At 36.0% G+C, this 144179-nt stretch overlaps 1 protein-coding gene across 1 annotated transcript; it reads right to left on the bottom strand.

The window, feature by feature from the left end:
- Nucleotides 1-45907: 45907 nt before the first annotated feature.
- Nucleotides 45908-120581, bottom strand: Otc (ornithine transcarbamylase). The gene is made up of 10 exons (XM_003469339.5): nt 120341-120581; nt 107705-107843; nt 105827-105908; nt 100280-100367; nt 71246-71399; nt 69212-69334; nt 54531-54584; nt 54302-54451; nt 51385-51522; nt 45908-47693 (listed from the first exon to the last, which is right to left on the bottom strand). The coding sequence occupies exons 1-10, from the start codon at nt 120415-120417 to the stop codon at nt 47634-47636; spliced, it is 1065 nt and encodes a 354-aa protein (XP_003469387.2). The 5' UTR covers nt 120418-120581; the 3' UTR covers nt 45908-47633.
- Nucleotides 120582-144179: the final 23598 nt, after the last annotated feature.

The following is a 144179-nucleotide window of genomic DNA, read 5'->3' as shown; positions in this document are numbered from 1 at the left end:
TGAAAAGAATGTATACTCTGTTGTAGAGGGGTGGAATATTTTGTGTATATTCATTAAGTCCGTATGTTCAAGAATGTGGTCAGCTCTGATATTTATTGTTTTTTTTGTTTGTTTGTTTAGTTGACCTATATCTTTGTGAAAGTGGGTTGTTAAAACCACCTACTATTGATTGTGTTAGTGTTTTTTTGTTCTGTTAATTTGGGCAGTTTTTGCCTTATGAAAATAGATGCTTCAGTATTCAGTGCATGTAAGTTTATCAGTGTTCTCTTTTATTGTTGGATTGTTCCCTTTGCCAATATGTTGTGACCTGCTTTTTCCTTTCTAATTAGTTTTAAGTTGAATTTTACCATGTATGATATTACACACATACCTATGTTCCTAGCAGCACAATTCATAATAGCTAAATCTTAGAAGCAGCCAGTATATTCATCAACAGACAACTGGATAAGGAAATGTGGTATCTATATATAATGGAATACTACTTGGTTATAACAAATAAAAAATTTGAGTAGAAAAATAGAATTACCTGGAAAATACAATGTTGAGTGAAATGAACCAGACACATAAGCTTAAATACAGTACAGTATCTCTCATTTGAGTGAGGCAAAGTATGATCAGAGAAAATGATAAAGGATGGATAGAAAGGGACAAGAGTATAAATCTCTTGCAATAGGGATGTTGTTTAAGGGGAACAAGGATGAGGGTTGAGGAGGAGAAGGGAAGATAAGAATAAAGATTTATTACATATAGGAACCTAACAATCCTAATTAGTATAAACATTATATTCCATAACATGAGCTAAGACAAATAATATCAACAAAAATGAGAAAATGGGATAGGGGAACTGGGGAGGGAAGGAGAAACACATGAAAAGAAAAAAAAAACCATGATGTTATATGTACATGTAACCATTCCTCAAGATGTTTGTAAGCTATATGAACTACAAACATGTATAAATAAAATTTAAAAAATTTTAAAAAGATACTAGTATGGGGGCCAACAGTTACCAAAGACACTCAAGAAAGTTTCAGTGTCCTACTAAGTGATGTGGTGAGCAGCCAAAAATGAAACCAAGGGAAAACTGCAGTTGTAAAGACTTCTGGGATAACCAACTGCTCCAAGGAGCAAAAGGTAGTTATCTACAGCAGCTTCCAGGTTTTTTTTTTTTTTTTTTTTTTTTTTTTTTTGTATACAAGGAACAAAGATGCAAGGAGAGTGTGGAAAGAGGGTCACGGAAGCAATCACTTCGGCAAGCTAGCATGGGTGAGAGGAACAAGGCATTCATGTGTTAAGCCCAAAACCATAAAATTTCCATATCAGATTAATAGGTAACTAACTCAGTATGTTGCTTTGAGCAACTTTTCAGTGCTCAGAAGATTTACTTCTGAGTCCTACTGCTTTAGTGCTGATGTGATCCCATATCTCAGTCCTGTCTCCTCTATCTGGCCTCATGGGCCATCATTAATGGGGGGCAGGGGCCATCATGGGGGGCTGGCCCGTGCATGACCAATTTGCCTCCGCGGTACATGTCAGTACCTTAGATGAATTCCAGTTGTATTCTTTAGGCCAATGAAAAATAAATTTATCTTTGTAGCTAGCACTGCTTGTACTTCTATAATTATTATGCCAGGCTTCAATAGGGGAAAAGGCTGCAGCAGGGGATTGCAGTCAGGGGTCTTCAGTGTGGTGATTCTCCACTGAAAGTATACTCAAAAGAAACCCAAGGGAGTGGAAGCAAGAGAACATACATGTTGCAAGACAAGTTGATATTTTGCATATTTTAAATTTCATTGGGACATTTTAAATACACATAATGATAAAATTTATTATAGGGATTTGTACCTGTATATGACATATTATAATTTCTCTTTTCTTCCTATTCCTCTCCCTTCAAACCCCCTTTCCTTATTTACAAAAGATTTCTTTCCTTTTTTTCTATTCTTTTTATTTCTTTTACCTTCTTTTTTTCTCTCTCTCCTCCCTCCCTTGTTCCCCTTCTTATTTGAACATTTTCTTCCCATTTCCCCATATCTATTATACATTTTGGTCCTTACTTACACTTTTGGTTTCTCATACCGGATAAATTATGCTGTATTTAAACATGTGTGTCTGATTTATTTCACTTAAAATTATGGTCTCAAGGTGCATCCTTTTAGTTAGAAATGTCTCAATATTATTCTTCTGTGTGGCAGAATAGTATTTTGTTATACTAAACAAGCACTATACTAAAAAAGTTGATGGCACTTGAGCTGTTTGCAAGATTTAGCTATGAAAAACTGTATTGCTGTAAACATGAGTGTGAATATATTGCTGTGGTATGATGCTTTTAAATATTTCAGGATGATACCAAGAAGGAAACAAGCTTGATTGAATGGAACCTCTAGTTTTAGTTTTCTGAGGAATCTCCACAGTCTACGCTCCCACCAACAATAGAAAAGGGCTTCCTTTTCCCCACAGCCCTGCCAGTATTTGTTATTGGTTGATTAATTGATAAGAGCCCTTCTTTGTGGAGGTAGTTGAAATCTCAGCATTGTTTTAATTTGCACGTTTTGAATGACCAGTGATAATGAAGACTTTTTTGTGTGTATTTATTTGTCATTTCCACTTCTTCATCTGAGAAGTATCTATTTACTTCAGATACTCATTTGTGGATTGAGACTTTAAAATTTGAGAATCTGATTCTTTGAGTTATTTATGTATTCTAGATATTAGTTCTTTGTCTGAGGAACAGTTGTCCAAAATTACTTCCCACATTGTGGGTTGTCTTTTGTCTGTTTCTGGTTTAATTTGCTGTGCAAAAGCTTTTTAGTAAGATGAGATCCCACTTATTGATTCTATGTGATAGTTGGCCTAACAAATGTAATAAGACAAAATTATTTAACATCAGAAAAAGAAAAAAAATAGCTTTTTACAAATGCAGTTTTTATATATAAAAAAACGGTAGTAAGACACTATTAGGAGGTTAATGTAATGGCTAACTATAAGACAAATATACCAAAATATTTATTTTATTATTTCAGTACATAAAGCTTAGAAAAGAAGTAAAACATTTCATTAGAAGCAAGCAACAGGGCTGGGGGTTTAGCTCAGCGGCATAAGCGCCTGCCTTAAAAGCAGGCAGTCGTGAGTTCGATCCACGGTACCAGTAAAAAGGAAAAAGACAAAAAAAAAAAAAAAAAAAGAGAAGCAAGCAATAGAAACCATTATTATGTCAGAATAAAATTAACAAAAAATGGAAGAGTCTTATCTGAAGAAAACTAAAATCTTTCCAAAGATTGTAAGTAATACTGTAGAACCAGAAATTTAAAGGTTAAAAACAAGATGCTGTTTCTCAGCTAGAAACAGCACTGGGCCTCATGACTCAGTCCTAACTCAGCCCTGCAGAAATAAAAACAACCTCTGTGGCTGTGATATGCTGGGGATGTGCTGTGCCAGGGAACTCAGAGATAGAGGCTGCCATTATGCTAATCAGGGTTGTAAAATATGTCAGACTCAAGTCTACAGAAACCAGGTGTCTTAAAGACAAGTTGTGCAGAACAAAGACAGTTAATTAACTCTGACCTGCTGGTCACCCCTTATGAACTGACCAATAGCAGATAGATAAGATGCCCACCGCTCCGTACTAACTGTAATGATTGGCTTCTGTAATAAATGCTTACATTGCAGTTTTTCCCCCTTAAAAACACCAGCCCTGCCCCAACTCAGGGTTCTCCGTTTCCACCTGTTTGGAGGACCCCGTGTACACGGAATAATAAAAACCCCTTTGTTTTTACATGAGAGCGAGGCCCTTGATGTCTTCCTTGCGACACCGGTCTAACAATACCAGAATAACTTAAAGTCAACTAAGTATTCTTGGATTGGAACATTTAATATCATATAAGTTTTCCCCCTATAGGTTCACCAATTCCACTTTTTTATTTTTGGCCAGAAACACAAGTATTTCTAGTGTCAGACTATAGTGTGCCTTTTTCTTGAGCATTTGTACTCTAGTTCTTTAAGTGTGCACTTTAAAAATTTTACATAATAAATCCTTTTGTGCCTTTTCAAAAATACCAATTTTAATGCTTTTCTGGTAAAAAAAAAATTGATAGCATTCCTCACATAACTAGAGAAAACAGTCTTAAAATTCATTTGCAACCAGAAGGGACACAGAATAGCAAAAAATTCTGAGCAACAAAGGTAAGTCAGGAGGCATTGTAATCCCTGATTTCATATCATACTACAAAGCTATGGTGATTAAAACTGCATAGCACCGGAAAAAATATGGAACAGATTAGAAGATGCAGAAAAAACTTCAAACACACTTAGCCACCTAAAGAGCCACTTTTAAAACAAAGCCACTCCAGTGATAGCTAATCCAATCCTGGAGCTAGCAGCATTGTTTTATTCATAGGGATGAAGTCCTCAAATCCTAATTACTTCCTCAAAATCCCATCTCCTAATTCTGTCAAAATGGTAATTGAATTTTAACATGAATTTTGAGAGAATATTCAAACCATAGCAAGTAGATGCTGTCACTCATGTTCAGCATCCATGTGGTTTTTCAAATTTAAATTATCAGTGTAGTGAATTATGTTATTTCCTAATATAAAATCAATCCTTTATTCCTGGAATAAACTAAACATGATCACTTTTTGTTTTTAAAATCTTTTAATTTGGTTAATTTTTTCTTATTTTAGTTTGTGTTTTCATATCTTTTTACCTTGCTAGATTCAGCTGTTAATATAGTATTTTGGGTTCCTGTATTTATATTCATCCATGTGAAGAGCCCTTAATTTTCTCTTACTTGATTGATTATTAAATCAAGGTTGGGGTAGCTTTATCATATGAGTAGAAGTGTGCCTTCTTTCTCCTTGATTATCATATGGCTCATAATATAATATACTTTTTAAAGTTTTTCCTATTTGATTAAAAATGTGAGGTTTTTTTCAGTTTGAGAATAAAGTTTTCTATGTATGTGCACTAGGTCAACTTTGATTATCATGTTTAAGATTCTATATGACTGATTTTATTGCTTATCAGTACCTGAGACAGATTTAATTTTTTCCATAAATGTAGTTGACTTGTTTATTTCTTCTTGCATTCATATTTCTTATATGTATACAATTTTTATACAAATATAAGATTCTTATTTTGGCGTATTCAAATTTAGAAATTATAAATTTTCTCGGTAATATAAAATATGGTGGAAGATAAATTATCTGTATTTGTTTTGAATAATAAAAAGACCCCAGTACTATCTCTGATGACCACACTCCATACTTAGAGGGTTGTTTCTAAACTTTTGAACATTGTTTTCTCTACATTCTCTTGTTGTATTGCTTGAACACTCAATTGGGATTTTATTCATTATAATTTCTTCTTACATTTCAGACCTTAGATCTGAAAATTTTCTTTTGCTTGAATGTCAGTCCTATAGAATTTACTTTAATGGGGCTTGGGATGTAGCGCAATACCATACTGCTTGTCTAGCATAAATGAAGCCATAAATTCCCATAGCTTTGAACTACCAACACACACAAAACCCGCTGCAAACAAAAAAATTATAAAATGAATTTTTTTTATTTTAATAAGAATATCAATAAAGAACTTTTAAGTTTTCTTCATTTGAAAAATGTTAAATTTATTTTTCATTCTTGAAATATAGTTTCTCTGGATATAAAATTCTGAGCTGATAGTTATTTAATCTCAGAAACTTTTTTTGGAGTGGGGACTGTTTGAGACAGGATTTTGCTATGTAGTTCAGGCTGGTTTTGAAAAGTATCCCAGGCTGATGAAGAAAACAGGTGGCTTCTATCTTCTTAAAGTTCCTGGAGGAATCTACAATTATTAAATAGGAAGAAAGGAGCCAGGAATGTTAGCACATATCTGTAATCCCAGCACTCTGGGAGGCTGAGCCAAGAGGACTGCAAACTTGACTTGGCCTGAACAATTTAGTGACTTAGTGAAACCCTGAGAGAGAAAGAAAGGAGGATGGATCTTAATATGAAGACCCTGGGCCCAAGTCCCAGTGTTGCCATCCTACCTCCAGCCCCTAAGAAGAAGAAAGGCATATAAATCTAATAATGTGCCATAGACAAACATCTCAGCATGAGCTGTTACCCGCTTGTTTGCTGTTATTCACAAACTTACCTCCCTTCAACAGGCACAGCAAGTGCCTTGTCTTGTTATGCAAATGAAGTCTCCCAGGTGAAGCCACCTGTGGTTGCCAGTCCTAGTCAAGTGTCAGACCCTTCAAACTTTTCTTCCTGTACAAGCTTCCAGGATAAAGAGGAACTAGGGGAATATGCAGCCACCAATTCAACTCTACAGAGAATACTGCAGGATATTCTAAAAAAGAAAAATACGAAGATTCCAGAAATAGTGGCAGAGAGGCGACAATGAATGGAGCAGAAAACAAAATGAAGAAGACAAACTGACAACTAATGACAGAAAAAGAGCTCAACAGAAATGAGGCAGAGAAGATTGGATGATAGGAACAGCTATTTTGGAGAAAACGACATCATAATAGGTAATGCTGATTTAATATCATCTTGTTTTGAAATCCCATCAAGCTTTTGTTCTTCTGTCTCCACAGGTCTTAACATGTTGTATCTTACTGGATTTTATTATATGTGATAGTATAAACAAAAACTTTTATAGACAAGGAGATTATACAGAAACCATTGTTCGTTTTCTGTTAGTTGATTATAAATACCCTGTAATACTTATTCTCTTGAATGGTTTTACATTGTTTTGATGTTTGATGCTACAGTATACGAAGTTTTATACACAAAGATTTCAAGGAAAGAGACAATATGGCAACCACTTTTATGTCGGGATTATCTTGTGGTGAAACACTATTTTGCTTAAATGGTTATGTTTTGATCTGCGCTGTTTTGTTATGCCCTCTTTTATCTCAATCTCCATTATATTATTTACTTTTTTATTTTTATCCTTTTAATTAAGGGAAAAATAAATTTAAAAATAGCAGGATATATTATAGTAACTGTTGGGAGCCACCACATTGCCGAGCCGCCGCATATAGCGATCATGCGGCCTGTAGTAAAGAGTAAAGCCTGAGTTAGATTACCCCTCCCATCGAGCACGTTAGTTTCCTGCTTACCGCGTAAACAACCCGCTCAATAATATGTTAGCCAATCAGCTTGCCTTGCTTACTTTAATATGATTGGACACTGTATCCGTATATATACTGGTGCCACCCCTGGGGGGAAGTAGAAGCCCGGAAGGAGCCGCGGAGAGCGGACCGGTAGAGGCTTCGGAGCGAAGCACGGAAGGAGCCGCGGGGAGCGGACCAGAGGAGGCTTCGGCTGGGAGCGATCCCAGGGCAGGCTGTACGGAGAGAAAATAAAAGAAAAGGTTGTCCACTGCCAGACTTTGTCGTGTGTCCTTCCTGCCGGCCGGGAGCGACATCGACATTTGGTGGCCCGTACGGGGAACAACTGATCACCCCCGAGACGTGGTAGTGGACAACGTTCCTTGATACAGCACTGCGAGACAGGTGAGTAGGGGATAAACCTGGGCCCTGGGTGGCGGGCACCTACAGGGTTTTTAGACTCCCCTCAGGCTCACGCGTAAGTGGCGGATTTTTGGGCCTCACGCGGTGAGTAACATATTAAATATGGGTAACGTACCGAGTAACGACACCCAGCCCTTGGTACAGGTCCTCCGGAAGCTCTTAAAGTCCAGAGACCTCAAGGTGGGACGCAAAACGCTGGAGAGCTTTTTTGAGGAGATTGATAGTTTCGCTCCCTGGTTCTTGCCCACAGGGCACTTAAACCTGCCCTCGTGGGAGAAGTTGGGCAGGGATCTTTCTCTAGCGGAAAGGGAGGGCGGGGCTTCGGTCTTCGCTCGGCCACTGTGGGAAATGATATATGCATGCTTGAAGAGCGAGGGTGGTTGCAGGGAAGGTTCTCAAGAGCTCATTAAAGTGCGTAGGGCATTCGAACAGGCCCAGTCAGGGAGCTCCCGGGAGGGGTCCGTCAAAGGAGACAAAGATATAAAGGAGGAAGACGGGGCTCAGGCCTCGGAGTCGTCTGACTCCGAGAACGAGAAAGGCTTAGACAACGATGAGACCAAGGAGCCTAGATGCCAAGAGGATAGGCCGCTCGATAAGGAGTCGCAGGGTTCTTTCCCAGCGTTGCGCCGCGAATTGCGCTCCGCTCAACTTGGTCTGCGGAGGAGTAGAGAGCTCCTGAGCGCCCCCTGGCGCGAGAGGGAGGCGAAGCCTTCCGCCCCACCTTGGGGGCTGTTCCCGGAAGCGATCCCTCGCCACGAGGCGGCCGCGTGGGAGCTCCCTCCCCTTTCGCCAGAACAGGAAGTGATGCACGGGCCCCCATTTTCCGCCCAATCACGGCCGCCGTCTTATGCTCCGCCGCCGGCGGGTCAGTATTTTTACAGGCGGCTTTGGCAGGGGGGACGTTTGTCTCATGAGGTACATCCACCACCTGGGATAGATAGTGGCCCCTACGGGATATTTCCTGTACAAGTAGCTATGGGCCAGGGACGTAATGCATGGGAGCCTTTTGAGATAAAGCAGATTAGAGAACTTAAAAATGCAGTTACAACCTTTGGGCCGACTGCGCCTTACACCATTGCCATGCTGGAGAACCTGTCTTCTGGGCCCCTCACCCCCGGGGACTGGATTCAGCTGGCAAAGGCGTGTCTGCCCTCGGGTAGTTACCTGGGTTGGCGAGCCTGGTACGCAGAGTTCTCTGCCGAGCAGGCTGAGAAAAACGCCGGTCGAGGAAATGGGGGCTGGGGATTTAGCTTAGCGGCATAAGCGCCTGCCTTATAAGCAGGCAATCGCCAGTTCGATTCCTGGTACCAATAAAAAAAAAAAACACAAAAAAGATAAAAATAAAAAATAAAAAATAAAAAACAAAAAGGGAGAGTAAGCCAAGGCCTGCCTCCAAAGGCGCAGTTATCTATGGCATGACAATGGATGGGCCCGGATCCGGTAATCAGCTGGAACCGAGGCGCGGCTCGGTTTGTGTTTTTCTGCAGGAATCGGGACGAGAACCACTGTGGGTACCGGAGAGACTGACACGGGCGACAAAGCCCTCGACTGAAGATCAGACCTGCCCTACCGGAGATCCATCACAGACCAACCAACAAGATAAATAAAAATAGCGGTAGCCCGAAATAGACAAGAAGATCCTCAGGCATATGCATGGCTCGCTCGCCTAGCCTACGACCGAGTCTAGGGACGTTAAGCTTCCCACACTCCTCCTCTAAAAAATTATGATATAGCAGGGTAGATGAGTCAATGACGGGTAAGAGCATGCCTCCCCAGCATGACTCAACCTAAGACAGGCCCTACCCCATACCGCACGAAAGCCGCTGAATTACTAGGTTCCGCCCGAACCAAATGTCGCCCCGGGGGGATCATGCGGAGCGACATGAGTGTATGCCTGTGTGCATCCAGGTTCTGTCCGGTTCCTTCCTGGCCCTGGAAAAAGGACGAGGGCCTCGGGGCCTCGGCAGACTCGGGGACGGCCGACCCGGGCCGACGCCGAGAGCCCTTGGTGGGCCTCCTATCAGGGCATAGGCCTCTAGACTCAATTCAGGACGGGCTGCGATGTGTAGACTTATTTAAAATAAAAAAGGGGGAGATGTTGGGAGCCACCACATTGCCGAGCCGCCGCATATAGCGATCATGCGGCCTGTGGTAAAGAGTAAAGCCTGAGTTAGATTACCCCTCCCATCGAGCACGTTAGTTTCCTGCTTACCGCGTAAACAACCCGCTCAATAATATGTTAGCCAATCAGCTTGCCTTGCTTACTTTAATATGATTGGACACTGTATCCGTATATATACTGGTGCCACCCCTGGGGGGAAGTAGAAGCCCGGAAGGAGCCGCGGAGAGCGGACCGGTAGAGGCTTCGGAGCGAAGCACGGAAGGAGCCGCGGGGAGCGGACCAGAGGAGGCTTCGGCTGGGAGCGATCCCAGGGCAGGCTGTACGGAGAGAAAATAAAAGAAAAGGTTGTCCACTGCCAGACTTTGTCGTGTGTCCTTCCTGCCGGCCGGGAGCGACATCGACAAGTAACCCACTTTGATTTTCTATTAACGTGATTTGAAGCCCTATATTGCTCTCACCATCTTGTTTTGACTGATGTTCCTCTATTCTGTTTTGCTTGATAGTACCAGGTTTGAAAGTTTAGGCAACAGCTGTGAAGATAGTGGGATTCATTATGACGCCCATTCTGGTTGACTATTATCTACTTTTGAAGACCTGTAATATCTCCAATGTTTTGGTTTTGTTGGTTTCGTTCTTTACTGTTTTGTTCAATTTTATTATAACTGATGATATAGGCAATTCTATTTGAGATAGCAGGAGGCATTATGGTAACCATTGTTGATCACCTTGTATTATGTTTTTACATTATCTATTATGTCCACCCTTTTGATTTGACCAACTCTGTTCTGTTATGTCACATTTGGTTTTACTCTCTTCCAAAAAAGTAATAAGAACTGTGGGAGTAATAAAACCCAAAATGTGTAATAGTCATTGTACAAAAGAGAGAAAAAGAAAGTGCTCTAAACGATATAACTGCATGCATTTTTAAGTGTATAAGATAGACAATGATATTACTGAGTTTTGTTGGATCATTGAACAGAACTGTTTGCAGTCTCACTGTTTGAATGTCCACTTTATATGCTTTAATTTTGTAACTTGAACAAATATTTCTAAGATGACAATATGTAATCCATTAACTAGTGATTTCCTACTGTTTATTTTTTTCTGAAATTCTGTATAACTTGTACACTTTTTCTGCTTTTTTTCTCCTTAAATAAAATTTTAAAAAATTGTGCACAGAAAAAAAAAAGTATCCCAGGCTGGCCTTGAGCTCACTGTGATCCTTTTGCCTCAGCCTCCTGAGTGCTGGGATTACAGGTGTGTGTCACCACATCTGGGTAATCCCAGAATTTTAAAGATACTATTTCAGTTCTTTGTTTCTTCAATTATGGCTATTATTTAATAGTCTTTCTTTTGTAAATGATTATTAGTCTTTTGTTTTATATTGCTTTTAATATTTTTTTATCTTTATTAATTTTCACTGTCATCAAGGTGTATCAAGATGTGACTATCATGATGTGGTTATCGAGATACAGTTTTTTGTTTATTCTGCTTGAAATTTATTAGGATTTCTTTATGAAAATTAATGTCTGAAAGTAATTTTGGAAAATTCTCATCCATACTCATTAACACTTTGAATAGCTGTTTTTGTTTTTAAGGTGCTAGACATGAAACCCAGGTCTTCCCACATGCTAAGTGCAACATGGTAAGTATGTGCTCTACCACTGAGCTACTTTCTTAGCCCTTTATTCTTTTAATCTTTTCTTTTATAGGTTTTATGTCCCTTTTCTGGGTTCCATTCCAGATCACTTTCTTAGCTCTTCTGGCTAACAACTCCTCTGATGAGTGAAACTCTTTAATCTTACACTACAGCAGGACTAGAGGTCTAAGTTGCATCTTTCCTCTATTCATGTAATTTCCATCTGATGTCACTCTCAGGAAACAAAATTTAAGTGGAATTTATTCCCGGGACTTTCTCTGCTTGGTAGTCCCCCACTCTGCCATCTCCTCCCAATTCTTACTTCCTCCTCCAATGGTAAAGAAACAATATAGCAAGTTATGTGGCCAAGGAGACATCCAATGTAATTAAATTTTCAGTCTCTTTTCTACTAGGCATCTATAATTTTATGAATGATTCTCTTGAAATCCCTGTCTTAGCTTTGAAAAAAGGAAACACTTTCTCCTCAACCAAATCAAAGACAGGGTGTTGGTAATGGTAAACAATCGAAATAGCACACTTTACATTTACTACTGAGCCGTGCCTGCCTTACCTCCCCATGTTCATTGTATTGATTAGAAGACGGATGTGTTAGCAGTTTTATTTATTTTTTAATCTCATTCCTTTTATTCTCTATTCCTTGCTAGGGAGTAGCTGGCCTCAGCTCTAGGTGGCTTTCTGAATTTAAATGTAGAGTATTAATTAGTTTTCCAGAGAGGCAGGGAAAATTCCACTCAACATCCGGGTACATGTTATTTTTGAGATAAGTTGTTCAGCCACTGAGATAGTCTACTGTTGTTATCAGTTGAATTTCCATCTCTCTTCTCTAATTGCTGTGCTTTACTCAAATAATTAAATGAGTATATATTTTGAAAACTCACTAAATCTTTCTGAGCTCTTAGTTCTGATATAACAATTTATCTTCTAATTTTGAAAATCATATTCATTGTAAGGGGTAGTTTTTCAAACACTTTAGGATGTATGAAATCTACATAATTCAGTACACTCTAGTTCCATCTTTAATGTTCTCCAAAGCAACAACAAAAACAGATCAACTTTTGGCCAGCTTTCCAAATTAAAGTGAATACAAGCACAATCTATTGATGGTCTGAGATGAACATACACACACACACACACACACACACACACACACACACACACACTGGCATCATGCATTAACAACTCTAATTAGGAAAGCCTTCAATTAATGTAAAGCAGGCCTTGTACTGAGAATAGACATGACAGAAAACAGTTCTGATCTGCTAATTATCTAATAATTAATGAATATTAATGAATTAAAGGGTATTGCGCCTCATGAAACACTAAAAGTTTTTAAATGGCCTATGCTTAATATAAAACAAGTTGAATAAAAGGGAAAAGTATAAAAGAAACATAAAAATATCCACAGATCCTCACTAAGACATAGACAGTGCTAATAATTTTTGCAAACATCCTTAACGAAAAATACTTCATGCCTTCTTCAGAGAACCACACTTTATTGTTCTTTTGAGTATTCCATACATTACCATTTCTGGTACTTTTCAATATTCACTCTTCATATGCTTTCATTTCATGGTTGATGATGATCCATTCGGTGTCTATTTGTAGAAGCACAACTGAGGATGGTTAGCTTCTATAATAGAATTTAAATGGGTTATGAAACCTACTGAAAAGCATCTGAAAAATGTAAAAATTGCTCACAATTTCAGAGAAATTCCCCAGTGCTGATAAGGAAGACTATATCTACTTTGTTGAGCTTTTAATATGAGCCTTACTGAAATATAATTGTCATCCTACAAAATTCACCTTTATAATGTGCATGATTCAGCATTTTTTATGTATTTACCAATTTGTGCTTTGATCACCCTATATAATAGCAGAATATTTTCATCACCCTCAAAAGAAATCTGGGAGTTGTTAATAGGCCTAATCCCATCCTCTGAACTCCAGGCACCACTAACCTACTTTATCACTGAGTTGGCCTATACTGAACATGTCCTATAAATGGAAATAGACAACATTTGGTAATTTTTTTGTCTGGCATCTCTCACTTATATAATGTTTTTAAAGTTCAAGAAAGACTATATTTAAAAGCATGACATTAGTAAGTTAGTTTTGCCCTGTTGATCTCATGCTGCTTTTAAATTAGTAATAAGTTCATTTTGATTTTCTTCTTTGTTGGATTTTCTTTTTAATTGTCTTTATGATGTTTCCTTTAATTGCTAAGCAGGACTGCCACCTAGCTTCAGTTGTCTAAGCTTTCAGAATGTCAGAGTATCCATCAGATAATGAGCAGCCAAGCTGAAGGTCTCTTCAAATGCCTTTATCATGTATCTATTCAAGTGCCTTTATTTCATAGCAAAGGAGCTCTTCATTTGGCCTATTATTGTGGAAGCTTTCTTAAATTACCATTGCATGCAATGGACATTTCAGAGAAAAAAAAAGTTGAATGATTTCTTTTTGTGTGAACTAAAGATAAAAAAAAAATTAGCAGATGCTCTGGGACACCCAGAGAATGAAGCAAAAGAAAATATGTGTGGTCCTTTGTCAAGGGCGGAGACATCATTTTTCCCCAAGAAGATATCAAGTTTCACAAGTTACTCACAATACGAGTTGTCTTGCAATAGAAATAATTACTTGACGACTGTCAGAATCAATAGCTCTCAGCCTGATTTGCACATTGGAATTTTTCTGGGAAGCTTTTAAACAGTGTCAATGAGTAGGCCCCATCTCCAGAGACACTGATTTGATTGTTCCAAGATGCTTCACAGGCTTTGGAATTTCTGTTTCTCAGTGCTTCTAAAGAACACCCACAGTTTCAAATCACTGATTGAAATGAATAGAATGGAGAGGGAGCCTCATTACACCTACAGTTTAGAACATGAAAGATGTCAGTTTGACCAGATGCTCAAACTTTGGGGATGGAGAAATGGGAAAAACAGGAGAATTTCCCATTTTATTGTTTTGTGCTTTAGTGCAGTTTTCCATATAGCTAAGATCACCATGTAATTTATCGTCCAATCAGGGCACCCTTGAGAATGAAAGAGGGAGCTAATAGCAATTATGTCAGGACAACAGTGTTAACTATATGTATCTAGCCAACTAGGAACCATCCTCACTGTGCTTAGAGCTATGGTTTGCCTCTCATCTTGGTCTCAGTAACATCTCTAAGCTCATCTATGTTGCTATTTTTAATTTTTGCCTGTTGGAATTTTTTAAAAGCATGTGTCTTCATCATATCGAATTGTGGCAATCATTTTGGAAAGCTATTTTTTGAAGAGTTTAAAAATACATTTCTACAGCATTCTTATTTCACTTCTCCACCATTATTTTCCTGCAAGAAAGAAAGTGGAACCAATATATTATTACCTTTAAAAACAGCTTTTACATCACTATTGGGTATTTTCTAAGATCTTCAGCCAAAGTTTAATGAAAGAAAAGTTAAAACTATTTGCTCTAATTAAAGCTTTAGTTTTTGTGTGGGTCCTACACACAAACTGGGTCCATTTCCCATTAACAAGGATAATTAAATGTTAACTGTATTTAAGACATTTGTGAATACACAATCTTAATTAATTATCCTTACTAATTAGCTTTGTTATTGGGCGAAATGAAATGTCCGTGAAAACTCCTTAAAGAAGTAGACTGTCCTATATAAGGAAGGCATTACATCACTGAATTTTGTGTTTTAGAACAGAGAATCCTCATTTCCTGAGATGATTTGGCTTTGAAAATATTTTTGGAAAATGAAATTTTACATAGAAATTAAACAAATAAAACAGGCTAATGACCAGTAGCTTTTGTTAACATAGGAAGAAACCATTGATACGGAGAAAAATTCTTTTGCTGGTACATTCCATCCCACCCCACACCCTCATCTCTTTCAAAATGAAGGCATAGGAAGAGAATAAGAGGAATTTTAGGTTTCAGAAATCTATACTGTTCCTAGTTTCAGTCCTAGCTTTCTGCTAAAATATAAAATATCGCTGTACTTCCATAAGATGATAATTGTATATGCCTTGATTTCTTCTTATGAGAATTTACATAAATTGCAAGTATTTCTGATTTATATAATAAAATTATTAATAACTTTTTATAAAGCGTGTCCAAAGGGGAAAAAGAGACAGAAGTTTAGTTGTTGAGTTGAATAATATAGTGTTTTAGCAAGACTCTCATTTCTGCATTTTCTGTTACTTATAAAGCCAAGGTGATAGGTCTTCAGGGATTTTCCCCGCAATGTGCCCATCAATTAGTCATTGGGTAAGTTTTCTCAAGACATAACTGAATCTCAAACACAGTATAGTGAACAACCCAAATGCCCATCAAATGAGGAATGAATAAAAAAGTTGATCTTTTTATGTAATGGGGTGTTACTCAGCCATACAGAAGGATAAACTTGAGACTTTTATAGGTAAATGGATGCAACTTGACACCATATTCATAAGTGAGGTTTATCATGTTGATGATAGCAATGAGGATTGATAGTAGTAAGCCTTGCTCTATTATTTAAGAATACAGTAAAATCTTGAATTGCAAGTAACTTGCTTTGTGAGTGTTCCTCAAGATAAGCAACATTTGTAATTAATTTTAACTTGATAAATGAGCAACACTTGCAATACAAGCAATGCGCAATGCCGAACATCACATAATCACAACTAAGGCAATGGTTCTCTCTTGTGCTGTGGCATTGAGAGTGACTGGTTTCCAACAGCAAGAGGTTTATGGAGGATATCTTGTTTGCAGAGAGAGAAGAGGTAAAGGAATTTTTCAGTTCAAATGAGATTAGGGAAATGTGTAAAATGTGAAAAACAATACAAAATTTTGTAGGAAAGCACCACCTGAATAAGGTTGTAGTAGTGCAAGCGAAAAATCTGTGAAAAATACATTGTTACTGAAAGGGTTGCTGGCCAGGCCGGATACTGGATACTGTAGCCGGTAAAGCCAAGGAGCTCCTATCTCCCCCCACCCTTAAGAATTGCCTCTGGCGCCAAACTAAGACCAATGGGTTACCTGTGCATCCCTGATGCCCCCTTAGGTTCCACCCCAGGCCGAGGCTACTTATGTGCCTCACTCCACGTGTTCCACGAGAGATCGCTGGCCCCAGGGTGGAGATGCCACGCTCCAGGGGGTCGGGGGTGTCTCTCCCCGCATTCCCAAAATAAAGGTTACTTACATTTTATACTTATCTTTTCCGCGCCAGTCCTCCTCCTCTTTCTCCTCTTCTACAGTTTTATCAGTTACATTTCTGTGAAATGTAACACATTTACCTCAAAAGGAGGCAAATGCAAGTGTCATTGGAAAAGTTCCTTATTAAAGTTGCATGAAAATGAAAAGATTCCTTTGGGCCAATAGACAGTAATGATTCTGTTAGTGAGAGTGAAAGTAGCCCTACACAGTAATCATCCTCTCTCTTATGTCCTTCACATCAGTCACCAAGATTTTCAAGAAAAGTGCAGGTTAATTTGTTTATTCTTCTCTATATTTATTTTGTACCAAATTAGATTGTAATCATTTTTATATGAATATTTTTGGGTTGTGGAATGAATCATCTGAGTTTCCATTATTTCTTATGGGGAAATTCGCTTTGATATACAAATGCTTTGGATTAAAAATGTGTTTCTGCAATGAGTTATGCTCACAAACTGCTTGAAACCAACTTTTCTTGCTTAGGCTCAAAGGTGTCTCATAACATTGATGAAACGTGTTGTCCAAAGGAGATTTGTCATTGGGGAATGTTCCCAAATAAGTAAATAAATAAAGTTTTAGATAGCAAATCAGTGAAATAAATCTAGAAGAACACCTATTTAAGTACTTTCAGATCCCACATATGTACTATTAAGAAATACTTACAAAAAACCCTACTAAAGTAAAAATAAAAATGATGAAAACCTCCACTTGAAGGTATATTGTGGAGACCATATGTGACTGTGATAGGAATGAGTAAACCAAACATGCTAATGTAAGTAAAATTATGTAAGCAAATATCAAGTTCAAAACATATCTAAAACAAAAAATGACATACACAATATAAAAACTAGATTGACAACCAAATTTATCATTTTTCATAATTAAAATGTTTTTCATCGTAAGTTGAATATCCTTTGTTTAAACTATTTTTCATTTACATAAATGCAAGTAAATTAGTTTTTCTTTCCTTCAACATGAATGTTCACAAAAAATAATATTATTACATAAACATATTTTTCCTTAATTTAAAATTAGAAATAAACTAAGATTAAATTTGAAATTTTGGAGATTTTCAGCAAAATTTGGCATTGATATTACCCCTACCCTTGACCCTTACAACTTCAAGTGTGGGCCCATAGACTGACAAGAAGCATTAATATCACCTAGACACCACAAATGCAGATTGCCAATTAGAATGTGCATGCTGATTATAAACCCAAGTAATTTAGGTGCACTTTGGTTAGAGAAGCCCTTTTCTAATTCATTAATATAACCAGAATTACTCAAGAAATTACTAGTTTGATCAGCCTTTCTTCCCTGTTTGCCTTGAACTTAAAGAAAACCGAGGACTTGAGACTTTCAGTGCCAAAACTGGGGAAATTGCGGGCCATTTGAGACAAGATGGTCATTCTGAAATTGACCAAAGTTCAACTTTGAAATTGAAGGGCAGAGAAACACCTAGATGTGAGGAAATTATACTCTGGGTCACTTTCAATTCATGTTAACTAATCTTTTGTAGTTTACATTGGTATTTGCTGAATTTAAATATTAAGAAAATAAATGAAAGGAAAAGTTCTCTGCTCTTTTTGTTGCTCAGTTCTTACAAGTCATTATATTATAGATAGTGAAGTTAGTTAGAAATTAATATGCAGTCATGGAAAGATTGGGCCCTTTAAGAAGCCAGCATGGAAGATGAGACACACAAAGGGGGTGGCTGGAGGTGTATCTGAAGAGAGCCAAGCCTCAAGACAGAGACAAACTAGCCAGGCCTGTGTGCCACCCTAGAGATAAACAGCACCTTGGGATTATACTATTATTTTCATCACTTTGTCCAGTGGGTCCAGCTAGATACTTAAGTGAGTGACCAGAACATCTGGACCCATCCCTTCCTAAGAATGCCTTTGTTCTCTCCACATTCCCTTGCTACATGACTTAGTTCCCTATTGAATCAATATTAGCTAAGCGACTGTGTTTGTAATCTTACGTTGATTGCAGTTTGCCTCACAATGTGATTTTGGTAGATAAAATACCACTGACAAGGAGCCAAGCTGCTTACCTACTCAGGACTCATCCTGGAAATCCAGGAGCTATTCTTCTTCTTACTGGCTGTAAAAAATTTATATTTTCCTCAGTTCTTGATTTTATTCCTTATGTTGTGAGATCATGAACTCAGCACATCTCACATCTACCAGGTTGGGAGTGATTTCTCCTGTAATACCAAGGTCCTCCTATGAATCAAAACATATAAATCAGGGGCAAAGACTCAAGAGGTAAAATCTCCTATGGTTGGAAAACTTCTTGCCACAGGATTAAAATACTTGATAGTCTAAAGAAAGTAATTTTGTTCCATTCCTTTCCTACTTTCTCATTTAGGATTGTTTAACTATGTCTCTGGCCTCCATATGATTATCTTATAGTTGTAAAACCTCTAAGGAAAGCCACCTGGGATAGAATTGTTTGCTCTCATTAGCTGAAAAACAAGGCTCTGTTTATTCCTCTTGCCAGTGTCAGGGGAACCTTGGTTTAATTCCAACACAGGTCTGGGGGTTGGTTTCACACAAAGGGATTACCTTGGGCATCTGTGAAATTTCAAAGGCAGCCTCTGATATTAAGCCATCTGACTCAATATTGTGTGACTAGGGAAAACAAGGTATACATAGTACGCTATAATTTTCTTTTAATACATGATTAGCAAATCATTGTGAAGTCAAATTAAGTAAATAAAATATCATGCTTTTTCATTTTTTGAAATTGTCTCTGATGATGTCTCAGTGTGGAACAGGTAGTTTCTCAGCAAAGTAGATACTGTCAGTGTTTCTGCTCACAACACCTTCACACCCTTTACCAGTTGTAGGTTTCTAGTTCCCTGTAGGCCTGTTTTACCTATAGCCAACATCTATATCTCTTAGTTTGAAGACTACCTTCAGGTAGCTTTAGCTTGATTGTCCTCAGATATAAAGGGCAAGAAGTGCCTGGCAATCTCTGCGCCCTGGGAGCAACCCTTAACCAAGCAGCATCTGATAGTAAAGAAAATAAACATTTCAGTTCGCTTTCACCAGCCGGAGACAATAATTCTTTTTTTTTTTTTTTTTTTTTTTTTTGTCTTTTTCATTTTTATCAGTACCAGGGATTGAACTCACGACCGCCTGCTTTCAAGGCAGGTGCTTATGCCGCTGAGCTAAATCCTCAGCCCCAAGACAATAATTCTTAAGTGCATTTCATAGTCTGCTTAATTCCCTTATGAATTCACCCTGAGCAATATTCCTTGGAACTTTGTTTCCCTTACTTGTTCCATTTCTGCATAATCATACTGCTTTACTGTGGAAACAAGTCTTCATTCACTTTCACGTGAATCCTTGTCTTAAAGTCGTCCCTTGGGATCTTAACCTAAAGCACGTATGTTACATAATTTGAAGAGCATTTCAAATTCTCCTCTTTCAAAGAGACAGACTGTTTATACAAATAGACATGCAAATGACCCTCAGGCATATGCAAAGATGTTCTACAATAATCATGACATGAGAACTGTAAATTAAAGTTACACTGAGATGACATTAAGGAGGAAAAATTTTCAAGGTTTGACAGTGTGGTTCATTAGTGAGGCTGAGGGGATACAACCATTGTGATATAGAGCTCTTGGTAGTGCAATTACTTTGAAGAAGAATTTGTAGCATCTTTTAAAAATTGCATATGCTTTTAGTGTTGATCAAATAATCTCACTTCTAGACATCTACAAAAAAATACAAGATGGCATTTACTACATAATTAATTTCACCATTTGTAATAACAAAAGACCAATAGGAAATTTCTTGAATAAACTGTGGTACATCTAAACAATGAAGAATTAGTTTGTGTTAAAAAGAAGGAAGATCCCTAAATGCTGCTATAGAGTTATGGATTAAAAACTGGTGGTCAACTTAACTCCAGTGGAATTGAATCACCATACTGCTGAGTGTAGATGTTTCACCTGAGAAAGGTTGCCAGCATAAATGGAGACGTGGAGAAGGAGAAAGAGATGCATTGGTGCATGGAGGCATTGAGGTATTGTGGGTTCTCCTACAAGTTGCAGTCTGAGCTGTTGGTTCTTCTGGCCCTCACATCAAGCATTGCTTCCTGGCTCTGGAGGGTAAGACATGTGCTGCTTAGTCTCCAGGATGAACTTGTCATGTTGGCTTCCTGTAATGTACCCAAGTGTGCTTGTCGTTGGAGGAGCTCAGGGCCTCCGTGTTGTTGAGGATGGCTGTGGTGCTTTTCAGGACAGCCCTGGTCTTTGTTGTGAGTGTGACTTCTTGGCTCCAGTGTAGAACCCTCAACCTACCAGCACAGCTCTTTCACCCCGCTGGCATAGACTTTCTAACTTCCACTGCTGACCTTTGGGCCTTTCCAGCACAGATCTATAAAAGAGACTGGCTTGAGTCCTTGTTGTGGGCTCTAGACCTCCAGTTGGACTCATAAGAGGCATTGTCATGGACTCTGGGTTTTCATCTGGACTCATGTGGGACATTGCTGTGGGATTCAGGCTCTTGACTAAATATTCTATGTCTTTAGTGTTGTGGATAAATTTCTTGCATTTTCTTGTGTTAACTTTGGGAGACCATCATAAGTAATATCATAAACTCCATGTCCTGATTCTAATTGTTCTCCTTACAACCCCTGACTACAACAGCAAGATGTATTGTGAAAATCAAAAAAACAAAAAAGCAAGGTGAAATAAAATGTATATAGCTTGCCACTTTTGCTATAAGAAAGGTCTTGGGAGACATACACACGTTTCTTTTTCTCTTCAATTAGAAAAAAATGGAAGCAAACAAAAAATTAATGAAGAAGGAAGAGGGAAGAAAAATGAGGGAGGAGAAGTGATATAAGCTGGAACTCTCGGAATGCAACTTACTCTATAATTTTGACTTTGGAATTATAGAAAAATTTTATACAAAAATCAAAGTTACATTAGAATACTGCATGATGACTTATAAAAGATATAGTTAAAACTTACTGCATGTTACATCAAAATCCATCCTTTCTACACACTTTTACATTCTCAAGACCAAATAACTTTAAATAAGTATTATGTTGCACCCGATAGTCTTATTTTTAGTAGTGAGGCAGGAAGGCAGGTTGTGGCTAAAATCTCTGGGAAAGGCCTGAGGAAATCCCCAGGCATATGTGCAGAATTGTTCCCAATGCCCCGCACTGGACTTCTCTGAGAACTTGAGCAGGTTTTTGATGGGATGACCTGGGCATGAGGTCAATGTGGGAAATACAAAAAAGGGACAGTCACAATCAAGTGCTCACTATTGTGTCCTCCAAGATAGTCCACCCTACATGATAGGGTGTTTTTATTTTTTTCTCCCCCTATTTCCTACTCATGCCCCAATATGGCCTGTAAATAGCATGTGTCACAAAAAGGAATCAGGATTCCTTAGAGAAATGGTTGGTTCCATGTCTGGAACCAACACATCACTGTTGCATAAGCAAGGAAGCTATCAATGCCTGTAGGAGTCGTATAAATGTGATCACATGAAGAGGCTACTGTAGGAAATACACTAGTTAGAATGTTAGTGAAGTGGCTCACTGGGGAAGAGCCTGAGATAACCTGCCATACTAATGGAAATTTAAATAAAAATAATGAGTTAGGACTTTGGGCCAAGAATGAACTTCCTCTGAGAACATGGAATAAAGTCCCTTTCTCCTAAATGGAGGTGCAGCTACCCTGACTAAACTTCTGAATTTTGAAGAATTTAAAACTAATGAATTTCCTCAGGTAACATGGAATGCAGTCCACTGAGTTCTGAGGAAATTATAATGCAAAATATCCAGTTTACCTGTAAGAGCTCACTGTATGGTAAACATTATGTGAAATAATTGGGTTAGAGAGCCTGAGTTTCAAATGATCTTTTTTTTTTAAACTTCAGAGGCCACTTGTGATAGGTGGCCCCTAAATGATTAAGCAATTCCTGTATCCTGCTTACCTGTAAGTGACTCTAGACTAGGGACCACACAACAACCCATTTGGGACTCCTTCCAGAAATCCAGAAACTGTTCTTTTTTTCTCATTCCAATAAAAAAATCACCTAGCCTCCTTTGGTTCTCAATATCATTCTTCAATGTTTGTTGAATCACAAGTCCAGTACACATGGAAACAATACCGTTGGTGAAAGATGATAAGGAAAACAGGGTTCATCAGGCCTGATCTATTAATTTAAAAAACCTATGAGCAATTACCAAAGTCCTACAAATGGACTTATTGGGAGAAATCTAGCAGTTATTGATAGAAGAGGCTAGACCTAACATCAGCCTGAGGAGTGAGTAATACAAAAAGGACATTTGTGCTTGTTGTGACCAGTTCTTCGTTCAGGATAGAAGAACTTAGACATTACTTTTGGAAGGAAACTTCAACATCTTGAAACCCAGTAACAATGGGACAATTTGAGCATCAAAAAAATAATAAAGCACACCAAACAAATATGTGTGTGTGTTTATAAGATTATTTAAAAGGGGAGGGGCTTCTTTGGAAATTATTAGAATATCAATTGTATCATATACTTCTTTTTCTCACACAAGCTCCATATTTAGGATAGGCACAGGATTGATGTGCAGCATTTATAGCAGCAATCATCATAACTTGTTAAGATCATTAAATGAATGTCAGGGGGGACTTTTGTATTTGGAATGGGAGGATCAGACAATACCTGAACCCAATATCATCAGTCAAGTCAGAGAGGGAAACAATGCCACAATCAAATAAGATAGTCAACGATAGTTAAATAAAAGGACTGCTTACTAAGGTATGGGCATGGCTAAGAAAAACAAATAATGAACTATCTTAATATTCTTAAAAGCCAGATGCCCTTAACACTGGTCCTAAAAAGGGTAAGGAAAGAGAAAAGTTACTGCAAACTAGAGAGCAAACTGTGGCTGTAAGAGAAGGCTTCCCAATGGGAGCTGTGGCCTTCTGTAGCCAGGGGATTAAATGTTTGAACTTTACTCTCTTACTTTTGATGATTCATAGGTTTCTACTATTGGGTAAACACAGGTCAGGGGACAAAGAAGTCTGCTGATGTAATCTGTAAATGTTTGTTTCTGGGACAGTGTTTGGAACCACTGAGCTAGTACTAGTTCACATGTGTGGAGCCAAAACTGTAGTGCCCTGAGAGCATGGAGCGCCTGAGAAACACCCTGAGGGCATGGAGTGCTGGAGGTGAACAGATGTTCAAGGCTTGAGAACATGGGGCAAATGTTATACATGACACATGTATAAATAAACATTGCAGTGGTTGTGCTCTTCCTCCTATCTGGAGAAGGGCGCCATCTGACTCCAGCTTTCTGTCTCTATATTTTATTTTCATAGTTAACTGGTTGTACTTCACCCTGGAAATTAAGGGGGCTCTTGATGCTACCAACAGTACAGAGAGCAGGATGGAGAGTAGAGAGTACAAATAAACAGATCTACCATGCAAGTGTTAAATAACTTTAGCATCAGAGTTTCTATTTAATAGTCCTAAACAAAATATCAAACTTTGTAAGTGCGTTTCCCAGTGCTGAGAATGCCTCAATTCTTCCTTTGTATTGAAAAGCAAAAGCAATATGAAGGTCTGGGGAGGAGTTGCTCAGTGGCAGACAGTGTGATTTTCCTGTATGAGATACTGGGTTCAATTGCAGGAAAGAAAGAAGAGAGTGGAGAGGGAAGAGGAGAGGAGGAGGGAGGGAGGAATGGAGAAACAGAGAGAGAGAGAGAGAGAGAGAGAGAGAGAGAGAGAGAGAGAGAGAGAGAATACAAATCAATGTAAGGTAGATTTATGTTACAATCAGATCCACCAGAATCATCAGGATAAAGGTTGCAGTGACCCTGTTTGTTCATGCATTCACCAGATAGCAAACTAAAATACCTATGATGAGATTAAAAATTTGGTTAAAATTCCGAGGGCTTGGGACTTCAAAGGAAGATAAAACTGGTGACAAATCCAATCTGTCAGCTCCCTTGCAGTTCCTTTAAGTGGATTTTAAACATTAATCCTCTTCCACAAAAATGTTGCCCAAGTCCAAATGTTCTTTCTTGATTAATGATCTCAAAATTTCTGTACTTTCCATTCCAGGGAATGATCAAATGATTTTTGTCACCCAACAGCTACAGTGATCATAACATACAATAAATCCTCATGAGTCACAGACACTATATTTGTAAATTTGCTACTCATTAAATGTATTTGTAACAATAAAATCAATACTCATGATGCTTCTTCTGTTTCACATATATGTGTAGAGTGGCAAAAGATTTGAGTCACACAACATGTATGTTGCTAGCTGAAGTTGAACATAGTTAAAGTGAACTCTCCCTTTTTGTTTGAGTTCTAAATGTGGTAAGGAAGTGTATTATTAATTTTAATTGCCACATTTCCTGATATTGTGCTTCTAATAGTTAATTTTCCTGTTTGAAATATTCCTGAGTACTGTTTAGTGTTCCTAAGTGTAAAAGGTTATGATGACATTACAGAGAAAATGTATGTGTAAATAAATTTCATTTTCTGGCAGGAGTTATAGTGCTGTAGGTCATGTTAATCAGTTAACAATACATATTAAATAAGGTACTTTTAAACCAAAATGCATAAAAATAGTTCCTTGACTGGTTAATGAAGACTGGTTGGTGATTAGAGGCTTTCAAGATCCTAATTTTTATTTCCCCTAGGACCAATGGTTCATAATTCATTCAAATAGTTTGCACTAACTTTACGGAACACAGTTACACATAACAAGAATACATTGTATTATATAAAAGGAAATACTTTGGAAGTGAAAGATGTAATATCTGTATAATAGTAGTAAATCAAAACTACAGTAGAAGTAGGATGTTTCAGGTCCTATTGGTTTGTGGAACTGATTGTGTAACTCTCTAACCTCTACATTAATTAATGCCACCTTAGTAGCTTTAAATTGGTCATTGTGGAAGTTTCTTTCACAGAAATTGACAAATCTTGAAAATAAGATCATTTCTCTTCTTTAAGAGCCAATTGTAAAACATTTACCTGCACACCAATGACTATAATTCTTCCTTTTGTTAATTTTTGCCTCAAAATACTTCACCAATTGAGGACTCTTTCCACAAGCTATTTATTTATCTTGTATATTCTTCTAAATGGTAATTAACTTCTGCCTCTAGTTAATTTCTTTTCTGGACACTTAACTGAAATGGACTAGAACACTTCAAATATACCAAAATTAGCAGTGACAGAATTTGAATGATTTGATCTCACCAAATTTGTTGTACAGTATATCTGTTAGCTTTTTGTTGCTGAAACAAAATGCCTGACCTACACAATTTAAAGAAGAAAATAATGTATTTGGCTCAGGCTTTCAGAAGTTTCAGTCCATGGTTGGCTTGGTTTCCAGGTAGAAACATCATGGCAGAGGGAAATGGATTAGGAAAGCTGTTCACCTCACTGTGACCAAAAGCAGAGAGCAGGAAAGAGCCTGAGAAGAAAAGGCCAAGGACCAGAAAGAATCTTAAAGCCACACAGCTCTAATCTACACAGGCACACTCAGAATTATGCTTTATTAATCTCCTATTTATCTTTTAAGCCAATCAAGTTTGCAAACAAAATTCACCATCATAAATGTGAAGCACAAGAAAGCCACCCTTAATCCTTTCAGTGGTCTATAGCACTGGAGGAAAATGAGAGAAAAGTGTGTGGCAATCCCCAGACCTGCTTTGTTTGCCTGATGATTCCTATGTGCCTGCCATCAGAGCATAAGAACTTCTTTTTCATCCCATCTTCTATTTCTTACATGGCTAAATCTAAGTGGAATTCTGATGACAAAGGAATCTGAGAAAAAATGTTTTCCAGGCATTCAGTTCTTATGGTGTCAAGGAGAATTTAGAAGGTGGAGAAGATACTGAATAGCTGTTAAGTGACCTAGAAGATGAGAAATTTTGATATTAGTATATATCAGTATAAAATTCAATAAATGTTTCCTAAGCACCAGGCACTGGGTTAGAGAAATAATTTTCAAATTTTGGGTAAAAATCTAAAATTGGTTATTATATAAATTTAATAGATAGGTCCTATATGGGAGGGAGTGTGCTGAGGACTGAATCCAAGGGCATTGCACTAAGCTATAACTCAGCCCTTTTTATTTTTAGTTTTCAATCTTGAGACAGAGTCTTGCTAAGTAGCTAAATTGCCCAAGCTGTTCTCAAATTTTCAGTCCTCCTGCCTCAGCCTTCCTCAAGTGCTGGGATTATAGGCATGTACCACTACTCCTGTTCTAATATTGTTTCATATATAAAATGGAACAAAGCAGAAAGGAATAGAAATATCAATATGAGTAACCTGTATATTTTTTTCTTTCAGACCTATGTATCTTCCAATTTGAAAATAGAATCCATTTCTTCCTGTTGTTTACACAGTCAAACTTTAAAAAAACATTGAACAGTGTAGTAATTATCAAAGCATTTCTATAAATGACCAGATAGTCAATATGTTGGTCTGTAAAAGCCATAGGATCTTTGTCACGACTACTGACCTCTGCTTCTAGGGTGAACGCAGCATAGATAATAAATGATTGAGCCTCACTGTGTTGCAATAAAAGTCTCTAAATAACAGGTAAATGGCAAGCAGGATGTGACTCACAAATCATAGTTTGCCAACTCCTAATTTAGTATAGCGCTTCTCAAACTGTCTGTGGTAAAACACCAGTTTTCTTGTTTTCGTTTCTTCTCAATTAATTGCAAGTCAGACAAATACAGTCTTACCCAGGACATGTATATTGTTCACACAGCATGAAATTCATCTAAGCAAGTTCACCAACACTGAATCTAACATATGATTTGCTTAAGAAGATGAATACAATCATCATAGATTTAGACAGCGTGGTAATGTCAAATTTCTATAAAATAATTATATACTCACAGTTTATATAGTTAACTTAGTGAATACTGGTAAGAAAGAATTCAAAGACTGGGTCCCATCCACAAACCATATTTTAAGAGGCATATTTTAAGAATACAAAGAAATAGAAGATGCTGCTATTCTTTTTTAAAATTTTATCTAAAAGGAAAAAGAGAAAAAACAAAACAAAACAAAGCGGTATAAGGGTACAAGTAATACAGAACTACAAAAAAAAAAAAAAACAACAGTAAGAAATCACCAGTTAATAGATTACACATTATCATCTTAGAGATAGTTGCTCAAGTTACGGTATCAAAGCATACAAAGTGGACATTCAAACAGTGAGACTGCAAACAGTTGTGTTCAGTGATCCAACCAAAAACATTAATATGATCATCTATTTAACACCCCTAAACACACTTGCAGTTATATTCTTTAGAGCACTTTTTTTCTCTCTTTTTTACAACAAAATTTACACATTTTGGGTTTTATTACTCCTTAGTTCTTATTACTTTTTTTTTTGGAAGAGAATAAAGTCAAACATGGCAAAACAAAGCTGTCAGTCAAAACCAAGGATAGACATAGTACATGATGTAAAAACAGAGTACAAGGTTATCAACAATGGTTACCATAATGCCTATTACTTCCTTAAAAAGAATTGTCTATCTCATTAGGTATTATAAATTTGAACAAAAGAGTAGAGAACAAGACCAATAAAACCTAAACCTTGTAAACATTACAAGACTTCCAAAGAAGATAATAGTCAAACCAGAATGGGCATCATAGTGAATCTTATTGCCTTCAAAGTAGTTGATGCTGCCATTTTGTTCAAAAGGTTTATGAGCTAATGGAGATGAACCTCTTAATAATAATGATAAAAAGTACAGTGCAATATATACTCTAATACAAATAAAGGATATCATAGCACATAAATATATTTTCTGCAAACTTCAACTAGCTGTCTGAAATCGCATATGACATTTGTAAATACCAAAGAAAAATTTTAATGCATACCAAACATTTCCATGATAATAAAATAAATACATATTTTATCAGGGTTTTTCTACTATCTTTTTTTTGTTTTAAAGATGCTGTGTGAAATTTAAAAAGCAAAACCCTCTCATTGACCTCATTATGAACAATTTGTTTTGAATGAAGACTTGGAACACATCCAACTCAATTACTGCTTCAGTTGTGGCTGACCAAGAGGGGTGAGAGGCAATTGTTATTTCCATGTCAAATCACTTTCTTCTCTCTCCATTGAGAACCATTATTCTTTACATGCTAGTAGCAAAAGCCATTTAGGAAATATTTTTAGATTTATAAGCATGTAAATATGGTAGATAAGAGACAGATCTTAGTGTGTGAGAGCCAAATTTCTTGAAACAGGAGAATTTCTGCCTATTCCTTTCCATATTCCCTCAAAAATGGACTGTTTTCATGATTTTCCTTTTTTTTTGCCCTCAAAGACAGACTTATGATGACAAAGTGGCTGGAGAATCAGAAGAAAATGGTGATAGAATGTGTGGGGAAGAATTTCACAGAAACATGAGTTGCAAAATGTGAATAAGAGATCTTTGTAAGCAGATTGTCAATGCTAAGGTATTGGTTAAAATGAGTAATTGTAGGGACTCATCTGTGGTATATTAGATAGGGGTGTTTGGGGAGAGAAATAAAAAAAGGAAATTTAAGGAGGATTGTTGAGGACTATGAATTTCCCTTCATGGACTCACTGAAATAAAAGTTAAAAATCAGCCTGTTTAAATTATACTTTTAGTTGTATGAAATGTGTTCTTTTGCATCATGTGAGTATATGGTTTTATAACAACAATATTATTGCCTCCTTTAAACTAGTAATGTAAACTTTTGACCTCATCCTTTTCTTCTTTGAAGTACATTTTTTTATTTTAAAGAGAATAAAACCAAACAAAAAAGAAGAGAATAAAGTCAATCAAAATGAAACAGTGAAAGTGATACCGGATTACAAAACAGGATACTAGGAAATCAACACTTGCTACCATAATTTTTGTTATCTTCAAAATTGCTGCCCATACTATCAGACATAATAAAATCAAACTAAACAAAACAAATCAAAACAAAACATTGAATAAAACACAATAAAACAGAGCAAAACAAAACAGTGAGAACAATAATGGATTACAAACACAAAATGAACAAAAATATCCCATTGTTGCTATATTGCATGCTGTTATCCTCAAATGGACGCTCAAACTTCCTACCAGCTTTAGGGCTGCGAAGTCAAACAATACAAGTATTAACGTTGTTTTTGTATCTCAGTTGCTATCATTTCAATCTATGTTACTATGAATCAGCTGGCTGCTTATGGGGGGTAAAGTGAGTTGGGAACCTGGTTCTTCTGGTCTCCCCTTCATGTCAGCTGGCTCACAGGAAGGGTGAATTGGTTTCTTATTTCTCCTCCTGGCCCACATTATTTTTGAAGCTAGATCTCCAGAATCTGTCAGAGCTAAGTTTTCTTTTGGTGAATGCAAAATGAACATGAATAATGTTGAAAGATATCTATGAATCTAGATCTGTCTCAGCCACCACAAGAAGGCTCCTCCCTGCAGACAGTGAGCATAGGCAGAGAGAGCCAGCAGACCAGCCTCTGCCTACCAACCATTGCTACCAGAAGGCTGCTTCCTGCAGGCAGCTAACAGGAGCAGGGAAATGCAGCCAGGTAAGCCCTGTGCACCTGAAGGCCACCACTGGAGGCCCTTTCTTCCTTCATGCAGCCATCACTCACCACCAAAATCAGACAAACACACTCCTGTGTTCCTGCCACCATAGCAAGATTCATGGTTTAGACACAAGGCTGAGAGAAGCAGCCCTACTACCACGCAACCCTGTCCATTGGGGAAGCCCCAGTGTAGCTGCATGGGTCTGGAGAAGTCTTCCCCATGCCCTGCACATTCCTGTAAATCTGGGGTCAGAGGAACCCAAGTGCCTGTCTCATTCCCCTTCACAGTGGAGGGGCTACAAAAGTGGGAAGTGCCTGGGGCCCCACAAGTAGCTTGTTGGAGGCATCCAGAAGAATGTCAAGACAAAGGAGCAAAAGGCAATTTCAGGTCTCCAGCTCACACAGAACAAGTCTTGGAGAACAGTCATGGAAGAAAATGGAAGTCAGACACCTGAAATCTCTGAGGATAGCAACTGAAGTAAAGAAACAACTTCATGAGACTAAAAGTAATCAGATCAGAAGTAATGTCTCCAGAAAAAGAAGAAATCACAAACACAGTGAAAGAATTTCTCAGAATATCTAAAGAAGATACTGATAAAAAAGGAGCATAGGAAAATGACGTAAACCTTGAATGAACAACATAGAAAGGAATTACAATGCATGAAACAGATTTAAAGAGATATCCAGAAAATTAAAAAGTCAACTGAAAGTTCCCAAAACCATTTGAAAGAGACTGAACATAGACTTCCAAACCTTGAAGACAGGACTGCAGCTAGTGATTGTGAAAGGAAAGAGCTCTTAATATAACAAGGAAGCAGGAAATAATACAATGGTTGCAAGATGGCACAAAGAAACACAATTTAAGAGTGATAGGTATCAGTGAAGAAGCAGGGATCAACATAAATGAAATTAAAAGGCTATTTACATAAGTAATAGCAGAAATCTTCCCAAACGTGGGAAAAGGATCTGCTACACAGATAAGGGAGGTGTATAGAACTCCACCTGACTATAACCAAAGTAAATCCACACCCAGACATAATAATCAAGATCCCAGAAATTTAGCACAAGAACAGAATATTAAAACTATTAGAGAAAACAAACAGATCACCTATAAAAGAAAAGCAATCAGAATCATGGCAGACTTGCCAAATACAAACCATCAAGTCAAGAAGAGTTTGGAGTAAAGAGTTTCAGGTCCTAAAAGAAAACAACTTCCAACTCAGATCGATGTACCCTGCAAAGTTATCTTTCAAAATTGATGGAAAAACAAGATACTTCCATGACAAATAACAACTGCAGAAATTCATGACCACCAAACCAACCCTACAGAGTGCTAAAAGGTATTCTAGAGAGAGATAAAGATAACATGGTTCCAGAAACAGTAGCAGAGGAAGATAACCAAATAAGACAGGTAATTGAATGAAGGGAAAAAGTGGAGCGCCAACAGCAGGAGGATAGCAGGACAGAGGCAAACCAAACTAGTTGTAAGCATTAATATAGATGGCTTCAATTCAGCAGTAAAAAGAAACACAAGGAGAGTGGATCAAGAAACAAGACCCATCAATAAACTGTGTACAGGAAACACATTTAACTCAAAAGGAAATTCATAGACTGAAAATCAGAGGAGATAAAACAATTGTTCCATGTGACAGGAGATCAAAAAAAAAAGCAAGGATAACTTGCCCATCAACTGCAGAATGTACAAGAAAGTGATGGTATTTTCGTACAATGGAAAGTTACCCAGCTATAAAGTAGAATAATCTCAAATCTCTTGTAGGTAAATGGATGCAACTGCAGAATGGGTTCATGGGTGAAACAGTTTGAACTCATATGGGTGATCCATAGTATAAAAAACAGAAGGAGTTAATGGGATCCAAAAAGCACAATAGGTATAGTAAAAGTGATAGGAAACACCTGGAAGGGGAAGGTGGTAACTATTGTTAATTTCTTATTTGTCTTGTCTTGAACTTTTTTACTGTTTTCATAATTTTGTTAAGTTTGGCTTTGCTCTGTCTTATTTTGTTAGATTTTACTATGTCTGATGTATGGGAAGCTATTTTGAACATAATGAGATGTATTATGGTATTCATGGTTGGTGTCCTATTATTTTGTTTTGAAGTTCTAATGAAAGCATTATGCTTTCATTTGTTTATTTAATTGGTTTTATTCTGTTTTGTTTTGTTTGATTTTATTATGTGTGAGGGTATGTACAACTATTTTGAAAAAAATGAAACATTATGTAGCCATTGTCGATTTCTTATCATCTTGTTTTGTAGTCCTATAATGTTTCTATTCTTTTGTTTTGATTGGTTTTATTTTGCTGTGCTTTATTTGATTTTATTATGTTTGATGGTATGGACAACTGTTTTAAAGAAAATACAGACACATTATAATAACCATTGTTCACTTCTTGTTGTTTAGTTTTGAAGTCCTGTAACACTTTCATTTTTTGATTGGTTTTATATTATTTTGTTACATTTGATATTGTTGTGTGTGAAGGTATGGTCAACTATTTCAAAGAAAACAAGCAACATTATGGTAGCCACTGTTGATGCCCTATTGTCTTGTTTTGAAGTCCTGTGTTGCTTGCATTGTTCTGTTCTGATTTGTTTTGTTCTATACTGTTTTGTTTTGTTCTCTTTAAAATAAAAATCTATGAATGACAGATTTGACACTTTATTTTTGGTCATTAACATTGATTCACTTAAAACTGGAAAAACTTTCAAATTTATGAGAACCTATGAAATGGGGAAATGATAAACAACATAATATCTTACAATAGCCTTACAAATAGATAAATTTATGTCTAAGACATTGAAATATTCATCTAGGGTCACTTGAGGTATTGGGTCTCCTGATTGCAGGACTGGCATGAATTTCTAGTGATTTTTGCTTCAAATAGAAATGCTAGATTATTTGGAAACTGGAATAGCTTTGGACATAAGAATAAGGCGAAGTGCCAATCAATCCACTGATGGTACAGAAGCCTCTTCATCTTAACATCTTGCCGTGAACACCAAGATTCTATACATATTCTTCATGAAATATAATTTAGGACTTCCTGTGCTTTAAAAAAGTCTTCTCTTCTGCTTATACCACAGATCCAACCCCAGCCTCTTTTCTGTCCACACATGACCCTAGAAGAGTCACATCCTCAGATACTTTAAGTTGGGCTGACAAATGGAGGGACTCGGAACCATAAAAATAACTATACAGTAAGATTTTTTTTTTATTTCAATGTTTTGAGGGGAAAAGGCCCACAAAACATTACCAGTACAAGAATGGATCAGAAAAAAGGATGCTATAAATTTTGCTGTGATCATTTATTTTTTATTATCATATAAAATAGACAGCTTGGGGTTAATTTTGATAACATATTCATGACTAAATAGGTTAGGTAGGAGCATTCTGAATTGATCCTTTTGGTAATAGACAAAAGGAGAGTTGTCAGCCTCTACAATACTCTCCCATGGGTAACAGATCTATCATGTAGACACCCTTCTCTTTGCCAGCAGAAATTAATGCCATGAAAAAAGCTCAAGGTTGTTGAGGGAGAACACATTTTATTAAGAGAGAGAGACAGAGACAGAGAGACAGACACAGAGAGAGACAGAGACAGAGACAGACAGAGAGAGAGAAAGAGAGAGAGAGAGAGAGAGAGAGAGAGAGAGAGAGAGAGAGCCTAAAACCTGAAATGTATGTATTAAATTTTCTACAGAAACAGTTGGCAATTTTTTCCCCTGTTGCTACATTTTTCAGGATGGAGAAAGCTCATGCATTTGTATTCGTGAAAATTTCAAATTCTTGGGTTGACTGACAGCACTGCAATCTTGGATGATTCAGAAAGGGTTTTTAGTCTTTTAATGTATTATTTTAATAAGTAATTTTAGGGCAGACTATTTCTCCAGCTTAACTGCTTTTTGTGTGACATTACACTGAGTCCTTATAGTTTATATTATAAAGTTGAGTTGGTTGGAATGGTGACCTCTATGGCTAGAGGGAAGAGAAACAACTTTTTTTGGTCTAAAATTACATTTGGTCCTTACATTGACTCATTTTCCTGGATGGTTCAACACAATCTTTTCTTTACCAGGAATATGGCATGAATGAAACTATTGAATTGAGTCAAGAACTCTTTCATTTTCTATTTCTGGTTCTACAAACTCAGGATATAGCAAATAGGTCATAATCTTTTTTAGTCTGCAAACCTTCTGAGTATTTGATGAAGTATTTTTTGATCCAAGATGGGACAAACTTGAGGACTTTGAGATGGGACAAACTTGTTGAGGAATTGGTCTAAGGGAAAAAGTGTGCTGTTACTTGTAGGGGGTAGAGATCCATTGGATTGAGAAGTACGTAGTGATCTTCTCTAGAGGAGAGGGAGAAGGAAGAAAGTTTAAGATTGTCTTTGCCATCTCTCTCAATAATGTATTTCAGAATGCTGCAGCTGGCATGTGGGTCAGTCATATTCTGGATAATCACAAATCCAACAGAAGCATTCTTAGGACAACCAGTGTACTCGCACAATCCAGATCTATTTATCTATACAAGTTCAGAGATTAGGCCCTTGATGGTTCCCATGAGCCTCTCTTTGGGAAGGAACACTCAGACAGGGAAGGTTAATGGGACAAATTACAAAACAAGTCACAGCACTTGCATGTGGGGCTGTAGTTATTACTCATCCTCTCCCCCATCTACTAGCCATTCTTTCCTCACTCCCAGTGGCCACCTATGTGTTTCTTACTGTCTTAACCTAGTGCCATGATCCAATGATCTAAACATTTATTCCTTAGAAGTCTGAGCCATTGGAAATTATGCCCTTCTGAGATTGGGATCATCATGATACCATACTTGCCAATCTGTAGTCATAATTGTATGAGAGTATCAAAAGTCACCTAAGTGTGTCAACTGGGTAATACATGTTCCAGAAGAACTAAATGCCAGAATGCAAAAACTGGTTCCAAGGTGCCATGAGTCTGAAGAAAGGTAGGCAGACACAGGATGGCACAGAGTAAAATTTAGAAGTATGGTCTGGGTAGCAAGACTAATGGATTCCCACAGTTTAGGTCAGAGGAAGAAGGCTCATAGCCAAAATGTACCTAGTTTATCTCAGGTATGGATGACTATACCACCATTTCTCCTTTCTTCCATTGTATAAAAGCAGCATTAGATCCTTTGATCATCAGCATCGATTGCTCTTGCCATGTAATTACTCATCTTGCCTGCTAGTTCCAGGGCATGAAAAGTCCTAAGTGTTCTGGTGATAACCATAGTCTGTAGTTTTAAGGCACTCCACATTTCATAGGACAAGTGCACCCTCTTTTGAGGACCATGATCACCAACCCTGGAAAACTCAGAGTTGTTGAAAATGGAAGCATGAGGCCCTCCAGTATTAAGTGAGACCACTGTTGCTTCTGTGCTTTGTTCTGTGAGTTCATGTATTTTTCATAATGGGGACACAGCACCAAGTAGAAATCTCTGATTTAAAATATAAATTGTGCTCTGAAGGATATAATCTCCTATGTTCAGAGGGTTGCCTTTACCCTGGCATTTCAGTTACCTCTTTCAAAGGCCATTCCAGCATTCTATGAGGCTGGCTGTCTTTAGCTAATGTGGTATCTGGTAACCGGTGGATACCAAGGTTGTGGAATCACTCCCACCTCTCCTTTGTTATAAAATGAGCTCCCTGATGTATCATTCAGCTTTGTGTTACCCTAATGAAATGCTTGTGACATCTAACTTAACAAAGAAAAAGGTGTTATTTGGTTCATAGTTTGGCAATTCAAAGTCCAAGATCAGGAGGGCCTCATAATTTGGTTTCTGATGAGGGTAGTAGATAGTAGGACATCATAGTGCAAGCATATGTAGGAAATTTTAGTCACATCTAGAATAAGAATACAAAGAAAGAGAATGGGTGGGGATAGGCTTGATTCTTTTATTTATTTAATTTAATTTAAATTTTCTTCCAATTATATTTTATTGGTACATTTTAATATATATGATAATCACATTCATCATAGAGAATTTGTACCTGTACATGATATAACTTGTTTTTTTCCATTCCCATATTCTCCCTTCAACCCCTCCATCCCATTCCATTTATAAAAGCTTTGTTTCCATGTTTTCCTTCTTTTCTCATTTTTTTTTGCTTTTCCCTTCTTTCCTTCCCCCTCCCCTCTTCCCTGTTTCCTTCCTCATTTGAACATTTTCTTCCTACTTCACAATACCTTTTATACATTTTCGTCCTTATTTACACTTTCGGTTTCTCACACCAGAAATATAATGTAATAATTACATGAATGTCCAACTAAATTCTCTTAAGAATGTGGACTCAAAGTTCATTCATTTTCCTAGAAATGTCTCTAGCATATCCATCTTTATGGCAGAGTAATATGTTATGTATAGAAAATCTACATCTTCTTTTCCATTCAGCAGTTGATGGGCACTTGGGTTATTTACAAGATTTTGATATTGAAAACTGGCATGCTATAAACATAGGTGTGCATATATCATTGGATAAAGGTTCCATTTGACCTAGCCATTTCCCTCCTGGGTACTTCCCTAATGAATTAAAAGCATCATACCACAACAGTCTTTATAATCAAAATCATCTTTTCAAAATCATTCAAGGGGTTGTGTGGGAATTGCCATGAGGTCACACACAAACTATTTCATACCCTTAAGAATGTACTCCCACTAGGCCCCACTTCCCAAAGTTTCTATGACCTCTCAACAGTGCCAGCCAGGAAACCAAACCTTTAATATCTATACCCTTTAGGGGACACTCAGACAATATTCAAACAGTAACACCTGGTCAAGTGTTATAGCATGGGATTCTTTACTTATGAATCAGGCCTTGTATATTCCCTGGATAGGAATATCACTTGAGGCTCTACATGCAGGGAAGATAAACTTATACCTGGAATAGGTGTTCACTCTGTAAGGACAAAAGATGACCCTTCCAAGATTGAAAAGCCCAGTGATGTTGAGGTGAAATCAAGTGACCAGGAGACAGTGCTGTGTGCCTTATCTGAAGGCAGTCTCTGTAGATAAAAGATTGGACCATCAGAGGCAGTATTAGCTAGATCAGCCCCAGTAAGTGCATGTAGGGGTCCATGTTGTCGGCCTGTATGCATATGTCCACTGTGCCAACTCTGGACTAGATAATGAGAAAATATCACCTTGGCTATATCAATAGGCTAAGTCATTTTATCTTCTTGGTTATTCGGTGCCTCTTCTGTGTTAGATACTTTCTGGTGGATGTTTACATATGATGCAAACATTTTCACACTTCACACTAACCCCAAAGCTCCCTCCACTAGTCTCTACCCCAGAACCCCTTTGATCTAGTCTTCCCTTTTAGGCCACTGCTTAGATGGCTAGACAATAGGCAACTACATATTAATGTCCAGCCTTAACTTAGACCACTTCTTTCACACAATCTGGATGAACCGATGTAGTACTTTAGTTCCACCTATTAAGAAGATTTTCCTTCTCACTGTCTTTCAGGGAAACTCCTGAATGTAGCTATTATTCATTTTCAACTGTAAACCAAGCAACAAACTTATTCTTCGCCCTCATCTGTTTAGATAAGAACCCTCCCCTATATTACTATCAGTGTTAACTGGTAGCAATTCATATATGTTATATGGCAGTCTGGGCTACGTGCTCATGTAACATGTGCCTTCAGGTTTTGCTTGGATTTCATCTTGGATACAATATTTCCATGGACTGATGAGCTGATGCTAGGCATGTGCGTGACTTTATGACTTGGTGGACTAGAAAATACTCGACTCATCCTGTGTAGCTCCAGCTCTGTCATTGCCTGGTGCCCATGGTCAAGTATTTTGTTTCTATCAGGGCCAAGCTCTATTTCTCCAAAGGCATTCCTTTTATTGCTGTCAATGGCAGGCCCTTACTCCAGACTCCTAAGATCTACTTTGTTTTGTTTGTTGTTTGTTATTAGAGTTTTCCATAAACTCCATACTGTATATTTTCTCACCTCTGACCATACAACAGCAGGTAGTACACTGGGTTGTATGGTCCAAGTGGCAGGATTGCGTGTACCATACTTGGACTTGCTACAGATTCCTTTTCTGCTCTGGAGAGCAGCCCTTCATGATACCTGGTGTATAAGCCAGAAGAATAGCCCTAGGAGTGGAATGTGCTGTTTCAAAAGGCTAAAGAAGCTTATGAGGTGCTATATGTCCTTGACTGTGATAGGACATGTAAGCTGCATCACTGATTTTTTTTTAACTTTGGAAGGAGGACCTCAGCATGCCCCTGACCACAGAATTCTGTACTGAAATATTTTACCAGATTACCATCAGGAAAATCTTCAGCAATTCATCTACAACTGTTCCAGGAACTACTTGTATGTTTCTATAAGGAAGAACAATGTCTTCTTCACCTGCTGAAGAGTGAATGACTGAATTCCAACTCCACATATTACTGCCTACAAACTCAGACCACTGTACCACTTGTTTATATCTGCCAAGAGATAGATGCTACAACAGCACTAGAGATGTTAGCCTGGGTGATGGAGAGAGAAAAGGGAGAAAGAAAGGAAAGAGGGCACAATGGAAACATCCTGGACTGAAGTCCAGTTGTAAAGAAACTCAAAAAGTTTCACAGGGAGTTCTAGTTCCAGAGTTGCCATTAGAGGAGTCCTTCTTTATTGACCGAGAGCACTCTGTGGAAAAAACCTTATTATCAACACAGTGGTGAGGCCAATGGTCACATGCTGTTCTAGCAGTAGATATGAAAGATATGTTTTCATGGCTACGACAAGTCTTTGATTCCTTTCACAGGAAAAAAATACTAAAACATACATGAACATGCCACATATGATTTCATAGGGTTCATAGATTCTTCTCAAGTCCATTTATGGCCCCTAGAGTTAGTTAAGAACAACTGTTTTCAAAGTTTATTGCTGAACTCATTTAGCAAGAATCGAGTGCTGTGAGCTTTTTAATCTGAAATATATACATGTTTTCAAAAATCACTATAAGTGCCTGCTATGGTAAATGTCCCTCCAAAATTCATGTTGGGACTTATAATCCAGGATGATGGTATAGGAAGGTGAGAACCTTTAGAAAGTAGCTAGGTTATAAGGGCTCTTCCCTCATGAACAAGATTGATGTCCTTATATAAGAGGCTTCACACGCATTAGTCTTCTTTTGCCCTTCTGCCTTTTGCTATGCTAAGACAAAACAATGAAGCATCATATCTGAAGCAAAGAGCAAGCTCTTGACAGACACTGAATGTGCTGGTGCCTTGATCTTAGGCTTTCAGACTCCAAAACTGTGAAAAATAAATTTATGTAGCTTATAAATTATCCAGTCTGTGGCGCTTTATTATAGCAACAGAAATGGACTAAGGCAATTCCTTAAGATCATTGATAGCCCCTTCATTAAGGGGAGTTAATCTATCCTTAATGTAATGTATAATACTGTATTTATAAGTTGTAGATATTTTTTAATGTATTAAATGAATAGGAACTTTAGCCAAAAGAGTACCTATTTAGTAATACTGCCCAACGTGGTGGTACAAGCCTATAATCCCAGCACTGAGGAGCTGAGGCTGGAGAAACTCACGGTGAGTTTCAGGCCAGCCTGAGCTAAATAGTTAGACCAAGGCCAACTTGAACTACATTGTTAAATCCTGCCTCAAAACACTAAAAATCAAATTAGAGATAGTTTTAGTATTCAGTATTTTGACCCTGTCTTGCCTTGTTTAAAACAGTGGAAACTTGATAAAACAATCAATTTCAGAAATCTCAGATCATTATTTTATTAAGAAGACGCCCAATTTCTGTAATCAAATATGATAGTTTAAAAATGTACTTTCTCTTTGATAATCAGTTCAGTTGAGCCAATGCACTGAAACACATTTCCAAAGCCAGGCAAAAAATGACTTTGTGTAACTCATTTATTTCTTATGCTTTGATTCTCCTACTTTCTTTAATGATTGCAGATTTACAGTTTGTTAATAATTTAATTGGGATAAAATATTGTCTTGTTTACATTTTTTGTTGATGAGACAAAATACTTGACACCCAAAATGAAGAAAGGAACCGTTTATTCAGCTCATAGTTTGTGGAGATCTCAGTCCATACTTAGCTGGTTCCAAGGCAGGGCGGCAAGTATGAGGGACAACCATTTATAGCAGTGGCAATTGATAAGGGAAAAGGCAAGAACGAAGAGCATACCTCCTTCCTTCCCTTATATTGCGTGCCATCTACCTGTTCCTGGGTGGGTGCAGCATTTGTATCACCAACCCCAGTGCTAGGCAATGAGCCAATCACAAACTCTAGATTCAACCATCTTTGAAAGCCCCCCCCCCCGTGACCACATGAGGCTTTGGAAGGGCACCCAGACACAAACCATAGCAAATATATATATGTCTATGTGCACAACTAATGAGGAAACAGCTTAAGATATTTTTATACACACATGAGTACCACCACTGAGCTAATCAAGTGAAATTACTGACTCATAGGATGTACGTATGTTTGGTGCTTTAAATACTGCTATATACTTCAGCAATGTGGTCAAACCAGCTTATATTTCCACCAGCAGGATGTGAAAGTTTTAGCTGTTCCTTAAATTATCCTCACAGATTCTAGGAATTGTAATTTTTTACATTGTGGCCATTTGGGATGGGATGCCTCACTTTTGTGAGACTAGCTGAGCTACTGTCAATCAGTACAAAGGCAAGTCAGTGCTGCCTCTTAGCCTGGGATGGTTTTATACTACCAAATAGCTCAGGATTACTATATGGATTCATTTTTTTACTATATGTTAGGGTATTCTTAATTCATTGGAAGACAGCTTACAGAAATAACAAAAGAAAGAGTTTTATAATTACAAAAGCTCTTAGTAAAGCCACAGGAAGTAATTCCTTCAAACTAAAAGTTGGGTTCATGGCCAAAACTGAAGTGATACAAGAAAGGAAATAGCCTCTTTGGGGATCAGAAATGTGGTCATATTTAGAAGAAGGAAGAGATCATATATTACTTTCTGTAAATAACTGGACATCCTTACTTAAATATGTATAACTTCTTCCCAATGGCATTAAAAGGATTAATGATTTTTTTACTAAATTACTTAGATTTTGTTAAGTCAGAGAAACACAAATGTTTGTATATATAAAATTCTGCTGTTATTGAGCTTTAACTGGTGAAAAGAGGACATGGAAGCCATTAATAATTGTAACCAAATAGTTTCATTTCTGCAGTCTACTGTCAGCCCTAAGAGCAGGAAACTTTTTTGATCTATTAATCTGTAAGTCAGATTTGAAGATGAGAAATATATATTCGTTATCTTCTTAATCCTTTTCTTTAGCAAATCTCACCATCGAACCGCTTTGATTTGTCAATGAGGCTCTATTTCCAAAGGTACAATCTAATTTAAAATGAACAAGCTTTTAATTGCTTTCCTTGTACTAAGTAAGAGGATAAAGGATCTTGCATCAACTTCCATATTTATATTTCTTACCAAGTATCTTGCTTAAATTCTTATCTCTGTAACACTGAGGTTATATTAACCGTTTTGTCTTATTTTTTAAAATTAATTTTATTAGCATTCTTTTGATATACACAATGAATACATTTGTAACTGTACATCTTGATTCATTTTTCTCATTTCCCTCCCCTCCCTTCAACTCCTTTTCTCCTTATTTACAAAACCTTTGTTTCCATTTTTTCCTTCTAGTCTCTTCCTTTTCCTTTTCCCCTCCTTTCCTTCATCATCCTTTCCCTTATTTCCCTTTCCATTTGAACATTTTCTTCTTTCTTTCTTTTAAATACTCTCAGAGAAAAATTGAGGCAAAATGGTGAAGTCAGCAGTAACATGCCTTTCTTTTTACATGCTTCATGATAATTTCTTTTGGGTTTTATGAGACAGGATCTTAATATACAGTTCAAGCACCCTTTGAATTTACTATGTAGACCAGGCTGGCTTCGAACTCACAAACTCCTCATAAATGAGGGATTACAGATGTGTGCCACTTCTCTGGGTAGGCTTCAGGATATTTTCAAGTTTCAAATGCTTACTTTTTTCTTTGACTTTAAATTCAGATATGCATGTCCTGCCAGTTTTCTCTCGGCTCAAATCTACTTTCAATTCTGCTGCCCTAGTTCAGGGAACAAAATAGCCATGATATTAGTTTCTCAAATAAATCTATATGACAACACCAGATGAATCTTGATGAAATCCTGCTTTCATTGTGTCTCTCTTTTATGTCAAGATGTTTGATGGGCCCCCAAAACCTAAGGATCTGTTGTATATTCTTCACTGGTTAAAATTTTGTCAGATATTTGGTTCTTAGCTTTAAAGTTGTAGAAATGTCATTTTTTCAAAGTTTATCAATAGCTGAGCTCAAGAATTAACTCATAGCACCTATATAGCTAAGAAATCAATGGATAAATCAGAATGTATCATATTAATGTACAATATACAATTTTATAATATACTTGACTCAAAAACTGTCTTCGTAGAGTACTCCTGATGAGTAAGGCTTATCAAGGACTTCCTTTTGAATTTAGAATACAAGCCAAAATTCTTACCTTGCACTCAAGGGCCAACATGGGATAACATCTACTAAACTTTTCAAAATGGTCTCCTGCCCCTCTCTCCCTTGATCGCTATACTTTGGCTACATATACTGTGCTTTCTTCTTCCAGATCTTGAAGAAGGCAATCCCCTTTTCACCTCAGAGCCAAATGTACACCATTTTCTCCAGCTGGAATACTCTTTCCCTTCATTCTTCACTTAATTATATGGGAATCAAAAATTAAATACCTTAATTTCTTTTACTGACCTTAGTTAAAGAAATGTAATTTTTATAATGATATTTAATGAAAAGCCTTGAGGGGAGATAATCTTATTAGTATAAATTCTTTGAGAATTAATTCAAAGTGTCATCCTAGTTGTTAAATGCCTAGCAAGATGAGGAAGAGAACTTCACATTGGAGAAATAACCAGTTAGAGAAAAAGTGTTTTAAAGATGTACAATTTGTTCTTTGTTAATAGAATAAAACTCTCAGAGATATGTTGCATGACAAGGCTGATATATACAAACAATGTCTAGTGTAACCTCTTCTACTCATAAAACATTTATTATAAAGACTTAGAGTTGTTTACTCAAGTGAAAAATGTTTTTAGAATAAGAAAGGGAATGGATTCACTGAAGCTGTAAATGAACCTGCCATCCCTGCAGGTGACTACACCTGGAGAAGCACGCTATCACCTCAAACAAATCGGATCCAAATCCAATAAGAAGATTGGCTCTCTCAACTTTTCTTATCAGTCAGGGACTCAGTTTTTAAGTCACTCCCTTTGAAGAAGCTTGCTCTGGGTACTATTTTTTTAAAGCAACACTACTCAAATTTTGGAAAATGATTTGATAAAATTACAAATGTCCAGACCACCCTTTTTCATAAGCCAGAGCTTAGGTATTCTTAAAATTTCTCTAACTGATTCTGATACCTACCAAAAATATGTAGTTTTTCTTTCATCTCTTTATTTTCTATTGTATTTCCCTGTTTGTTTCCCATATACCACTTATCATGGTGTCTATTTACATGTGATTATCAGTCTCCCCCTACTAGACTATAAGCACCGTGAAGGCAGGATCATGTCTTTCTTATCAATTGCTGTCTTTTAAAGGCTTAACACAGTGCCTGGCACAAAGCTGAGGCTCAATAAATAGATGGCATGGTATGCAGAGAACCAAAACAAATTTCAACATGGAAAACCAGAGTCCTGGACTAGCCAGCTTCCCATTCCCCAACCAGCCTATGGGTAAATCAATCAAGCAGCTGTATTTGAAGGATCCCAGATAGTTTGCAGAGGAGCATCAACCCCATGACTTACCCCACCCAACTGAATATATTTCTATGTTAGGAACATCCCTATTTCTTACTTTTTTCTTTTTTCAAAATAAAGGAATTGACTGGATTATTTTAAAGCTCTGTTTCCAGTTTTAAAATTTATTTGCCTAATGAATTTGTTCCAGAAGGTAGTTGTGTTTGCATTTCCTCTGGGAATGAGTTTCACAACACTGATTAGAAACTTAAGTCTCATGTCACTAACATAAGTCAGTTGATGACAGAAAAGTTTGACCATTTTAGCCCATGACCAGGAATCCACTTCCATTTGACATGGCCTTCCTTCCCTCCTTCCTCTCTTCCTCTCTCCCTCCTTCTCTCCCTCCTCTCTCTCTCTCTCTCTCTCTCTCTCTCTCTCTCTCTCTTTATGTCTCTGTCTCTCTGTCTCTCTCTCTTTCTCTCCTCTTCTTTCTTTACTTCCTTTTTGTAATACTGGGAATTGAACTTAGGGTCTTTGCACTGAGCTACATTTTCAGCCCATTTAAAATTTTTAGACAGGGTCTCAAATCACTAAGTTGCCTAGGCTGGTCTCCAACTTGAGATTTTCCTGCATCAGTCTCACAGAATGTTGACCATGGCTTGTTTAGCAATAATTGATATTATTTTTCCTGAACAGTTATTAAGAGAAAATTTATTTGTAATATTTAAGAAACTGTGGAGTTAATTCTCAAATTCAATAATCTTTGTGATGTATTTGCTACAAAAAAGATGGGCAAACAACATCATTTCTAGTATTAGGATTTAAGGAATCTAGCAGAACCTGAGCTAAGACATCACAACCATCACTGAATTGTCTGTATATGACTTACTGGCTTCAAATACAAGGTAATATTGAGAAAACTCCTGATGTAAATTGTAGATGGCAAGATTCCCTACTAGATAATGGTGGTTTAAGTGAATTAAAAACAAAACACCTATTCAGGCTTATAAAATGCTAAGAAGAAAGGTATCCCCTTTGAGTGAACAATTTATTAAAAAGGCACACCTTCCTCCTGGCTGGAAAGGCTATAAGGAAACACAAGACTTGGTAACTGAAGTGAGGATCAGGTTCAAATTTTTGCCACATATTACACCTGTTTCTTTTGTACAGGACACAATTTACATGGCAGTATGTGATATTTCTAGTTGTCAGAGCCTGATTAGTGAGACTTGACTGGCTTTCCATTATTAAGTATGAACATTCATAGTTGTCAAAAGACATAAACACTCCCAAATTGTTGAATGGAACTGTATCTGTGTGCCTCTATTATGTCCAAATAAGACACTAATAAGAGTTTCCAAGACCAAAAGATCTAAAAAGGAAGTGTTCTATATACCTTCTCCATATACATTCTTTACTGATTTTTATTATATGGGAAGACTTGTCCTACAACTTTGGCAGTGGACCAATGGGCCCTTGGCATTTCAATTAATGTTCTAGGGTTACTTGCAGAGGAAGACTACCCTGGTACTGTCACTCTGATCCTTTGTGCCAGTTTTCCTACCCAGCAATTTTACAACAGCCAAATCATTAGCACAATATACATTAGAAATTTCTGACACTGAATTGTTTTTCTCAAGTACCTGGAAATTAATCATCAAAAAATAAAAACCAATAAAGAGTCTTTCCTAATATTGAAGTCATTACAGTGTAATCTCCTGTGGTTTCCATTTCCAATGTTACAAAGGAGAAAGCAGGGAAAAAAGCAATTCTTGGGCTAGTCATATTAATTAAATGGATAGAATTTCACACATATACCAAGGACACAAGTCATCACTAGTTTTTGTTAATCTCAGGATTGTCGTAGTTCCATTAAAAAAGAATGAGTGAAGACAGTGTAAAAAGAAAGACATGATAAAAATAGCTTTGCAATAATCAAAGCCTAATGTTACTCTGTTATTTTTTTCTTATTCAGACAAATAACATCTTCTTAAGAGGAAATGTTTTAAAAGCAAATAAATTCTCACTAGTTTGATTTGAGAAAGATGTTAAATTTTATTTACATTAAAAGTAAGCTTTGGGGCTTTTTGAGGAAGAAATGACTACAATTTGGAAATGATTACAAGTTCTTTCTGGTTAAAGGAAGAAGTATATACCATTTCTTTGGCTCAAAGAACAAGTGGGAAAATGAGAGCTCATAATCATGTGGCATCATTTGGTTCTTTCTATGTAGGCAATTTGAACACAAGTATCTATAATTCACATGGAACCTTCTGGTTAAATCATTTCTACAATCTCTACTGAACGAAGATATTTCACTGAACTCCACTCTGTTTCTTAAGTGCTTCCAATAAATTACCACAGATGTGAAAGTCACCTTGAACATTTATTGGAAAAATTGATCTTTTCTGTAATGTCATGAGTCCCCTCCCAACAGAATACATTTTATTGCATCTTTATTGCAAATCTAATTTGTAATTAATCTCTTTCTTACCTACTTAAGTCATAGTTGTTTTCAGGAAAATATCAATCAATCAGGAGGAAATATTCTATTAGTAGAGGTAGAATTTGAAGGAAATGGCATTATTTCATTGTCTGTAAAGTGTTATTTTTAATGGTTCCAACTTAACCATTTTAAATTATATCATAATTCAACAGTAAAAACTTGGTCACACAAAAGATGAATCTAGTTTTAATTGCACTGTAAAAATTAGAAACTATGAATGTTAATTATCTGAAAGAAAAACTAGCCGAAAAAGACAGACAATTTGGCAAGTAGAAGATTTATGGAAATACCCAGTGTGTGGTAAGAGTAAATGTATGATAAGAACAGATGTGAAAAAATTAAGTTGCACCTCTTGAGAAATTGAACCTAAGGAAATGTTATTTTCTAAACAGATCTTACTTCCCTGGCTAGGTGTCCATGGTACATATGCAAGCAAAGACTTTGTTGGTTGTGCACCATTAAATCTTCATTACACAGAAGATATGCACGCACTTGAAGGACTCCTTATTTTCTCACAAATGATAGAAAAACCACTCCTATTTGGGCGCCAGCAATAGCTGTTTGCTAACACTTCCTCATTGGCCTGCGAACTGTACCACATTTGTAAAATATAACGTTCAGCTTCCTCATTTGTAGTGGGGGACATGAACATAGAGCACAGATCTGACAGACTGGTGTTTACTTATGAATCAGTATAGGAGATCACTTTTAAGGTAATAACTGCAGATTAAAATTAATGACTCACATATTATGCATGATGAACACAGCAGTTTCTGTTTGGTTGAAGCAAAAATATATGAAAATTAACATGATACCCTAATGTAACTAACAGATTGTGAATGTAAGAGAGAGAGAGAGACAGAGAGAGAGAGAGAGAGAGAGAGAGAGAGATACAGAGAGACAGAGAGATACAGAGACAGACAGAGAGAGAGAGAGGTACAGAGAGAGAGATACAGAGAGACAGAGAGAGACAGAGAGAGAGACAGACAGACAGAGAGAGAGAGAGAGAGACAGAGAGACAGAGATAGAGACAGAGAGAATTTAAACCAAGTCAAGCACTGTATTACACCTCCTTAGAACTTAAATTAAGGACTTCAGGAAAATCTCACAGTGACAAAGCATTATCATACATTTCACCCACACCATGCATTAGGGATGTGTTTCTGCCTAGATTTTCTTCTCCCTCCTCCATAAACTGACTCATTTTGTTGCTGAAGAATACTGTTTTCCTTTTGGAAAATATCATAGCATCAAAACTTTGGCTTCTGGAGCTTAGGTGAGTAATCTGTCAGCAGGGACACCATGACAGCCTGGAATGACACAACAGCAACAAAAAAAAAAAAAAAAAAAAAAAAAAAAAAAAAAAAAAAAAAGAGAGAGAGAGAGAATAAAAGAAAAGGATAAGCATTAGTAACAGTCTGCTTTGGAAACTAAGGAAGAGGAGCTAGGTCTCAGTTTTTGTAGCCCTCCAGTTAAAATATGTTTTCCCAAGGAAATTATAAAGGAACAGCTCTGAACTGATGTTTATTTTTATTTGGACGAGGGAAAGACTTGAGGGATCAGGCAAATCCAAAAATGCACAAGTACAGGGCTTAGGCTTCACTGCAGATCTAGTGGGTTAGAGAGACGAAATGTGATGTCACAGTGATTGCCATAATTTGACTTTCAACTCATAAGCTAAAACTCAGATGTTGGCTGCTTTTATAGAAATGTAATCATTCCTATCCCAGTTCTTCATGTTTACACAGTGGTTTGGTCACTTGCAACCTGGAGAAGTTCAGAATAAACCAGATGTAAAGTAATAAACATAAACCATTAGGACAAATGAATGTCTGCTAGCTGAATATTTGCCTTCTTGAAAGAGCATCAACTTTAGAGCCAATGGTATAACTTCCCATTGAACTGTCAGTCACAAATAGTAACTTTGCTTTTTACTCTTCCCAACCTCAATAGTAGTGACAATAGTAATAATGCCACTAATGAAAATGGTGAACATATATTGAGAATTTATGAGGTAGCAGATGCCTCATCATGTTAGTCAAGAATTACTTGCCAGGCATTGTGCTAAGTACTTAGGTGAGATAGAGAGTGATGTTCATGTATTATCTCATTTAATGCTATAATCTTCTAAGGTTGCTCTGTCATTTTCATGTAGAGATGAAGAAATTCATCCTTGAAACATCAGATAGTACATAAATTGGTTGGAAACCAATTTCTTGGACTTCACCCTTAAGAAGTAGTTTCATTACCTATCAAATACTTGCTCTTATATATCAACCATGGTGTGTACAGGTGTATTTAGGCTGTGTAAGAAGGATAAATCTCGTATTTTACAGATATTCATAGAAAGTTTTCATGAAATAGTTATAATATGCCAGGCCTGTGCTGTGTGCTTTATGTGCACCGTACATACCTTTATTACCATTGCCTAATGTGTAAACTAGTAAGGAAATAAAATACAGATAAAGAAAATGAGATGTAGGAATTTTCCTGAGTGGTGATGGTAAGATGTAAATCTTCCCTGTCTGCCCCTGCTGCCTGATCACTAGGCTCAGATGACTTTTACCTCATCAAATCCTCCCAGTTTTATGAAGTTGTTCCTATTTTATCCCCAATTACAAATAAATTTAGTGAAATTAGGAAACTTGGCCAACATCAAAGAGCCAGCCAGAATTTTAACTTGATTTCCAAATCCTGTGTTCTAAACCAATATCTTATGTTGTTTGTGTGCTACAAAAATATATTGAATTTTATGACATTTATGAGATGCTCTGGATACTCTCCTTGATATAACACAGAACGCTACAGACTAGATCACTGTTCTAATGAAGTTTTTTTTTTAATTTTCATTTTAGTGGGGGAACAGATGATAGAAAACGACATAAAAATTACAGGTAGTAAATTTAGAAGAATAAAGAATTACAAGGGATAAAGGAAGCTAGAGAATCACTTGACAATGGGCAGCTTGGGAAGACCTTGTTAAATGAGTGACATTTAAGGTGAGATCTCAGCGACAAGAAGGAACTAGGAAGGACAAATTCTGGGATAAGAACATCTACTACATAAAAACATTTTAAGCTTCTTCTGTGGGTTGGCAAGACCACACCTTGGGTTTTGCTTTTTCTTTGTACTCACTGGACATGCCAGTCTTATTTGGAATTAAAAAAAAAACTTAGAAAGTCAGCTTGAGGTAGGAATCAGATTTAATTAAAAATGTGACAGCTAAATAAGAATGTCAGGTAAACAACAGAATGTTTTCTCACTGTAACTATGTTGTAGATATTGCATGGGATGTACTTATACTAAAATTATTATTTATTATTACTCTATCTTAACCTAGCTTAGAGAGCAGTAAAGGACTATAAATAATGTAGTATGAATTACATTTGCAATGGTATTATTTATTCACAAACAATCCAAGTAGCAGTGCTTTGAAAAAAGTTTCTGGGATTTTTTTTTTTCAGAAAAATAGGTTATTTCAGCTTTACACTAAAATGTGTAAGCAGAAGAAAAAAATCTACGTTCTTTTTGGGAGTCCTACTTCCTTATTAATCATTGAAAAATTACAAAAGCAAGCTTTGTGGGGAGGAAAGCATGGTTTTGTTTCTGTTTTTAAACAGAAATCCAAAGGACCAAGTACTACATCAAAAATATGATTGCTAGGGCTGGGGATTTCGCTCAGCAGCATAAGTGCCTGCCTTGCAAGCAGGCAGTCGTGAGTTCGATCCCCAGTACCGGTAAAAATGAAAAAGACAAAAAAAAAATGATTGCTAGAATGTTCTGAACAGTGCTGCTGGAAATCACATGTGAGAGAGTACATTTACTTTTGATTTAAAGTTTTTGTACACTTTAGAAACAAGGTTTTCACTTTCCCTTATTTATATACCTCCAATCAGTCACTTTAGGCATCTCAGAACCAGAGGACAAATTGTGTCTTTTCTTTCTTCTTCTTCCTGATTTTAAGTGAAATTATGTACATAAAAATCACTCCCTAGAGTACAGTTGTCCAATAGAACTTTCTGCAATGAGAAAAATGTTCTGTCTTGGTGTCCAATAAGGTAGCCACTAGCCACAGTGAGTATTGAGGACCTAATATGGGTATTGCAGTTAGTATGACTGAGGAACTGAATTTTCAACTTTATTAAGTTTTAATTTAAACTTAGATATCCATATGTGCCTAGAGGCTACTGCTATATTGGATAAGGTAGTTTATTGTTCTAGGACAATAAGTAAGTATTGTCCCCATAGAGTATCCTCCAAAAATATATCACAGCAGTGCTGAGGGAGCCTAAAGGTAATTCTAAATAAGCAGTCTAAAAATACTTTCATTACTTAAGAGATAGGACTGTAGTCTAGATGATCTCTAAGGTGTCATCCTACTTAAAAATGTTATGTAACTATGAATTATACAGCCTATTTGGGAAGCGTTGAGCTATATTCACAATCCTTTTAAATTAACCAATTAATTAATTTTTATTTTGAGACAAAGCTTATAGTGGACTCAAACTTATCCTTTGCATCATCTTCCCAGAGTACTGGGATTATAGGAACGTGCTGCCGTTCTTGGATATTTCTTTTTCTTTTTAAAAAAATCTCCAGTGCTTGGAAGAGGGCCAGGTGCAGAGTAGATACTCAGTGTGTGGCTACTAAAAGGAACTGAAATCAGTAAGCAGGGGCTTCTAATAACACAAAGATATTCTAAATAAAATAATATGCCTCATAATGCTTGGTAAACAAGGATGGCTGTAGTTCAAGCTGATCAATGGGAGTAAGAATTTTTATTAAAGTGGGTTTATTTTGAGGGGGATCAGTTCTACTGCTTTAAAATACTATAAATGCTAATGAACAATAATGATCTATTGTGAATTTCCTGGATAAAATCAGGTGCTACATGAGTGAGTTTTCTAGTTGAATAATCTTGGTTGGTTATTATTTTGCAAATGACCAAGTTGGAACCACACAGAGAATTCCTTATCCTTCTATTCTCTATTTCTTGCTTACCATGATTGTCCACTTTCTGTTTTCTGCCTCTGGGAACACTAGAGATCGTGGAGAATAAAACACTTCATCATCCACTTCTTCTGCTTTTCGGGGCAAGCAGTGTAAAAACGTCCAGTCAGAGGCAGCAACTTTAGCAGTCTAAAGAGATGGGAAACAAGAGCACGTTTTCATTACTGGGTGCAGCAGTCATTTAGTCTCCTTCAGTATTCAAAAAGACATGTCCACTTTGTATGCTTTGATACTGTGACTTGAGCAACTATCTCTAAGATGATAATGTGTAATCTATTAACTGGTGATTTCTTACTGCTTTTTTTTTTTTTTTTTTTTGTAGTTCTGTATTACTTGTACCCTTACACCGCTTCGTTTTGTTTTGTTTTTTTCTCTTTTTCCTTTTAAATAAATTTTGTTTTAAAAAAAGACATATGGCCTGGAGTCAGAAGGCAATGCAAAGAGAAAGCCAAATGGACAGAGTAAAATTTTCAGCTCAAGACACCAAGTATAATTATATATAATTCTTTCAGTTTATGGAACTCTATAGTAAAATTTTTCTTTGGGAATTGTCATTCCACATTACATCACTAACTCAGCTTCCTGATATTCTATCTAGTGGGATACTGGACATTTCAATAAACAGCTATACTTGTATAATATGTGGTTGATAACAAAAGTCATCAATCATGCCCAAATATATTAAAAAGGTGCTCTTATGTGATAGTATTATATTTTGAGCTTATCCCCAAATTATAGTTTTAGCACATGAAGCATACGTTGTCACTAATTAAACAATCTTGAAAATGAACCGATTTTTGAGCGCACTAAGAAGCATTATAAGAACTATTTACTAGGTACTTCAGGCTTGATGCAATTTTCTTCAACAGTTAATTCCCAAAAGTTGCATTTTCCTATCCATTTCCCTTGTTCACTTACAGATTCATAATGACATTTCCTCATTCTTTGTTAGATCAAAATTACTGCCTTTGTACTAAGATTATGTTGTTTTTCCACTCTACCTGTAAGTTTGGAACATTCTGTATCTCTAAAATACTAGCAAAATGACAGGGAAAAGGAGTAACATTTATACATATGACAGTGAAATGACTTTTCTTCAAGCCTGTAGTCCCAGTACGAGAAAATCTTCTAGTATGAATTAAGCTAAGTATAATGTAAACCATAGATAATTTAAAATAGCTCCATGAAATATTTGCAACATACAATTTCAAAAGACTAACCATAATTACATAAAAAGGTCTCAAGGATGAAAAGGTAAGAAAAAAATGACCAAAGGATATGACTGCAATTTATAGAAAAAGAAATGGAAATGGCCAATAAACATGAAAAGATGTTTAACCTCATTAACAACTAGAAGAATGCAAATTAAAAGAAAAACTAGATGCCATTTTTTCTTTAGATCTACAAAAGTTAAAAATATAAATACCAACTAAGAATAGAAAATGTGTGGAGAAAAGTGTATAGTAGTGAGCTATGAGAGTATAAATTGTTCATTATTTTTGACAATCAATTTAGTAGCATCTCCTTTAAAATGTACTTTAAAGTACTTTAAAATGTATAGGAGGGCTAGGGATTTTTAACTCAGTGGCATAAGTGCCTGCCTGGCAAACACACCTAATCTTGGGTTCGATCCCTGGTACATATATACATATATATATATATATATATATATATATATAGTGTATATAACACATCACCTCCCAATTTTTCCTTTAGGGCCTTATTCTCTAGTAATACTTACACACATAAATGTATGTGTGGTGTTCATTGCAGCAATGTTTACAATTAGAATTTTTGGAAATATTTTAATTTATAGGAACATTATACATAGGCATATTATGATCATATTTAGGAGCCTTACATAGATACTAAAAAGAATGAAATATGTCTATATGAATGGACAAGGAAATCTAAGATTTATTAAGTGGAAAAAGTCAGATTAATACATCTAAAATTCTAGAATTATGGAAAAATCAGTAGTTGTGTGTATGGGCAAGCATACGTAAGTGGACAGAAGAAGTCTGCAAAGAGACACATCGTATTGTTAAACAGTGATTACTTCCATGAATAGTCATGGTTAAGGGGGTAAGGGAGACATTTTCACATTTTGGTTTTCAAACTTTCATTCCATTTGAAATTTAATAGCAAGGAATGTGTATGTATGTATTACTTTATTAATAAAATATTTATTGTACTTTCTTAGTCACTTTTTCCACCAAAACAGATTAGTTTTTCTGCTGACAAAACTCCAATCTGTGCCTGACTTTTAGCTTCTTCTTCCAAAACAGTGATTCTCAAAGTGTGACCCATGAGCAGGAAAGCTGCATCTCCTGGGGACTAAGTAGATCCACATTCTCAGGGCTCACTGAAATTGAGATTTCGACAGAACCTCTAGCAAGGGACAACCAGCTACATGTTAACATCTTCTCCAGCTGACTTTAATGTCTGTTTAAGGTTGAAGCAATCTGCTGCAGATTTATCAGAAGGCCTCGGTTTGAATGAGAGTCCTTTGGGAATGCCCTGGAGGAAGCTGGCAAAACTAAATTTGATCAAGGGGTAGCATTGTGATAGGGTCTGCTGTAGGGGGAAATCAGAAGAACACGCATGCACGAGAAGTAACCCAATGTCTAAAAACCTATACAGAGAAACCATTCTAATACGTTTAATGCTGTCAGAGGGAAAAGACTGCCTCTCTTTATACTGCCTGAGTTTTAAATTCCTTTGGCCAGCACAGAAGTGTCTTGCCAAAAGGACACAGGTAATCCCGGGGAGGAAAGAAACCCTTGGAGTAATCATAGATCTTTTATAGCAATGAAAGGACAGCTCTCCCTTAAGTAAAAAAGTGATTAAATGGTTTTAGTCTTTATGAATGGAATTAATGAGCCTTCAGAGAGGCAGAAATCTGTACCTTCATTGTAATCTGGTAATTTTGGAAAGCCTGGAGCCGCATTTTCTTTTCCTCTTCTTGTCCCATGCTTATCCAAGTGTCTGTAATTAATACGTTTGCTCCTTGCGCTGCTTCCAATGGATCATTTGTCAATGACAGCTTGGTTCCATTCTAGCATAACAAGTGTGCTGGTTAAACAACTTCATGGGACAGAGAAAGGCAATTATAGCTTTACATATAAGGAGCATACCTCTTTGGCATACTGCTCGGCCAACTTGGTAATACTAAGATCTGGCTCATAACCCTGTAAAAGGAAGAATTTGATTGTTATTTGGGTCATTGTAATATGTATGTTTTCTTAAAGGCACACTATTTATTTTCAAGAATAGCCCCTCTCTCCTTTCTTTTATTTAGAGGTAGCCCAACTATATTAACTGGAATATAATTTTTATATTTAGAATTTCAAACTTGCCTATTAAAGAAGGCAACTAATTGCCACATCGTTCTTTGTTATGTCTGGCCTCTTTAGTGATAAATACAGAGTATGGTGCTTTCTAGCTCTCCTAAGGTCCTCTTCTCATACCCATAATAGTTTAAGAGGATTATTTACATAACTGTACAGTCTAATGTATTTTTTACAATTTTAGAATTTGCAAATTTATTTTATTTTTTAATTTTATTTAAAAGGAAAAAGAGAAGAAACAAAACAAAACAAAGCGGTGTAAGGGTACAAGTAATACACAACTACAAAAAAAGTAAGACATCACCAGGTAATATATTACACATGATCATCTTAGAGATAGTTGCTCAAGTCACAGTATCAAAACATACAAAGTGGACATTCAAACAGTGAGACTGCAAACAGTTGTGTTCAATGATCCAACCAAAAACATTAATATGATCATCTATTTAACACCCCTAAACACACTTGCAGTTGTATCCTTTAGAGCACTTTTTTCCCTCTCTTTTTTACAACAAAATTTACACATTTTGGGTTTTATTACTTCTTAGTTCTTATTACTTTTTTGGGAAGAGAATAAAGTCAAATATGGCAAAACAAAGCTGTCAGTCAAAACCAAGGATAGACATAGCACATGATGTAAAACAGAGTACAAGGTTATCAACAATGGTTACCATAATGCCTCTTGCTTCCTTAAAAAGAATTGTCTATCTCATTAGGTATTATAAAGTTGAACAAAACAGTAGAGAACAAGACCAATAAAACCTAAACCTTGTAAACATTACAGGACTTCCAAAGAAGATAATAGTCAAACCAGAATGGGCATCATAGTGAATCTTATTGCCTTCAAAGTAGTTGCCTATGCCCTCAAACTTGATACTATTATACAGAACGGAACAAAGTCTAATCAGTCAAAACAAGATAGTGGGAGTATTACAGGACTTCAAATAAAGTTAATAGGAAATCAAAAAAGTTACTATAATATATCCTGCTAATTTATTTTATTTTTCCCCTTAATTAAAAATCATAAAAATAACTAAATAATTTTTTAATGAATAAGGGAGAGATTGAGATAAAAGAGGACATAACAACATAACAATACAGGTCAAAGCATGACTGTTTCAGCAACCTAGTGCTTCACCACCAAATAACCCGACTTGGTAGTTACCATAGTGTCTGTCTTTTTCCTTGAAATATTTGAATATAACTTCATATACTATAGCTTCAAATATATCCATATCAAGCAGCCCAGAATAAAGCCATTCCAATTAATAAGTGAAAACTTTATAAGGCTTCAAGGCCACATAATGGGGAATCATGATTACCACATACTTTTATATATTTGAATCATTACTTACATTAGGGAAACTATTCGATATTCACACATGTGACTTTGATTTATTTCACTTATGAGTATGGTCTCAGGCTGCACCCATTTATTGATAAATATTTCAATGTGATCCTTCTTTATAGCTGAGTAATACTCCATTGTATAGAAATACCACAACTTTTTTATCCATTCCTCAGTTGATGGACACTTGGGTTGTTTCCAAGATCTGGTGATTACAAATTGTGCTGCTATAAACATAGGTGCACATATATCACTGTGGTATGATGCTTTCAGTTCTTCTGGGAATATGCCTAGAAGTGGAATAGCTGGAAAAAATGGGACTTTCCATCCCAGCTTTTTGAGAAATCTCCAGACTGACCTCCACAAAGGTTGTACCAGTCTGCACTCCCACCAACAGTGTAGGAGAGTTCCTTTTTCCCCACAGCCTCTCCAGCATTTGTTGTTGGTGGTTTTCTTGATCCTGGCCATTCTTTCAGGAGTGAGATGGAATCTCAGTGTAGTTTTAAGTTGCATTTCCCTAATGACTAATGATGATGAACATTTTTTCATATATGTATTTGCCATTTGTATTTCTTCATCTGAGAAGTGCGCATTCATCTCAGATGCCCTTTTTTGGATTGGATCTTTGAATTTTGGGGTCTGAGTATTTTTAATTCTTTGTATGTTTTAGACAAAAGTCCTTTGTCTGAGGGGGAGTTCACTAAGATCTTTTCCTAGTTTGTGGGTTTTCTTTTCATTATGCTGGAGATTTCTTTTGACATGCAGAAACTTTTTATTTTTTTATTTTTTTTTTTTTATTTAAGAGGATAAAGAGAAAAACACAAAACAAACCAAAGCAGTGTAAGGGTACACGTAATACAGAACTACAAAAAAACAAAACAAAACAAACAAACAAACAAACAAAAAACATAACAGTAAGAAATCACCTGTTAGTAGATTACATATTATCATCTTGAAAATAGTTCCTCAAATCACAGTATGAAAGAATACAAGGTGGACATTCAAACAGGGAGACTGCAAACAGCTATGTTCAATGATCCAAAAACATTGATATAGTCAGCTATTTAACACCCCTAAACACACTTGCTGTTATATCCGTTAGAGCACTTTTTCTTTTTTTTTTCCCTCTCTTTTTTACAACAAAATTTACATATTTTGGATTTTATTACTCCTTAGGGCTTATTACTTTTTTTTGGGGGGGGGAGAATACAGTAAAGTATGGCAAAACAAAGCTGTCAGTCAATACCAAGGATAGACATAGCACATGGTGTAGAACAGAGTACAAGTTTATCAACAATGGTTATCAACGTTGTCCCTTGTTTCCTTAAAAAGAATTGTCTATCTCATTAGATATTATAAAGTTGGACAAAACAGTAGAGAACAAGACCAATAAAACTTAGGCATTGTAAACATTACAGGACTTCCAAAGAAGACAATAGTCAAACCAGAATGGGTATCTTAGTGAATCTTATTGTCTTCAAAGTAGTTGCCTATGTCTTCAAACTTGATACTACCATATAGAATGGAACAGAGTCTAATCAGTCAAAACAAGATCGTGGGAGTACTACAGGACTTCAAAACAAGTTAATAGGAAATCAAAAAGAGTTACTATTTATATATCCTAATTTTTTGAATTTTTTCTTTAATTAAGACAAACATAAGAAATGACTAAATAATTTTTTTAAAACAATAAGGGGGAGATTGAGATAAAACAGGACATAACAATATAACAATAGAGGTCACAGCATGACTGTTTCAACAACCTAGTACTTCACCACCATATAACCTGACTTAATAGTAGTTACCATAGTGTCTTTTTCCTTGAAATATTTGGATAAAACTTCATATACTCTAGCTTCAAATATTTTCATATCAAGAAGCCCAGAATAAAGCCTTTCTAATTAATGAGTGAAAACTTTATAAGGCTCCAAGGCCACCTAATGGGGAATCATGATTACCACATATTTTTATATATTTGAATCATTACTTACATTAGGGAAACTATTCGGTATTCACACATGCGAGATTGATTTATTTCACTTATGAGTATGGTCTCAAGCTGCGCCCATTTATTGATAAATATCTCAATGTGATCCTTCTTTATAGCTGAATAATACTCCATTGTATAGAAATACCACAACTTTTTTATCCATTCCTCAGTTGATGGACACTTGGGTTGTTTCCAAGATCTGGCGATTAAAAATTGTGCTGCTATAAACATAGGTGCACATATATCACTGTGGTATGATGCTTTCAGTTCTTCTGGGAATATGCCTAGAAGTGGAATAGCTGGAATAAATGGGATTTCCAGTCCCAACTTTTTGAGAAATCTCCAGACAGATCTCCACAAAGGCTGTACCAGTCTACACTCCCACCAGCAGTGCAGGAGAGTTCCTTTTTCCCCACAGCCTCTCCAGCATTTGTTGTCGGTTTTCTTGATCCTGGCCATTCTTTCAGGAGTGAGATGGTATCTCAGTGTGGTTTTAATTTGCATTTCTCTAATGACCAATGATGATGAGCATTTTTTCATGTATTTATTTGCCATTTGCATTTCTTCATCTGAGAATTGCGTATTCATCTCAGATGCCCATTTTTGGATTGGATCTTTGAATTTTGGAGGTCTGAGTTTCTTTAATTCTTTATATGTTTTAGACAAGAGGCCCTTGTCTGAGAGAGAGTTCACTAAAATCTTTTCCCAGTTTGTGGGTTTTCTTTTCACTATGCTGGAGATTTCTTTTGACATGCAGAAACTTTTTAATAAGAAGTGGTCCCAGTTATTGATTCTGGGAAGTATTTCCCGTGCGGTTTGAGTCCTGTTCATGAATTCTTTACCTACTCCTATATCTCCAAGGTTTCTGCCTAATTTGTCTTCCAATAGATTTAGTGTTTCTGTTTTAATATTCAGATCTTTGACCCATTTAGATTTTAATTTAGTACATGGTGATAGACATGGGTCTAGCTTTAGTTTTCAGCAAATGGAGAGCCAGTTTTTCCAGCACCATTTATTAAAGAGACTGTCGTTCTTCCAGTGAACCTGCTTGGCTCCTTTATCAAAGATAAGGTGGTTGAGTGTGTTCATAGTTGTGGTTGTATCTTCTAATCTATTCCACTGATCTTCGGCTCTGTTTTGATTCCAATACCATGTTGATTTTACTACTGTTGCTTTGTAGTATAACTTCAAGTCAGGGATTGTGATGCCTCCTGCTTTGTCTTTGCTGCTTAGAATTGCCTTTGCGATTCTAGGTCTCTTCTGGTTCCAGATGAAATTTAGGAGTGATTTCTCTAGATCTATAAGGTATGTTGATGGTATTTCTATTGGGATTGCATTGAATCTGTATAACAGTTTTGGGAGAATGGCCATTTTCACAATGTTTGTTCTTCCTATCCATGAGCAAGGGATGTCTTTCCATTTTCTGAGATCATCTTCAATTTCCTTTTTCAGTGTATTATAATTTTCACTGTATAAGTCTTTCACTTCTTTCGTAAGAGTAATTCCTAAATATTTCATTTTTTTGCTTGCTAATGTGAATAGTCCAGTTTCACTTATTTCCCTCTCTGTAATTTTGTTGTTCGTGTATAGGAATGCTATTGATTTCTGAGTATTGATTTTGTATCCAGCCACATTACTGAATTTATTTATTGTATCTAAGAGTATTTCAATGGAGTTTAGGGGGTCTTCTATGTAGAGTATCATGTCATCTGCAAACAATGATAATTTAACTTCTTCTTTTCCTATCTTTACCCCTTTTATTTCTCTTTCTTGCCTAATTGCTCTGGCTAGTACTTCCAGTACTATATTAAATAGGAGTGGTGATAAAGGACATCCTTGTCTTGTGCCTGATTTTAAAGTAAAGGCTTTCAATTTTTGGCCATTTAGTATGATGCTGGCTGTTGGTTTGTCATAAATGGCCTTTATTATATTGAGGTAAAGACCATTTATTCCAATTTTCTGTAAAGTTCTTATCATGAATAAGTGTTGGACCTTATCGAAGGCTTTTTCTGCATCTATAGAAATGATCATGTGATTCTTATTTTTGGCTTTATTGATATGGTGGATTACATTTATTGATTTGCGTATGTTGAACCATCCTTGCATTCCTGGGATGAATCCCACTTGGTCATGGTGTATAATCTTCTTGATGATTTGCTGGATCCTATTTGCCAATATTTTATTGAGGATTTTTGCATCTGTGTTCATTAGGGAGATCGGTCTATAGTTCTCTTTTATAGTTGGGTCTTTCTCAGGTTTTGGTACTAGAGTAATATTTGCTTCCAGGAATGACTTAGGAAGGATTGCTTCCCTTTCAATTTCATTGAACAGTTTGAGGAGTGTCGGCATTAGGTCTTCTTTATATTTCTTGTAGAATTCTGCAGTGAATCCATCTGGGCCTGGGCTCTTCTTGGTGGGTAAGGCCTTAATTACATTTTCAAGTTCATTAGCAGAGATTGGGTTATTCAACAGTTTTATATCCTCTTGATCTAGCTTTGGTACTTCATATGCTTCTAAGAATCTGTCTATTTCTTCTGTGTTATCAAACTTTTGAGAGTAGAGGTTTTCGAAATAGGTGTTGATGATCCTCTGTATTTCTATTGAGTCTGTAGTGATTTCTCTTTTTTCATTTCTTATTGCATGAATTTGAGCTTTTTCTTTCCTTTTTTTAATAAGGTTGGCTAGGGGCTTATCGATTTTATTTATTCTTTCAAAGAACCAACTCTTTGATTCGTTGATTCTTTGGATTGTTTTCTTAGTCTCTATTGCATGGATTTCTGCTCTGATTTTTATAATTTCCTCTCTTCTTTTGGCTTTGGGCTTGACTTGCTCTTCTTTTTCTAGCTGTTTGAGGTGTAGCATCAAGTTATTTATTTGTATTCATTCTGTTTTCCTGATGTGGGAACTCAGTGCAATAAATTTTCCTCTCAGAACGGCTTTCATTGCATCCCACAGATTCCGGTAAGTTGTATCTGCATTTTCATTTTCTTTTAGGTATTGTTTAATTTCTTCTTTAATTTCTTCTGTGACCCACTGATTACTCAAGAGTGTGTTATTTAGTTTCCATGTGTTTGCGGAATTTTTGCGGTATCTTTTGTCATTAATTTCTAATTTCAGAGCGCTATGATCCGATAATATGCAAGGGATGATTTCAACTCTTTTGCATTTGCTTAAATATGTTCTGTGAGCTAATATATGGTCTATTTTAGAAAATGATCCATGTACTGCTGAGAAGAATGTGTATTCTGATGTTGTTGGGTGGAACATTCTGTATATGTCTATCAAACCCATTTGTTCACAGGTGTGATTCAGTTCTGTTATTTCTTTGCTCATTTTCTGTCTGGTTGATCTGTCCCTTGGTGTCAGTGGTGTATTAAGGTCTCCTGTTACAATTGTGTTACTGATAATTTGAGTTTTCATTTCTGTTAATAATTGTTTTATATAACTGGGTGCTCTGGAGTTTGGTGCCTATATATTTAAGATAGTTATCTCTTCCTCTTGGAGTTTTCCCCTTACGAGTATGTAGTGACCTTCTTTGTCCTTTATGGTCATTGTTGGTTTAAAGTTCACGTTGTCTGCAAACAGAATGGCTACTCCTGCCTTTTTTTGGATTCCTGCTGCATGAAGAATTGTTTTCCATCCTTTGACTTTCAGTCTGTGAGTATCCTTCTGGGTTAGATGGGTTTCCTGTAAACAGCATATGGTTGGATTTTGTTTCTTGATCCATTCTGCTAGTCTGTTTCTTTTGATTGGTGCATTGAGACCATTTACATTAATGGTTATTACTGTTAAATGCTGGTTAATTGTAGGAATGTTATCTCTCTGCTATTGCATCTTTATCTTTCTGTTCTGTTTAATTATTTGCTTTGCTTAGTGGTTTTTTCCTTTGTGTATCTAAACTGTCTTTCAATATTTTTTGCAGGGTTGGTTTGGTGTTCATGAAGTTCTTCAGCTGTTCTTTGTCATGGAAGTATCGTATTGCACCATCTATTTTGAATGATAGTTTTGCAGGATATATCAGTCTTGGTTGGAAATCATTTTGCTTTAGGATCTGGAATACTTCACTCCATGCTCTTCTTGACTTTATCGTTTGTGCTGAGAAGTCTGCTGTGATTCTGATAGGTTTTCCTTTATAAGTGATCTGTCTTTTCTCTCTGACAGCTTTTAATAATCTATTCTTGTTTTGGATTTCTGGGATGGTGATTATTATATGTCTGGGTTTAGTTTTATTTTGGTTATGACTGTTTGGAGTTCTATATGCTTCACTGATCCTGATGTCAGTTTCTGATCTCATGCTTGGGAAATTTTCAGCTATTACTTCTCTAAATATCCTCCTGACATCCTTCATGTTGTCTCCCTCTCTTTCATTAATCCCTATCATTCTTATGTTATTCTTCTTTGCATCGTCTTGCAGTTGTTGAATTGTTGTTTCCTGATTCCTTGTTATTTTCAAAAGATCTTTCCTTTCCTGTTCACTAGCTGCAATCCTGCCTTCAAGGTCTGAAATTGTATCTTCACTTTCATTAAGGCGGTTTTTACCACTTTCAGTGGAGTTTTTTATTTCCTGTATATCTCTGTGCATCTGCATTATATATTCTGTTTGTTTCTTATATTGCTCGTCTAGGGATTCTATCTTTTTGTTTAGTTCCTCCAATTTTTTATCTGTGTTTTCTTTAGATATATTTAGAATCTCTTTCATTTATTTTATCATTTCTTCTTTTATCTGGGAGATTATTTCGAGTTTGAATTTCTTTAAAGCTTCCTGGAGTTGCTTGTCAATTTCAGTGGCTATTGTGTCCGATATATGAGGTGGATGGGATATATTTTCTTCTATATACATCGCTCCTAGGGTTTCTTGAGATGGGCTGGAGGTTTGAGATTGTAATTTGGTCTTTCGTTTTGTCATTTTCCTATATTTCTGTGTTTCAAGTGTTATTTGAAAGCTTCCTCAGGATCTGTTGAAAATCCCCTTCTATGTTTGGAGCTACTGAGACTCTGGCACCGCACTACCCCAAGCCATTGGGCCTGCAGAACCAGTGGCCCTCCTCTGCCTGCTCAGAACTCCGCAGTTCCAGACAAGCTGGGCCTCAGGGACACTGTGCGCCCACCTGCCCCTTGGAAGCTCCACAGTTCTTCAATCGCAGCCGGGTTAGGGTACTCAGCACAGGCCGCAGTGCTTCAGGAACCTGTGGACCCTCCCTGGTTGCAGAGATATTCAGGGTCCTCCAGACATGCAGAGAGGCCGGTGAGGGCACCCTAGATCTGCCCAGCTCCTCCTCTGCAGACCTATGGCCAGGCGCGGCAGCTAAACAGGCTGGGCTAGGTTGATAGTGTGGGCCCGCCCATCAGTCGGCAGCTCAGCAGGTCTCCAAGTGAAGCCAGAATGGGGAGGCTGATATGGAAGCCTCAAACCCACCTCACCCCTTCACTGCACCTGGAAGCCTGGGGGAACTCCAGCAGTCTGGGCGGAGATATCCAGAGTCCTCCAGACACGCAGAGAGGCCAGTGAGGGCACCCCAGATCTGCCCAGCTCCTCCTCTGCAGACCTATGGCCAGGCACGGCAGCTAAACAGGCTGGGCTAGGCTGGTAGTGTGGGCCAGCCCACCTATCGGGAGCTCAGCAGGTCTCCAAGTGAAGGCCTCAAACCCACCTCTCCCCTTCCCTGCACCTGGAAGCCTGGGGGAACTCCAGCAGTCTGGGTAGAGATATCCAGAGTCCTCCAGACACACAGAGAGGCCGGTGAGGGCACCAGAAACTTTTTAATAAGAGGTGGTCCCAGTTATTGATTCTGGGAAGTCTAATTTATTTTTCTTGAGCCTTTTCAAATACTATTTCTTTCAGGATTGCTTTTCTCCACCCATTACATGTAGATAATACTTTTGGTTTCAGTTTCAATGACCCTACCTCAGAAGAAAACAAAACAAAACAAAACCCTCCTCCTTTACCACTCAGTTAAATTCTAACAGGAATCCTATATATATTTTATTCATTTGCAGGGCACTTGCGTTGAAATGGCATTCACATAACTGTAACTTTTTGCTGAGATTAAATATTTGTTCAGAATAGTTTGGTGAGGCAGGAAGGTACCTAGAACACAAAATTTAAGGAGACACTCAGGCTCCTACAAGCAAAACTTTTCATCCCAGGTGCCTCACTCGCTCTTAGTCCCAGAGGTACATGAGGGGATATTCTGGAGTAGTAAAACTTACCCAAGCTATTCCAAGCCTCCATGGTTAAGCTCTCTTCATTCTCCAATATATTCTATACCAACCAGCAAAACTGTCTTCTCCAACACCCTCCATGTTTACCACTTGTTACTTAAGTCAAAACTGATTAATAGCATTAAGACTCCCTGCCTGTATCCCCTGCGTGTGCCTCTTAATTCTTCTCAACATCTGGCTGCAGGAGAGCCTGCCTGTCTTTTGTCACTCCTGTACACATCTTGCCTTTTTCTGCCATCACAGCCTTTCACCCTTGAACACCTTCCTTTTGTCCCCTCCTGGGTATCTTCATCAGAACTTGTCAGCTCCTCAAAACTCCAGCCCAGCCTCACCTCCAGACCCTTCATATGGAAATCTGGTCAGTTCAAACATCATAATTATGTTCACCTTCCTTTAGCTTTGTCATTTTCCCAAATTCTTAGCATTTATTATTCTAAGCATTTATAAATTTTCAGTGGGGCATTGTGGTGAATGCTGTAATATGCCCCTCAGATTCCCCTTTATGATTTTCTCATACCCACGAATAATCACGAATTAAGGATTTATTCCCTCTAGCTACTGGGGTGCTGCCAGAAGACGGCCTTCAGCTGTCAGATTCCTTTAGGCACCGCCTCAGCTGCAGAGAACTGCCTCACTCAAGGTCAAACACCCTATCATGGCCCCAAATTCAATGAATGATTGATAGGAGGCTTTGAAAACCTGAACCCTTCTGCCCTTCCTGGGAAGCTCCACAGGGCCATCTCAAATCCAGAGTATTCCATAAGGTCAGACAAGACTGGTGTTGCTCCTGCAGAGAGCTTACCCTCTCTCTCTCTCTTTCTCTCTCTGTCTCTGTCTCTGTCTCTCTCTCTCTCTCTCTCTCTCTCTCTCTCTCTCTCTCTCTCTCTCTTTGCCAACTCCTACTTCCTTCACTTCCTTCCTGTAGTTGTTGATTTCAAGGTCACAGTATAATAAACATCTAGTGCATCTTGAATGCTGCACTCTCAAAATCTGCCATCTGGGAGACCCAATATATCACAGACACATTCAAGTTTATTCATTTTTCACTGCCTTTCATTTATACATAATTGAGTAACATAGTTCTCCCATAACAAAATTCTTGAAAAAAATACTGAGATATTGATGATGATGGATACAGATCTTTTAAATAGCTTTACCACTCTCAAAATGACCATGAATTCTATAGCCTTGTTTGTGGGAGTCTGGGGAAAGTTTACTAATAAAAGCTTGCTAATTTAGTAACTAATGTTGCAAAGAGTCATAGTGGTAAATATAAATGAAGAGACCTGGATAATTCTTATATGCTTCCTGCCCTGAAAATTTAGCCTTCCCTTTGGACAGCAGGTTTTATACTCTCTAAGTATAATCATTCTTTGAGAAGGCATCAATAAGTACTTAGAGAACCATGAGAGAGGCTTGGAAATTAGAAAAGCACCCAACCTTGGATGTACTGGACCATGATTTAGAATATAGAGAGGAATTCTTTACTCATACCTCAGCTTTCAATACTAAATCACCCATTGGTCTTTGCATAAATCTTGAAATCAGATAAACAATGAGGTTAACAAACCCAGTTTGCTTCAAATATACACTTGGAACAATGTTAAAATTATTGCTACTGATAGCTTATGGAGCAATTTTATAATCATAGACAAAATTATTTTTTCTTGAACTTGTAAGTTATTCTTGGCTAAAGAATGGAGAACTGGATTAGTTATGGATGTGGAAACTTTTCAATGTTTCTTAAATTTACAATAATTTCCCTAGTTATATCTTTAAAGGAAATAAATTTGTTAACAACTTAGAGCTTGAAGTTGATGGACTGACTTTTGCATTATCACACTTTCCACAGGATTTTTAAAACTCTTACACCCACTAAGATTTAACTGGCTTTTAGTACTCTTTATCATTTAAATGAGTTTCTGCATAAGAACAATACTAAAATTACCCTGCAGTATTGGAAAATTTCCCTTTGATATTAATAATACCTCTTTGACATAAAATAAAATGTTTAAACCATATATTTCTTCAACAGAATAAAGTCTGTCTAAAAGCACCTTATACCCAAGAACAATTGTGAATGTATGTTTTATCTGTAGAAAACAAATGCACTAATAGTTTGCATTAATTCAGGGCCTTTCTCCAAACTAAATTTGTAGTGAGTATGCTCGTCCTTCTCATAAAGTGAAGAAAAATCACTAAAATCATGTTACATCTGGCTTGTTATTTCAGTTCACACTGAGTACAAGAGGAAAATTACCTATTGTGATGGTCATTTTTCTGTGTCAATAAAATTTACTATAATAGGAGGCCTCCGAGTACATGCTATTTAATATGCCTACCATTTCTTTTATGGCATGTACACTTTGTTGAATGCTGTCCTCAAAACTTCATATCTTAGGGCTAGGAGTACAGTTCAGTGGTGGAGTATTGCCTAGTATATGTGAGGTCCTCAGTTCCATCTTCAGCACCACAAAAGACATACATAAAGAGAATAAAAAGAAAGCAAGGAGAAGGAAAGTTTAAAGGAAAAAGAAAGGATGAAAAGAAGGGAGAAAGAAAACAGTCCATGCCCTCTCAGAGCCCCAGAATGAGACCATATTTGCTCTTTACAGATATAAAAATTAGTAAAATGAGGTTCTATTGAATTAGGGTGGGCTTATACTGAGTATCACTTGTGTCCTCATAAAAGGGATATTTATACAGAGAAACACACATGGACACAAAGGGAAGATGATAGAGGCAGAGATTGGAATGATGCAGTCACAAACCAAATAACATAATGTGGCCCTGCCAACCCCTGTTTTTAGGCTTTTAGTCTCCAAAACTGAAAAAAATAAATTTCTATTATTTTATGCCACCCAGTTTGTGATAATTTGTTTTGGCCACCCTAAGAAAATACGACAGCAGAATGCATTAGCCCAAAGTGGTTATGCAAGAACACTAGGGAAAAGTACTTAATATTCTCTTACTTTGTTTTGCAGGATGCAACAGATAATGCTGGTGTCCTACCCACATGTGCTCAGAGGATCCTTTTGAAAGCTTTGGTTCCCTCTCTTAATTTCAGTATGTTTTTAATACGTAGCACTTGCTGTTCTTCAGAAGACATCTCTCTGACTACCAGGTTGCTTTTCCTGACAAAAGTGCCAGGGGAACTTATCACTCTGCCTCCCCTGCTGCCTCTGATGAATGACTGGTTCAGAAGGATGAATCCCTACCCTCCTCACCCTGGTTTGGGACATCTCTCAGGCATAGCATACTCCACGGTTCACCTATGGGAAACTACTTTCTATGGGTGTGGGTCAGATATGGCAGTAGGGTGACCAAATCACTTTGCTAGGATTTCCTCAACCTTAGCACCAAAAGCTTGTTTCCATAAATTCTCCAGGCTTGGAGAAACCAGGAGGCTTGGCCACTGTAAATGGTAGCCTTATTAGGATTTCTCCTTTTCCTGGTCCTATTCTCCCTATTCCCCTACAGATCTCCCTTAAAAAGTAAATTACCCCTACACAAATCCCCACTAGGGGACTCTTCATGGGAATCTGGATTGAGACACTGGTAGGAGTAGGAGGGAGATGCAAAATGCATGAGAGACTCAAGCAACTTGGATATTTCCTATTAAAGAAATTCAGTCATTCATCCATATTATATAACTCATGTTCCCAGTGGTTGGTAAATAAACATCTCAAGCTTAAGGGGAAGATTTTTAACATCATGTATTCACTTCAGGGTGCCTTAAGTTCTCAGAATGGGATAAGTGCAAATACATGCTTGGTCAGAGACACACTGGTGCACGATAACTGTGAATTGTCATCTCCCAAATAACAGAGTCAATTCTATCTTTTACCGCAAATCAAGACTGTTTTTAAAAGAGTTGCTGTTTAGGGGAAATTTCCTTCCAAAAGACTCCTGATAGGACATCAGAAGGCAAAACAAAACAAAAAAAAAACACAATGGAGAAAAAAATCAGTAGAGATTGGCTGTTTAAAGAGTTATGTGGAGGCTTTTTGGAGCTGGTTTGTGTTTGAGTAATTCTTATATTAATATATTTAATTATGTATTTGTCATTGTATAGATTACACATTTACATGGGAAAAAATTAAAAACCACATAAACACATATACAATGAAAATAATGTCTCCCTCCACCTCTTTCCTTGAACCTCTTAGTTCTCTTTTTAATTTGTTTTGGTTTTTTCCAGTTTGAGGATTAAACACAAGGCTTTGGCCCTGGTGAATACCAGGCAACTTTATCTCTGAGCCACAGCACAGCCCTCCAGATCTCTTTACAGGCAACAACTCTTACCATTGTCTTGGGCATTAAAAGAGTTAAATGGGTCCTGTGAAAGAAGTTAGGCTTTCCATATATTCTAAGAACAGATTAACAGCAGGACAGGAAGTACGAAGGAGTCATCTGCATAACTATGTAGGATTCAGATTTAAAAATCCAAAAGGGCCCTGAAACACTGAACTAGTATTGATGCCTCTGTGAGCTTGCCATTGGACTGACATTTTTTTAAACCAAATTGCAGTATTAAAAAAATGAAGTATAATTCCCATGCACTAAGAGTCTATCCTATTTTGATTTCATTGCTTTCTTCACCCTCTATGTTGGAAATGCACAAGGATGCCAGTCATCATAAAAACCAGCATCCGGGCATTCAAAGGGAATGCACACATTCTTTTAACACAAAAAGAAAGGCATCAACCAAGACTAGTGCTTATCATATAGATAGGAAACTGGACTCCTAATAGGCTAGAAAGCTATTTACAACTGGATCTGGTAATATAAGCTAACTTCTATGACCTTACCTATGCTGTCCTTGAATGGAAAAGAGCTTTGTTTTCACTGGGTAATTGCATCTGACTTAAGTGGGAAGTGTATCTTTAAGGCAGAAAGTTTGCATACCTTTGGAGTAGCTACCTGAAGATGCATTCCGAATTTTGCTGCACTCATCATAATGGAGTGAAGGATATTGTTCCCATCCCCTATCCAGCTGAGGGTAAGTCCTTTGAGAGAGCCATAGTGTTCCTAAAAGGCAAAGGATAAAGGAAGTTAAATCCAGAAGGAAATCCACTCTTATGCAACAACTATTAGGATTAAAGTAAAGGAAATAACCTTTACCTCAATTCTAATGCCATGTTGGAATGAATAAACTACTAAACGTTATTGCATAGTACAGTACATTCACAAAGCAATAGTAAAATTTCTTATTATCTCAAACCAAGACATCATATGACCTTATACAGATTCAGATTTCACACATTTCAAATCTGAACTTCAGATGCTCCCTGGTGGTCCAGTGGTTAGGATTCAGCACTCTCAAATCTCAACTTCAATTCAGTTTGTTTCAAGATATGACCACCATCAATGTCCAGATACCATCCTTGGCAATAGAGATGTAGCTTAAATAAAGGAGACAAATATCGCTGCTTTTAAGGAAATTTCGTTCTTTGGTTTAAGAAAGGGAGAAACCAATACACCTGGAACATGGCATAGTGACCCTGAGAATGTTGCTATTTATACAAAAATTTCAAAAATGTCCAACTATGTTGTTGGTTTTTTATGGGTATAGTTGTGTATAAATACATGTCTGGCAATTATAGATACCGATAGCAGGGCAATTATGTCTTTGCGTAATGGAAGTAAATGGGACTCGGCAGAGTTACACAGTGGGCCTCAACTCTCTATAACGTATTATTTAAAAGCAATTAATTCTAAACTACTCCTCCATCACATTAAATTTTAACTAAACTGTGATGGGCATAATGCACATTTGTTTTATTTTTCTTGAAGTGTCTGTAGTTCCCATGTATTTAACATATTTAAGTATTTATACAGATAAGAGAAAAAAGAGAGAAAGGCTAAGTAATTTGGAGGTCACAGGACTAAAGATGGTTGAGCTAAAATTTAAATTGGGGTTTGTCTGATTCAGAACCCATGGTCTTGATAAGCTGCTGTCATTTACTGAAATCCTGTTTTAGTATCTCCTGTATAAAGGCATTGCAAAAGGCCTTGCAGCAGACACTATGAGGCATAAAACAGTTTGTTTTGCCTCAATGAATTTATAATTTACTAATGATGGAGTCCTAGGGAGAAGCCTTAAATTATGTGTCTGCATAAAGTCACACTCACATACAGCAAGTTGGCATCTGATGTCACTGATTTTTTTCTGCACGGATCTTATTTTCATTTCTGAATAGTCTCACTTGAAGTTTAACCTCACATTTAAATGTGTATAATTTATTAAAATGGGAGGGGGATAAGCCTATCCAGTTTGCCTGCTGTCTTAGAATCATTCCTAGACACAATACCCATGGTTGTTATGATTTCCAGAGGCAATGCCATGTAGACTGGCTGAGGCAAACCAAATGAAATAATTCTTTTAAAGTTATTTAAGTTCCTGATTTGGAAGCACATGGCTAAATTGGAGACTCAACTCTATAAATCCTGCATGTCTTAATTCTACTTTTAAACAACAAATTTATTACATTATAGAAAATGACCTTCTTTTTAAAAGAGCTTTGGTAATTGACCATTTTAAATATTCAAGCACACTCCATGGGTCTTCGTTCCCAAGCTACAGTCTCTGATTATGTAAGATTGCATAACACTTGTCCATTCTGTATGTTCCAGCATTCCCTATTCATCCACTGTGTTAAATATGGCATCAAAAAGTAAAGTGATTGAAAGAACAAGAGATGTGAGAAGGGGCTAACAGTGTTCAGGAGCAGGATTTGGTGCAGAAATATCTTATAGACTTTTTAATAATGCTTTCTTTCCTTGGGACATGCAGTATGTACACATATATGATAATTCTTTGTCATGGTGATATTTGAAAATAGAACACTAATAGTATCATTTAAATAAACGGTTCTACTTAAGTTAGTCAAGTATTCTTTGTTGACTTTGCTCTCATGTAAGGCAAAGAAATACCCCAACCTGGAGTGTGAGGTAATCAGCCAGGATCTGGATAGGATGATATGTATCAGACAGTCCATTGACAATTGGGATGGATGCTTCTTTAGCCAGGATGTCCAGATCTGAATGGTTAAACACTCGAGCCAACACAACATCTGTCATGCTAGATAACACACTGTGGCAAAACAAGAAACAATAATCTAAGTTAGTTGTACTTAATAACTCGTTCTTTAATACAAGATCCTAAACAATTATTTAAAATGCTAAAAAATTAAAATTTCTGCTAAGTGAGTATCAACATGATGGATTTAAAAGCTAATATTAAACATTTAGTCACAACGGAAGACAGATATTGTTCCACCAAATCTTATCCAGTTACCAGTGACATTATGTTTGTTATAGTTTATATTTATGTATCTCCCAAGCTCCTCATGCACTCAGAGGTGGGACTTTGGGAAGGTGATTGAATTATGGGGCTTAAAGCTGACATGCTTTTAGGAGTTTGGATATGATGGGAAGAAGTAGGCCACTGGGGGGTTGGCCTGAAAGAGGTTATTTCCCTTCCCAGATCCTCCCTCTGATGTCTGCTTCCTGGCCTCTCTCATATCAGCACTTTTTCTTCTACTATGCCCCTCTGGCATGCTGTTTTGCCTATGGAATTTAACCTCTACAAACTGTGGACCAAAATAAACTCCTCCTTCCTTAAATTGTGGGTGACATGTTGCTCCAGCAATGAGGAAAGTGATAAAGACAACTTTTTTTTTTTACGGACATAAATCAATTGTGGGCCCAGAAGACATAATGATTAATTATAATTGATAAATTCCAATTAAGTTTGAAAGAACAAAACCAAAAGCAAGATACACAGGGTAACATTAATTACCTGGGCTGTGGCTAACTTTGTATTATATTATCCCACAGAAAAATACACATTTTCTCTATAAAACTGAAAGTGCCAGTGCAGCAGCCATGGAAGTGGAGATACAGATTGCCTCCAAGAAAGAACACACTGGGAGGAGAGGTATTGACTGACTGTCTCCTGCCAGCAGCACTGTGCCTTCCAGATCCGCTGCAGCATCCCTGCCCAGGCCACATTCTCTCTGGGATGTTCTCAATGATCCATGACTTTAATGACTGATGACCAAGCATGCCAGAGAAACTAGTGGTAGACCACTCCTGCCTCAGAACCTCTCTTCTAGGCAGTCTTTGTTCTGGATTCCTCATTGGCCTGATATGTCTGAGAGAGTTTCAGAACTCTGTGACCATCCAGCTTTCTCTGTTAACTACCCTTCTTCCACACGATCACACCTGCACCCAGTGTGAAGACTCCTCCCCCAACTCCCTTGAGGTTCTGTGTCAGGCAGGAAGGCAGTAATGCCCAGCTCTATTCCTCCTCCACCACCTTCTCTATTTTATTATGCAAAGATGTTTTTCCCTTATTCATTTCTTGTGCTTGTAACCCCATCCTTTCTGCTTGTTTGTGGACCTGACCTGACATAACCAACAGTGAGCTCTGGCGCTTATAAAATCCATTGATCACTCAAAAGACTCCTTGCCCCCAGAGATTAGAGGATTTAAAATTGAACAGCGTATTCCTGCAATTCTAAGATTCTCACTTGTTTTTTCAAATTCTCATAGATTTCTTATACCCATACTGCTCAGATTTTCAGTTATGAATCAGCAAATTTTCCAAAACTGTAAGAGTCCCAAATCTTTGTTTAGCATATTGAGGACAAGAGAAAACAAGCAAATATGTCACATGTTTTACAATCATTTAATAAAAGACAGTATATTTTTAACACAAAAAATGGTTTATGAAGGGCAGAGTTGCAAAGAATGAGTCTGAAAACAAACCAACTGGTCTTTATGATATTTCATACATTATTCTTAATTTTTCTTATTTCATTACTTCTGATGGAAGCTTTACAATAGCAGAACATCAGAGAGGAGAAATCAAGATTTTCACTGCTCTGAACTGTAACACATTGTATGATATAGCAAGACAAAGTGAATAAAAAGGCCACTTTATAGTTTCTCTGGAAAAAAGATACTGTTGGTTAACTTTTGGTAGTGGACTAAGACAACGAGTTTGTAGAGTTTTTAAAACTCTCGATTTCTAGTCAATATGTTATTAATAATGTGAAAAAATCAAAATATCAAGGAATAAAATTGTTATTATTTAGATCTAAAATGTCCCCCCAAATTCTCATGTGTGTGCAAGGTGATTGGATCATGGGAGCACTATACACATCAGTGGATTTATCTCTTCTCTCTTGTTTTCTGGCCATCATAATATGAGCAGCTTTCCTCCATCCAGTCTTGTCACCAGTTTAGACTGGGGAGGTTCACTTGAGATTTGGGTGGCCCACAGAAGAGATACACAACTGTGGAAATGTCTGAACTTGCATTTATTCTCAATTGTTCTATTCAGTTGTGTGAAATTGGTGGTGGTCCTTAGGCGCCTAGCCTGTGCATTCTACAGCAGTCTTTGGAAGTTTACTGTCTTCACTAGGACTTATGGAAGTCTAAATTTATACCAAAATACACAATAGCAGCCATATATGAGTAGACCTTGGTTATATCAGTTATTTGCTTTGGGGTATTAGGACATGTGTTATTCTGGAGGTCTCTTGACACACAGAACACACTGACTCCCATAACCCCTTCTCTTCAAAATCTGCACTAAAGTACTGTCCGCCATCTTGCTTTTTCAAGTTTCCTTCCCGCCAGTTGATTTCTGCCTCAGAACCCACCAATCACGAACTTTTAAATTGTGACCAAAAGTAAGCCTCTCTTAAAGGAATTTTGTCTTAGTGATGGAAAAGTGACTAGGATGAGGACGTAAGCATTATTACTTTTAAAAATGTCCTAGGAGATTCCAATTTGCCATGAGAACCAAAGCTAGCAGCTGCTTCTCTGATCAATATCAGCATCACCTGCAGAGAAGAACAGCCTGCTCCATCCAGATTTACTGAAGCAGAATCTGAATTTTAATAGGGTCTCCAGGCAATTCACTTTCATATTAAAAATTGAAACTCCTAATCAAGAAGGAATTGAGGCTACCACATTTTTAAAAATATCATTTGTTCTTTTCTTAGAATCCCAATCATGCAAGAAATCAATCAAGTAAACAAAGCTTCTGAGATAGTAGCCACAGTAACAAGTAGTGATCTCCAGGCCAAATGAAGGAAAAGGTCATCTCAAATTCTCCTTGAAAAGGTGATTCACCACTTTTCATTAAGGCCTCCTTTATTAGTATATCCAGCTACCCCAATCTAAATGATACATTGCAACAATGGTTCAAATACTTTGGTGTGTATCAGAGCTAAGAGAACTAATAAACTACACAGAATACTAGGCTCTAGATACAGTTGGCCTGGGGCATTGTATGGTTACTGAGTTCCTTAAGTGATTCAGATAACCTTCCAAAGAACTATTAAACCTAAAGCATGGGCTGCTATGCTAAAAGAATTTTACATCTTTTTTCCCCCTTCTCAGGATCTTAGTACAAATCTCTTTCCCAATACAGTCATGCTGATGCACCATACTACAGCTATTCCTTGTTTAACGACCTGTTTAATGACTCTTTAGACTTATGACCCTCTACTCAGATTTACAACCATCTTTTTTTTTCTTTTTGGAGCAGTTTTTAAAATCTTGTTTACAGTGTCTCAATAACTTTTGCCTTCTATGTCATCTTAGTCACTTTCCTTGTCACTGGGACAAAGTACCTGACACCTACAATTTAAAAGAGGGTAAGTTTACTTTGGCTCACATTTTACTCCATAGTTGGCTGGCTCCAATGCAGGAAGGCATGGTAGAAGGGTCTGATGGAGGAGAAAGCACCACCAGATATATACAGAGTTGGCCTGGGACATTGTATGGTTACTGATTTCCTTAAGTGATTCAGATAACTTTCCAAAGAACTATTAACCTAAAGCATGGGCTGCTATGTTAAAAGAATTTTGCATCTTCTTTTCCCCTTCTCAGGATCTTAGTACAAATCTCTTTCCCAATACAGCCATTCTGATGCACTGGCCTAGAAATAGCCTAGAAGCAGAGTCAAGGGAGAAACTAGGAAGGCTGGGGGTATGGACTCTTCTGCCCAGTCCTCACCTCCTAACAGCAAGCCAACTATATTGCCAGTATAATTCAGTCACCTTCCAAACATATGAGGCTGTAGGGAACATTTTAGGTCTAAACCATAGCACATTTCATACTTTCATACTTCAGACTTCTTTAAACCTGAATGACTTCCTAAAGTATGAACAGATAAGACACAATATATGGGTAAACATTGCAGTTGACTTTCTGGAATGTCATAGATAGAAAATCAGATTTGACTTTTATTATACTCCCTCCAGTTATTTTTGGGAGCTAGAACCACAAGCTTCCAACATTTTAGGCTTTTAATGAACTTTTTAATCTGTTGTAGACTTTATATAGATTTATTATGTATCAAATACAAATATTAATTTAACCTCACAGGTGAAATAGCTTCTGAAACCTGGAAGTAGCTAGTGCAAGGTTATGAGAGAGGTGAAGAAAGATGAGACCGAAAGAAGTGTTGGAGGAGCAACTAGAGTATTTGTATTTTTATTTCAAGAAGATTTAAAAGAGGCTGTTTGTGGTTCCCTCTTTTGAACACAGAGGTCCTGATGCAGAGCAGTAAAAAGTCACTTGCTCTATTTACAATGTCAAGTTAGGTATCCGTGGAACTTCTATGCTGAAATTCATAGGCGAATATATGGTTCACTTTATTGCGATTGCCCAGCATCCCTTAGAATAGGGGTTCTCTTCACTTATGGAGTTTTACAATACCCTAATATCACATCCAGCCCTTTTTAAAGTTAAATCAGAAGCTATGGCGATGGGATACAGGATCTGTGTGTATGAGTGTGTATGTGTGTGTTTGTGTGTGTGTGCATGCGTATATGTGTACATGTGTACATGTACATGGACGTGAGTACTGAGGATCAAACTCAGGGAAGCCTGCATGCTAATCATGTGCTTTACCATTAGGTTATACCCACAGCCCCATGTCACATTTTAAAGCTCCTCAAATTATTCTAATATGAGTAGTAAGCTTAGAACCATTGTCCTAGAAAATAGAGGGAAGAGAGTGGGTTACTTTGCTATTGTGTCACACAATGGATCCAGAAGATTTAAAAGAGCAGAAGAGCAAAATCTAAATAATTGCTGAAATCTCACACTATAAGAAAAGTAATAAAAGATCATTTTTCCTTCCTGTTTCTTCACCAAGTTTCACTATGTGGAGCAGACCCTCCAATCTGCTAACACCACCAAACAGGCCTGGAAATTTCCCTTGTGATAAACAAGGAACAGAGGCTGTCAAGAAAAATATTTGATGATACTGACAGCAGAAGTCAAGAGGAAGACAACCTTGGACTTTGTCCAGGCAGCTGAAACAGACAGGTACTGTGTGAGATTTGTATTCCATGAAGAAGATGGTATCCTAAGAAATTCTGTGTTGCATTATCATGAAGACATCAAAAGTGGAATTGTGTGATTACAGTATGACCCATCTTTCAAAGAGAAAAATTAATTTATTATGTTGGACCTGAGATGCTCTTCCAGCTGCTGAGTCAGTTCAGAGAGGCCTGAATAAGTTCATGAATGTGCCAACATATACTTGCCAAGTTTGGGTTCAGCATAAAGGACTATAAAGTTTAAAAAAAATCAAGTAAGAGAGGGTTGGAGCTGGAGATTGGTGATAAAGCATTTGTACGGCATGTTGGAAGCCCTAGGTCCACCTTCAGCACTGCTTAAAAAAGGCAAACAGTGTAGTCCCTTATGCAGGATGCAAGGAGCACTATCCTCTGGGATATTTTCTTCATGTTCATGCAGAACCCAGAATTGGAAGTTTGTGATTACAGTGTGGTGCTCTATCTTTCAAGAAGCAATAATTCTAGTTATTGGTTCATTATGTCTGCAAGAATCTCTGCAAGAACCTTTGTATTTTTCTATTCAATTCTTTCTTTTGTTAAAAAAAAAGAAAAACAAGCATGAAGGATAACAACATGTTATACTCAAAGGCATGAGTCTGTATACACTTATAAGCTGGGTTTCTTTTTAGCTCAGTCACTATCAAGAACAATGCCATAGCAGCACAGTAGCAATACTTTTACTCACTCAAGACCCCTATCACACAGATTTTGATCTCTAATATGGTCCTATATTTAAAAAGAGAATAAGCAGAGTTCATTAAAACATCAATTCCATGTCCTTCAGCAGGACAAAATCAGAGTAAGTCTGCAAGATCCCATTGTTGCCAGATAGCAGAAGTGGTTTTACAACTGGTGGGGACAGTTGGGTATAATAGCACATTCTTATAATCCCAGCATTCAGGAGGCTGAGGTAGCAGGATTACTGCACGTTCAAGGCCAGCCTGGCCTACATAGTGAGACCTTACTTGAAACAAAACATGACAGATGCTACTAACAGGAGGAGTCAATTTAAAAGTGCTCTCCCTTTTAACATGTGATGGCCTATAATAATTAGTATCAGTATATGAGACAAATTCAGTTTGTGAAAGCCTGTGATACTCGTAAGAAAAGTTAACATAAAGAAAATGTACAAAAATAAAATAGAAATATCAAACAAGGGTGAATGTTATGTGCATTTAAATTTGTTAAAATATGTAGAAAAATATTTATATATAACTTTATAGACATTTTCTGGGTTTTATTATATATGTTTATATTCAGAAAGTACAGATATGTATATTTATTTATATATTTACTTTTGTGGTGCTGAGGACTGATGCCAGGACTTCTGTAATGGGGTAAATCCCCAACTCTCTTTCATTTTTTATTTTATGACAAGGTCTTCATAAGTAGTTAAATTGCCTAGGCTGGGGTCAATTTGTAGTCCTTGTGCCTCAGCCTCTCGGGGTCAGATATGTGCTATTTTTAATCTGAATAAACCATAAAGACATAACATTATTTATAAGTTAAATAGTTATAGAAATATTAGAAATTTTACTATAAATGAACAGGCATCTTCAGGATTTGTAGACTTATATGAAATGAACTTAAATGAAAAGTTTTTAACAGGGCCTGAGGGTATTTTTCTGGACTCTATAGGAGTCCAGTAGTTAACTAGTACCAATTATAACATAGTTCTCAATTAAAAAGATGATATGACCATTTATTCCAAAATAGTAACTTACTTAACTGCTCTGAAAAAAAATCTAAATTTTTGGATTCATTATCCTGTTTCTCAGAGGAAGAAATCTTTTGATGACTCTAATTATAACTCAATGTCTATGAGAAAGGTGTTTTTCATGATTAAAACCAGACTAGGTTAGTGTATTATAAAATATTAAAATGAGTCATGTACTACAGAGCTTAAAAACAAATAGAAGCAAAAGAACACTTCATTTTCTAGATTCATAAAATGTTAGAATTTACATAAAGACAGGAATAAGAATAGAATAGTAGACAAAAATAACTGCCCCCACCCCCAAAATGTCTACATCTCAATCCCCAGAACCTGTGAGCATGTGATTGCCAAAAACATGATTAAGGGTTTTGTGATGGGAATATTCTACTGGGGTGGATCCAATATAATTACAAGTCTTTATGAGAGAGGGGCACTAAGCTAGATATAAGAGAAGATGTTACGATGCTGAGATTAAAGATGGAGAAAACAGGACTAGAGAGAAGTCTCTGGAAAATGGAAAGGGTGAGGAATTCGATCTCCCCTCGAGCCTTGAGAAGGTACACAGTCCTGTGTAGCATTTTAGATCTCTGACTACCAGAACAATAAGGAAATAAACTTATTTTAAATCATCAAGTTTATGGTAATTTGCCAAGGAAGCAATAGGAAACCTGTATAAATTCCATAACAGAAAGTGAAAACTATGTGATAAAAAATATATTCAGCCTCGTGCACAGCAGTTTGAGCTTAAATCACTCTGATCATAGCAGCAAATTTTCACTAAACAACCAGAATCACGTGGTTAAGCAATCCATTAAACCTGCATCCCTGGCTTCCTGATATTATATTTTTTTGCAGCCTCGTAACATTGCATAAACCTGAGGATATGTAAAATTATTTTCTTATAAATTTCCTGACAATCCAGTAACATATAAAAGTTTAAATTCCAGGAATACACTACAGCAGGAATTAAAGTTTTAAGAATAAAAAACAAAAATTGACCTATGATATTAATACCACTGCATCCTGTTTTGTTGTAAAAATATTAATCAACTCCTTAATCAATGTCATATTTTATATGTACCTTTTTGTAAAATATTTAGAGCATTCAGAGAAATTTGAAACTTTAGTCTTGTGATTAAATGCTTAAAAGCATTTGATTACATTTTGGCAGTCAATGTCAAATGGTTGCTATTTGCTTTGTTTACTTAATATGCATCTGATTTATTGATTACATAAGCAATATAGGCTGTCTTTTTCATCTCTTTCAGTGCTAGGGATGAAACCTAGGTCTTCACTCGTACTAGGCAAGTTCTCTTCCACTGCACCATGCTCCCAGTCCTTGCATCCTCATATTCAAAGCAATGAAACTTGAACATGCATCAGAATTCGCAGGAGGGCTTGCTAAAACACTGCTGTGTTCAGATTTAGTAGGTCTGAGTCTGACAGGCTTTACAGAACTGTTGCTGTTGTTGCTTAGATTACCACATTTCCAGAAAGTTATTGGAGGAATGTTTCCTATTTTATGTGTAAATGAATGCTAGATGTTTTTTTTAAACTTTAAGCAATTAATTGATTGGACTTCAAAAATAGGATAAAAAATAAAGAAATACAGGCAAAAAGGAACATGACAAAGCTTGAGCAGAAGGCTTGGTTCTCTTTTAGCCAGAGAAGCTGTAGGTGATATGGAATCCAAGGATATGAAGATCAAGGCTAGGCAGTTTTCAGGTTGTTTTCACATTGGATACATTTTTAGAGAAATATATGAAAATACTTTAGATGATTAATTCACATTTTGTCAATGACATTGACTTCTACTTCATATTTAAAGTTGCTCTAAACATGGAGAAAGCATAAAGCCATTAAAGATTTTTAAAAAACAGCCTTTTCACTGACAACAATGACAACCCTATTATTAGAGCTGGATTATAGGAACATTAACAGTAATCTATGTTTTATATAGCTCTCCTGCAATTTAAAACTCAGCTTTAAACATTTGAAAAGCTTTATTACATGTGCTATAAGTGAAAGGTTGACAAGTGAAAAATACTCTCAGGCCCTGTTAAAAACTTTTCATTTTGGCTGCTTTTTATTTTCATTGAATATATGGAATTCTTACTTGCCTTTCAGTAGATTCCAGCAACTTTGAAGATAATCTTAGGTATCTACTAACAATGGTAGAAAACAGCTTTTATAAAATCCACATTACCTAAATCTGAAGTTCCCCACACATACTAGTTTTCCTTCGATGTTTAATAGTCAATTGTAGAGTTGTTAAGATGTGATTAACAAATTAAATATTTATTCAATCTAATTTTTGGAAATGTTAATATTTTCCCCCATCATCTCTTCTACTTTTGAGGAGAGGCATAGCGTGCAATGTGCAGTGGGAAGATGGTTTAGAAGATAACATGTTAAAACTGATTATTTGTGAATGATGGCATTGTCTTTGTCAAATACACATATATTCTTTCAGTATAAAAACTATTCTATCAAAGTAGTATTGCAATATCACAAATGTATATCATTTATAAAAGGTAATTTCTCTCAAATATGAATTGGAAAGTAATTGAAAATGAGTGAAGTTTTCTTAGAGTAATAGCTAATTTCTGGCCTCAGTAAGAAAATATACAAGATGATACTGAAACATTTTGTCACACTAAAAGGCAAGGAAGTTATCAAAAATGAAGAGTTGGGTTAAAAAAAGCCAATGTGGAGACAGGTCACATTGAACAACCATTGGATAATTTGAGCATAAATAAGAATAATAATTGCGATGAACTAAAACCTTCAAATATTTATTAAAATCCATGAGTTTGTAGATACTAAAAAGGAGAAGAATATTGAGAAGAGTCATAGCAAGACAAATTTTACCCTGATCTAAGTGAGCTCTCAATCAGATTGTGCAAAGTCCTGGTCAGAACAGTCAGACTACATAAAAATAGAACATGGTGTCTGTTTGTAGTGTTTGAAACTGAACACTTAAGAGGAAAAGAGGACAGGAAAGTAGAATGGGTTCTGTTAGGGAAAGGGAAAGGGAGGCGAGTAGAGTCTGTGGGACTGGAGGAACAAATACTAAAAGCAAACAAAACAGCAAACAATCAAAAAGTAGTGTGTTGAACCAGATTTTAAGAGCAAATGTAGACGGATATCGAGGAGATTGACAATCACACAGCAATCTTGATCCTTTCAGAAGAACTTGAGCTATTTTTAAAACATTGTAACATGGCAAATGTTTCTTTTTTTGGCAAAATCTATTGTTGGCATATGAACCTGCACACAGGCTTCAAATTGCCATGAAACCAAAGAAAGAAGTAGACCGAATCAAGATTACAGACTGTAATTTATTGGGAGGACTCATTGCCAAAAGTATGGTAGAGGATAGCTGCAAGACTTGCGTAAGAGGGAAGGAGACTGCATGGTGGTCAGGGTAGAACTGGCTTTCATTCAAGCTAGAATGTGCCTGATTCGTCTCAGGTTGACATCAAAGACATCAGGCACTCTCTGGCACTAAAGATGTCTGGTAATAAAATTCTACATGCTACTCCAATGGTTGCTGATTATCTATAAATAAGCCAGGAGTTACTCAGAGATAGTCACAGTATTTACAGCTCACTGGCTAGATGTCTACAGTGTCATAAAAAGCCAAAGGTAAAAGGAGACCATAATCTTATAGGATGCTATCATCCATTCTCCCCTTTGTCCTCATCTTGTCTTGAATAGATTCCAGCTGGTTATCAATGTCAACTCTTTTTGTTCTAATAATCAGTACACCAGTGCATATTAATTGTGCTTTCATGATATCCATTCTCCCTAGTACCTTCTGCTCCTCTTCCTTTCCCTTGTCCTCATAGTTCTCCTTCTGGTTTTCTATCACCTTTTACCCTTAGACCCCCACGTGTGAGAAAACTGATTAAATAGCTGACTAGGAAACAGTGGGATAAATGTTTTCTTTGTGTATAATGACACCATTGAAAGCCCTATAATTATTTTCAAAATTGTTATTTTCTATTTTTATTTTTTATCAAAGCAGACCTATACCCAGAGGGCATATTAGGGCTATCTCTAATGTAAATTGGTCAAAGGATACACTCTGACTGAGTCTTCCTCCTGTAGTAAAAATATTTTAGTTCTCTGGTATCTTAACCCGGTTTATCATTTTACTTACATCAATGTAAGAATAATGAAGATAGAGGCATTATAATGCCTTCAGCAAACTGAGATAAAATCATTTCAGAAAAAGCTATGAATGTTAAATGAAACTGCCTTATTTGATTCATTATTGAAATATTCTATAAACCTTAGATCATTTTGACTTAGATGTTTATTCCCAAGTTTGAGGATCATAGAGAAAAAATGGTGGAGCATAATATATTCAGAATGACTTCCTCAAATGTGCTATAGAAAGTTTGGTGTTGTGTCAGTGTAAACTGCCTGGGAAACCACAGAGATGGCAAGAATTGAGTCAGAGAGAGTCTAGAGATAGGGTAAGAGCAAAATGTGTTTTGACCAACATTACTTGATTTTTGTTCTGTATCCCAGTCTTTTATAAGCAAACTCTTATTTCTCTTACTGTAACTCATGAAGATTAGTATTAGTATTTCCCTTTTGCAACTCAGGAATCTGGGACTCAAGAAGCAGTTGATCCAAACCAAAAGTGCCAGTATGTGGCAGAATTATGAATTGAACTCAAAGCTGACACTGTTTCAAGGCCCTTGCTGTTTACACAGTAGCACACCACCTCTAAGAGGATATAGTTCAGGCTGTGAGATATTGGCTTGGGTCACCATTTAACCATGAATACATAAGTGCCCTGTACAGTGTCTCAATATCCCTTTTGTAGAGATTCATGGATATAACATACTTCTCATTATGTATCAAATTTATTTGTACCTAATTAGGTATATATTTTCCAGTAGGTACCAATATTTTAAGAGATTTTCCCAAGAAACATAAAAAATTATATATTTTTATCTTAATATCTTTGGCATAAACACTTTCATCAAAGTGTTCTAACTTTTAAAAATGTTTTTCGGTATGAAAATGATTCACTCTTTTTTTGACTGTTTCTCATGCGCAAATCCTACCATGACTTCCATGATTTGAAGTATCTCAATGTCAACAATAGGAAACTTAACCATGTTGCTACAAATAACAGACATGTGGTTGTAGTGGCTTAAATGGTATCCCACTTCCCTAAAATGCATATTCACTTAGAATCTCAAACTCCAGCCTTGTGTAGTCTTTGTAGATACGATTAGTTAAGATGAAACTGTACAGAGTAAGATATCTCATAAATTCACTGATTGCTGTCTTTATTTTGAAAATGGAGAGAATATACAAGGAAACAGAGAAAAAGGCCTGGTGAAAATGGAAGCAGATTTTGGAATCATGCATCTATATTCCAACAAATATCAAGGAATACCATGACTCACCAGAAAGAGAATCATATCTAGCTAACACATGGATTTTGGGTTTATGTCCTTGCTCCTGGAATTGTGAGAAAATAATTTTCTGTTGTTTTAAAGCCATGAACTTTGTGGAAATTTATGATAACAGTTTTGGGAAATTAACATAGTAGCTTATGCTGATTTTCCTTTTTTTAGTTTTAGCAGAACACATTTCCCTACCATAAGTGAATTACATCTATACAGAAAGCAATTAGAGTAAACCAACATTACATTAGTTGGTTTTATATGGAGCCTTTCACACATGTGGTTCCTGAAGCTGTATTACTAAGTACTGTATTAAAGTGAAAATGACTGTGAAGCTATTATGCACCTTTCAATAGTGCACTCAGAACATTAGGTATGAACAGCTACCATTATGGAAAAAACACATAGCCTTGAAACTGGAGTGATAATGTCCCATTGCAGTTGCTAAGTTCCATCTGATTTTAAACTTCTAAAGAATCAGTGATTTGAATCATTCTGAGGTGTCACTTTTAGTATTCTATTTAAATGAACAAACCCAGAGAAAGACCAAAAAAAAAAATATCCAGCTCTTAACACAGTACAGTACCAGGGAATTAATAGATGTATATGCATGCATTTTTTGATTTCTGACATGTTAAGGGGTAGAAAGAGCTGCTAAGAGAAACTGCTCTGAAGTGGAAAGTGAGCATGGAGTTGATTCTATTTGATTGGAGCCTGGGCCCCGAGGGATTTATATTAAATTGAGGAAGCTACCCAGATCTTACTAGTGTCCTCTCACAGGTATAGGGTACACTGCCTTGCCAGTTAGAGGTTATCTAAATAGCAGAAAGATGGCCAAATCCAAAAGAGCAATGAGAGCTCAGTTGTGAGGAGGTAATATAGCAGTACTGAGATGGTTATACTAACCATGGGGTGGCCCTTGCCTGGTATCTGGGAACTTGGACTTTACAGAGTTTCTATCATTCCCAGAACTGATAAGGGTATACACACTGTGATTTATAGTGAAGACCTTTTTTATGGAAGTCTGGAATTTGGGTCTGTGCTATGAAGACAGTCCCCAATTAAAAATGAAGAAACTCCAGGACCAGATTGTTGAAGAAATTAGGTGCACTTTGTGCAACCCTGTTACACAGTAAAGCATGGTATCGACACGGCCCAGATTGCCTACTACTCCACCCTATGTTTTTCTTTAAGAACACAGTGCTTGACAGTTAGAAGTTCCTCTTCATGGTAATTGGCTGAAACTATCCAGGTCCAAAATGCCTGCTCAAATGACCTCTGGAAGATCTCACACTACTGTATAATCCAACTTCTATATTAAGTGACACATCCATCAACTGCCATGACAGGAAGTACCATACTACAAAAGGAATAAAAAAATGATAGTACCTGAAATTTTTGGAGAAACCTTTGTCTATTTCAGGAAAAAAGGAAACATGACTATTCCTCCCCTGTATTAACATAACTTTTCCCCCTCATGTATTTATCCCTGTATCTATGTCTTCCCCATCCCAGTGGGTTGAGGGATTGATTTACAGACTAAATTTCCCATTCCCCATTCTCAGGCCACAAAATAAACTTTTGCTGTTGGTGCTCAGCTTCAGTTTTGATTTTTGGCTTCACGACACTGTGTGTAAAAAGATTCTTCTTTGGAGGGGCTTCCTTCTGCAAGGAAGGGGTTAAAATTTGTTGGTAATAATTCCATTGGACTAAGACTTGAGAATGTGTCCCCAAATTCCTTCAGACTTTAAACCATGTGTCTTTTCCTTTCATTAATTTTTTAAAACTATTAATTGAACTCAGGGCCTGGAGCATGCTAAAGTGCTCTGCCACTGAGCCACATTCCAGTCTTTGTTTAGTTTTAATTTTGAGACAGGGTCTCACTAAATTTCCAAGGATGGAAGAATGTGTAATCTTTCTGCTTTGGTTTCTTAAGTAGCTGGGATTACAGGGATGCACCACTATGCCCAGCTTGTGAGACACTTTTATGGCTGTCTTTGGAAAAACAATTGATCATAGTTCTATAGTACTCCAGAAGTTACTGCTCATTTGGATTTCAAAGTGAATACATTTTTAAAAATATTTTCAGTACTGAAGATTGAAACCAAGGTTTGGTACATGCTGGACTAGTGCTCTACCACTAAGCTGTAGCCCCAACCTTCCCTTTGTGATTTTGATTTGTATTTTTTAGTTGAAATAAATCTTAGCCCTGATTATAATAGTATATTAAAGACTTTGATTCTTCCTAATGAATTGTTGAACACAAAAATAATCTTAGAGATCTGCAACACATTAGCTCTTCCAAAACATCAGTGAAAATTTCCAACTTTGTGCTTCCCTTCACTCACCTTCATATTATATGGTATTCAACTCAGACTTAGATAGGGAGAATTCATTCACAATACATTGTACAATGAACCAGTTAACAAGTTTTATTATTATAACTGAAGGAAAAATAAATGGCACTATTTTTATTTCTTTAATTGTGGAATTGTTTGGGGATACTTGTTTATTGTGAACTAGTTCTTAAAATCATGAATCTAAATATAAGATATTTTTATTATGCTAAGAATATTTAACATGTAATCTAAAAGGCTTCTGCACAGCAAAAGAGTCACTAGAGTGAAAAGGCAATCAACAGGAAGGATGAAAATACAATGTTATTAGCCAGCTTTCCTAATAATGGGACACAATATTTGACACAGTCAATTTAAAGGAGGAGCAGTTTAACTTAATTTATTGTTTCAGAGGACTCAGCCTACAATCAGCTGTCATCAACTGAGGAACATCACAGAGGAAGAGCATGGTGGAACAAAGCTGCTGAGTTCACAGAGGCTGGAAAATAGAGTACAGGATCAGTGCCAGAGAGAAAGAGGCAGCAGAGCAGATATACTACTCAAAGTCATGCCTCCATGAGTCACCCAGACACAAACAGATGTGTGCTCTACTAATCCCCTGGGAAGGTCTCAAAGCCAGTCAAATTGAAAGTCTATTCCAATGAACACAGCAATCATTTATCTGATAGTTTTTAATATTTAAAATATTTAAGGAACTTCTAAAATTCAACAGCAAAATAAAACATATTTTAAGAAATGAAAAAAGATTTGAATATACATTCCTGCAAAAAAGACATACAGATAGGTAACAGGTATATGAAAAGGTGCTTAACATTAGTAACCAGCATGCAACTGCATATCAAAACCACATTGAGCCATCATTTTGCACCTGTTAGAATGGCTGTTACTAAAAGGACAAAAGGTCAGTGAGAGTGTAAACAAAGGGAACACTTGTACACTATTGATGGGAATGTGATGATGTATAGCAGTGAGGGAAAAGATTATGTGGTTTCCTCAAAAATTTACAGACAGAACTACCATATGATTTGGTGACACTGATTCTCAGTACTTATGCAAAATAATTGAAATCATGATCTGGAGGAGATAGATATTTGTACTTTCATGTTTCTTGCAGCATTATTCACAACAGCCACAGCCACAGTGTGGAAACAACTTAAATGTCTATTGTCAGGTGAATGGAGAAAGAAAATGTGATATATATATATATATATATATATATATATATATATATATATATATAATGTAATATTGTTCAACATTAAAAAGATGAAAATCCCACCTTATGCCAAAATAAAGATGAACCTTGGAGGCATTACACTAAATGAAATAAGCCAGTCATAGAAAATACTGCATGATTTCACTTTCATGAGGTATCTAAAATAGTCAACCCAGAAGCAAAGAGAATAGTGGTTACTAGGGGGAATGGGACTTGCTGTTTAGTGGGTATAAAGTGTCAGTTAAGCAAGATGAATGAGTAAGTTCTAGACATCTTCTGTACATTTTTAATACTTAGGGGTTTAGGTTTTATTTAGTATTTAGGTTTTTTTACTCTGTGATTGGATTTTGTTTTTCCTTCCTTTAGTAGATAAGACTACAGACAAACATACAAAGATATATTATATCTGTATCTACTATATGCACATATTGTATGTGTATGTATTTTACATGTGTGCACGTGGTAATTTTCAGATTTAAGATATGTTTACTTGCAGATTTTAGAATATTGTTAGCTCTTCTCTTCCTGAGTATATCCAGCTTGTTGCTGTCTTTGGCTTTATGCCACTGTTATTTGTCTGTGGTGCTCTTTCCACAGCTTTTCATGATTGGCTCTGACTTTTCATTGAGTTCTCAACTTGACTGCCACCTCTTCAGAGAGGCGTTTCCTAACCACCCAATCTAAGGTAGGCTCTACCCGACTGACAAATGAATCTGCTTCATCATATCACTTATTTCAACCTGCCATCCTATGAATGCTTTATTTACTTGTTTATAAAAGCCTTCTCACTCTAGAATGTGCTTCCACTCCAACAAGCATCTTATTTGACTTGATCAACATTTTATTCTTAGTGCTAAAAAATGCCTGGGAGACAAACTAGTCATTCCATAACTATTTTTGAATGAGTAAATGATTAAGTCTTTTGTAAAAATAAACTGTGCTTTTGAAATTGCATTTAACAGTTTCAAAAGACTTGCCTAGTTTTGCTTTTTTTATTTTTTACTTTCTATTGCTGCATTCACTAAATTCCCTGTTTCTTTTTGTACCAAATGCACAGGCACATTTTATTCTATCAGGTCTCTCAAACAGCCAGACAGGTAGATTGAAAAAACAACACCATCAATCAATGTCAAGTGCACACTATTCTCTTGATTTGAAAGGGCAATTGCTGTCATTTAAACATCACCCTTGCATCTTAAAAGTTTAACTTGTACAAAAAGCAAAGGAGGCAGTTGCTAAGAGTTGTTCAGGACCTATTGTAGGGAAAGTGTCATTAAGATTCATTGCTTTACTTCTCCTGTTCAATTATTTCTATGGAAGGCAGTGAATTCCTCTTGTCTTACTCAACTTAGATTTATTGAATTTCTGAGTTTCAGCATGTTTTCTAATATTTTAACAGATTGAGTAGTAATGGTCTACAGAGAAAAACGTCCGATTTTCCAAGTATCTACACTATCCGCTTTTCTCACATTCTCTATCCCATCCCATCCTCCTATAATATTATACTATCCGTATTTTTCTTTTATCATAGTTGTATCTGCCTTCAAGATACAGCTTTCTGCAATTCTCCCACAAGAAGACTGTGGAGCTCTCTTTTTTAAACCACTGAGGTTATACACACTTATACTTCTTTAGCTCACAATTTCACCAAAGAACTTTTATTCCAATGACTTGTACACATTTACACTTGGAGGGCCAACCTTTAGTGTAATATGTACAATACCTAATCTGTTCCTTTACTCTGAATCAGAAGCTAGTTTGTTTCATGCTTTTGTACATAGGCACGCACACACACACACACACACACACACACACTCATATGTGCTATGAGAGTAACAAATCTTGGATCATTTTACTTCACTCATCTATTCAACCTTCAAAATCAGTTATCAGGAAACTATAGAAATTATCTTTATCATTACTTTACTAGCCCAGATGCAGAGCACAACAGCCAAGATTGCCTGCATCTCCCAAAATGTGGTCTCTCAAAATTTGGTCCAGCTACCCTTACATCAGAATCACTGGGATAGCCTAGGCCCTGAACACGCATGGGTTGAATCCTAGCACACAGCGAAACCTTGGAACTTTGCTCCCAGGCAGTAAGACCACTCTCCGAGTCTGAAATCACCCTAGGACTCATAGGAGTCCCTGCTAGCCTACCTGGCCCACACCTGGCGAACTCCAAGAGACTAGAAGTTGCTTGTACTCTGCCCCAGGAGCCAAAAGTGGGCCAGGTGATTCCCAGGGCATGAAGAAATCTTTGAAACATCTCTCAAAAACCAGAAATATAGGAAAATGACAAAATGAAAGAGCAAAATGCAATCTCAAACTTCCAGCCCAACACAAGCAAGTGTAGGAGACATGGACACAGAAGAAAACATAAGCCATACACTTGAAATTCCTGAAATGATAACAACTGAAGTAAAAGAAACAACTCTGGGAAGCTATAAAAGAACTCAAAACAGAAATAACCTCCCAGGTAAAGAAGAAATCATAAATGTAATGAAAGAAATGTTAAACACATCTAAAAAAAGACAGTTTAAAAATTAGAGGAACAATGCAAAAAGATGGAAATTCTGAATGAACAATAGAGGAAACAAACAGAATGCATGAAGCAGATTCAAAGAGATATACAGGAAATCAAAAATCCCATCAAAAGTTGGCAAAACCACCTCAACGAAAGTGTAGATAGAATTTCAGACCTCGAAGACAAGATTGCAGCTAGGGAACAGGAAAGAAAAGATCGGTCCCTCCAAATTTAAAGACCCAATCCAAAAAATGAGTATTTGTCATGAACATACAATTCTCAGATGAAGAAATAAATAGTAAATAAATATATATAAATATTCAACATCACTGGTCATTCAAGAAATCCAAATTACAACAACAATGAGATATCATCTCACTCCAGAAAGAATTGCTAACATTAAGAAATTAGCCAGTAACAAATGCTGGTGGACTTTTGGGGGACTTCTCCATTGCTAGTGTGAGTTTAGACTGGTACAACCACTATGGAAATCAGTAAGGAGATGCCTTAAAACACTATGATTAAGAGGTTCCATTAGACCCAGCTATTCCTCTTCAGGGTATTTTCTCAGAAGAATTGAAACCATCATAGTACAGCAATACATGTGCACCCATGTTTATACCAGCACAATTTGTAGTAGCTAAATCTTGGCTACAATCCAAACACCTATCAACTCAAGAATGGATAAAAAAGATGGGGTATATTTATATAATGGAGTACTACTCAGCCATAAAAATGATAAATCCAGGGCTTTTGTAGGTAAATGGGTGCAGCTAGAAACCACACTCATAAATGGAATAAAACACACTCATATGTTCATGTGTAAATACCATATTGTCTTCCTAGTTTAAGAAACCAAAGTAAGATCCAAAAGTTACAGTAGATACAGTTAAAGGGAAAGAAACTGCTCAAAGTGAAATTATGTTGTTTGATCAATTTTGCATACCTGTATCTGGTAGCCTGAGCAATCATTTTGGGGATAACAATGTGCAATATAACCACCATTTTCAAATTTCTATCATCTCATTTTGAAATCTTATATCACCATTGTTTGTTGTTGTTGTCATTATGCTTTTATAATTGTTTGTTTCTTAATTTTCCTGTGTTTTCTTCTTTAAAATAAAAATCATTCAAAAACTTGTAAATATATACCATCTCAAACATAACTGGAAAATTAGCATTTCTGGGCATCAGGCCCAGGATTCTATGTTTTAACAAGTTTGCTAACATAATTTCCAAACTAAGTTTTAGAATTAATCTCTTTACCTGCCTTGATTAGAGTTACTTTGTTTTTGTCCATATATAGTTTACCCAAGGACATACTTTTGTTTAAGGAACAACTTTTATATCTAATATTGTACATGCATTTTGGAATATATAGAGATGATAATTTATTTTATAGAAAAAGCAAATAATCCCAGAGAAATGCCTACCTATGATGGTCACTGGTAAGTAAATAAGTAGGTGAGCTGACATTAGAACACCACTGTTCCAATTTGCCTGTCTGAAGCATTAACATAGTAGGTCTGACTGCTATCCTTTGAAAACTCATCAAGTTAGGAAGTTTCCACCATTCCCATGCTTGGTAAGAGTGGTTCACTATGCCTAATGTTTTAAATAACTGTCTGGCTTAAAGTAAATATCTGATTTCCTTTTGTGGATCTGAATTTTGAGTGTATGTCAGGGAGAGGGTGTCAATATCACAGCCCCAATAAAAGCCAGAGGTGCTGAGTGACTTATGAACTTTTTTTGTTGGCAATAGTTCTCGTTGTTGTCATAACCAATCACTAAAGGAATCAAGTGTGTCCTATGAGATACCACTAGGGGAAGAGTTTTGCAAGTCTGAATCTGGTTTACCCTGGACTATTTTTTATACTGGGGACTTGAGCAAGGGCTTTCACATTGAGTTTAGCTACCACCACCACACTACACCATTTTTCATTTCTTTTATTCTGAGAAAGGTTCTTACTAAACTGCTGTTTCGTACAGGCTGAGCTCAAATATCTTGGAATTCACATGTGTCTTTCTCCCTTTCTGATTGGGACTGGTATCTTTTGTTGTGATAAACCATATCCACAAGTGTGACTTTGTTGAGCCCTGTGAAGCTCAAGGTGGTCTTGGGGACCTGCTCTCATGAAAGTCACTGCTTTTCTTATGAGCTAATTAGAAAAATCAAAAATGGTAGCATGATTTAAATCTCGACTTAACTTTTGAGCTCCATTATTTCTCTGAGCCATGGTTTGCTCATCTGTAAAACTTGTCCAATAATATTTACTTTATAACGTTTTTACCAAAATTTAGAAACAATAACATAAATCACCAATCTGGGGAGCAGAGGCAGTGTGAAGTGAGTTCCAGTGCACTCGTATGGGCCTGGGGAGAGTTTAAGATCATCACTCCCAACAGTTAAGTGCCTGCCTAGCTTCCAGACATACTGGACTAAGCTCTGCAGGTTTTGCCAGCCTACCTGGACCACCCTCAGCAACCTTCTTCCAACACAGGGAGCTGAGGCTGCATGAGGTGAGTTCTAGCGCACTGGCATGGGCCCGGTAAAAGTTTGAGACCATCAGTCCCAGCTATTAAGTGCCTGCCCTGTGTCCAGACACACTGGGCTAGGATCCAGAGATTTTGCAGCCCAACTACATGATGCTTAGCAACGTTTGTTCAATTAGGGGAGCTGAGGGCACACGAGGTGAGTTCCAGTGCATCAGCGATAGTCTAGGGAGAGCTTTAGACCATCACTCACAGTGGTTAGGAACTTGTCCAGCTCCCTGAAACACCAGACATGGCATGGGAGATCCTGCAGGCCTAACTGAACCACGCTCAGCCATCTCCATTAAGTCCCAGGAGCCAAGGGCATAGGAGGTGATTTCCAACACGCTCAGGGGAACCTTTGGAACATCACTTGAAACACGGAAATACAGAAAATGACAAGATGAAACACCAAAAATGCAATCTCAGACCTCCAGCCCATTCCAAGAAATCTAAGAGCCATGTACATAGAAGAAAATATATGCCATAAACCTGAAATGCCTGAAATAATAGCAACTGAAATAAAGAAGCAACTCTGGGAAGCCTTAAAGGAATTAAAATTACAAACAATCTCCCAGGTAAAAGAAGAAATGATAAAAGTAATGAAAGAAATGCTGAGCACATCTAAAGAAAACACAGTTAAGAAATTAGAGGAACAATGCAAAAAGATAGAATCCCTGGATGAACAATATAAGAAGCAAACAGAATACATGATGCAGATTCAAAGAGATATACAGGAAATCAGAAATTCCACTGAAAGTTGTCAAAACTGCCTCAATGAAAGTGAAGATAGAATTTCAAACCCCTAAGACAAGATTGCAGCTAGTGTACAGGAAAGGAAAGATCTTTTAAAAATAACAAGGAATCAGGAAATAATAATTTATCAGCTGCAAGATGGTGCAAACAAAAACAACATAAGATTGATAGGAATAAATGAAAATGATATCAAGATGCTAATTACAGAAGTAATAGCTAAAAATTTCCCAACATGAGAATAGAAACTGACATAAAGATTAGTGAAGCACATAGAACTCCAAATATCCATAAGTAAAATAAAACTTCACCCAGACATATAATAATCACCATCCCAGAAATCCAACATAAGAACAGAATACTAAAAGCTGTTAGAGAGAAAAGACAGATCATCTATACAGGAAAATCTAACAGAACCATAGCAGAGTTCTCAACACAAACATTGAAGTCAAGAAGAGCATGGAGTGAAGTATTGCAGAACCTAAAGGAAAATGATTTCAAACCTAGACTGATGTACCCTAAAAAACTGTCCTTAAAATGGATGGCAAAATAAGATATTTTCATGACAAAGAACAGCTGAGACACTTCATGATTACCAAACCAAACCAGCAAAGAATACTGAAAGACATTTAGATACACATGGAAAACACTACTAAGCAAGGCAAACATTAAACAGAATAGAAAGATAAAGATGCAACAGCAGAAAGATAACATGTCAACAACAAACCATTCAAATTCACCATGCGAATTCACCAATTGAAATTCACCAATGAAAAGAAACAGCATGAAAGAATGGATCAAGAAAAAACATCCAACCATATGCTGTCTACAATAAACCCATCTAACCCAAAAATAAATATATACTGAAAGTAAAAGAATGGAAAACAATACTTCATACAACAGAGACCCCCCAAAAAAAGTGGGGATAACTATTCTGTTTGCAGACACTGGGAATTTCAACAAAGAACGAACCAGAGAGATAAAGAAGGTCACTACCTACTAGTTTGGGGAAAACTTCAATAGGAAGAGATGACAAGCTTAGATATATGTTCACAAAATTCCAGAGACCCAGCTATAAAAAGCAAGTATTAAGAGATGAAAAATCAAATTACCAATAACACAATTATAACAGGAGACCTTAACACACCATTGACAACAAGGGACAGATCAACCAGACAGAAAATCAGCAAAGAAATAACAGAACTGAACCACACCTGTGAACACACGGACTTGATAGGCATATACAGAGTGTTCCATCCAACAACATCAGAATATACATTCTTCTCAGCAGTACATGGGACATTCTCTAAAATAGACCATATACTAGCACATAGAACACATATACATAAATGCAAAAGAATTGAAATTATCCCATGCATTTTATCAGATCATAACACCATGAAATCAGAAATTAATGATAAAGGAAACTGCAAAAAACTCACAAACACCTGGAAATTGAATAACACACTCTTGATCAAACAGTGGGACACAGAGGAAATTAAAGAAGGAATTAAACAATACCTACGAGGAAATGAAAATACAAATACTACTTACTGGAATCTGTGGGATTCAATGAAAGCGGTACTCAGAGGAAAATATATTGCACTGAGTTCCCACATCAGGAAAACAGAAAGAATGCAAATAAACAACCTGATACTACACCTCAAACATCTAGAAAAAGAAGAGCAAATCAAGCCCAAAGCCAAAAGAAGGGAGGAAATTATAAAAATCAGAGCAGAAATTAATGCAATAGAGACTAAGAAAACAATACAAAGAATCAATGAATCAAAGAGTTGGTTCTTTGAAACAATAAATAAAATTGATAAGCCCCTAGCCAACCTTATTTAAAAGGGAAGAAAAAGCTCAAATTAATGTCATAAGGATTGAAAAAGGTGAAATCATTACAGACTCTGTGGAAATACAGAAGATCATCAACACCTATTTCAAAAGCTTCTAGTCCCATAGGTTTGATAACACAGAAGAAATGGACAGATTTCCTAGAAACATATGAAGTACCAAAGCTGGGTCAAGAAGATGTAAAAATGCTGAGTAACCCAATTTCTGTTAATGAAATTGAAAATGTAATTACATCCTTATTTACAAAGAAGAGCCCAGGTCCAGACAGATTCACTGTGAAATTCAAAGAAATTCAAAGAAATTCAAAGAAATACAAAGAAGACTTAATGCCGACACTCCTCAAACTCTTCAATGAAATCAAAAGGGAAGCAATTCTTCCTAAGTCATTCATGGAAGCAAATATTACTCTAGTACCAAAACCTGAGAAAGACTCAAGTGAAAAAGAGAACTACAGACCAAATTTCCTAATGAACACAGATGCAAAAATTCTCAAATAAAGTACTGGCAAGCAGAATGCAGCAAATCATCAAGAAAATTATATTCCATGACCAAGTGGAATTCATCCTAGGCATGCAAGAATGGTTCAACATACATAAATCAATAAATGTAGTCTACCATATCAATAGAGGCAAAAGTAAGAATCACATGATCATTTCTATAGATGCAAAAAAAGCTTTTGATAAGAATCAACACTCATTCATGCTAAGAACCTTACAGAAAATTGGAATAGATGGTCTTTATCTCAATATGATAAAGGCCATCTACAACAAACCAATAGCCAGCATCTTATTAAATAGCCAGAAACTGGAGGCCTTTACCTTAAAATCAAGCACAAGACAAGGATTTCCCTTATCACTGATCCTAAATAACATAGTACTGGAAATTCTAGCCCAAGAAATTAGACAAGAGAGACAAATAGAAGGAGTAAAGATAGGAAAAGAGGAAGTTAATTATCATTACTTGCAGACATGATAGTCTACATAGAAGACCCCCAAAACCCCATTGAAAGACTCCTAAATATAATAAAATATAAATATAATAATAATAATTGTAAGACTCCTAAATATAATAATTAAATATAGCTGGATACAAAGTCATTACTCAAAAATCAATAGCATTCCTGTACACAAACAACAAAATCACTGAGAGAGAAATAAGAGAAGCCACACCCTTCGCATCCAAAAACAGGAAATACTTAGGAATTAATCTCACAAAAGAAGTTTTCCTCTATACAGGGAAAATTCTAACACCCTGAAAAAAGAAATCAAAGAAGATCTCAGAAAATTGAAAGACATCCCTTGCTCATAGATAGGAAGAATAAATATTGTGAAAATGGCCATTCTCCCAAAACTGTTATACAGATTCAATGCAATCCCAATGAAAATACCACTAACATACCTCATAGATATAGAGAAATCACTCCTAAAATAGGAATCAGAAGAGACCTAGAATAGCAAAGACAATTCTCAGCACCAAAGGCAAAGCAGGAGGCATCACAATCCCTGATGTGAAGTTGCACTACAAGTTACTGCAATAAAATCAGCATGGTACTGAAATAAAAACAGAGCTGAAGATCAATGGAATAGATTAGAAGATACAACCACAACTACAAACACACACAGCCTTTCTATCTTTGGTAAAGGGGCCAAACATGTTCACTGGAAGAACGACAGTCTCTTTAATAAATTTTTTTTCTCTTTAATAAATGGTGATGGAAAAACTGGCTCTCCATATGCTGAAAACTAAAACTAGACCCATACCTATCACCATGTACTAAATTAAAATCTAAATGGATCAAAGATCTGAATATTAAAACAGAAACACTAAATCTATTGGAAGAAAAATTGGGTAAAAATCTTGAAGACATAGGGGTAGGTAGAGAATTCATGAACAGAAATCAAACCGCACGGGAAATACTTCCCTGAATCAGCAACTGGCATCACCTCTTATTAAAAAGTTTCTGCATGTCAAAAGAAATCTCCAGCATATTGAAAAGAAAACCCACAAACTGGGAAAAAATCTTAATGAACTGTCCCTCAGACAAAGCACTTCTGTTTAAAACATATGAAGAATTTTTAAAAAATCAGACACCCAAAATTCAAAGATGCCATCCAAAAATGGGCATCTGAGATGAATACACAATTCTCAGATGAAGAAATACAAATGGCAAATAAATACACATAAAATGTCCATTATCATTAGTCATTAGAGAAATGCAAATTAAAACCACACTGAGATTCCATCTCACTCCTGAAAGAATGGCCAGGATCGAGATAACTACCAACAACAAATGCTGGAGAAGCTGTGGGGAAAAAGGAACTCTTTTGCACTGTTGGTGGGAGTGTAGACTGGTGCAACTATTGTGGAGGTCAGTCTGGAGATTTCTCAAAAAGCTCAGATTGGAAGTCTCATTTGCTCCAGCTATTCCACTTCTAGGCATATTCCCAGAAGAACTGAAAACATCATACCTCAGTGATATATGTGCACCCATGTTTATAGCAGCACAATTTGTAATAACTTGATCTTGGAAACAACTTAAGTGTCCATCAACTGAGGAATGGATAAAAAAGTTGTGGTATTTTTATACAATGGAGTACTACTCAGCTATAAAGAATGATCACATTGAGATATTTATAAATAAATGGATGCAACTTGAGACCATACTCCTAAGTGAAATAAATCAAAGGCACATGTATATATACTCTCCCTAGTGTAAGAAATGGTAAGTGTTCATAAGATTTTCTGGTAATCATGTTCCCCATTACATTTCTTTGAAGCCTTATAAAGTTTCCATTCATTAGTTGGAATGGGTTGTTTCTGTTTTGTTTGATTTTATTATGTGTGATTGTATGAACAGCTATTTTGAAGAAAACAAGACATTATGGCAGACATTGCTGATTTAATATTATCTTGCTTTGAAGTCCTACCATGCTTTTGTTTTTCTGTTTCCATTGGTTCTATCATGTTGTGTCTTATTTGATTTTAATATGTGTGATAGTATAAGCTAATTTTCTATGCAAAATGAGATAATATAGTAGCTATTGTTAGTTTTCTGTTATTTGGTTCCGAATGCCCTGTAATACTTTCAGTCTCTTGAATGGCTTTACACTATTTTATATGTTTGATACTATTGTATGTGAAGGTATGTAACCTTACACCGCTTTGTTTCGTTTTGTTTTTCTCTTTTTCCTCTTAAATAAAAAAAAAAAGAAAGAGACATCATGGTAGCTACTCTTAATATCCAGTTGTGTTGTTGCAAGTACTGTGTTGCTTACATTGTTCTGTTCTGATCTACTTTGTTCTGCCCTTTTGTCTTAATCTCTTTAAAATTAAAAAACATAAATCATCTATAGTAGACATTCTTAGGGAGTAACTATTATTTTTATTCCATCTTTTGGATAAAATGAAGTGGTCACAAAGAATTATACGGATCCAATCTAATGGATTCATATACTTCAGTAGCAATGAAACTAATTTTATGGCCACAATTACGTTAGAACTTATGAGTAGATTGTTTTTCATTAGGTTTTATGCAGACTTCTTTTAAGGACTTTCAATGAGAATTGCATGGAGAGAAATTATACAAAACTATATATTTATTCTCATCCCAATCTTTCAGTCTTGGTTGGCTATTTCTCTTTTTCTTTTGGGATCCGTCCACTCTACTGATTTATGGGCCCTGACCTCACTTTGCTGCCACTCTGCACTACCTAACTGTTCTTTGAATGCTCAATTGTTCCTTCAACTTGATGTGTTTCCAACCACTGGTTCACACATGACTTAGTTGAAATAGTTCTGATCCTATATGAAGGAGTACCACGGAAATTTCTCTAGCTTCATCTCTAAACTTGCTTTTGATATTTGCTTTGGAATAAAGTATGATTCATTTTTGTAGAAGCATATATTTATGTGACTATAACCTCAGTCAGCAACAACATATTTCACGCAAAAATTTGTGTTCATTTATTTTTTCTGTCCATAGTATTCATAAGATAATCAGACCACTTCTTAATGTCATTCTCACATCCAAAATAAAACAACTTAGAGGTTTAAATGTGAGTTTTTTGAAATCATGTTAGGAAGTCAAATTAGATGAGTTCTTTAGTATATACTAGAGTAGTTGTCATAATAAGCAGACAGCACTTGCAAGGAATTACTTATAGCACATACTTTTAAAAAATTATCTCTTCTGAGGGAAAAAGAAAAAAAGTTAGTAAAGACATTTACCATAGATTCTTAACCACACAGGCTGTAGTGATGAGAGCCCTGCCTGGAGAGTCAGAAGGCAAGAGCCTTTCATCTTGATGAGGGTGAGTTACTAGTATTTGCCAATGGAATATGAATAAGAATGATTGTGCCACCTCCCTGTTAAGGTGGCTTTGAATCAAGTATGTCTTCTTCATGCTTTTCTTTTCCTAGGTTCTGGCTGGATGTTAAAATCCATGGTGATACTGGAAGCCACATGTTGAAGATGGCAGAGCCACTCTCAGCCAGAGTTCCTGAATGACTGCAGAACTAAAATAATTTGCCCTTCTCTCTTACCAATCAGGAATATTTGCACTATGTTAAGAATTGACATCTGAGATTTTGTGTTACAACAGCTATATTTCTAATTAAGTTGTTTCTCCTCTTTATGCCAACCTGTTTAGGTTGTTGTAATGATTAATTGAGTTAGAACAATACTTTATATGCAATAAATGTTCAAAATACTAATTATTTACATTATTGCCTATTTGGATATGAACTAGTTATAAGTCATTGAACATGTCAACTTTCTTGGACCTCCATTTTCTTAACTACTAAGTGGGAGTCATGCTTGATAATTTCTGAGTCATACTAAGTTTGAAATTTTCTTCTCAGATGCTTTTAAATTTGATAAGAAAAAAGAAAAGATCTTAACCCATGAAAAGTGGCTGGAGGACAGGAGAGAGGCATTTCAAACATCAGGTAAAGATACAGGGAAAATGGAGGGCCAGGGCTATAGCTCAGTGGCACAAGTGCCTGCCTGTCAAGCATGAGGTCATGAATTTGATCCCTGGTACAAAACAACAACAACAATAACAACAAAAAGATGTAAAATAGAGGATAACACATGGGAATCTGAGAGAGAAATTGTTATTTAGCTCATGATTTCTTTCTGAAAATTATCCACCAGTTTCTGAAATAAATTTTGGAGAGAAGAAAAGATTTACAAACCGAGCTGTGTCCGTGAGACTCTCATTCACACCCAAATGAATATCTTGCCTGGTAAGAAAGCAAGGGTGTCCACCCAGAAGTGCAAAGCCTACAGTAAAAGAAAAAGAAAAAAGAAGTATTTTGAAAAAAATCTGAAGTGTGAAACAAAATTATAAGGAATTGGCACAATCTCAGTCATGATGTTTAAGCTCTCTAACTTCTCTAACAGGGAACTTGCAGGCAAAGCAAAGTGAAGAATTTAAAGTGGATGAAATTTTGTGCACATGGACTTAACTTTCTTTGAAATCCTACCCCTTTTCCACTCTGTTGTTCAGGACCTGACAATAATGGGACATGGTTTTATTCTGTTTTATCCTCTTTAAAATAAAATAACATAAACATTTAAAACAATATAGAAACAAAACAATCAACAAATTAATGGGAATGCAATATATTAATAACTGCAATTTGATATCAGAGGCATTGGTGTGCTCCTTATGCTAACATTTTTACTTTTCTATTTACTTGAAAAATTTCATAATGAAAAGTAAAAATGAAAATCACACTAGTATTAATTTTCATTACTATATGAAAATTAAGTAACTGTATCTGTTTTATACTTAAAAGTGTTCCCTTAAATATTTCCAGATCAAATGGGTTTTAGCCAGAGGCCATCATGTTCTGGCTCTTGCAATGCTAATTCATAGAGCATGATCATGTGCTGGTAATTTATTAGTATTCTTCTACTGACTCCCTCACTCTGACAAAATGCACTATAGATAATATTATAAGAATTTTATAGCCAGTGGTTCTGACAATCAAAAAAAATTGTGCAAAATTGTTTTTTGAACCCATAGGGAAGCTATCCCTTGGAACAACTCATACTGTGATCTACAGAAAAAGTATGACAAAGTAGAACTGGACTCAGGCTTCTCCATCTAGAAAACAGAGCAATTTACCTAGAATCTTTAGATCTCTTGCTGATCTGATGTGCTAGGTTTCAGGTAGAATTAGGGAATGCAAAGCACCCAGATGACCCTACTTTCCATGGGCTCTGTAATAAAGTCAGACAATATTTTTGATACTTCACAGTTGAAGCTTTTGAAACTCACCTCTTCAGTTTCCTTTTCTGCCCTATTTCTGGGCAAGTTAAGAAAGTGTGGGCACTCCCTTCTTTGGCCAAACCTCATAAAACCCTACCTGTGCACAGAATCTTCACCTTAGCTACAACCATAACCATAACCACAATAAAACATCAACTCAGTATTATTTCCCAGCTCTCCCAGTTTGGTCCAAACTCTCTCCAAAGAGAGCTACATTATGTGAGCAATAAACTTATTGTACTCTCTTGGTGAATGTGTGGTGCTCTCACTGTCAACAATTCAACAAAATCTTAGATGGATGAAGTGACCAGAAGTTCTGGTCTCACAGCACGGTTGTGAACTGTATTCATTATTTTCTAAAATATATATCTCTTGCTCTTCTAGGCACTGAGAAAAGCATTGTTAATAAGACTCAAGTCCTTGCTTACATGGAATTTATATAGTGTTGACAGATAGATTGTAAACTGAATGAGTAAATTAAATATATGTTAGATACTGATGATTTCTGTAAGAAAAAAAATAGAGCAAAGAGGGAGGACAAAAATGTAAGAGACAGGTATGGTCTTTTTAAGTAGTGTGGTCAAGGAAGCCAGACTGTAGGACATCTGAGTGAATATCTGAGGAAGATGGGCGAATGAGTCTCAGAAAACATATAAGACAGTGTTAAAAATATGTTTAGAGGTCTTTTGTAAGGGTCATAATTGGTGGGCTTCGGGGACAACAAGAAGTTTGGTTAGGAGGTCCAGAATGTGATGAGCAGAGTAGTAGAAGGTGAGGATGCAGAAGGAAACCGGTCAAATACGTAAGTCACATTACTGGCTCTTCCTTTAAAACATATCTAGAAAATGCCCCTTCTACTTGTCACTGTTAGTTCATCTTGGTTGGAGCCTATCTTTACATAGCTCCTGACCCACTACATCTATCTTGTTTCTACATCCTCTTACATATACTGTCTATTCTCAATAGAGCAGTCAGAGCCATCTTTGTAAATGCAAGTGAGATTGTGTCCCTCCTTTGTTTAAAACTCTCCAATGATTCCCCATTTCACTCAGAGTGAAAGTCAAAGAATCAATGACAGTGTATATATCTTTTCTTGAATTCTACACACATTCTTCTGCTTGCTAAGATCACATATCACTTTCTAATGTTCTATTACTCACTTGCTTATTGTGTCTATTATTTATTTTATGCATACCCAGTAGAAGGGAAGTTCCATGGAGGGAGGGTTTTTTGTGTTTTATTTACTGATGTGTCACTCAAGCACTTAGACTTTACTGAAGAGTAAATGCTCAAGACATACTCATTGAATGAAAAAAGGAAGGACTTTAACTTGGGAAAGAGGGCCTGTTTTCTGCACTGATAAATACTTCTTCATTTTGTTAATAGAAAGTACAGAAATTGCTACTGTCTGTGAAATGAGCTACTAGAGTTTAATGATGATTATAATCAATAATCAATAATCAATCCTGAGCACTTACTTTATTTACGAACAGGCAAAGTCATCTAAACAAGTCCTGTATATAAGTCTTGTATATTGATCAAGAATGTATTTATTGTGCACCTATCATGTGACTAGCACAAGGATGCGTACCACTGAAGAAAGGTAGGAGCTAGAAGAGGAAGACTGAAGATAAAGTATAAGACATTCCGGTTTGTCTGAATCAGATCGTATTCTTTCTTTAACTAGAAATCATTTTGTTGTAGTAACTCATGATTAGTCTTCCTTGTGCTATAAAGAAGATTCACTGTGAGCCTGGACTTATTAGTGGGAGTGGGAAGATGAGTCACAAAAAATGTTTATAGCTGAGAGTCCCAAACTCCAGCAGCTCATGACAAAATAAAAGGAGAGATGCTGCCTCTGAGAAGTAATTTCAATTTGTGGTCATTAATTTTAAAAAACCCTCATATTCAAGTTGAAAAGCAGAATCTAATCATTTACTTGTTTATCAGTGATGATAAGGGTTTAAGGTATGTCAGGTCTTCTGAAAAAACCACCAAAAGCTGCATTACTGAGGAGGACAGAAGAATGGGTATCCACTTTCTACCATTCATCCAGAGAAGTATGCTTTTGTCTATTTCATCTGTTTATGCTTTCACACTACATTTTTTTGAACAATGGATTTCTTAATCTCTGAGAAAATGGAAGTAAATATTATTTTTCTCTTTCTTTTCCTCACATATCCCTGCAGGCTATGAAATAAAGGATAAAAATAGAATGGATTCACTATAAATACAAAAGATCTAGGGGGTCTTTCTGACAGAACTAAGGCAGTCATTTCTCTGTGCTTGGCTTTCATGGCTTCAGAATATTATCATAATTTATGTCTTGGCATTTTTGTAAAGATGATGAATTTGAAACAAATGTGAAAGTACCACCTTCTAGTTCACCTTGAAAGTGAAACATCAGTGTTCAATTATGAAAAGAACCATCTCGTAATATGCCCTGTGCATTTCCCTATCAGCTACTGTTTTTACTGATATTAATAAATCTATCCGTCAACTGGTTCAATTAATTTGCAATAAAAGAATATAATGACAACTAGACACAGGAGAGTTTCCTGGTTTTTAAGAGAAAAATACATAAAAAGTGGATGACCAATGAATGATCTACTGCTATATTTAGTGACATGGATACATCTCACAACCGTAAGGCTCAGAAAAAGATACCACAAACAAAGGAGTACATGCTGAATGATTCCATTTATATAAGTTTGAAAATAAGCAAAACTAATTGGTGGTGTTAGAAGCCAAAGTAATATTATCTTTGAATGGAGTGAGTCACCAGTAGAAAGAAATACACAGTGTAAGGGCGAGTTTGGGTGTTACTAACATTCTGTTCCTCTAGTTAAGTGTTGCACCAATGTACTCACTGTAAGAATTCATTGAACTCCATATATACTTAGTGATTTTTACACTTGTCTATACACATTTTTCACTTTAATAAACATGTTACACAAACAACTGATATTATTTAAATTGGGTGGAGAATGTTATTCTCTTCCCTGAAGTAAGTAGAAATACTGCTGGATCTCTAGATCTCAGGCTTGGGATGAAATTCTTAAGGTTTATTCTGTGAGAATCTGCCGGGACTGGCACAATTCTGGGGCAACCTCAGACAATTAGTTACATTTTATTTTTACTCTAAACACCAAAAAAGAGGCTGTACCTATTGAAAATGTATGCCAAAGGACAACTACTAAGATTCACATATCCACAATAGAAATACTCTGCCATGATTTTGGTGGGAGTTTCCTATTCCTATAAGCACTTAAGGCAGCTACACACTTTAACTGATTCTCCTTCTGCTGAGTTTGGCAGCATCCTCTGTGCATTTAGACCACAGGTATTTATTGTGGATGGTGACAAATACCCTGTGAACCACAAGTTGTAAGAGCCAGTATTCCTTTCCTCATGTATTTGTTGTTATGGTTTGCAATTTTGTGCAGGTCTTAGAATCCTTCATTTAACAAAATGTTTATGGTCATTTGTAGAAAAAATTTTACTAGAACAAAATGCAACTATTGCATGTCTCAATGGCTTCCATGTCTGGGTTGTATGTGTTAAGAAAAAAAGCCTAAGATTTTAGGCACGAACCATAGATTTTGAATATATGGATAATTAGAGCCAATTTTCCTCTTGCCTTGTCACCTGGTCTCCAATACTGGGAACTGGAAGGGGATCAAGAGGAGTGGAAAGAAAAGCAAGATAGATAGAAATTGATGGATCTTTGACACTGAGCCTTGTGTATTCCCCAGACCAATTTCCAAAGGGTGCAGAGCATTATAGAAGGCTCAGAGTCTAAGGAACCTCTGTACTGAGAATACTGTATGTGTTCCTTTCTTTAAAGAAAGAGCTCAATTAGGGGGGAAATCTTCTAGAGCTCCCTGGTTCCCAGCATGAGGAAGAGATGGCCTTGCAGTATCTCTGTGCCCATTATGGTTTGGTGAACTTGGTTTGAGGGAATCAAGCCAAAATAACTCAAGAACGGAGATTGGAGTGGACAAAAGTCCTGCAGAAAATTGGAGGTAGACAAGACCCAGTGAAAATACTGGCAGTCCCAAATGACTCCAGGATAGATATTTGATGATGATATTCGCTAATCAAAGAATAAATTCCTATATCCCTAAATGTTTTAATATTGAGATAGCTTCCAGGATTTTGCCTGGAAAAAAAGGAGAGGAGACCTGAAGTTGACAAAGTAAACCCTGAGACAGCTGAGGATTTCCTGATGTGGAAGAGGTTTCCACCATCTAGCAGAATTGGAGCATATTCACATAATATAAAAATAGAAACATTTCTCACATGAGTTTGAGGCCTGAGATTTGGGGGTCCATCTGCATTTTGCCCTGAATATGAACAGTTATGTGGGGCCTCCCTCGAGCCTTCTAGGAACTTCTGCCGACAAAGCTAATCTTTCTGCCCGCTCCCAAATTTAACACAAGAGTATGTTTTTCAGTGGACTCACCTGTCTCTGTAGACAGTCTTGTTCGAGTGCTTCTTTTTTCAAAAATCATGCCTAAGGATTTCCCTTGTAATAAAGGCAAATACTGAAAATAAAGGACAGAAATACAAAAATACAATTGAAATGCAAAATATCTTTTATAGTCAATATCAAGGATTATGTTTTAAAACTTAGTTTTTACTAAGAATTTCAAAATATTCTGTTTTGTTTTGTCTTAGTTTCATTCAGTTTTTTTGAGACAGAGTTTTGCTATGTAGTTCAGTATGGCCTTGAATTCACTATGTAGCCCAGGATGGTTTCAAAATGAGTTGTCCTCCTGCCTCAGCCTCTCAAGTGCTGGGTTATAGGCATGTTCCAGCTCTCTACAAATATTCTATAAAAAGTGAATTTAAAGTGTTTTTTTCCCCTGGGACTGGGAATTTAGCTCAGCAGCGTAAGCGCTGGCCTTGCAAACATGCCTTTGTGAGTTCAATCCCCGGTAAAAATAAAAAAGTGGTTTTTTTCCTATATCCAATACATATGGTGATATGGTGAAAAGCAAAAGTAATACTCATAGCTTATTGACATATATTTAGAAAGTAATACTAGTTATTCTGGGTTCAATTTGGATACCTGTTCCAAAGTATAATAATATTTCATATTGGAACTATTATTTTACTTAACTCCATTGAGATGCCAATTCAATTTTTGATAACCTCCAAGATATTTGGTTCAAAGGTGTTTTCTCAGCAAAAACATGCTACTCTGTCACAACATGGAACATAACACTTTTACTTGGGTCAGTGCTGAAGCCTCAGATTTTTCAGCTACACAGTCTTTCTGCACCCTAATGGGTGTACAAAGTCTTTGCTTCTGGAAAATAATCTGGAGCATTTGGGTATGGGGTGGGGCTCTTCTTCCTTCCTTTCTGTTGATTGACTTCCTGATAGGATGAGTTTTGGAACAAATAGCATCTTGACAGCTAACTTTTCTCATACAAAGAGAGTGAAGAACAAAAGCTGGGATCTAGAGAGACCTTCCCTCATCATTTCAGGTATTCTGTTGGAACATCAACATGTAGTATTTGGGGCCACACTCGTCTTCAGGTTGCTCCTTGGAGTTTGAAAGGCTAGCCAACTAGATAAGAAAATTAAGGTCATGTTGAACTTTCTCAACCTGAAACCAACTTCAGAAAGATATTGAATGAGATTGAAATAAAAGTGTTTTTATAATTTATCCATATAAATGAAGCTATTGAATTAATAGGTCCAGGGATTTAGCTCAGTGGCTCAAGCACTTGCCTTGTAAGTGCAAGGTTGTGAGTTACATCCCTGGTAGCCAAACAAGCAAACAAACAAAAAAATTGCATGGGTTCAAAGAGATTGTTCAAAATGCAGACTAATGCTTATGGCTAAGCACCCTACTTGCCTACGTTTTGTATTTTGCTGATCAAAATGCTTTTCTAAATGTCATCACGTCACTGAAAATTGTTTTTAATATTATCCCAATGATTGTATACTGCTATTTATCCAGAACTGAATTTTGTTGCTAGAAAAAATATTATCTTTATTTTTAGCTTGATAAAAAAATTATAGAGAAAACAAAGGAGTTATAAAAATAAGATCTTTCCAGCCAAATGGTTCCTTAAGTTCTGATTCAGTTAATAATGAATTTCAGCATTCCACATGAAAGAAGTGCAATGATTTGTTATAGAATAACTGATTTTTGTGGCTTTTTTATATGCTTGTACACTTAGTGATAATCAATTACCTTGACTGTGAGGTTTCATTACTTAGCTACTCTTTAGGAATTTTAATGTATTTTATGTTCCTTCTTCTTTGGGAAATCTGCCTTTGAAAAGGCTGATTGGTACTAATGGAAGCTAGGGAAAAATTTACATACTTCGCCTTTCTGTTTTATTCTAAATTTCAGATCTGCTGATAACCATAGTATATATTTAATTTCTTCTCCTGTAAAGTTCTTTAGAGTCAGGAAGTCACGACCCTTCAACTTTACTTCATTTAGTAGTGGTTGTCCATGCCTACAATAAAAAGAAAAAAAGAGAAATGCATATTTAAGGAAAAAATACATGTTTTATGGCAGTCCATTGTTCTGGATACAAAATATAGCAAATCACACATAGCCTTATATAGCTCTACAAAATGTTAATGTATTTAAACTGACATGGATGTGGTTTATATTTTAGATATCCAATATTTGAGATGTGAAAGAAAAGAATTTGTGGAAATAAATTTAATACTGATTTACTTGAAATACTCCATTTGAGTGGCTTTTCCACTTACTAGTCATGCAATTTCAGGCAAGTAAATTTCTATCCACACAAAAATTTCTCTCCAAGAAAATGAGAGTAATAAATCTTAGTAATGTTGATATGAGGATGAAATGATTTAGTGCATGTAAAACAGGCAGGGTCTGGCATAAATATGCAGTTGTAAAATTTTATGTATTATTATTGAAACCATTAGCATATACAAGCATAATTTATAATGTATGATAGAAAAATCACTTCAGTTTCTCCCTCCACTTTATTTTAAAATTGTTCCTAGAGACTGTTTTCTTTTCTTTTTCTTTTTTCTTTTTGGCACTAGATGAAAAATACAGGTGGCACTGTAGCTTTTTTAATAGTTTTCAAAAAAAAGTCTTCTGCTTATTTTACTACCCCAAAGAAGTGCAGTAAAATAATGTATAACAGTAATATAACACTAGTAATTATTGGAAAGAAAAAAACTTAAGAAATTTACCGCAAGTTGACACCTTTTCTCTTCTAGTTTATGCTTGATTCAAAATGGCCTCCTTTATGAGGGCCCCCTCTAAGTACCATGAGCTGTTTCCTGTTTCTTATTTCCTTCCCTTCAATTTCTCTAAGTGAAGTCAAAGAAGGTGAGGAGTTAAGAGCCAATGGAAAGTTCTATTGTGCTCCAGTCATCTAGCATTGGTGTGGTAATTTGAGGCTGACTGACTTGTCAGTTGCTTTTGTAAGTCTTTTGAAGAACTCTGTGACCACTAGAAATTTCTCACAGGAGTTTTTAATGTACACAATCATATTTCCACTGGCCTTAAGGGGATATTCCAGGCATTTTTTGATGAGATATTCTCACGTTCCCAGGAGATCTCTTGGTCATGACCTGAAACAGTATAATGTCATGGATCACTTTCTTGGACCATGTTACTTCATTGAAAGTCCTCCAAGTTCTTTACCTTATGAAGAATTGGAAGAATCATGCCCATCTTGATTTAGACACCTCTTTTCTTCTTCTGTCAGAGTATCTAACTAGCCAGTACCTTTTAGTTTAGTTTTCTGAGATTTAGGCCTGGTATCAATTTACAGTGCCCCGAAGTTCTCCTATTGAAGATATTGGTCCCACTGGAGCCACCTTTGCTAAGCTTGAAGAGAGGAAAGATTATCTACTTCATGGGGGACATAGCATGCATAATGTAATACTCTCCAAAAATATTCTTTTCTTATCTTTTTTTTTCTTTTTAACTCTTCTACTTTCTGAAAAGTTTATCTTTCTAGTTGAAAAATAATAATTGTATATATTTATGGGGTACAATGTTATGATCCTATATATATATTTGTAATAATTAAATTGGTTAATTAGCATTTAATTATCTCAAATATTTATCATTTTTGGGATGAAAACATTGAAAGTACTCTTTTAGCTATTTTGATACATTTAATAATTTATTAGTAACTATAGCCACTGTGTTATTCAAAGAACATCAGAATTTATTCTTTGAATCTAATGGTAACTTTGTACCTGTTGAGCAACGCCTCCCTTTCCCCATTCACAGTCTCTATCTCTAGCCCCAGTAACTACCAATCTACTCTCAATTTCTGATTTCATTTTTTTGGATATCACATGTAACATCATATGGCATTTGTCTCTCTTGTGCCTGGTTTACTTCACTTAACATAATACCCTCTAGGTTCACTCATAATGTTCCTGGTTTTCTTTTTATAGTGGAAAAGTATTTCATTGTGCATATATTCTTTAGTTTTTAAACTCAATTCCTCTGTTGATTAACACAGGGTTGTTTCTATGTCTTGGCTATTGTGAATAATGTATGCCAAAGAGACTTCTACAATTCCATTTTCCAAACACATCTTCTAATCTCCAGACCCTCTTTTAGTTTCTGCAACCTGTTTTACAAGCTAGAGGCAGTTACCCAATATGTTGAAAACTGATTCTTGTCTGTCTCCCTTGAAAGTCTCTTCTTAGAGGGCTAGCCTTACACCTGGGAGTAAAAAAGTCAGTATTTTTTGGGCCTAAGCAGAAACTAAAACACAAAGAGACCAATTTTAACGTTTTGGAAACCAGGGATATAGTTCAGTGATGCTGCTGCACCTGCCTGGCAAACATGAAGTCCTGAATTTGATTTCTGGTACCAAAAAATGCTGTTACCTTGATTCAGTTGACACTAATTGTTATTGGGATAATCAGCCTGTAAGATGGACAGCATATATTTTATTATTCCCTCTGTTAATCTGCATTTGACAATAACAAGTATTGTATACTTCACTGGTGGAAATGAATACATGAACTGGAAATAGTGAATAACTGGGGGCAAATTGTGATTTACCATATTGTTAAAATTAATTTTACTAAGAATATGATATATATCACAAAATGATTATGCTTGAATTCTAGCTTAGGAAGAGACCTTTTTTTATTTGGGATGAGGAATAAATCATGTGTTTAGATTTACATATGTAGCTTTTTTTGCAATGATAATAAATCATAGATAGGAAAATCATGAATTCACTAAATTTGCTGTTTTTATGTGTGATGGTAAAATAACTCACACAAATGAATATTTTGCTAAATATCTAACTTTCTGGCAGAATTAGCTGATATATTTGCTGTTCAGTTGGTGAACAGATTATGTTCAGTGGAAACTGCATGTGACTAAGCACTTTAGAGAGTATGCTTAACAAGGAAAGAACTTCCACAAAAATTGAGAGCTTGTAGGTTGTTTGGCTAACTAGTTGATTGCATGATTTAAAATATTAATAATGCATTCAATTATATTTATAATTATTCATAATAATTATATTTTCAGATTATATATGAAACAAAATTTTTATTAGCACTCTTATTTCAAAGATACACTGTTACGTGTAACTTTTAAAAATACATGAATCATAGACTCTCCAAATGAGAATTTCTTTGAAGCATTGGTCTTCAATTTTTAAATTACCCTTAAGACTGAAAAGTTTTTGACTGTACATTCATAGTATTTGTTAACTTATTTACAATATCTATGTGCAACTGTAGATTATATTTAACAAAACGTAAACAAAATTTATTAAGAGGAAAAAACTATTTACAAAGTAAGTCTATAAATGTTCAGAAACATTTTGCTGGCTAAAGGAGAACATATCTTTATCTTATTCTGCAATCCTAGTAAGAGCCACTTAAAACTGCCTACAACATCTCAATTATGGTCATTCATTTGATAATTTTGGAAGCATGATATTTAAGTAAGAAATTTGAATTTACATAAGAATTTTGGCTATGAATTTGGCCCTGGTAATATTAAATAGTGATAATTTCAAGCAACACTTGAAATATATAAGTCCTGACACTTGAGAATTAAACACTTTGATAGATGTTCAGGTATTTTCAATGTGAAATGGAGCCTTCTTTGGATATCTGTAAAATAGGTCATGCATGTCTTGTCTGGAATGAAGGCTTGGTAGCTTAACCTTTACCAATTCATATTTAGGGAGGTTTTGAAAAATATGTTTTCTTTTGAAATAAGATCCAAAAATATATATAATTACAAAAGATAAACTCGCTTTACTCACTATTTTGCAGTAACACATTACCGCTCTATTCCTTCAGTCTTCCTGTAATATTACTTTTAAAAGGGACAAATACTTTTCTGGAAAGCCCCATTTCTAATGTTTTAAGGAATTTAGGAAAAATCTCTATATCTGTTGAAGTCACATCTATTAACAATGAGAAAAACAACGCATGAGCTAATTTGAGGCCTTAGTTTTTTGCCTACAGTGAGCTCAAGTTCATACTTCTGATTATTTTTGGAGCTCACAAAAGCTGAGTCTCCAAACTGCTGTACTTTGAGATTTAATGTCCTCTACCATCCTTAACTCTTTCTGGGTTTTACCAAATACTCTCTCCTCTCACAGGAGTACAGATTTTAGAATCGTGTTGTGTTTGTTGTATCTCAGAGAAATGGAATTGGAAATGAAAAAGATTCAAGGAAATAAACTTTTCTCTCCATTTCCATGAAATGGACTAGGAAAAAGCAGGACCAACAATATAGTTTGCTTCTTCAATATTTCCAACTTACATTTGTTATTACCACCTCTCTAACCCCCTCCCCCAGCCTGATGGAAAAATAAAAAACAGATTGAAGGATGTATAGTGTCTCTTTGAATTCCTCATATTTGTCCTTAGACACTTCAAGAAACATCTAGGTTGGAGGTGGAGTGAAGCTTCTGTTTAGCATTAGGGTTAGCATTCTTCTGTTGCGATTGTGTTGTGAGATATACCTGTTTTTAGCTCTCTGCTGCCAGGAGATTTGAGCATAAAGGTAGAAAAAAACAGACAAACATCTTGTCTTAAATCTTTTTCTATCAAGGCCTTTTATTTTCCAGTCTATTTTATTTTCCAGAACAGAACAGAAACTTTATTTCAAATGTTTTTCTTTGGCACAAATGATTAGAAGAATCTCTATGACGAGATTCCTGATAGCTATTGCTGATAATGTTATAGCAACAAGAGTGCTGAGTGTTGTTGAGATTCACATTCAATAACTGTTAGCACATAAGCTCTCCCCACCAAAGTCCCCTTCAGTCCCTTTGTGGGTTTTTTTTGTTTGTTTTGCAGTAAGGACACTTAACATGAAATATGTTCTCCTAGGAAACTTTGAAATTCACAATAGCATATTGTTAGCCATAGGGATAATGCGTACAGCAGTTCTCTAGAAATTATTCATCTGAAATAAGTTCTAACTGAAACTTTATATCCATTGAACAAAATCCCTAGCACTTAACAATCGGTACTGTACTCTCAGATTCTGAAATGCATCATATAAGTAAAATGATATAGTGTTTTTTCTTTTAGTTTATTTTACCTACCATAATGCCCTCCAAAGTTAGCTTTTAAAACACAATATAGGAAGTTCTGGCTTTGTGTGTGAGAAACTACATAACCATTATATCTGAAATCATGCAAATCAACCTGTGACCTAATAACTGTCCTGTGATTTTTAACAATTTTTGGCAAACCATTAAAAATTCTCCTACTGTCTATTACAAGTGTGTAGGGAAGTGGAAAAAGTAAAACTAATGAGTTTATTATCCTGAATTTTAAAAGACATATTGAGAATTATAATGCTCTGTTTCTTTGTAAAAAAAAAAAATTCTGTCAAGAATAGTTTTAACCATGCTTACATTCTCATTATGTAACTTACAGCATAAAGCAAGCATCTTTTCTATGCTTTGGTGAATTTTAATAATCATTTCTAAGTGTGGATCAACTTCCAATATTTTATCCTTTGCACTTTAATATTGTGTAGTATCTCTTAAAATTCCTCTAATGTCAAGTGTTTGGCACTTCCTCTTGGATATCTTTACCTTCATTACCACTTCCTGCATTTATATCAGTAACTTTGTCTTCACCAACTCCCTCAGGGAATACATTATAAGGCCTCCCAAACAGAGGCAAAGCCAACAATCTCACACTCAGATGTTTTTTCTTTAACTTTTGTTAGATTTTAGATCTATATTTCCCCTCAGAGCCTCATGTGTTCAGAGGTGGGACTTTGAGAAGGAGATTGGATCATGGTGATACTGTGTTCATCAGCAGACTGACCTTGATGAATTCGTAGCTTAGTGTGCTCTTAGGTATTGAAACCTGGTTAGTAGTGGATTAAAGGGGGCATGACTTGGAAGGGTCTATCTCCTTTCCCAGATCATCCCTTCGTACTCTGATTTCTAGCCACCAAGACAGGAGCAGTTTCCTAGGTCAGGCCCTTTCACTACTTCTCTCTTGGAGTCAGCTAGTATTCGACTGACAACACGAACCAAAACAATTCCCTCCTCCTTTAAGTTGTTGAGTAATTTGTTCCAGTGATAAGGAAAATGACTAAGACAACTCTATATACATTTTGATTTAGTTTAATCATGTTAATTTTTATTTCTTCACTGCACTTTCATGTCTGCATGGAAATTCCCTCTTTTGATTATTTGTTTTTACAAAATGTCCTTGAGCTTATCACTGGTAGCAAAGAGGATGGCACAACTGTCCTCCTTCAGATCTATATGTGAACTGAGACCAATCACAAACAGAGTTGCTTTTCCTATACTGAAGATTGAACCCAGGGTGTTTCACAGGCTAGGCAAGTGCTCTTTCACTGAACTATATCCCCAGCTCATCAACAGACTTTGGAAAAGTGATGTAATCAGTCACTGATCATGCTGTACACTTGTCATTTATATAGTGATTTCTGAACTGAAGAGCTACCAATGAAATTTTGTTTCATACAATTACTTACAATTAATGATAAATAAAATTTGAACTGTGTTCCTAGAAGATTTGTAACTGAATTTTATACATATTCAGATCATGCAAAAGAATGGCTGCCTGTACTCCAAATGGTTTTGCATTAGAGAACTCCTTACTATATTATTCCCATTGTCCAAAACATTCTCTTGCCAGTTCTCGAGGTATCTCTTTCTCCTTGCACTGGAAGTTTAAATACTATCTGCCATGAGATTCTTTCCCTAACTGTACTAAGTAGCCATCACTTTAGCTTCATTTTGTTCATAATACTTGTTACAATTTTTAATATGTATTTATGTTTCTGTTTATTGATTACTTTTAAACTTCTGATTGTATTATCTGATTTATAATGTCAGAGACTCTGCCTTGCTTATTCATCAGTTTATTTTCTATATATAGTGCTACTGCAGTATCTGAGCTGTAGTAGGGATTCAATAAATATTTTAAATACATGAATGAATGAGTGATAGGAAATCTCTGGGTCCAACTAACTCAATTCATATGACATTCAGCAGAATTCTGGGAATTAGTTTAGAGAGATGTGCAAAATGATAGATTTTCAACATCCTGGCAAAGTCTTGATAATATGAAAAGACATGATGGGACCCTAAAACAGAATTAATTTGCAGCAAGAACAAGTGTGGGCTGTGCCCCAGGATGAATACAAGGCTTAAGAGTTGCAGAGGGTAATTGTTTGTGGCTTAGAATATTTCTAAAACTGAAATTCTCTGGGATTCAACCACTCAGAACACTCTTATTCTACTGAGAACAATGATTGTGTACACATTCATGAAAGAAGAGCGTTACAACCTGGATGCTAAATACATCTCTCTGAGTCAAGTGTCTAAACCTGGAAAACTGGAGAGAACACTAAGTAAGCAAATGGAATCATTTGCCCATAGTACCATAAAGGCTAAGCTGAAGTACAGAATAGTGAGGCACAAACCCCTTTTGTTCATGCTAACAGGGTAGAGAGAAACATATTGTACATCTTGTCACACTAGTGTGTGAGGGCTTGAGTGATTAACTAGAAAAATATTTTTAAAAGCACCACAACAGTTGAAGGGAACTACACTGTTTACCCCACTGAAAATTCATTAGAGTAGTCATCACCTTTCACAGTTCTATCTAGGAGGTGGGGCAGGAAATGTCAGCTTGGGAAAAACTTGTTTTTCATAGATATCAAGAACTAACCAGGAAAATTTATCACTAAAAGGAAAGGAAACACAATGGTCCTCATTTAAATTCCTATCCTGTTTACTATCTTCTCATAGACTGTCCCTTGGCTTCAAAATTAAGCCACCACACCTCCTTCCTAAGCTACATAAGAACTGGGGAAAGTAGAACCCCACAATTGGACTGTCAAAATGCCTCTGATACAAGCTTCTGTTTTGGTTTGGTTTGTTTTTTGGTCGATTTCAAGCATTTTCTTACTTTTCTGTGGAAAAATCTACACTCAAATTAGCCAGCCAAACGTGCTGGCATGAAGTTATTAAGTTCCTATAGAGACTTCATGTGGCAATTATAGGCAGTCTATGCTGGCTCAGAAATACCAGAATGAGGGCCAAAATCATTACTTTATATCCTTCCTATCAAATCTTTGGGTTTCTTCCACTAAAGTGTACAAGAAATCAGCCAGAAGTAAACAAGAAATGGTCTCCATAAACCAGACCTAAATCACATTGTCATTCTTAAGCTCACCCATAATAGGGAGGCCTTACTATTGGGGAAAATAGGAACCATCAAAACCGTCAATAGTTTTGATAGGCATACTAATCACCCCAAGTTGACCACTACCCAAAATACATGAACCCAAATATCACATTGTATTTTATAAATATGTACAAATATTTAATGTCAATCAAAGAGTTTTTAAAATATTATTTGTGATTTGGCTAGAGTCAAAGCCCTTGAAAAAGGCCTGAGCAGTTCTTTACATTAATTTCATCCCTTAAAAAATAATTATAGAGATTTATTAACCCCAAATACTTGAATGCTAAAAAGTTAAGCCAAAGTAGTAACAGACTCTTGTTTTAGCTTTGTCCAAATATCTTCCTACCTAGAAAATGGAAGTATATTTACTACTGGCAGAATGAAACCTTTTATGGCTGGAGTTTGCTTTTTCCAACTCTGGTAAATTGTTTGGGAATGGAAGAGACTTGGATATGTTATCTGGTATAATTGTATTTTGCTGGAAGAACAAATCCTTAATTCACATAAAATGTGGTCAGTCAGAAACTGACTTTGCCAGAGCACAAAAATATCAGACACTCTGATCCCCGTGGGGAATTTGAAATAAATACCTTAGCTTCTGGAAGTATCAGAGAGAGCCAATGGACCTTAAGGCTGAAAGTTTGATGTTTCTTTAACCTTGAACAAACACAAGAGCTAAGGAATATTTTGTTTTGTCTCACTGAGATATTTTGGCTATACCTAAAAAGGGACATAGGGCAATGGTAGATTGGCCAACTTAATTAATTCAAAGAGATCAAAGTAATAAAGCAGAGGAATGAAAGAATTGTGGTTTTAAATAGTGGAATTGTATTTCTAGGTCAGCCCAGATTTAAGAATAAACTATGACCTAGGAAAGGCCATTTGCCATTTCTGCTTTTCATTTGCTATCTAAAAAGTTGAAAAAGTGAAGTAAGTCAGTTATTTTCTGTGTCCTTGTTTTCTACAGTACTTATGAAGTTTTATAAACACAAAATTTCTCAATTCTCAGTGTCCTAACTGTAATCTTATCCCAATATTACCTTTTCAAAAATGGCATATTAGGAAACCAGTAAGGGAGAATAATTTTTCACAAAAATTTTGAACTGATTCCATTGATGCAAAAAAAAATCCCCACAAATCTTTTCCAAATTTATTTACCATATTATTAACAGCTAAAATAATTTTAAAAAACTTATTTGAAACCTTTCTCACTGTAGCAATGTACTTGTATGCAATATAAATTATTATTGAGAGCCGGGCGTGGTGGTGCACACTGGTAATCCCAACACTCTGGGAGGCTGAAGCATGAAGATCACTACGGGTTCAAGGACAATTTGGGCTACAAAATGAGTTCAAGGTCAGCCTGAATTGTATAGTGAGACCCTGTCTCAAAAAGACAAAAAAAATTATTATTGAAAACAGAGTGACTCAGTGTTGCTAAGATATTATCTGAAAACTAAAGAATTCAGATGAGGACTGACTTTGGGAAGATCTACTTTATTTTGAGACAAGGCCTCAGTATGTAGTTCAGGTTGGTCTTGAACTTACATTGTAGCCCAGGCTGGTCTCAAACTTAAAGCAATCTTCCTGCCTTAGCCTCTCAAGTGCTGAGAGTACAGGCATGTGCAGAAAACCTGAAACTGTTGAAAATGTGACTTCACTTATTCTAGTTAAATTACCAAATTGCTAAAAGCAACAAACTGGGTGAAAAGTTTACTGTTGGCCCAAGAAAATGTTATGTCACCATTCCTATCACATGCTCTGCATGCTTTTCTGAGGTCAAGTTAAGATATATGCTTTTTAAAGGTATTTATTTTATGCTTCGATACAAAATATAAATAATCAAAAAGCACTATTCTCCTTTTACAAGAGCATGGATGAGCTGTAATTGTTTTATGTGTCCACACGTGTATGGATGGGAATGTGTATGAGTTGAAAGAAACATAATGAGTTATGTGAGTTCTTACAGAGATCTGGAATGAAATACCTAAAATCTAGTCACCTCCAGCTCCAATCCATAACCTCCACAAAATTGGGTGGCTTAGCTCAATATTCTTTGAAGAAATTTCTATTTGTGAGATGAAATTGAACTGCACTTACAAATTGGTCTTCTCTGAAAAAGAAAAAAAGATCTTTTAGTGGTTTCTTTAAAAGCTGTAAGTGGTTTCCCTAATAGGCAACAAATCATGGGACACCATTATCTAAACACACCAGGCTCCATAGCCTTTGTGAGATGAAAAGCCCTGTGGATTGGGGGCTTTCACCAGTCTTGGTGGCTGAGCCTATTGATTTTGTAAGAGAAAATTAATTGACTAAAAATGATTGATCCAGGACCCTGTGTGGATGACTTTAGCCTCACTTCAGCTGTTATTTTATCATGTATATAGTAATATGGTTACTTACTTCAAAAATCCCTGTCTGTGGCACTGCCGAGCGTTAACAATGTATTTCCTATTATGCTGCAAACTCACATGGTATGTTGTGTAATAAAGGCCCTCAACTTTTCCCAAGAGTTGAAAAAAAGGAAAAGAATTCAAATCTTAGTGGAAGATAAAATAAAAGTAAAAGTATAATACAGAATTGACAGGGAGCTTTTCTCTGTTGTTGATGGAGTTTTTGAAAGGTTGAAGGTCTTAATAAAGATAAAAAATTTTAAATTCATCTAGGCAGCAGGTAGCATAATTAAATAATAGGGTGGTAAAAACACCCATGTCACATGAGAGCACCACCATGAAACCATTTCAAGGTTACTTTTCAATAGAAATGTATTACTGAGTTTTTTTACAAACTTCATGACTCAGTGCTCTCACTTTTTTCAAACAGTAAGTACAGGTTTGAGCTGATTTAGCCATATTTTGCCCAACTTATAGGTGGCTAGCCAGGAGTTTTAGAAATGTAGATTGTCTACCAGATATATACAAGGGATAATTAGTATATATCAAAAAACCCCAACTAGTTGGAAAAAGTTTTGCTTGCAAAATTTAACCTATAATAACTGTTAAAAATTCATTGTAATTTTCTAAAAAGAGTATACATTTAAATCTCAAGCTTTGATTATGCATTCATTTGAGTATTTACAACTCAGTGACTTTTCTTTATTAAAAACCATGAAATAAATTTGAATCATATTTTTATCTGATGTAATTCAGTGGGATGGAATAATAAACAATGTCTGTTACTTTACAAGTTTTACACACATTATCTCATTGATTATCACCAGACTGACTTCATGTGGCTGGAATGAAATATCTCATTTCCTTATTTACTGCTGTATCTCCAACGTCTTGTATAGGGCATGGCAAAATGTAAGTACTCAATGAGTATTTGTTAAATGAATGATTGCATGATACTTTATTATGCAGTATATGTGCTGCCAAAGCGAGCTCAATACCCTATAATGTAGGCAGAGCAACTATTATCCTTTTTCCCATTTTACAGGTGAAGCAAAATTCACCTTTAGGAAGTCAAGGATGTTATTTTGAGGTTGGTTTATACTTTGTAAAGAGGCTGTAGAAAAATTGTATCTGATCACCAACATCCAAGACCTCTAGAAGCTTTCCGGTTATGATGTCCACATCTGATAGCCTTGCTTGCTCAGCTAACTCATCTTCTCTGTTCTCTCCCCATTCCCCACTGACACTCTATGCCAGTTTCAAGCATGTGGTCAATGGCTATAAACAGAATTATGCTTTTATAGTAAATTCATGGGAGATAATATCCTTTGTACATGCCACCAACAGTTTCAGATATGAATTTCAAATTTGGAATTTGTTAAAAAGTACTGTTATTCCCATTACACATAAGGCTCCTTGGAAACAGCTTTCTAAAAATTTACCTAGTTGCTATCTGGAATGTTTTATTAAAAGAATAGATTTTTCCCAACACCGTAGAATGATGTATTGTTTTCTATCACATCAAAATACAAACTGGAGGCTCCATGTAAACTTTCTCCTATAGTTTCTTTCAGCTCATTTAGAACATACAAAAATAGAACAAGTCAAGAATATTTAGTCTGTATCTGTCATGGTTATCCCCTACACACACACACACACACACACACACACACACAAGCATGCATGATAAAATCAAATTACAGAAGGACTGAGAAATGAAAGCTCAGCTGGAATTAGAGACAGCCATCACACATAAAAGTAGACTGTGGCACTACATCCTACAGAAAGAGGCCTTTTGTGCCAGTTCTCCTTTGCACAATACAATTTCATTTATCACCATGATTCCCAAATCAAACCCAACTCGGTTTATCACTTACCAAAAATTTCGAACCACGATATTGTGGCCATTTCTCAAAGTAGCATTGTTCAATAAGATCCTAAAATTAAACAGCATCTTCTTTTGATAATGAAAAAGATGATTCTATGCTCTTGAAAACTTCACAGCAAGTAAGCCAGTGTGGCTCACCTAAAAGCTAAGAATGCCTTTGATGGTAGAGAGGGAGCAAAGGTTCTCAACTACCCTGTAACTGCAACTTCAACTACCTTTATCAGATCAACCTGGTTAGAGGTACTACAGGGCAGGGTACAGGGGCATTTGAACTTTAAATCTAACTCCACTTCTGTGTATTTTGAAAGATAGAATCCTGACTATTTTAATCCCCAGCTTCCTCTTTTTTCATAATGCATTTATGCTGTCACATGCTTGTATAAATATCAGTTGACAAGCACCCATTGAGCATATAATATATGCAAGGCACTGCAGTGCTGGCTGCTGCGAAGGGACATAGAAATAACTCATTCAGAAAATGCGAATTGGCAGTGTAAAACACCATATATAGATGTGACAGCACTGAATATTTTCACGGATTTCTGTTTTCCTATCTCAGTCTCAGCCTTTCTACAAAAACAAATAGAGATAAGTGGCCTGAAAGTTATTTTTGGATGGCAAGAAACTAGATAGGCTATAGATTTATACATTTTAAAAAAATTTAGTCCTGGAGTTCTCCTTGTGCCTTGCACATTGTAGATCTTCAGTAAATAAATAATTGTGTATTGATTCCAATAGGAGATTTCAGTCACTAGAAGTGACAAAGGAGTATTGTATGTTGCTTCCCTAGTAGCCTGTCCAGATCACTGAGGGACCATCTGTTGCCCCACATTTATTCATTCACTTTTCCACAGTAACAGATTTGATGTTTTCAAAATTTATGCTATGTCAGACACTGAGCTAGACTGAAATTTCAAAGACGGAAATGATCTCACTCTTTCAGAGTTTACATTTCAATGAGGATGATGAAATTTTTTGTATATACAAGTTCATGCAAAAGTTCCAGATAAAGATCTCCTATATTGTAGAGAAGTATTCTAAACTAGCAAGGGTGGGAGGCAAGGGAGGAAAGGGAGCTTTTTCTTTCTTGTGGCTTATTTATGTGACTGAGCAAATCCAGGTAAGTACTTTCCAGAAGTTTATTGAGTACAAATAAATGTGTTACTAAAAAACTAGTCACGGCCACTTTGAAGGCAGAAATAGTTGACATTATTCTTTTCCACGTAAGGAGAATGATATGGGATAGAGAAGGGGGAAAGACTGAAATTTCCAAACTTCTGCCAAATCATCTGTTCTGGAAAGAATATTCTAGTTAGAAGCAACTCTGTGTAAAGGCACAGAGAGGAGAAGATAGACAGTGAATATTGCAAGTAGGAGAATAGATGGCTGCTTTGTTTGAAAAAAACAGTAAAACATCTTTGAAAAGGCAAATTAGGGCCAATTGTATAACTTTCAGAGAGTAAAATTGCTCACGTAATTCATGGGGTGGGAATTTAATGTTTTCATGGAGTCTGAGGGAAGAGGCCAAGCCATATGCTAACAAAAAGTTCTTATCTTCACTCTGCATGTTTTTAAAATTGTGCTACTCACACAAAAAGTTTGTATGAGCAATGCTTGGGGAAAAGTCAAGAAGTGTCTATAGTTCCGTGCAAGAAAATGTAGGGAGCAATTCTGAGATGCCAAAACAGCTCACAAACATTGCTGATTCTAAGGAGATAGGAGCTTAAAGCTAATGAAGACTAAGAAAACCTGAAGTTACCCTTAGAAACTAGAAGAGATGAGGTGCATCACAAGCAAATGAGATTAAAGGCAATTTCATTGAATCTTAAAAGCTAGGTGGATTTCAGTTATCTTACTTCTGATGAATAAGCCGTATGTGGAGTCTACTTACTTTATAGGCTTTGATGTTCATCCTCAGAATTCATCCAAATGCTCTTGCTGAACCCTTAATGATTTTTCTATGTCAGCTTCAACTTCCTTGTATGGCTCCCTACATCATTTCCATTGTTTACCAAGACCTCCATTTATTCATTTTTCTCTTCCACCAACAATAATAGCATGTTTCTGTGCCAAGTGGGTTCTAAGAGATATAGTGATGAACAGGATGGATGAACCCCTTACCATTATGAAGTTCATCATTTTGAATGACTCCAGAATACAATGTTTGTCTCTGCCCTTTGATCCCATATACCCTAACCAAGGGAGAAAGTCTGATTATCTATTCCTTTGTTTCAGATTAAATGAGGACTAACCTTCCCCACTCCTCCCAGCTTAGCCTGACCAGCATGACAGTCACCTTCCATAATCAGAGGAGGGGATTAGATATATTCCCTGATGGAAGTGCTTCTAATCTTTGATGATTGGTTTAGGATTGAGGAATTTTCAAAATTGAAAGGAACTAAAATATACCTTATAGTAAAGGTAGAAACACATGAGTAGACTTACAGGAAGAAACAAATAGAATATGTTGAGTAACAACAAATGATTCACAACTAGAAGGATGGATCCAACCCATTCATTGACCATTTCAGTGAATCTCTGTCACCACTAAGTACATTATGTGAAACATAACCACAAGTATCTATGTTCTGTTAGTATTCTCTTGGTATTCAGTCTTTCCTAACATACTTGTCCCTTCCTTTTAAAAGATATTTTAACAATATTAATTATACAAATTAATTGGTATCACTATGATACAACCACATACGCATATATCACACACTAATTTGACTATCTCCTTTCTTTTGTGCCCTCATCTTCTCCCCTCTCTTTTTCCCCAGCCCCTTGCCAAATCTTTTGTAGTCCTTCTTCTATTTTCAGGTTATTTTTTAAAATTAGTTCATACTAGTTATAAAAATTAATGGGATACATTTTATCACATTCATTCATGCATATAGCATACTTGGATAATTCTGAACTCCTACCCACCTAGTTCCCCTCATCTTCTCTAATAGCCTCCCCTCTCTTTTCATGTCATCTTTCCTTTTTAGCTTCTACATTTGAGAGAAAATATACAACATTTATTTTTCTAAGTGTGGCTTATTTCATTTAACCCAAATATTTCCAGTTCTATACATTTCCCTGTAAATGACATAATTTTATCCCTCTCAAAATCTGAATAATAATCAATTGTGCATATCTTTTGTATGCTAACTTCATATAATTCATATATACATATATATATATATATATATATATATATATATATATATATATCCAGGAGAGAACTGTCTAGATCATATGGTAGTTCTGTTTTTAGTTTTCTAAGGACCCTTAATACTCTTTTGCATAGTGGGTACACTAATGTACATTTTCCCCAACAGTATATAACAGTTCCTTTTTCTCCACATATTTGCTATAGTCTATTTTTTTTACAATGGCCATTCTAACTGGAATCTCATTGTAGTTTTGGTTTGCATTTCCTCATGGTGAAAAATATTGAGAATTTTTAAAATATATTCAAAGCCTGCTGCTTCTTAATGCAAGCACTCACAACTATCTTCTTAAAGAGAAATTCTTCATATTCTTTACTTTTTGTGAGCAAATATGAGCTATATTCTACATGATCCCCTAAGGTCCTCAATGGAATTTGACTCCAGTTGCACACAGTACCAACCTGTTCACCAATGCACCCTATAGTAGCTGTGCCTTCCCTTCCCTGTCTCATTTCCCTCCCTGCCATACCAGTGACTCATGATATCATCTCCCCTATAAACTACTTGAACCCAAATCTCTTTCTCACTATCTGCTTTTTCAGGAATTGAATTTTTCCACCATTTTTTCAAATCTAATTCTTGTTCTGTTTCCTCAGATCATCCTATTTTTGACTTGTTACTTGGGCTTTCAATTTCAACGTATTAGCCTTCCATCTTATACTGCAGCCTCACCATGAAGTATAGTACCATTTGTCTTGGAATTAGAGCTATACTAGTAAATGTTTAATAAAAAGTTCTTCAAAAAGGCTCTGATTTATAGCACTATCTAATTCATATGGTATGAATTTTTCCACCGCAGCCAAATTCAAGCTACAAATGTGAGTTGCTGAAAACAGACTTGGGAGGAGTTGATACAAATTTGGTTTTTGCAAATCACGGGAAGTTGGTGCCAGTATACTACAGCTTACAAATACCATCTAGAAAGAAGAATTGTCTCAGAGTCTGGAAGGAAATATTGAAGCCAGATAACTGAGGTCCTTGAAAGGCAGATTTTGGAGTTGTGTATTTAATTTGTTTTGAAACAGAGATTGTTAATATGTTAGAGCTGGAGAAAACAAGAGAACATACTGTATGGCATTATCTGCATTATTGGAGCTCCAATGGCACAATCGGTTAGCTCATGGTACTTATATCTGTGCTGTTTATTGAAAATGTGAATCTGGTACTATTTTTTAAGAAGCACGATCAGGAGAAAATGGCGGCAAAAAAATAAAACTAAAAATGTTATTGTGTTAGAACAGAGGCTTGAACACATAACGAGGCTGTGGAAAATAAATAGAAAACAGGAAACACAAGAGAAATTTAGGGTTTTAAATCTCCCATCAGGGCAATCAATTAGGTGGTAAGGGAAGATGGAGTAATTGATGTGTTAACTCTATGACTTCAAGTTTATCTTACCATATGTGAGTCTAAAATTCCAAATATCCAACTGCTATCATTGGCAATATAAAAAATGCCAGTTTTCTGACATTTTTAAGCTCTGGAGCATCATGTATGAGCTTGGAATATTTCTCTGAAATTGTTACTATTCTTCTCTTGTGAATCTAAGCACTGAAAAAGGAATTGGCATGGCATAAAGGAACGAATAAAGACAATGATGTTTAAAGATCAAATGTGACCTCTTTCTCAATCACTAATTGATGCTGGATTTGGCCATGTCATTTGAGAGTTTCAGAGTCTTAATATGGCTGACAAATGATTTCATCAAATGAGCTATTTACAGTGTCAGGAAACTATATGTTGCAACTCAAGTTCATAAAGCTTTTCTCCTGTGAAAATTACATTCTACATTTCAAATCTATGACCCATTTTTAGATGTTTAACCTAAGGTTTGAAATTTAGGTTTAGGGCTTTTTTCCCCATACACTGATACCTAATTTTCTTTGTCTTAGGAGTATTCTATATTCTAGTTCATATCCAAAGTCTGAATAACTCAATAATTCTTCTGCATTTTAATATTTCTAAAATGTGTCATAAGCTGTAAAACTTTGCCCTATGAAAGAATGTAGCATTATGTGGTTTAGAATGGCATGAAAACTGGCAATAGGAAATAAATTCATATTGTGATATAAAAGAAATAACCTATCAGCTGGCTATATTTTCCCCACGTGCTCATATATTACCCAAGGAGCTCCTGATTTATAGAAAATCTGAAAATTACTTTTCAATTAACATGTAATGAGATTTTGTTTAAAAATATTGATTCAGAGGTATTTTTCCACTACCCACTTCTAAGTATTTGTGCAAACAGGCAAGCCTTAGGGGACATTGTGAAATCAGTAAAGCTTATCTCCATTTTTTTTTCTCACCCTACTCTTTCAATTGAGGTATTTGAGGAAAGTAACCACGACGCCCCCAGGAAGACCAAAATTCTGACCAGAATGTAAAATGTCAATCAATAAATTTAAGCGTTATCTTTCTTTCTTTTTTGTCATGTAGATCACATTATCATTGAAATTATTCTCCTCTTAATCATTTGCTTTGGCAGTTCTTGATTTTAAGTAGAGCTCTGAATTTTCCAAAGTTAAGATAGAGTCAAATATTGAATTTTCATACTTAGTGCTTTTTATTTTGTGATCCAGTACATTTAAGCATAGCAGACAAGATTAGGAAATACATAGCACAACTTATAAGATAGGAAAGAGAGGTAATTACATATGGTTAATGATCTATCCTTATGTCAGAGGGACATGAAATACAAAGAGCAAGTCATTTTTTCAAGCGAACCCACTCAGAATGCTGAAACCATCTATTCCCTCATAGGATGATTCCAATTCCTCCCTTTGGAAGTGCAGAGGTCAAGCTGTGTGTAAAGGAGATTAGCAGATCAATGACCATCAGGCATTAAAGTAAACAGAGAAATCACAGAGGTTCAAAGTTCAACACTGTCTCAAAAACAACACCTGAATCTTACTGGGAATACCAGATATAGGGCTTGAATGATGCTGGCGCCCTGTGAGATAAATGGAATTGCTTCCTGCTTGAGCTAGAAGCAAGGCTTTGTCTAGAAGCACTGTTCCAGTAACAATTTCCATGATGATAATCTCCTTTTGAGCCCAGGACACATGTCCTGTATGTGTTTAAAAGTCACTGCTTGGGGAATGTTTTCCTGGTGAATGTTTACACTAATTCTTTGTGAAACCTGCAATCATCATTATAGTTCATACCCCTCTCCGGAATCTACTTATAAAATTTCCTTACCAAGCTCTTGTTTTATTGGGTCATATCTGCTAAGCAAGGATACTGCCTTCACCTTAAGCTATAAATAAACACTTTCTTCTCTTAAACCTGATCCACTCGTAACAACTATGTGGCCTATAAAGACTGGACCTATTGATGGCTTACAAAAGAGACCATGAAAACATTTTGTCTCTGAGAGAGAAATAAGCCCTTTCATGGAGCTTTATTGAATATGTGAAGGTTGGGTTATGGGGGCAAGTCACTGACCACCATTAATTTCATCCTCCAGCATTTTTAAATTAGAGTTCAGTATCACTTCTTCTGGAGACACAGAAGTTCATGGGTTCCCAGGTTATACTCCATTTTTAAATGAATGTATTGCCAGTAAGGAATACGATTACCTGATAACTAGAATGAGGAGGTTTAATCCAAGAGTTCAAAAGTGAATCATAGGTTCAGAAGCTCCTTATGGTTACCAAGTTATTCATTCTCTTTAAACCTCATTTTCCTCCTCTGCTAACTGTAGGGGCTCTTAATTTCCATGTGTGCCTTTACTGTGAGAATGAAAAACAATATTGGATTGCAGATGACTACAGTCCAGTACTTGATTCAGCATTCAATAAATATTAACTTTTGTTAATTACTGCTATTAGTACACATAGTGAGAGCCTCCCCACCTTTGGCCTAGTTGTTGGCTTCTTCTGGTCACTTTCTTAGAAATAAAACTGCTGCAGTGCTCTGCTTTCTTCCTTTAACTCTGAAGTTGCAATAAAATGTCATTTAAAATCATACTGTTGTCCTTTAAATTAATAAAAATATGAAAGAAATAAATGCAATGTTTCTGAATAAGGACCTATGATGTGGTTTCTTGTTTTTTTCTTTTTTTACCCATAAATGGTGTGAAAACAAGAAACTTCATTCTGCCTCAGCACATCAATTACCTAATGTTGCAATTTTCTAATCTTTTGTTGTCCTTTAGTGACCCTGTCATGCAAACCAACCTATCTCATTTTAGATGAAGATGAGATAAAATAATTAATGATTGTGAGAGGCTTTCAAAAATACAAAGCACTCTATAAAAGTCAAGAGTGATTATTATCTTCCAGTGTAAAGAAGTATAATAAAAATGCATCATAAATCTCTTTACTACCACAGCCACTACTCTTTTCTGTTTCAGTCAAAATTTACAATTATTCAAAGCAACTAAGAAAATGAAAACAGTCTACTTTCTACCTTAGCTTTCTCCCAATGAATTGAACACAAAGTAACTATGAGGACATGAACAATACATTTTATAAAAGTCCATATAAAAAGAATTCATTAAGATCATCTTTATTTCCAATTGATGTCACTGAGTCCTCTATCAGACTCCTTGTCTGCAGTGGATGTGTTGTTCACGTTTTGCATGTGTTGGTGAGTTTATGCCTACTCCTCAGCTAGAGGGTTATATCCTTATAAGCCCAATGTAAGTTAAGAATATCACAAATTGATAATGTATGCAATACACCTAAACTACTGAAAATCATAGCTTAGCAGCATAGTACCCTATAGAATGTCATTTGTTTCTCTCCCCATTATGTAGCTGACTGGGAGCTTGATATTGTTGTCCAATATTAGGACAGTATCAGATTCCATAATGCTAACCCAGGAAAAGATCAGAATTCTAAACACAGTTTCTATTGAATGTACATTGTGAAGGGAAAAAAATCATTAAGTCCAACCATTAAAAGTCATGGATCATCTATATATCACTACTTGTTCTTACACATTATGTTATAGCAGTAGGACATCAGAAAGAGATTACAAATGATCCAGATAACTTTTGGGTAGGAAGAAGGTGAAGAGTAAATATATAATTGAGTTTAAAGCAAACTATTTGCTCAACTTAAAATGAAAGCTATTTGCTGGTTTTCATACAGTAGTTCCAAATGGAACAGCATTTTAAACTTGCCAAATATAACTGTATTGCCTAGAAGCCAATACAGTTATTTTTCTGTCTTAAGAAGTGTGGGAACTTTAATAGAATTCTGTAAATGATTAAGATGTATGAAGGGACACAAAGACTTTGGTGTTTTTTCTTGATTTTTAAAGACTTTTAATATTTTTAATTTACTAAAAATGCATTAGTGGGATTCACTGTGATATTTTATACATACATACTTCATGCATCATTTTCATTAAAGAATGTGAAGATATTCTTCACCCAGAACTAAGGGTTGTTTTAGAGTCAGATTTGTATGATTATTTCACAATTTTGAAAGTGACTGCAATTATTAGAAGATTCTGTACTATTATCTACTTTTTCATCCTGACATTGCGCTTTGACTTGACAAAGTGATATTGGTACCTGACACTCTTCCTTAACCATTAAGTGATTACAATTAAAAGCTATTTGCATTCAATTATTTGCTTATCTAGTTTTTGATTGTGCTTTCTCTTTTCATCAATAGCAATTTTATCTTCATTTAACGAAGTGGTGAAATAATTAGATAGATAAGAGATTTCGAGTAAAACTGATGCATTAGTCTTGATTAGATATTCAACTTCCTTTATTGATATTCACACTAAGACTCGTCTTTATTTTTTTAGAGAAAAAAAGCAAAACAGAAAAAAAGAATAGAAATAATACAGTATTTCAAAAGAGTAAGAAATCACTGGTTGATAAATTACATATTGCTATGTTAGAAGTAGTTGTTCAAGTAGTTATTCAAGTTGTTCAAGTAGTTGTTCAAGTTAAATCAAAGCATAAAAAGTGAACAATCAAACAATGACAGAATAAACTATTCTGTTTGATGAACTAACAAAAATTTAGTAGTATGATTATCTATATTGCACATTTAAACATACATATAGTTTCATGTTTGTTTGTATATGTAATTAACCAAAGGAATTATTAAGTCAATAAAAAATATTAAAAACTAAGCCAAAATGCTTCAATATTTAATATTATAGGGAAGTTCAATAGATACGTACAATCTGTAATACGTAGAAGTTGACTATTCAGTGAGAAAACCAGGTCAAAAATAATCATGTAAAGAAGAAATAATACAGTTACTAAAATTAAATAATAAAGCCAGTATAACATGCCATAATTTATGGCACACAATAAAAGCAGCCCTAAGAAGGGAGTTTATAGCTACGAATGCTTATATTAAAAAATCAAAGAGAGCCCAAATAAATAAATAATAATGCACTACAGCGTCCTAGAAAAAAAAAAAAGAACTACCCCAGTCCAAAACTAGTACAAAGATGGAAATTATAAAAACTAGAGTAGAAATCAATGAAATAAAAAAATTATAAAGAAACAATAGATTGAAGAGGTGGTTATTTGAAAGAATAAAGAAAGTAGACAATCTTTAGACAGTCTTACAAAAAAGAAAGAAAGAAAAGGAAAGAGAGAGAAAAGATCTAAATCAATGCAATTAGAAATGAAAAAAGTGAAAGCAAAATGGACACTGCCAAAACCTTGAAGATTATTAGCAAACCCATATGCCAATAAATTGGAGAATTCCAAAGAAATTGATAGATTCCTAGATACATATGAATTGCCAAAATGGAACCAAGAAAACTTAAAAATCCTGAAAAAAAAACAGGCAACAAAACTGACCGAGTAATAAAAATCCTACCAAATATGAAAAGCTCAGATCCTGATGGATTCCTCTCAAATCCTACATGAAATTCAAAGAAAATCTAATGCCAATACTCCTCAAACTCTTTAATGAAATTGAAAGGGAAGGAGTACTCCCAAAGTCATTTCTGGAAGCAAGAATTACTCTGATTTTAAAATCAGACACACCAGGATCCAAACAAAAAATAATTACAGGCCAGTCTCCTTAATGAATATAGATGCAGAAGTCCTCAATAAGATACTGGCAAATAGTGAAATGAATCATCAAAAATATTATATATCATGACCAAATAGGCTTCACCCAGGAATATGAAGATAACTCAACATACACAAATCAATAAATGTAATCCATCAGATAAATAGAAGCAAGGGCAAAAATCACATGAATATCTCAATAGAGGCATTATGGTAGCCACTGATGATTTACTATTATCTTGTTTTGAAATCCTGTATCGCTTATACTGTTTTGTTTTGATTGGCTTTATTCTATTTTATTTTGCTTGATTTTATTCTCTTTAAAATAAAAAAGAAAAATCCTTTGACAAAATTCAACATATTTTCATGATCAAAATAGGTATAGTAGGTCCTTATCCCAATCTGGTAAAAGTCATTTATGACAACTTTCTGCTAACATAATATCAAATGAGGAAAACCTAAAGAATTCCCTCTAAAATCAGGGTTATGACAGGAATGTTCACTATCTCCACTTCTGTTCAACATAGTTCTTGGAACACTATCCACAGCAATCAAACAAGGGCAAGAAATAAAAGGTTTGTGTATAGGAATGGAAGTAGTTGTTATTATTTGCAGGTGACATGATTCTCTACAGAGAAGACCTAAAATATTCCATCAAAAGACTCCTAGAATTAACAGCAAAATTCAGTACTGTATCAGGACCAAAATCAATACACAAAAATTAACAGTGTTCCTGTACTCCAATGATGAATTCATTGAGAAAGAAATTAGGATGATAATATCATTCACAATAGCAAGACAACTTAAATACTTTGGAATTACCTAAGCAAGGAAGTGAAAGGTCTCTACAATGACAACTATAGGACTGTAAAAGAAGACTGAAGAAGACATCAAAAAAGGAAAGATATCCCTTTCTTGAATAGGAAGAACCCATATACTCAAAATGTTCATGCTTCCAAAAGTGATATATAGATTTAATGTAATCCCAATCAAAAATTCAACAGCATTTCCTAGTGAACTATAGAAAACAATTTTAAAATTCATATGGAACTGTAAGAGACCCAGAATACCAAAGGCAATCCTGGTTAACAAGAGAAAAGCAGGAGTCATCACAATATCAGATTATGTTATAAGACTACATTGATAAAAACAGCATGTACTGACACAAAAAGAAACATATGGATCAATAGAACAGAAAGGAGTAAGTAGAAACAATACCAGATTCATTCAGCCATTTGATTTTTGACACACATACAGTGGAGTAAAGATAGCTTCTTCAAAAAATGATGCTGGGAAAACTGTCCATCCACATGCAGAATGTTCAGTTTGGGTAATATATGTCACCATGTACTAAACTAAAATAAAAATGGATCCAAGATCTAAGTGCTTAAACAGAAAAATTTAATCTGCTAGAAGATAAAACAGGTAAATTTACTGAAGACATAGGTATAAGCAAGAAGTGAAATGGCACAAGAAATAGTACCAAGAATCAATAAATTCAGTCTTATAATGTCAAAAAACCCTGCACAGTAAAGGAAAGAACCAACAGAGTGAAGAGACAATCTACAACAATTTTGTCAGTTATTTCTCAGACACAGCACTAATGTCTAGAATATATAAAGGAATAAAAATAGATACCTAAAAATAAAAGACATACTTAAAAACATGCAACTGAAATGAATAGGTACTTATCAGAAGAAGTAAAAATGGCCAATAAATATATGAAAAAATGTTCAACATCTATTGCCATGAGACAGACACAAATTAAAACAATACTGAGGATCCATCTTCATCAAGAATTCAAATAGTAACAAATGCTGGTGAGGATATAGGGTTAAAGAAACCTTTTTTACACTGTTGGTGGGAATGCAAATTAGTATTACCACTATGGAAATCGTATGAAGATTCTTCAAAAATCTAAAACTAGTAATCCAATTTATCTGAGCCATTCTCCTTCTAGATATCTTCCCCAAAAGTATAAAAGACAGCATATTATGATACATTAATACCCATGTTTACAGCAGAAAAACTCATATCTCCATCTTGAAACACCCTGTAGATCCATTTATAGATGAATGGAAATGTGGTATGCATATACAATAGAATATTACTCTGCCATAAAGGATAAGCTTGATTATTCATACAATGGATGCACCTTGAGTACCATTCACGATATTATTAAATGAAACAAATCAGACACACAAGCTTGAATATCGAGTAGTTTCTCTTATATGAGAAACCCAAAATAAAAATAAAGACCAAAATAAAAGACAGATAATAGTATGTAAGGATATTTTTTTCAAAAGCTGAGGGGGTAGTCAAGTTATGAGGGGAGAGAGCATAAAGAAAAGAAATGAAGGAAGAACTTATCTATCGTGTACATACAACAACTTCCCAGGATGAATAAAATTATGTAACACAAACATGTACTAATATTATTAAAAATGAATTCATATATGTCCTAGTTACTTTGCTCATTGCTGAGACAAAACACCCAATGCTCAAAGTAAAAGGAGGTAAGGTTTATTTCAGGTCACAGTTGGTAGAGATTTCAGTCCATAATTGGCTGAGTCCAAGGCAGAGTGGCATGGCAGAGGGGCATCTAATTTAGTACTTGCACACCCTTAATCCCAGCATCACACACTCTAGACCCACCTACCTCTGAAAAAGCCCTCCTATGACTGTATGAGGTTTTGGTGGGGGGGGCATCTAGCCACAACCATAACAACACACAATAAAATGATATTTAAAAAAAACTCATTATAAAAGGGAAGATCTTAGACTATTATTTATTAAACTCCTAAGAGATCATAGTATTCTCCTTAGTAGATTTGTAAGAGATCTAAGACCATAGCATGTCAGATATAGATGCATTCTGAAAATTTTAATCCAATTCTCTCTTTCCCAGTACTAGAAATGTATGATGAAATTTTGCAAAGCAGGTACAAGAAGCAGAAACACGGGGAAACCAGTTGTTAGAATGAGAAATATTAAACATCTTCTGGACTCTTAAAATTTTTTTCTATTACTGATGAGGGAAAAGGAGAAGCTTCCACCATCCAGAATTTGAAATCCACCTTCAGTTGCCATTATGTATCTTAGTATAAACTATCACTCCTTCTTTCCACTCCACATATAGCAAAGTTATGGGCACATGGTTCAGTAATTTCTCCTACCTGGAGCTTTGGATCTCAAATCACAAAAGAAAAATAGTCAGTGGTATGAAATGTATTATGCTGTTATTTAGCAGTAGTGGTGGCTGTGTCCAGGAGCTAGCATGGTCTTGCTTTGGTGATTACAATACAATGGTAACTGTGTACTATAGCAAAGTTAACAGTTATATCCCAATCCAATCTCCTGCTGCTTCTCCGACTCTCATTTCCCACCTTTGTGCAAGCATTTTCTCCAGGATTTCTGTGAATTCCATAAGTTCCCTGATGGTTTCTCACTAACTCTTTCTCTTCCCTAAGAACTCTGATTGATTCAGAAATTGATATCAATAAATTAAATTGCAGGCAACCCACCTTCAGGGAAAATTGATGCAGTCAGATTTGCTTCACTGACAATAAAACTCTCCCTTAGAAACACAGCAGCAAACCAGCCTGTTAAACAACTGCCTATGGTCACTTGTAATGCCCAGTGGGCATCAAATTCAAGACAATTTGAAGGGTATTTGAAGTTCAATGAGGTGGCTTCATACAACAAACAGCTTAATGGTGTAAAAAATTTCATTTGCCGAAGCTAGAGTATATGAAGTTTTACCCAAATATTTCAAGGAAAAAGACACTATGGTAACTACTATTAAGTCAGGTTATAAGGTGGTGAAGTACTAGGTTATTGAAACAGTCATGCTGTGACCTCTATTGTTATATTGTTATGTCCTGTTTTATCTCAATCTCCCCCTTATTGTTTCAAAAAAAAATTATTTAGTCATTTCTTATGTTTGTCTTAATTAAAGAAAAAATTCAAAAAAAAAATTTCATTTGCTTCAGCAGAGCAGAGATGGTTAAAGGTAAATTCAGACTTTGGTTTGATCCTGTGTGCTGATGAATTACAATATCAGTAGTATTCATATCCCTGACAGATTTCTGAAGTGCATATTGTAGCATTATCTGGGTTATGTTGAAAGCTAGTAAACTGACATGGAAATATATGAGAGAATTTAAAGGACCTTACAAATGCTGAACCCTTAGTTTTCAGTGAATCTCCATCATTAACTTAAGAAACGTCTCCTACTTTGCCTGATGAAACTGTTCTTTCTTGACTGAAGGTGCCCTTTTTTCAAAGAGAGTTATCCTGCAAGGTGAAGCCAGTTCTCTTCACATCCTACCTACTCCAATTTCCAAGATTGCCAGATTTCAGCACAACCCTGAGAAAGAGGTAGCACTTACAAAGTCAAAATCCAGAGAAAGCCAATAAACTTCTGGATTTTTTGTGTGTGTTTAGTACCCTGAGAGGCATATATGGAATAGACAACTGGAAATTAAAAATAGAGTATAAGGATGAGTATCAAGGATGAGAAATGTAATTTTATGCTGGTCCAACAATTCAAAATTCATTGAAGACTGAGCAGCTGTCCTAAATCCAAGGAGTGAATAAGTTAAATGCACTCAGTGAGCAAAGATTCAAGCAGGGCATCACATTGCATTGTTATCCGAAGGGAGAGATGATCTGAGGCATGGATATACATAAATTCAAGAGCAGTGTTTAGTGGTTTGATCAGATAACTAGAAACACGGAAGGAACAAGAGTAAAGAGGTTTTAAGAAAAATGTCAATGAACTTAGCCAATGAGAATATTAATGTCCCTGTGAATTCATACAGGAAAACAGAGTGGAGTCTCATATCTCTGTCTCACTTATTGCTGCATCAAAAAATTTTAAAAACATAAATAGCTTAAAAACTTTTCCTATATAAATTACATTTGAAAAATCCCCAACACTGTATTGAGAGAAATACATGTTCGGTGAAGTTTGATATCAGTAACCCAAGAGTTTTAGTTGCTTATCAAGAAAACATTGACCAGGCATTTCTAGTGAGTGGACCATATACATTTTTGACTGCCCCACATCTGAACTCTCAACTATATTTGGGTGTCTTAGTTCTAATCTTTTGTGGAAAGATCTACAGAGATAAAGGGTCTTTCCTGAGATAAGAAAATAGAAGAAGGAAGGAAATGAGAGAGGATAGATAGACAACTGGAAAATAAAAAAAAATAAATCTCTGTACTGTTTTTTGATAGACATGTTGCAAATTAATAAAGAATATTTAGTAAGCCATTTGTTATAGGAAACTTGTTTGTTAAGAGGAGACAGAGCCTCATTTTTGAACCCTTTATTAGTATCTAGAAGTGCCAAGGCTAGGCATCATGGTATGTGCCTGTAATCCTAGCACTCAGAAGGCTAAAGTAAGAGGTTCATTATAAGTTTGAAGCTAGCCTCAGGTATATGGTGGGTTCAAGGTCATCCTAAGACTACATAGTGAGAACTGGCCTCCAACACAAAGAAATCTCAGTTCTGAGTTTTGAGAGAAGGCATCCCAGTTCCCACCAGGAAAGCCAAAGGCAAGCAATATTGTCCCTCCCCTTTGGCAAAGAGGGTGTGGGCAGGCAAACAAGTCTCACCCAATTAGATGTTTTCACTTAGGACTTTGCTCTTGGTAATGAAGGTACAATGAGATTAGAAGTTTGGTGAAGGCAGTTGCTGCATCCAGGAATTGTGCCGTATCCAAGTTTCTTTTGCTGGGTAATCACTCCTGATTTTTGTCTTTTCTTTTTCAATTTATTTTTGCACTACTGGAGAGTGAACCCAGAACTACACTGCACACTAAGCACATATTCTAGTCCTTAGCTATATCCCAGCTCTTCTTTTTTTTGTTTTGTTTTGTTTTGTTTTGTTTTGTTCTATCTTCTGAACTTCCTTCCCCACGTTTTACACTGATTCTGTTTACCAAATGATAGCCTTAAGTGCTAGATATTTGTTAATAAATGCTAATTTGCATGGGCTACATCAATGAGCTCTCATGTCTTCCATCTTCCAGTTGGGTTTGGTCATTGGAATCCCAACAGAATAAGGTTGTGAATGAGTAAAGTTAGAATATTCATTCACATTGTTCCATCCCTATGTGGACATCTTGCAGTGGTTTATTTCTTAGAAAACCATTGCCCTTTTCAAAGTGGCATGCCCTCCTTCCAAGTTATAGTAAACTTTCCATCTGTTCCTCAGTTTTGGTAAAGGGACAGTAACAGCTCCACTGCTGTTCGCCTTGGGTCCTTGCACTAGGCCTGTGTTTGTCCTAACTCCTTTCAAAATTAGTTCCTTTGAAAATAAACCTTTCTCAAATTATCCTACTAGGTGGGTGTCCTCTGTTAGTTAGAAACCTGACTGGAAAGCCCTCAAATACATTCGTTTCCTGGCTAACTTTGTGTCAAAGAAAAATAAATGACTTAGCATTCCTAGATGGAGATAGAGCAGAAGCTCAGACTTGTGATCAAAGGTGAAATTTTCTGTGAATGGTACTAAATGTATTCAAATAACCCTGATAGGAAAAAGTCACTCATGGAAAGGCACAGATAAAAATGGCTTAAAATACACTTTGAGAGTTTTCTATCCTGATTCCCAGTCACAAAGGCCAACGTGTAGCAGCTGATCTAAGAGGGAGCTTCAATTCACAGATATACATTTGCTAAACAGCAGAGCTGTTTATTTTTAAGTATCTGACAGTCATTAAGTCCTACCTCCCCCACCAGGTCTTACAGTGCTTTGCACAAAATAAAATGCATATAGCTTCTTCCTGGTGTCTCCTCCCAGTTTTCTTTGCTTGCAAAGAAAAACAGCTGTGCCATGTTTGGAATGATGAAACATGAAAAAGCTATTAATCTGGCTCCATCTAGATGCACCAAGTCTAACTGCAGGGCTGCCTCCAGTTTAATTATAGGAATGTGTACAAAATAATGACACTTTAAAAACACAGCCCATGAAACACAAATAATAGGAATGAACATATGAATCAAAGTAATATATAAAGAGCTTGCTGAATGCTAGACACTACAGATTTTGTTCATTTCATATTATTTAGACTACATAACAATCCTGCAAATTAGAAGTTATTATCCTGACTTAACAGACGAAGAATCAGAGGCAGACAGCAAACAATCTAACAGAGATTACTAAGGTAATAATTCAAATGTTGTCATTTCAAGCCTATTCTCTAACTTGGGTGTGTATTTCCCTGAGGATTCTCAAGAGAATATATTTTGGTGAAACCAAATAGATAGTAGAAATTTCAGTTATGTTTATTTCCTTTACCCCAGCATTTTAAATTTTCTATTCTTGTGTGTGCTGTATCATGTGTATATGACATCATTACAGTGATATATGCATATGAATGTATCAATATATATTATTGCTTCTGCTGGGTGTCTTCCTTGTTCCTGGCCCTTTTGTCTGAGCCTGTTCCCTGAATCTGCATAGCAACTGATGGCCTCAAGTGCTAGATAGCTACCCATTAAAGCTGATTTGTGTGGGCTATATTGGTGTGCATTCATGTCTTTTAGATTTGTGTTAATTGTAAATGAAAAGGTGTAATCTGAAATGTTTGAAGAACACTTCTCGGTGCTATTTCAAGAAGCAACAGAATGTAGTTTTTAAAAGCGTAGACACTGCAACAAGACTGCCTACAATCAAACCTCAGCCATACCATGTTTTAGCTGAGACCATGGTGACTTAATATCTGTGTACCTAGGCTTTCTCTCCTACACTATCATATGTGAATTCTAATAATTAATACTTACATTGCTTAGAAAAACACCTGGAAGTTAATAAGAGATATTAGTCTAGCTATTATCACATTACAAGATCCTTTGAAGTAGTCAGTCCAACTAATGTCACACATGCTGCAAAATTCTTCTTTTGGGACTCCATCCTGAATTAGTTTGTAAGCCATCCAAGATCATCAGATCTACTGTTTTTTCTCCTCAAAGGATACTTTTATTCTTAACAATATGTTAAATTTTCATCAGTTTAAGCTTTGAATTATTCCTCAGTGTTTTCTAAAAGTGAATCAAGTAACTCTGCTTTGTAAAGATCTTTCCTAAATATAAAACCTAAGGTTTTCCCACTTTCATGACTTTTTACTAGAACATATCTCCATGCTAGGGTATCTCTCCCAAAAGTGGAATTAAATAACATTCTTAACAAATACAAAAATGCAAGACTAAGTGACCTGCAAAAGTGGGGGATATGCCTCTATTGGATGTCTAAATTATGTTTAGCAAGAAAATGAATGCTCATATTACTGCAAAAAAAATCATGATTTTATTACAGCATGGTTGACGGAGGGAGTTCGGTCATCTGTGTCAAATGAAACTAGGTTTGAATCCTAGTTCAATACTTCCCAACAGAATCACAAATAACTAACATCTGAAAGTGATTTAATAATTTATTTCTTGCAGATTTGGAGTGGGAGTTCAGATCAGTGAGGTAAAAAGACAGATAATGCAGGCTCATCACTATTTTTAGAACTTTTGCTCTCATTTTGAGTGAGGAGGGATGTCATAGAGGATATTGAAAAGATGGAGGCAAATTATACCTATGAAGGGATCATTTTGGCTTTCTACAAATACTGTAAAAGTGAAGAATGTCTGTTAAAAGTAATAGCAACACTTTGGAAGACAGTGGTATTTTGGAACAGGGACATAATAATGCAAATGATGCAATATGATGGGCTTACAGGAGTATGTTAAAAGTTTTAGAGCATACATTTTAAAGGGATCATGTATGTAAAAGGCCTTATACACATACCTGGTGTATAATAGAATCGGTAAAGAGACCCAAACATACTGTTTTATGCTCAAAATTTGTAATCCATGGATAGTCAATTGGTTCAGGATTGGTAGATATTGGTTGGTACTGTTTAGTTTAAAAACCACAGCCCACAGCCTCTCCAGCTTTTGTTGGTGGTGGTTTTCTTGATCCTGGCCATTCTTTCAGGAGTGAGATGGAATCTCAGTGTGGTTTTAATTTCTGCATTTCTCTAATGACTAATGATGATGAACATTTTTTCATGTATTTATTCACCATTTGCATTTCTTCATCTGAGAACTGTATATTCATTTCATAAGCCCATTTTTGGATTCTGTCTTTGAATTTCAGGGGTCTGATTTTTAAAAATTCCTTATATGTTTTAGACAGAAGTCCTTTGTCTGAGGGACAGTTCACTAAGATTTTTTCCCAGCTTGTGGGTTGTCTTTTCACTGTGCAGGAGATTTCTTTTGACATGCAGACACTTTTCAATAAGACACAATCCCAGTTACTGATTCTGTGAAGTATTACAAATGTGGTTTGATTCCTGTTCATGAATTGTCTACCTGTGTCTTCAAGATTTTTACCTAATTTGTCTTCCAATAGATTTGTTTCTGTTTTAATATTCAGATCTTTGATCTATTTAGATTTTAGTTTAATACATGGTGATAGACATGTGTCTAGTTTTAGTTTTCAGCATATAGAGAGCCAGTTTTTCCAGCACTATTTATTAAAGACTGTCATTCTTCCAAGTGAACATGTTTGACTCCTTTATTAAAGATAAGGTGGTTGGGTGTGTTGGTAGTTGTGGTTGTATCTTCTAATCTATTCCATTGATCTTCAGATCTGTTTTTATTCCAGTTTCAATTTGATTTTATTATAGTAGCTTTGTAGTATAACTTCAGGTCAGGGATTGTGATGCCTCCTGCCTTGCCTTTGTTGCTTAGAATTGCCTTTGCTATTCTAGGTCTCTTCTGGTTCCAGATGAATTTGAGGAGTGATTTCACTAGATCGATGAGGTATGTTGATGGTATTTCATTGGGATTGCACTGAATCTGTATAACAGTTTTGGGAAAATGGCCATTTTCACAATATTGATTCTTCCTATCCTTGAGCAAGGGATGTCTTTCTATTTTCTGATATCCTCTTTGATTTCTTTTTTCAGGGTATTACAATTTTCCCTGTATAGATCTTTTACTTCTTTCATGCAACTAATTCCTAAGTATTGCAATTTTTTGGATGCTAGTGTGAAGGGTTTGGCTTCTCTTATTTCTCTCTCAGTGATTTTGTTGTTAGAGTATAGAAATGCTATTGATTTTTGAGTATTGATTTTGTATCCAGCTACATTGCTAAATTTATTTATTATGTCCAGGAGTCTTTCAATGAAGTTTTGGGGGTCTTCTATGTAGAGTATCATGTCATGTGCAAATAATGATAATTTTACTTCTTTTTTTCCTATCTTTACCCCTTTTAATTCTCTTTTGTCTAATTTCTATGGCTATTATTTCCAGTACTATGTTGAATAGAAGCAGTGATAAGGGACATCCTTTCCTTGTGCCTGATTTTAAGGTAAAGGCCTTCAGTTTTTGACCATTTAATATGACACTGGCTGTTGGTTTGTCATAGATGGCCTCTATCATATTGAGATAAAGATCATCTATTCCAATTTTCTGTAAGATTCTTATCACGAATGAGTGTTGGACCTTATCAAATTTTTTTCTGCGTCTATACAAATGATCATGTGATTCTTACTTTTGGCTTTATTGATATGGTGGATTACATTTATTGATTTATGTATGTTGAACCATCCCGCATGCCAGGGATGAATCTCACTTGGTTGTGGTATATAATCTTCTTGATGATTTGCTGCATCCTGTTTGCCAATATTTTATTGAGGATTTTTGCATCTGTGTTCATCACAGAGATTGGCCTGTACTTGTCTTTTTTAGTTGGGTCTTTCTCAGGTTTTGGTACTAGAGTAATATTTGCTTCCATGAATGATTTAGGAAGAATTGATTCACTTTTGCTTTCATTGAAGTGTTTGAGGAGTGTTGGCATTAAGTCTTCTTTGTATTTCTTGTAGAATTACACAGTGAATCCATCGCGGCCCGGGCTCTTCTTTGTAGGCAAGGACTTCATTGCATTTTCAATTTCATTAACAGAAATTGGGTTATTCAGCAGTTTTACATCTTCTTGACCCAACTTTGGTACTTCATATGTTTCTACGAAATCTGTCCATTTCTTCTGTGTTATCGAGCCTATGAGAGTAGAGGTTTTTGAAATAGGTGTTGATATCTTCTGTATTTCCAGAGTCTGTAGTGATTTTGCCTTTTTCATTCCTTATTGCATGAATTAGAGGTTTTTCTTTCCTTTTTAAAATAAGCTTTGCTAAAGGCTTATCAATTTTATTTATTCTTTAAAAGAGCCAACTCTTTGATTCATTAATTCATTAGATTGTTTTCTTAGTCTCTATCTCATTGATTTCTGCTCTGATTTTTATAATTTCCTTCCTTCTTTTGGCTTTTGGTTTGACTTGCTCTTCTTTTTCTAGATGTTTGACGTGTAACATCAGGTTCTGTATTTGTATTTTTTCTGTTTTCCTGATGTGGGAATTCAGTGTAATAAATTTTCCTCTGAAAATCGCTTTCATTGCATCCCACAGATTCTGGTAAGTTGTATTTGTATTTTCGTTTTCTTGTAGGTATTGTTTAATATCTTCTTTAATTTCCTCTATGAACCACTGATTACCTATTATTCAATTTCCATGTGTTTGTGGGGTTTTTGCATTTTCTTTTATCATTGATTTCTAGTTCCATGGTGCTATGATCTGATAACCCCACATGGGATAATCTCAATTCTTTTGCGTTTTCTTAAGCATGTTTTATGGGCTATTATATGGTCTATTTTAGAGAACATTCCATGTACTATGGGGAAGAATGTATGTTCTGATGTTGTTAGGTGGAATACTCTGTATGCATCTATCTAGTCCATTTGTTCACAGGTGTGATTTAGTTCTGTTATTTCTTTACTGATTTTCTGTCTGGTTGATCTGTCCCTTGTTGTCAATGGTGTATTAAGGACTCCTGTTATAATTGTTTTATTCCTTATTTGATTTTTCATATCTGTTAATACTTGCTTTTTATAACTGGGTGCTCTGGAATTTGTTGCATATATATTTAAGATTGTTATCCCTTCCTCTTGAAGTTTTCCCTTAACTAGTAGGTAGTGACCTTCTTTATCTCTTTTGATCATTCTTGGTTTGAAGTTCACATTGTCTGCAAACAGAATAGCTACCCCTGCTTTTTTTGGGTTCCTGTTGCATGAAGTATTGTTTTCCGTCCTTTGACTTTCAGACTGTGGGTTTCTTTTTGGGTTAGATGGGTTTCTTCTTAGACAGCATATGGTTGGATGTTGTTTCTTAATCCATTCTGCCAGTCTGTTTCTTTTAATTGGTGAATTGAGTCCATTTACATTAATGGTTATAAATGTTATATGTTGGTTTATTGTTGACATGTTATCTTTCTGCTGTTGCATCTTTATCTTTCCATTCTATTTAATTGTCTACCTTGCTTAGTGGCTTTTTCCTATATCTAGATTGCCTTTCAGTATTCTTTGCAGGGTTAGCTTGGTGATCATGAAGTTCTTCAGCTGTTCTTTGTCATGGAAGTATCTTATTTCTCCATCCATTTTGAAGAACAGTTTTTCAAGGTACATCAGTCTAGTTTGAAATCATTTTCCTTTAGGATCTGAAATATTTCACTCCATGCTCTTCTTGACTTCATTGTTTGTGTTGAGAAGTCTGCTGTGATTCTGATAGGTTTTCCATCCTAGGTGATCTGTCTTTTCTCTCTAACAGCTTTTAATATTCTATTCTTTTTTTTTTTTTTTTTTTTTTTTGGTGGTACTGGGGATCGAACTCATGACCTCGTGCTTGCCAGGCAGGCACTTATACCACTGAGCTAAATCCCCGGCTCCCTTGGATTTCTGGGATGGTGATTATTATATGTCTGGGTGTAGTATTTTGCTTATGGCTATTTGGAGTTCTAAATGCTTCACTGATCCTGATGTCATTTTCCATTCTCATGTTTGGGAAATTTTCAGCTATTACTTCTGTAATTAGTCTCTTGATATCATTTGTGTTATCCCCTTCTTTTTCATTTATCCTTATCAATCTTATGTTGTTTTTCTTTGCATAATCTTGCAGATGTTGAATTATTATTTCCTGATTCCTTGTTAATTTTAAAAGATCTTTCCTTTCCTGTACACTAGCTGCAATCTTGTCTTAGGGGTTTGAAATTCTATCTTCACTTTTGTTGAGATGGTTTTGACAACTTTCAATGGAATTTTTGATTTCCTGTATATCTCTTTGAGTCTGCTTCATGTATTCTGTTTGCTTTTTATATTGTTCATCCAGAGATTCTATCTTTTTGTTTTGCTCCTCTAATTTTTTTTAACTGTGTATTCTTTAGATGTGCTCAGCATTTCTTTCATTACTTTTATCATTTCTTCTTTTAACTGGGAGATTATTTCTAATTTGAATTCCTTAATGGTTTCCCAGAGTTGCTTCTTTATTTCAGTTGCTATTATTTCAGGTATTTCAGGTTTATGGCATATATTTTCTTCTATGTACATGGCTCCTAGGCTTTCTTGGGATGGGCTACAGGTTTGAGATTGCATTTTGGTCTTCTGTTTTGTCATTTCCTATATTTCTGTGTTTCAAGTGATGTTCCAAAGCTTCCTCTGGTCGTGTTGGAAATCATCTCCTATGTCTTTGTTTCTTGGGACTGAATGAAGGTTGCTGAGCATCTTT

Source organism: Cavia porcellus, unplaced genomic scaffold, assembly GCF_034190915.1.
Source record: "Cavia porcellus strain 051 isolate PalLab524CR breed Dunkin Hartley unplaced genomic scaffold, mCavPor4.1 scaffold_3, whole genome shotgun sequence".
NCBI classification, from domain to species: domain Eukaryota; kingdom Metazoa; phylum Chordata; class Mammalia; order Rodentia; family Caviidae; genus Cavia; species Cavia porcellus.
Note: the sequence above shows the minus strand (reverse complement) of the source record. Positions and strands in the feature narration are given on the sequence as shown.

Excerpts from the sequence above, each read along its gene's own strand:
- Otc (XM_003469339.5), bottom strand. The coding sequence starts at position 120,417 with ATGCTGTTTAATTTTAGGATCTTATTGAACAATGCTACTTTGAGAAAT. Across the intron at positions 100,368-105,826 it reads AAGACTGTCTACAGAGACAG|GCTTTGCACTTCTGGGTGGA; the intron begins GTGAGTCCACTG and ends CTTTTACTGTAG. Across the intron at positions 51,523-54,301 it reads ATTACCAGATTACAATGAAG|ACTGCTAAAGTTGCTGCCTC; the intron begins GTACAGATTTCT and ends CCATCTCTTTAG.